A 143,323-nucleotide genomic window follows, 5' to 3' on the forward strand; every position below is an offset into this window, starting at 1 on the left:
CCCCTTCCCCAACCCCCCGGCTCTCAACCCTCTCTGCTACTCTCCCATCCTTCCCAGCAGCATCCTCAGATGAGATCTCTTCCCTCCACTCTGGCCACCTGTGCTTCTCACCCCATTCCCTCTCATCTTATGAAATCTCTCGCCCCGTCCCTCCTCCCCTAACTTCCATCTTCAACCGCTTACTCTCCCCTGGTTCCTTCTCCTCTGCCTTCAAACATGCTCACGTCTCCCCCATCCTTAAAAAACCCTCTCTTGACCCCATCTCACCTTCTAGTTATCGCCCTATCTCCCTCCTATCATTCCTTTCCAAACTCCTTGAACATGTCGTCTACACCCGCTGCCTCGAATTCCTCAACGCCAACTCTCTCCTCGACCCCCTCCAATCTGGCTTCTGTCCCCTACATTCCACTGAAACTGCCCTCTCAAAGGTCACCAATGACCTCCTGCTTGCCAAATCCAATGGCTCCTACTCTATCCTAATCCTCCTCGACCTCTCAGCTGCCTTTGACCCTGTGGACCACCCCCTTCTCCTCAACACGCTATCCAAGCTTGGCCTCATAGACTCCGTTCTCTCCTGGTTCTCCTCTTATCTGTCTGGCTGTTCATTCTCAGTCTCTTTTGTGGGCTCCTCCTCCCCCTCCCATCCCCTTGTAGGTGTTCCTCAAGGGTCAGTTCTTGGTCCCCTTCTGTTCTCCATCTACACTGACTCCCTTGGTGAACTCATTTGCTCCCATGGCTTCAACTATCATCTCTACGCTGATGACACCCAAATCTACATCTCTGCCCCTGCTCTCTCTCCCTCCCTTCAGGGTCATGTCTCCTCCTGCCTTCAAGACATCTCCATCTGGATGTCTGCCCACCATCTAAAACTCAGTATGTCCAAGACTGAACTCTTTATCTTCCCTCCCAAACCCTGCCCTCTCCCTGACTTTCCCATCACTGTTGACAGCACTACCATCCTTCCTGTCTCACAAGCCCACGATCTTGGTGTCATCCTCGACTCTGCTCTCTCATTCACCCCTCACATACAATCTGTCACCAAAAACTGCTGGTCTCACCTCCGCAACATCACCAAGATCCATCCTTTCCTCTCCATCCAAACTGCTACCCTGCTGGTTCAATCTCTCATCCTCCCCCGACTGGATTACTGCATCAGCCTCCTCTCTGATCTCCCATTCTCCTGTCTCTCCCACTTCAATCTATACTTCACGTTGCTGCCCAGATCATCTTTGTGCAGAAATGCTCTGGGCATGTTACTCCCCTCCTCAAAAATCTCCAGTGGCTACCAATCAACCTACGCATCAGGCAAAAACTCCTCACTCTCGGCTACAAGGCTCTCCATCACCTCGCCCCCTCCTACCTCACCTCCCTTCTTTCCTTCTACAGCCCAGCCCGCACCCTCCACTCGTCTGCCACTAACCTCCTCATTGTGCCTCGTTCTCGCCTGTCCCGCCGTCGACCCCTGGCCCACGTCCTCCCCCTGGCCTGGAATGCCCTCCCTCCGCACCTCCGCCAGGCTAGCTCTCTTCCTCCCTTCAAAGCCCTACTGAGAGCTCACCTCCTCCAGGAGGCCTTCCCAGACTGAGCCCCCTCCTTCCTCTTTCCCTCCCCATCCCCCCTGCCCTACCTCCTTCCCCTCCCCACAGCACCTGTATATATGTTTGTACAGATTTATTACTCTATTTTACTTGTACATATTTACTGTTCTATTTATTTTATTTTGTTAATATGTTTTGTTTTGTTGTCTATCTCCCCCTTTTAGACTGTGCGCCTGCTGTTGGGTAGGGACCGTCTCTATATGTTGCCAACTTGTACTTCCCAAGCGCTTAGTACAGTGCTCTGCACACAGTAAGCACTCAATAAACACGATTGAATGATTGACTCCCAAGTCCGTGCTCTTTCCCCTAAACTATGCTGCTTCTCAGTTTATCAGTTCTGAGATCAGTTTATCATCTATAAAATGGTGATCAACTCTCTGCTCTCCCTCCCTCTTACCCTGTGTGCCCTGTGTGGGACAGAGCCAATGCCAATATCCTAAATATCTTGAATCTACCCTAGCATTTAGCACAGTGTTTGCCACAGAGTAAGCGCTTAACTGGTACTATCATTATGTAAATTGCAATGGATGAGATAAAATGGATTTCAATTTATTAAAGACTGAGATTGGTTGCTTAATTTGAACCACCATTTCTGGAAAGAAGGAATGGGGAAACATTTCCAGCATAAGTTTCAGAAAAACAGAATTCTCTGGCTGGATCTGGGCTTAGGAGCCCACAGCTGCACTATATGTAAACTACCACTGGCCAAAGGAGGAGAAAAAGTCAGTCCAGGCTGATGCACTTTTACACTTATTTCAAAACAAAAAGTCCCTGTAAATCACCATTACTAACCAGAGGAGGAAGTTGGTTTTCAATTTAGGCCTTCTTTCCCGGGGAAATAATAAATTAGCAGCTGCTCAGAGAAAACACTGCCTAGATAACTCACATATGAAATTGCCAAACAATGTTCTGTGTGTGGCAACAAAACAGAACTGAACTGTCACTGAAACCTACAACATTGTGCCTGAGAATGACAAAACTCAGGAGCAAAGTCAAAGGAAGGCTTTGATTTCCTTTCCAAACTGGAAATAAAGAGTCCTGGCCTGGCTTCCTGGTTCTTCATGCACGCTCTGTGACACTGACTAAGGCACTGACCCTTCCATGCCTGGCATTTTGTCCACTGGTGACAGACCAGCTGCATGCTGAGCAGTTGACAAGTTCCATTTGTACAGAGTGCTCTGAAAGTTGGGATATAAGGAAAAGGTAATACCATTATTAGCCCTAGTGCCACAGATGAGATTACGTCCAGGGTCGTTTGCTAATAAAATAATGGCCGCCGTCATTTGTGTAATGCCTCTCCTCATAGAAGAGTCCATTTCGGAAGTCGCCATTTCAAAAACGTGATCCTTTACTTAAGAAAGTAATCTGGTTATGTGTAGCTGGTTACAGTAAAGGGCTACTTTGATAACTCCGGTTACAGATGGCCCGGGCTAACTTCTGATTTCCCAGTTCATTAAACAGACTTTCCTGTGACCACCAGACTTCCCATTGTAAGACAGCCCTGGACTCAGTGGATGTCAAAAGCTCCATTCTATTCGGGCCTGAACTGCTCTCATAAATGATGCACAAACACATTTTGCGCCGCTAATGACGGGACTAACTCTGCAGATGTCCCTGCCACTGTCATTTTTTTTTCTCTATCACAAGGTCTCGGGGAATCTTTCCAGAGACTCGCACAAAGCCTAATTCAGAACTTGCCGTGGCTGATGCACACTCAACCTGCAGATGGGGAAAGAGGAAGGAAAAAGGACATGCAGCCTCTCTCCTCTGCTTGGGAATTCTTGGCTTTTATTACCCATTTAGGCTCTGGGTGAAAAGCAAATCAGAAAGCTGACAATATTTTCATTTAGGCCATAAGACTGGATTAATGGAAACCTGGGAGGCAGACTAGCAATAAACAGAGACAGGAAATTCAAAGATATTATTCCCACAGCCACCTTTGAACTCCAAGCATGCATGTAGCATTTTGTGCTTCTGTCCAAGCCCAAATGTTCCCCTTTCTACAAGGGCAAAGGGGCAGATTTATGTTTGTCATAGAAACCATATCATGAGTGGGTTTAAGGCTCTCAAACCTTTCTTTAACTGAATTACAAAATTAATGGACCAGGAAATGTGGTGCTGATGCAATGGGACTTCAATGGAGAAATGAGGAAATCTCACTTGAGCCATTCATCTGACTTCTGTATAGAGACATGGATCAAGCCTACGCGTTCTCAGATTTCACTCGGAAAACTCCAGGCACTTGCTACAGTCCAGCTTCACCTCTGCTCCTGCAAAGAGACAGATGTTGGGTCCCTCAGCTGCAAGACAATTATGTGTCCTTTTTTTATGGTAATTGATAATTACTTTCTATGTGCCAGGCACTGTACTGGGGTAAACACAAGATATTGGATTGGACACAGTCCCTGTCCCACGTAAGGCTCATTGCCTTAATCCCCATTTAATAATTATAACAATAATAATGATGGCATTTGTTACGCGCTTACTATGTGCAAAGTACTGTTCTAAGCGCTGGGGGGGATACAAGGTGATCAGGTTGTCCCACGTGGGGCTCACAGTCTTAATCCCCATTTTACAGATGAGGAAACTGAGGTACAGAGAAGGGAAGTGACTTGCCTGAAGTCACACAGCTGCTAAGTGGCAGAGCCAGGATTTGAACCCAAGACCTCTGACTCCAAAGCCCATGTTCTTTCCACAGCCACGCAAATAAGGGAACTGAGGCACAGAGAAGTTAAATGACTTGCCCAAGATCACACAGCATGGGAAGCAGTATGGCATAGTGAATAGAGCATAGGCCTGGGATTCAGAAGGCCATGGGTTCTAGTCCCGGCTCCGCCACTTGTCTGCTGTGTGACCATGGGCAAGTCACTTCATTTTTCTGTGCCTCAGTTACCTCATCTGTAAAATGGGGATTGAGACTGTGAGCCCCACATGGGACAGGGATTGTGTCCAACCCAATTTAGCTGTATCCACCCCAGCACTTAGAACAGTGCCTCGCCATTGTAAGCTCTTAACAAATACCATAATTATATTATTATTATCATTATTATCATTATTCTGTGGAGAAGCTGGGATTAGAACCCAGGTCCTTCTGACTCCTAAACCTATGTTCTTTCTCCTAGGCCATGCTGTCCTTCCTGACACACCTTTCTGAGGAAGAAAGGAATAAACAAAACACAACAGTCGTGTGTGTGTGTGTGTGTGTATAACTATATATAAATACATATAAAATCATTCATTAATTCAATCGTATTTACTCAATGCTTACTGTGTGCAGAGCACTGTATTAAGCGCTTGGGAAAGTGCAATACAGCAATAAAGAGAGACAATCCCTGCCCACAACAAGCTCACAGTCTAGAGTCAATACAAATAAAAAGACACCAATATAAATAAATAAAATTACAGATATATTCATAAGTGCTCTGCGGTGAGGAGAGGAGGGAAGAACAAAGGGAGCAATATACTTGTGGGTACACACACACACACACACACACACACACATATATATATATATATATAATATCTAGCCACCCTACTCAACACAGGTCCAGATAGGGGCAGGCAAAGCACAGCTGTTTGCCACTGCTTTCTCTGCCACCCCTACCCTAATTGTGATCACTGCCAAGTATTCGCCTCCCTCACTTTGCAGGAAAACCATGTTTAACTCTATGCCTCTCAGGTAGCAAATCAATCAATCAATGTATTGAGTGCTTCCTGTGTGCAGAACACTGTACTAAGCACTTGAGAGAGTACAATACAATAGAGTTAGTAGACCCCCCCAAGAGACAAGGACCATATCTACTTCTCACCTTTGTATTCTCTCCCAGTGCTTAGTATAGTGAAGCAGCATGGCTCAGTGGAAAAGAGCACGGGATTTGGAGTCAGAGGTCACAGGTTCAAATCCTGGCTCTGCCAACTGTCAGCTATGTGACTTTGGGCAAGTCTCTGTGCCTCAGTTACCTCATCTGTAAAATGGGGATTAAGACTGTGAGCCCCCCGTGGGACAACCTGGTCACCTTGTAACCTCCCCAGTGCTTAGAATAGTGCTTTGTACATAGTAAGTTCTTAATAAATGCCATTATTATTATTATTATAGTGCTCTGCACACAGTAAGTGCTTCAATTGCTAAGGAAAGACCAACATAGGCACTTCAGATTAAAAAAAAAAACAAAAACAAAAAACCAACAGCTTCTTCTGAGCAAAAACTTTGTAAGGATAGAAAGACAAGGAGGCAAAAGAGAAAACAGTGCTGGGCACTACAAACATTAAGCAAAACTTTGTTCACACAATGTGGATGGGATTGTGTCATATATTCATAGGTGAATTTCACCACCAAAGGGGTCTTCTTTGAATACAAGGAGAAACTATATAGCTTCAATACTGAGAGGCTGACTTGTTTGTTTTTGATCCTGGCTTAAGAATAATGATATTGATTAAGTACTTACTACGTGCCAAGCACAGAGATAGATACAGATAATTGGTTCAGATGTTGTACCTGCCCCTACCAGGGGCTCTAAGTCTAAAAGTAAAGGAGAACAGGTATTTTATCCCCATTTTACAGCTGAAGAAACTGAGGTACAGAAAAGTTAAGTGACTTGCCTAAGGTCACACGGCAGGCAAGGAGCAGAAACAGGACTAAAACCCGGGTCTTAGGACTTCCAGTCCCATGCTCTTTCCACTAGGTCCTGCTGCCTCTCGATGTGTCATTTCATTCCAGTTTCTTCTTCATAACCCTCTCCAGGACCTAAAGTTCTCCCTTCTATCAAATCTTGTTACTTCCCCACAAAATAGTTGGTTTCAAAAGATGACGCTTCAGCACAAACCCATTACAAATGACCTCATTAGTAAACCCAGCAGAAGCAAATTTCATTTGCTCATTCATATGTATTGAGTGCTTACTGTGTGCAGAGCACTGTATTAAGTGCTTGGGAAGTACAAGTCGGCAACATATAGAGATGGTCCCTACCCAACAACGGGCAAATTTCAATCTCAGCCTTAACAACCAGGAGACACATACCTCATTTTAAGACAAGTCAGTCAGTCTGGATCTCTACACCATAAATTTGGTTGGAAATAAAATTCTTTCTGCATCTTTGACCTCATCAACACCATACTCACAAGACTGAGCTGACTGAATATTCGGAATGGGTTAACTGATGTAATATTCTAAAGGAATTTGATGGGTAGGATGATTCCCATATCTCTTACACTTACTGAAAAAAATCTTTGATATTCAATAGGCCCAGAGATGCCAACTTCATAGGGTCAAAAGGAGCATTGCTTTTCCACACTTGTCTTTGGGCTGAACAAGTCTTTTCCTATCCCAGTTCTCTGCTAAGACTTGAGAGTTTCATAAAGGGGTTAACAAGACCCAAACTTGGGTCTTTCTTCCCCAGTAGCTCTTCAACACCTGCCTGTCACTCCCACACCCCATCCTACATATTCTCTCAGAAAAACCTTCCCCTCTTGCCCCCCGAACCAAAAATTCAGAGGTAGAGAAGCAGCATGACTTAGTAGATGAAGCATGGGCTGGGAGTCAGAAGGATCTGAATTCTAATCCTGGCTCTGCCAGTTGTCTGCTGTGTGACCTTGGGCAAATCACCACACTTCTTTGTGTCTCAGTTACCTCATCTGTAAAATGGGGATTAAGACTGTGCACCCCATGAGGGACAGAGACTGTGTCCAACTTGATTAACTTGTATCTGCCTCAGGGCTTAGTACAGTGCTTGGAAAATAGTATGCACTTAACAAATACAATTTAAAATAAGAAAGAAAAAAGAAAAAGTAAGTTAGTGTCCTTACTTTACAGCCTCTACAAACTATATCAGGCTCTCTGGGTATCCTGGTCACCCTGACCTAACTCTACACTGGTCTAATGATTAATCATCAATCAGTGAGACTGTAAGCCCATTGTGGGCAGGGATTGTCTCCCTTTATTGCTGTACTGTACTTTCCAAGCACTTAGTACAGTGCTCTGCACACAGTAAGCACTCAATAAATACAATTGAATGAATTGAATGAATATTTATTAAGTGCTTACTGTGTGCAGAATACTGTATTAAGCCCTTGGGAAAGTATAATTCAATGGAGTTGGTAGACGTGATCCATGCCCACAGAAGCTTACAGTCTAGAGATGTTGTTTTTGCTTCTAAGCCTTTTGGAAAGGGTCTTTCTGGGGCACTTGATCTCATCTTAAAGTTCCAGAGGCTTCTATTTGTATCTGTATCAAAAAGGTCAGTTATAGTGATATCTTCGAACCACAGTCCCCCAATCTATTAAGCCCCATTGAAACATTGGTTCCTAGAACACGATATTCTCATAATATGAGGTTCTTCAAGAACAGAACCGCAGTGTTAGAGCAGAAATGACTGTACTCCAGATAGGGTCCCTCATCCCGCTGACCCTTTCCTCTTGCTTTCTGTCCCAGGGGGAGGTGACAGCATCCACCATGGCTCTCTAACTCCCACAAGAGGCTGGGGTCATCGTCACTGCTTCCTCTCAGCTGTGCAGATGTGCAGCACTGAATTGGCAGGCAAGCAACACTCAGCCCAAGTGCCAATGCAGCCTAGAAGACCTGTCTTAGGTCTCCTAAGTCGTTTCTTTACTTCTGGGACTGAAATATAGCAGGAGACTACATTCCCCATCAGGCCTAGTACCTCGGAAGACCAGTACCTATACTTCCACTCTATTTATTGTAATGCTGGGATGCCTGTCCAGCAGGTGGAACAACCAGGAAACAAAACAAGATTTCAGAGGCACCACCCCCATCACATTCCTCAAGAAGAAAAGGATCTTATTGTTCTCAACTGCTGGCACGACACACAGAAAATCCTCCCGAACCGGTATGAATATCATTCACCATGTGCTTCCAGAATCACCACATGGCTTCAGACTAGACTGGGACACAGCAGTTGTGAGTTTTGTTGCAGGTCAGTCATGGGAGAATGAATAATCAATCGATCATGTTTACTGAGCTCCTAGAGAAGCAGAATGGCCAAGTGGAAAGAGCACAGGCTTGGGAGCCAGAAGGACCTGGCTTCTAATTCCATCTCCACCACTTGCCTGCTGTGTGACTTAGGGCGAGTGACTTAACTTTTCTGTGCCTCAGTTACCTCATCTGTAAAATGGGGATTAATACTGTGAGCCTCATGTGGCACTTGGACTGCGTATCCACCTCAGAACTCAGTACAGTACCTGGCACATAAGTGCTTAATAAGTACCACCATTATCTTTATCATTATTGTTGTTATTGTTATCATTACTGAATGCAGAGCACTGTAGCTAGCTCTGGAGACAGTACACTAGAAAAAGACATGATTCCAGTTCACAAGGAGCATACAGTCTAGCAGAAGTGCACTATGCAAAGACACATCTATATCTTACACAGGCCGATATTTACTTGCCCCCGGTGTGGGAGGGACTGTCAATCATCTATCAGATTTATCGGTTCCATTATCAGACAGACCAAATCAACGATTAAAACACAAAGAAATTCAGTAAATTAGTTAGGTCAGGTAAGCAGGCCATCACTCAACAAAGATACACATTGCTGTATTAGACTCTTGGGCTATAGATTAGATTACACCCTGCCGTCAAGAAACGCAATTAGAGTCCTAAAATCTCAGAAGGTTCAACAACAGATGAGAAACAGAGCCCTTCTGCGTTCCATCTGCATATTACTGCTGCTAGGGAAATTTTAAAAAATGGACATTAGAACCAAGCCATAATGGGGAACAAGGTGGGAACACAATGTGAAATTAAACACGTACTGTGTATTTGGCACTGTTCGCCATTTAGGGAATATCCCGTTCCGATTTCTGGGAGATCCTGAGCTGTAGGTTTGGAATATCTGGTGACTGGCTGGCCAAACCTGTTCGTAAATAGCAGATTCCGGGCAATCAGTAGCTAAGAAAACATCACATGGGCGGATGTGTGATGACAGGGTGGAAGGGGAGAGGGAGTGTGATCTCATTCTGACTCCCACAGTTCCCACACAGGGAACTCACATTCGCCGCCATGTGATTAATGCTCCTGGAAACCTCGAAATTCTGTTTGAGAACTAATTATAGGGAATGACCTGCAGTCAGTTAGTCAGGAGGGAGTGAGAGGATCATTAGGTGAGCCAGTTGATAGTTGATTATTCCGGAGACGAACAGCTTTTGAAGAGAGAGAAGCAAAAAGCTTGGCAGAAACTCAACACCTCTTGGAAGGGCAGATTACTCAAGAGGAAGAAAAGGAGAGTAGGCATTGTGGAAACGTTAAAGAAGTAGACAAAGCTGCCTGTGTTTTATAGGGCTCAGCTGCCTCTAGAAAATGTCCATTTGTTTTCTTTACCCTTCTTGTTATATTTTAAGGGGAATGTGGTGAATGCGTCTTTTCAGTGCTCCTTGTTTCACCGTGTTTTCACCATACTTCGTATTGCTGTTTTAATGAAGCACCATTTTCTCAGACAGTGTGGGAAAGAAGCTTATTTCATGGCCCCTCTGAGCAAACATTCAGCTCCTTAAACATTCCACCAAATTAAAAAAACAGCCCCCCCTCCCCACTTACTTCCTTTTAACAATACCCGCTATTTACCAAACAAACAGGATTTTCTTTTACCTCAGAAGCTGGAGGGCTTTAATCCAACACCTGCAGGGCTATTTAGTAAGCCAGGAAAAATTGGGTCAAAATATTCACCTCTCTTATTGGTCTTTTCAGTCACTCTTGCTTCAGAAGGTGAATGTCAGCTGTATAGTGAGCTGACCTCTGTGCTTAAATGTCAATTATGATTTTTAGAAAAGGGGAGGGACCAAGGCAGGACTTGAAGGGGGTGTGGGTTTTAGGCAAAAAAAAGTCCCCAGCTGGTAGATCCTGGATGAAAAAAACCTTAGCTTGATCTTGAAGTCGAGAGGTGCGAAGAATTCCCCAATCGTTTCCCCAGAGCCCAGAAGGGCATGAAGAGTCACAAGTATTTATTGAGGTAGTCCCTGTAGAAAACTGTAATAAGCACTTGGGAGAGTACAATAGAGTCAGTAAATGAGGTCCATGTCCTCAAGGAGCTTACACTGAGTCCTCCTAGCCCCAAAACCTGGTGTAGGTGAGACAGAGCCCACCCCAATCCGGGATCACAGCAAGACCCTGAATCTGGAGCACGGTGGGGCAGGAGACACTCCCACTCTGGCCTAAAGATTGGGGTGAGGAGAGGACAGGACAAACCCCTCAAAAAAAAGTGATATTCACTTAGTACTTACTGTGCGCAGAGCACTCTACTTACTATACTACCTGCTTGGGTGAGTACAATATGATAGAGTTGGTAGATATTTTCCCCATCCTCAAGAAGCTTACAGTCTAATGGAGGAATCCATCAGCCACAAAGGCAAACCAGATATAGAGTCCCCATCCTGAGGCCCCAATTCTGGTTCACCTCCATTCAGCCCAAAAAGTTGAGAAATAAAGCTATTATTAGCTTTTCCCCTACAGCCCCAATTATGAGGGAATGTGAATCATTTACCTCTTTACCTCCCCCCACACCCCCTGCCTCTGTGTCTGCCATCTTAAATCAGCAATGTCCCACTTGGAAACAATGCCACCATGTTTAATTTATAGTTGAAGGAGACCAAGGGGTGGGTAGCTTGTAAACATCTCCACTAGATTCTAGGTTCCTTAAGAGCGAGGATCATGTCTATTCAATCTACTATAGCCTCTCAAGCACTTAGTAAAAATAATAATTGGGGTATTTGTTAAGCACTTGCAATGTGCCAAACACTGGGGTAAATACAAAATCAGTGCACATATAGTTCCTGTACAGTCCCTGTACAGTCTCAGGGGGGAGGGAGAACAGATATTTTATCCCCATTTTACAGATGAGTTAACTGAGGCACAGAAAAGTTAAGTAACTTGGCCATGGTCACACAGAAGGCAAGTAACTGACTGCTGGTTTCCAGGCCCATGCTCTTTTCACTAGGCCACGCTGCTGCTCCATACTGCATAGAGTAAGCACTCAATAAATACCATTGATGGATGGGTTGATTGATTGATTGAGGGGCCAGGAGAGAAGAGTTTAATAAAAAGTGGGGAATTTTTTAAAACCAAAAAGAAGGGTCTATTATAATAATAAGAAAAGATGTTTATGTAGTTGAAGGCTTTCAGCTCTTTAGCCAGGTATAACCACCTTCTCTCAAAAATGCAGGATAAAAGCCCAATTGAGAAGTAGCTGTCAGCCCCTGATAGGTACTGAAATACACATACGCCACTCAATATCATCTCTCCAGCTTCCAGTCAGTCGTACGAGTTCATTTCTTCTTTTCATCCGCGTGCCACAAAGTCAAATACAATTTTTAAATGTTTAAGTTTTTAAATGTTAGGCACCAGGATTTCTATTATCAGCGGCCTTCAACTACTCATGCAGTATCTTCCTATTGAGTAGACTCAGTCTTCATTAGTGGTAACAGAAGTAGCATTATTGAGTGCCCAGAAGCAGTGCCCATTGGGTACTATATGCTTGGGAACTACACAACTAGCAAGTGACATATTTCCTGCCCACAAGGGAAGAGAGACCTAAAAGTATCTATATACTGAGTAATGAAAATAAATAACTAAGGGTATAATTGAATAAGCATATATACATAAGTTCTGGGGATGCATATTAAGTAGGTACACAAGTGGTAGAGATTAGCCTTTTCCCCCCAAAAAATCTCTTCACCCAAGCTCCTTTTCTGTATTACTTTCCATTCTAAGGGACAGGGCCTCTGCTATCGTATGAAGTTCCAAATAGGTAACCCTTGCCAACTACTAATACTGCACAATCAATCATGTATGTACAATGTATCTTTGACTTGAGAAAGCTTTGAATTAAGGGACTGTCACCTTTAATGCCATTTCTTGAATAATGAAGTAATGAGAGAGATAGAGATGATATAGCAATGGCTTAGCGAACCCTTTTATTTCTTATTTTTCTGATGCATATAACTAAATGTCTGGAAAAATTACTCTTGTAGTCAAATCTACCCAATTCAATTTTTGCCCCAAGGCAAAATTTTGACAAATTTTAATTTTAGTGTTACCTGAGTTATTGAAACAATGGGTCATTGGAGGTTTTTTTACAGTTAAAATTATTCATATCCTTAATTTTTAAAAAGCTTATTTTAAAACAGAAGTCATGCCTGTAGCTTCTGAATAAAGATTAGGCATTTTACTATGTTTCAAAAAGCATCTCAGAAATTACAGAGCGATATGGTGAAAAATGAAAACAACTTATTTTTCTGTTTCCCAGATGTTTTCCAGGCAACTTGCAATTAACCACAAGCTTTTTCTTATGCAAATAATATTTCAATAAGGAACCATAAATATTGTTGCAGAGATTCTACAGAAATTCAGATCACGCCAGCTTCATACTATTAGGTCTTGTTCTCCCTGTGGCTCCAGAAACTGAACTGCTGAATCTGAGAAGTACCCTCTGAGATATGAGACCACATATCTCAGCTGGCTGTTGTAGCTACTGCCCTAAAAATAAACTAGCTGAGATCCATTACTGGGGCCCAAACTGCAGGACAGTAGTAGTAGTGGTAGAAGTAGTAGTAGTAGTAGTAGCAGTAGTAGTCGTAGCAGTAGTGGTTGCCCATCCATTTCCCCAATAAACAGAAACTCCTTACCAGTAGCTTTAAAATAATCGTCGTGCCCCCTTATCATCAATGTCATTTATTGAATGCTTACTTTGTGCGGAGCACTACGTTAAACGCCTCCCTCACTGATCATCTATTACAGCCCAGCCCACTCACTTCACTCCTCTAGTTTCAGCTTGCTTACAGCACCTGTATTTATGTATATATGTTTGTACGTATTTATTACTCTATTTATTTATTTTATTTGTACATATTTATTCTATTTATTGTATTTTGTTAATATGTTTTGTTTTGTTGTCTGTCTCCCCCTTCTAGACTGTGAGCCCACTGTTGGATAGGGACCGTCTCTATGTGTTGCCAACTTGTACTTCCCAAGCGCTTAGTACAGTGCTCTGCACACAGTAAGCGCTCAATAAATACGATTGAATGAATGAATGAATGTGTCCCGATCTTGTCTATCTTGTCTTTTCCCACGTCCTCCCTCTGGCCTGGAACTCCCTCCCACTAAACATATGCCAGACTACCACTCTCTCCACCTTAAAAGCCATATTAAGTTCTCCTCCAAGAGGCCTTCTCCAATTAAGCCCTCTTTTTCCTGAGCTCCCTCTCCCTTCTACATCATCGTCTGTTCACTTGGATCCATACCTTTTGGGCAGTTGATATTCACTCTGTCCTCAGCCCCACAGCACTTATGTGCATTTCCATAATTTATTTTAATATCTGCCTCCACCTCTAGACTTTAAGCTCCTTAGGGGCAGGGGTCATGTCTACCAACTCTGTTGTACTGCACTCTAACTACAGTGTTCTGCCCACAGTAAGCACTCAATAAATACCATTGATTGATAGTAACAGTCACAGTTGCAGATTAGAGCTCTACTAGATTGTACGCTCCTCACTAGACTGTAAACTCCTTGAGGGTAGGTATTGTGTCTACCCAAGCACTTGGTACAGTGTTTTGCACACAGCACTCAATTAATATGACCGAATGGATGAATAAATTGTCAACACACTAAACTGTAAGCTCCTCACCAGATTATAGTGCTATAGCATAGTGAACTCTCCCAAGCGTTTAGTACAGTAGCTCTGCAAACAGTAAGTGCTCAATAAATACCACTGATTCATTGATTGACCGTAGTAATAAAAGGTTCCAACTGCAGAGAACTGTACTAGGCTCTTTGGAAAGCACAGCAGAAGCAAAAGGCACGTTCCCTGACCACAAGGAGCTTGAAGTCAAATGGGAGAAACAGACATGAAATTATTTACAAATGGAATAATCAGTCAATAAATTGACTATACAATCAATCATACACATATGCATAAGTGCTGTTGTGATGGGGTATTGGGAGTTAATTGGAGACGACTCAATCAATCCACCAATGGCATTTATTGAGCAGTTTCTGTGGGTAGAGCACCTGATCACCTTGTAACCTTCCCAGCGCTTAGAACAGTGCTTTGCACATAGTAAGCGCTTAATAAATGCCATCATTATTACTAAGCACTTGGGAGAGAGTATAGTACAACCCAATTGGTAGACACGATCCCTGCCCACAAGGAGCCTACAATCGACAGAGGAGGAGGAAGAATATTACTATGGATTTAAAGGAGGGTGAGTTGTAAGCTGTTGGTTTGGTTGGGAGTGCGGGGGGAGTGCTAGGCTGAAGGAACAGCATTAGCGCAGGAATGGAGACAGGTGAGCCAAGGACGATGTACAGCTAGGTTAGCTTGTAGGAAGAAAGTCTCAGCGTAGGACTCACACCTACTACCTCTACGGTAATCTCTTAAGAGCTGACTCCAATGATCCACACACAGTAGGTGATCAATTGATACTACTCAGAGGGATGCTTGCTCTCATTTGCTGCCTAAACCCGGGGGGGCCCAGTTCCGGCTGCAATGAAGCCAGATCAAGTCTATTTTAACCCCCGAGGTGGCGCCAACAGAAAGCAGAGGGGAGGCATCGCAGTGAGTGCTAGTATCTCACACTGAGCCAGTGTGATTAAAGCCCAGCAGATACTTATGGCACTAAAGAATTCCTCCAGACAATCCTTTGCCCACCCTGAAACGTAAATGATGTAATGCAAGGGTATCAAAGAGACACAAACTAAACTGTTCTTCGCAGTTGTTGACCGTGATGAATTAACTTATTTGAAGCCCTGCCTAAGACCTCTGTATTCTGAAAATCTACCCAGCCTCCTCTGGGGAAGTAATCCAATCTTTTCCGTTCCCCTCCCTTCCCTTGTATCTCTCCGGACCAGCTTTCACCAACAGTTTCCATGACCTCATCCTCGAGCTTCCCCTAACCCTTGTCTCCTGGCAACCGGGACCCTAGACCCTGTGAGCCCACTGTTGGGTAGGGACTGTCTCTATATGTTGCCAATTTGTACTTCCCAAGCGCTTAGTACAGTGCTCTGCACATAGTAAGCGCTCAATTAATACGATTGATGATGATGATGATAACCTCACCAGCACTTTCCCTCACCAGAAGAGAGGAAAAGAGGCCAGAAGTGAGACATGCTGGGTTCAGCCACAACCCTCACCCTGATTTAGGATGTCACCCCCTCAATGATCCAGGTATCCATAGAAGGAGGGGTTATTTCACAGTATCTGTGGAGAAGTCAGAGAAATAAGTCCAGGAAATACCTCTGGGAAGAATTCAGTTTTCAGATGGCCTGTGGAGTAGTGTAGAGAACAGCAGAGTTAGTTCAGAGGATTCAAATTGGGAAGAACCAGGGTGGGATGGTTGGGGAGAGAGACAGGGATGATGACCCAAGGAGTAAGAGGCTGAAAGCTGAGCTTATGAAATCAATCTTGGGAAGGGTTCAATCAATTAATTGTGGTTTTGGAACACTTTCTGTAATAAGTGCTTGGGGGAGACACCATCACATTAGAAGATACGATCCCACCCCTCAGGCAGCCTACAGTTTAGATGGGGAGGCAGACCCAAAATGGAAAATGGATGTGAAGATGAGTAAGTTCTTAAACCTTAGGTCACGTAAGTCGATGGGCATAGTAGTGCTAGTAGGTATCAGGGCATAAGTGTGCTATTGGTATAGGAGTGCCGAGGTGGTAGTTGGGAGATATGACCTGGAGAGAAGAAAAAATAATCAGGAAAGGCCTCCTAGAGGAAGTGTGCTTTCTGAAGGGCTTTGAAGATGGGGAGGTTTCCAGTTTACAAAGCTATAATGAAACAAGAGGAATTAGAGAGGACAGGATGCAGGGAGAACCCCAGAAGGACTACAATTTCACAAGCTCTTCTGGGGCAATCCAAGGAATGACCAGACAGTTTTAAAAGACTGTCTACTATGGAAAGTTTCATTTTCACAGAAGGTTCTTCCAAAGAGTGTCACACAAAACAAGTTCAGAGGAATTCATTCAAATGAATAGGATGCTTTTTCTTCTCTTTTTTTTTTTCCCCTGTAGAGTTCAGAGGCCAATTAAACATTCAAAAATTTGAAGAATCCATTCACCCCCTCCAGACAAGGTCAGGCATCTGTTTACCGCACAACATGGCAGAAAACTTGTTTGATCTTTATCACAGACAGAGATAAACCTTTGAACAGAATCCATATGTTTCTCTTTTAAATGTCTCTGGCTTCAGTTATGCATTTGAGGAACTGGTGAGTTACAGAGGTTGAAGAGTTAGGCAGGCACCTTCTATATGTTCCCAGCAAGAGCACATAAAATCTGAAAAAAATTCTAAAAAGACCCATTTCAGTTCTGAGGGAAGTCCTCTAGGAAACTGTCTTTAAATTTGGAGTACTTTCAAATAGTTTGTAGCTCTGTTTTTAAATATTGCTCATAAGAGATATAACAGCCAATCTTAAAGACAGATATAGCCATTTGGAAGAAATTTCCAACATTTAATCAGCTAAATTTATACAGACTTAAAAAGAACTTCACCAAATGAAATGTAAAGTAGCTTTTACCATGTGGTGAAGATTTAATCACCTTTTGTTGGTCTAAACGACACAAACACCATAGACATTTTCTCACATATGTGATACGATGAACATATGGTACACTACACTATCTCTCCAGAGAGACCGCTTGCAAAGTGGCAAGGAATTGGGTGCTAAATGATGAAAACTTTTGAAAAGTCAATGCGAACCCTTCTGTGCCTGCTGTTAAGACATATTTTGTGTATTTACAATTTATTCGTGGAACCCACTCTTATGGCTTTATTTTCTATGACGAGGTCACCAAGTATACCGAAGATACCTTTCATGTCACTCACTTTAAAAATCTTGCTTTTTTGTGAGGAAAAATCTCTCTGTCCATCTGTGCTCGTGACTTTCCCCCAGAAATTGTTCTGGTAAGGTTTCTATAGCAACATCAGCTGCTTAGGATATTGCAGAAAGGGTGGTGACCCCAAAAAGAAGCCTGAATCATCAGTTCAGGTTTCTGGTACTTTCCTCTCAGAACAAACTGTTCTATTTGGAGCTCATTCTCCCCCACAAATACATGAAGAAAGTCCTCTGTGGCTTTTCCTGGATAAGGTAGGTGATTTCTCTGTCTCCTCCAGGGCCCAAAGAGCTGTCTTCTCACCAACCTGGAGGAGAGGTGTGGCCTAGTAGAAAGAGCATGGGACTAGGAATCAGGAAAACTGAGTTCTAAGCCCGGCTCTGCCACTTACCTGCTGTTTGACCTTGGGTAAGTCATTTAACTTCTCCGTGTCTCAGTTCCTCATCTGTACAATGGGGATTAAATGTCTGTTCTCCCACCTCCCCAAACAGTGAGCCCCAAGTGGGAGAGGGACAGTGTCTGATCTGACTGGACCAGATCAACCCCAGTGTTTGACACATAGTAAGCACTTATGTGCTACAAATACAAATACAAGTATTACTACTGTTGCTGTCATTATTAGCTAGAAGGGAGAATGACCAAGGGTGAATCAATCAGTAGGTCAATTGTATTTATTGAGAGCTTACTGTGTGCAGAGCACCATACTTAGTGCTTGGGAGAGTACAAAATAACAATAAACAGACCCATTCCCCACCCATAATGGGCTTGCGGTCTAGAGGAGGAGACAGAAATTAATATAAATAAATAAATTACAGATAATAATAATAATGGTATTTGTTAAGCACTTACTATGTGCCAAGCACTGTTCTAAGCACTGAATATGGACATTATATAATAATAATAATAATGGTATTTGTTAAGTGCTTAACTATGTGCCAGGGTCATGCTGTGGGGCTGGGAGATGGGATGAATGAAGGTGGGGAGGGGGAGGGTGGGGCAGGGGAAGGGGGAGGGAAGACCCACCCTGGGGTCTTCGCTTTGCTGCATCACCACTACCCACAGCTTCTTACACTGAATTTATAGCAACAGAAGAACACTTTTTTTGTGGAAAATCCGGAGCAGGGAGGGAAAGGGGAAAAGGAGAATTACTTACCCACCGTGCCGGGTTTGGAGTCCCTCCATGAAGCACCTCAGAGCAGGCTGGGTAAATGTTCCTTGGCTCCTGGGGCAGGGTCAATGATCTGAAACAGGTCAAGGAGCACTTACATCAGTGGCATTTATTGAGCACTTACAATGTAGAGAACACTGTGCTGAGGGCTTGGGAGCATACAGGAGAGTAAGGAGACACAGTCCCTGCCCTCAGAGAGCCTACGGTCTAGCAGGAGCAGAAGGAAAGAAGAAAAAAACTGGGGGAAAGAAGAGAGAATTAAGACCCAGAGACATTGTCAGTGAGAGACACACTGATATCTTCTTCTAGGGAACCCATGTCTTGCCTCTGACCTGGAACTCCGCCCCCTTCATATCTGATGGATGATCGTTCTCCCCACCATCAAAGTCTAATTCAGAGCAAATCTCTTCCAATAGGCCTTTCCTAAGCCCTCGCTTCTTCTTCTCCCACTCCCTTCTGTGTCGCCCTCGTGCTTGGATTTGTACCCTTTATTCACCCTACTCTCGGCTCCACAGAACTTATTGTAAATATCAGTAATTTATTTACATTGTCTGTCTCCCCCTCTAGACTGTCAGCTCCTTGTGGGCAGGTAGCCATCTACCAATTCCGTTATTCTGTATTATCCCAAGCACTTAGTACAGAGCTCTTATACAATATGCGCTCAATAAATATGACTGATTAATTGATGGCTGGTAATGGACTGCTTGGAGGGAGTCCTGATGGACACCAGAAAGCAACTAGTCACAGGAGGAACAAGTTTCCAGGAACGTAATCAAATTTCCACCCAAACTCAACCAGAGGCTGGCACCCACTCAGTAGCCAAGTCCTCTGCAAATTCGTTCGTGTGAGGAACCGAATAGGCATGAGCTTTTGACTCATCTCACCATCACAGTTATTTGTCATAGGACAAGGGCAGCATATTCAGGGCTCTACGTAACATAAGGAGATGTGATCAGGGTACTATAGGTTGGTCATCAAGTGTAAATTCAATGGGTTTATGAGCCTAATTAGATTTGAGAACTCTCTCAAGTGTTCTCATCTATTACAAGGCGATGGCCAAGCACTAATGGTTTCTGTTATTGGTTCTTTGAAAGCTAAATCCTATTTTAGATTGCCTTTGGGAAAATGAATAGGAAGGCTTAGATCTGTTCAGAAAGTATACACAACATTTTGAGCAATTTCATTAATGTCACTTAAATTAACTGGGGTAGCAAGAAGCAGAAGCAGTAGCAGAATCAGCATGGTATAGTGGATAGAGAAGAGGCCTGGGAAGCATCAGGAGGTCATGGGTTCTGATCCAGCTCTACCACTTGTCTGCTACATGACCTTGGACAAGTCACTTCACTTCTCTGTGCTTCAGTTACCTCATCTGAAAAATGGGAAAAATGTGCACAGCCCAATTTGCTTGTATCCATGCCAGCGCTTAGTACAATGCCTGGCACATAGTAAGTGCTTAACAAATACCATAATTTTTATTATTAAGACAGGAGTGGCACGGAGGAGATTCTGAAACAAGGCATTGCAGAGAAGCTTCCTGAAAGCCGGTTTCCCTGAAGGAGGTGTGTGGCAAAGAAATTACAATACAGTAGCAACTGCCAAAGCATCAAGAGGAATATGAGGCCCAGTTTGGAATGCTGGGAAACCACAGCGATTGACGGACCAACCTAAAATACAGCAAGGGTGCAAAGATCTCAGATAGCCTGTGATGTTGGGAGGCAGTCATGCATACAGCAATAGGCCCTCCGAACACAAGCTTTTGACAGCAAACTTGAAGACAGTCTTGATACATACCCAGTGTGGAAAAGGATCCTCATCACCCATCAACCTCTTCGGCTTCATTTCCACACATTGATAGTCAGTCAGCAGGTTATCTTCAAACCCAGAGGGTATCTATTTATAACAGCAAAACTTCTCAAAGTGGCCATCATGGGATTGGAACTTGGCCACACGAAAGAACTCACTGCTTTCCCAGACCGGAATAAGAACTTGCTTCCTATGGGCTGCTTTTACCAAACTAAGGGGCCACTGCCTCCCCAAGAGTCCTTCCTCTCCCAACGACTCCCACTCCTGCCCACCGACCCCTCTTTGCTTTCTCCTCCCAGGTCCCTAAAAACACAAGCTCCCCTTCAGAGCCACAGGATTCGGAGGCAGGAGCCGAGGTGGAGGGAGGCTGAGCACTTAAAATGAAAATCCTGGATGGACATAGAGGCATCTGATACCGTATCTAGACCGGACAGGTGATAGACTGGAAGAAAACTGGACAGCCTGGTATAATAATAATAATATTTGTGGTATTTGTTAAGCACTTACTATGTGCCAGGACTGTACTAAGCACTGGGGTGGATACAAGCAAATCGGGTTGGACACAGTCCCTGTCCCACATGGGGCTCACAATCTCAATCCTCATTCTTCAGATGAGGTAACTGAGGCACAGAGAATTGAAGTGACTTGCCTCAAGTCACACAGCAGACAAGCGGCAGAGCCGAGATTAGAACCCACGACCTTCCGACACCCAGGCCGGTGCTCTAGTCACTGCACCATACCCATACAAATGTCCACTTTAAGCCAGGTACTAGGCCCCACTCATCTCAGGTCTACGGAGTCCAGCGTTTCCGAGTAAGGGCCAAAAAGGAGCCAAAACTGAGTCGTTCCAGCCCAGCTCAGCAGCTTGGGGCTCTACAGGGCCCCTCTGCTTCCCTGTTGCCTGCGCTGAACCTGACCCTTCTGTGGTCTCCAGGTGACTGACTGCTTCACTGTTGCCACCGCCGCTCCTCAAATGGCTGTCTGCTTTGTATGACTCTAGAGAGGACTGAAAAGTCCAAAGGCCGCAGAAACAGATGCAACCAAATGACCGGGACCACATGGAGGTGGCAGAAATGTGGATTTCCACAGTTGTCCCCAGCAACCCCCGACACCTGCTGCGGTGGCCGTGGCCTCCCAGCACCGCTGATTGCCAGTGAAACTGTGCAGCTGTTCTAGAGAACTCCTTATCATCGGCTTTAAAGCCCTCAATCACCTGCCCCCCTCCTACCTCACCTCCCTGCTCTCTGACTACAACCCAGCCTGCATGCTTTGTTCCTCTAATGCCTACCTTCTCACTGTACCTTCATCTCATGTGTCTCACCACCGATCTCTCACCCAAGTCCTGCCTCTGGCCTGGAACGCTCTCCCTCTTTGCAACCGATAGACAATTACTCTCCTCACCTTCAAAGCCTTATTTGAAGGCACATCTCCTCCAAGAGGCCTTCCCTGACTAAGCCCTCTTTTCCTCTTCTCCCACTCCCTTCTGTGTTGCCCTGGCTTGCTCCCTTCATTCATCCCCCTTCGCAGCCCCAAAGCACTTATGTACTTTATTTATGAAATTTTATTTCTTGATATTAATATCTGTCTCTCCCTCTAGGCTGTAAGTTCGTAGTAGGCAGGGAATGTGTCAGTTATACTGTTATATTGTACTCTCCCAAGCACTTAGTATACTGCTCTGCACATGGTAAACGCTCAATAAATATGACTGACTGACCAAGGGACTGAGAATAGAGCCCATCTCCAAGGGAACCAAGCCTCGCCCATCCAGAGGTCCTGAACGATTGTCTGTCCACACTCTGAATGCTCTGGTTGTTATAATTATTATTACAGTATTTGTAAAGTTCTTACTATGTGCCAAGCACTGGACTAAGCATTGGGGTAGATACAAGCAAATCGGGTTGGACATTCCCTGTCCCACGTGGGGCTCGCGGTCTCAATCCCCATTTTACAGATGAGTTAACTGAGGCACGGAGAAGTGAGGTGACTTGCCCAAGGTCACACAGCAGACAAGTGGCAGAGCCAGGACTAGAACCCATGGCCTTCCGATTCCCAGGCCTGTGCTGTATACACTATGCCATGGTTCCTTTTAGGCCACTCTCCAGCACCTGGAGATTCAGGGCCATCAGGTTTTCTCTCCTTATATTCAATCAAAAATGTGATAGGGGCCTTTTGCAGATTGTTGTGCACATTGTGCCACCTGTTCATTTTGATCTGTGTTTGTGAAATCTCAGTTGCAGATTATCAGGAAGCTGATATATTAATAGGCATCCTATTCCTTTCCCCACTGCAAAACCCACTAGCCAGTACAAAGTGCTCAGCAATGTGGTCTTATAGAAAGAGTTCGGGCATGGGAGTCAGGAAACCCAGGTCCTAATCCCGGCTCTGCCACTTCCCTGCTGTGTGTCCTTGGACAAGTTGCTTCACGTCTCTGTGCCTCCTCTGTAAAATGGGGATTAAATATCTCTTCTCCCCCACCATTTAGTCTGTGAGCCCAAAGTAGAACAGCATGGCCAAGTGGAAAGAGCATGGTTCTGGGGGTCAGAGGATGTGGGTTCTAATCCTGGCTCTGCCACTTCCCTGCTGTGTGACCTTGGGTGAGTCACTTCATTTCTCTGTTCCTCAGTTACCTCATCTATAAAATGGGGATGAAGACTGGGAGCCCTATGTGGGACAGGGACGATTGTATCTGAACTGATTATGTTGTATCTACCTCAGCACTTAGTACTATGCCTGGCACCTAGTAAGTTCATTCATTCATTCAATCATATTTATTGAGCGCTTACTGTGTGCAGAGCACTGTACTAAGCGCTTGGGAAGTACAAATTGGCAACATATAGAGACGGTCCCTACCCAACAGCGGGCTCACAGTCTAGTAAGTGCTTAACAGGTAAGTGCTAGTAAGTGCTTATCAGGCAGCAACTCCTCAATCAGGCAAAAACTCCTCACTCTCGGCTTCAAGGCTCTCCATCACATCGCCTCCTCCTACCTCACCTCCCTTCTCTCCTTCTACAGCCCAGCCCGCACCCTCCACTCCTCTGCCGCTAATCTCCTCACCGTGCCTCATTCTCGCCTGTCCCGCCATCAACCCCTGGCCCACGTCATCCCCCTGACCTGGAATGCCCTCCCTCCCCACAACCACCAAGCTAGCTCTCTTCCTCCCTTCAAGGCCCTACTGAGAGCTCACCTTCTCCATGAGGCCTTCCCAGACTGAGCCCCCTCCTTCCTCTCCCCCTTCCCCCCTCCATCCTCCCCGCCTTACCTCCTTCCCTTCCCCACAGCACCTGTATATATGTAAATATATGTATATATATATTTAGACTGTGAGCCCTCTGTTGGGTAGGGACTGTCTCTATATGTTGTCAACTTGTACTTCCCAAGCGCTTAGTACAGTGCTCTGCACACAGTAAGCGCTCAATAAATAGAATTGATTGACTGATTGATTAACAAATATTCATTCATTCATTCAATCTTATTATTGAGCGCTTACTGTGTGCAGAGCACTGTACTAAGCACTTGGGAAGTACAAGTTGGCAACATATAGAGATGGTCCCTACCCAACAGTGGGCATAATTATTATTAGAACAAGGGCTGTGTCCGACCTGATCATCTTGTATCTACCCCCAGAGCAAACACTTAAAAAAGACCACAACTATTATTATTATTATCTTAACTTTGGGCTTCAATCAATTGATAATATTTATTGAATGCCTACTATTGGCAGTGCACACTATTAAGCATTGGGGAGAGTACATTTGAAAAAAGAGTGGATATAATCCCTGCGAATTTAGATCTTACAGTATAAGGGTGGGGGGGGGTAGTGCAGCGTTACTGACAGCTAGGAAGAAGAAGTACTTAAATAGTTGAGTACATAACTAGATGTGTGCAAAAGCACTTTGGAAGGTTTTGAGGTGGTATAAAAGTGCTGTGATGACAGGATAAATGGGATCTGGAGAGAAGAAAAATTAACTGAAGGATTCTCCTTTTACTCTAACATGCCTAGCTCCTGTTCATGCAATCTGACATTCACACATAACTGGAAATATTTCCCAATCCAATCGAATTTCAATCGAAGACTATGAAAATCTATTTTCAATCAAAAACTATGAAAATTCTCACTCTGGAGCCAAAGTACTTTCTTCCCCCTAGAAAATGAATGTTTCTGCTCTGGTAAACTTCTATGTAGTTTTGTCCATACAGTAAGCGATCAATAAATATCACTGATTGATCGATGGGAGAACTGTGGGGTGTATTCAGTCAGGAGGCATCTCAATTCTCACTAGGCTCTACTGGCCTTATCAATCAATCAATGGTATTTATTGAATGCTTACCGGGGCAGAGCGCTTGCGAAAGTACATTCTAGTAGTGGTGCTAGAAATGATCACTATACATAAGGACCTTCCCTACAGCGGGAGACAGACATTAAAAAGAATTACAAATAGGGGAAACACTAGAGTATAAGGATATTTACATATAGTAATAATAACAATGGCATTTGTTAAGTGCTTACTATGTGCAAAGCACTGTCTAAGCACTGGGGGGGATACAAGGTGATCACGTTATCCCAATGTGGGGCTCACAGTCTTAATCCCCATTTTACAGATGAGGTAACTGAGGCCCAGAGAAGTTAAGTAACTTGCCCAAGGTCACACAGCAGATATGTGGGGGATCTGGGATTAGAACCATGACCAGGAGGCAGAAACTCCTCACCCTGGGCTTCAAGGCTCTCCATCACCTCGCCCCCTCCTACCTCACCTCGCCCCCTCCTACCTCACCTCCCTTCTGTCCTTCTACAGCCCAGTCCGCACCCTCCGCTCCTCCACCGCTGATCTCCTCACTGTACCTCGCTCTCGCCTGTCCCGCCATCGACCCCCGGCCCACGTCATCCCCCGGGCCTGGAATGCCCTCCCTCTGCCCATCCACCAAGCTACCTCTCTTCCTCCCTTCAAGGCCCTGCTGAGAGCTCACCTCCTCCAGGAGGCCTTCCCAGACTGAGCCCCTTCCTTCCTCTCCCCCTCGTCCCCCTCTCCATCCCCCCATCTTACCTCCCTCCCTTCCCCACTGCACCTGTATATATGTATATATGCTTGTACATATTTTTTTACTCTATTTATTTATTTATTTAATTTATTTGTACATATCTATTCTATTTATTTTATTTTGTTAGTATCTTTGGTTTTGTTCTCTGTCTCCCCCTTTTAGACTGTGAGCCCACTGTTGGGTAGGGACTGTCTCTATATGTTGCCAATTTGTACTTCCCAAGCGCTTAGTACAGTGCTCTGCACATAGTAAGCGCTCAATAAATATGATTGATGATGATGATGATGATGATGACCTCTGACTCCCAAGCCAGTGCTCTTCCCACTGAGCCACGTTGCTTCTCATATATGCTGTGGGGTTGGGGTATTGAAGTGCTTAACTACTAAGCAAAGTGCCCAATAGTTCATTTGTGCAAACTAACTAGGTTAAAAAAAAAAAAAAAGCTCAAAATCTCAGGTGGGCTGCATGCTAAAGTCAAGTGGGATGCAGATTGGATGTCCCTGGAGAAAAGAGAACATTTTGCCTCACCCCAGTATTTTCACCTCTCCCCCAACACATTTGATACCCCTCCCAGCTAGAAATCAGAGGCGGGCAGTCAGGGCCCCTTTCAGAGGATTACGTGAGTGAACTAATTTGCTCAGGATACCCCATCAGAGGTAAGTAGGCTGGGGGCTCATACCTTTTCCTCCAACCCCTCCCATAGCACTCCATAACAAATCTATATATTCTATTGTCAATTGATCATATTGTTTCATTCATTCATTCATTCAATTGTATTTATTGAGCATTTACTGTGTGCAGAGCACTGTACTAAGCACCTGGGAAGTACAAGTTGGCAACATATAGAGATAGTCCCTACCCAACAGCAGGCTCACAGTCTAGAAGGGGGAGACAGGCAACAAAACAAAACAAAACAAAACATTTCTGCACTTAGAATGTGCCAGCCACTGTACTAAGCACTGGGGTAGATATGAGCGATTCAGGTTGGACATAGTCCATTTCTCAGATGGACTGCCCAGTCTTAATCCCCATTTTACAGATGGGGGAACTGAGGCACAGAGAAATGAAGTGATTTACCCAAGGTCACTTTACCCAAGGTCACTTAGCAGACAAGCGGTGGAGCTGGTATTAGAACCCAGGTCCTTCTGGCTCCCAGGGCCACGCTCTACCCGCTAGGTTACTGCTTCTCAGTTGCTTGTTATTGAGTGCTTACTGTGTGCAGAACACTGTACTAAACACTAACAGAGTGGTAGACATGCTCCCTGCACATAATGACTCTACAGTCTAGTCTGTTGCTTCCCTTAACTGTAATTTATTTTAGCGTCTACTTACACTACTGAACTCTCCCAAGCACTTTTCTTTCTTTCTTTCCTTTTCTTTCTTTTTCTCTTTCTCTCTCTCCCTCCCCTAAAAGAAAGCTTAGCTCAAAGGGCCTATCTTTTCTCTTCACTTCTCTTCTGATTCACAATGGCTTTAGTCATTCTGCAGGGTGTGGCCCTTCTGTACAGGGCTCTTCAGGTCATTGTCTTTCTGGGGGATTTTTGAGATTGAAAGTAATAAGAAACCAAGCTGTTTGACCTAAGGCAGAACCAGCTAACAGCTTGACCTTGGATGCTGTCACCCCCACCCAGTTACCAAGGCCTGTGAATTTCACAGTTTCAGTAATAAAGCGCTGCAGTGGCCAATGGTGTTGTGGTGAAGGGGGTCAAGTTATTATATTAACAACGGGCTGGGTCTGAATATCCATACGGAAGCAGAATTGGGCATGCATTTATTTCCCCCTTATCAGGCTCATCCATTCCTACCTAGCAGCTGGCAATCAGAAGAGATCATTAATCACAAGAAAAATGCAGTGGTGCAGCTGGTGAGAGTGAAAGCACATGAGAGATGGAGCTGCCAGAGTTGAGCTCAAGCAGCTCAAACCGCTGGAAGCAGAATGTTTCCAAAGCCAAAACTATGGTGGAAAGGAAGACAAACGGCTGATGAAACGGCACAGGGGACAGTGACATGACCTATGGGGTCTTGAAATTAAGTCACCAGATTTTCTGGAGCTACTGGAGGTGGGAGCTTCTGGAGGGAGTTGGCAAAAGGAGATGGGTTGGGGGGATGGAGAAAAACGTAGAGAATCAATCAATCAAACCAGTCCCGGCTCCGCCGCTTGTCTGTTGGGTGACCTTGGACAAGTCACTTCACTTCTCTGTGCCTCAGTTACCTCATCTACAAAATGGGGATTGAGACTGTAAACCCCACTTGGGACAGGGACTGTGTCCAACTTGAATTGCTTGTATCCACCCCAGAGCTTAGTACGGTGCCTGGCACATAGTAAGAGTTTAACAAATACCATCATTATTATCAGTGGTATTTGAGTGCTTACTGTGTGCAGAGCACTGTATTAAGTGCTTGGGAAAGTACAATTCAATGGAATTGGTAGACACAATCCTTGCTCACCAGGAGCTTGCAGTGCAGAGAAAGTGAAAATAAAGTATGAAAAGAAAATGAATATAAAGCAAGACACGGCAATGCACAGGCCCCCAGTCAACCAGAAATACACCATCAGGTCTTCCCTCCACAGCAGACTAGCAACATCTCTCTCCCCTGAGCTTCCTACCTGCCTAAACGAGGAAAAATCTTCCTCAGACTTTGTGGCCTGGGCACCTCAATCCCTTCCCTTGGTGAGTTTTGAAGGGATCTTGAAAAGACAGCTCTCATCCATGCTGTGGGTGTTAGTTAGTGGGATGTTAGTGGCTGCTGAACTGTGTTACAAAACAGAACTGTCCTGAGACCTGGGAATGTCTAGTCAACTCACCAAGCCCAAATCAATCAATCATCAATCGAATTTATTGACCGCTTACTGTGTCCAGAGCACTGAGCTAAGTGCAGGATAACAGAGTCTCCCATCAAAATGTCGGGAAGGAATTGCAAGGCAGCATGTCCTCATGGAAAGAGCATGGGAATGGGAGTCGGAAGATCCATGTTCTAATTCTAGGCCTGCCACTGGCCGGCTGCGATCTTGAGCATGTCACTTAACCCCTCTGGACCTCACTTTCCTCATCTATACAATGGGGATAAGATCAATTCTGGGAAGCAGCGTGGTCTAGTGGAAAGGGAGTCAGATGATGTGGGTTCTAGTCCCGGCTCTGCACATGACGGCTGTGGGCCCTTGGGCAAGTCACTTTGCTTCTGTGCCTCAGATACTTCTTGGGTAAAATGAGGATTAAGACTGTGAGCAATCACTTGGGACAAAGATCGTGTCCAACCTGATTATCTTGTATCTACCCTAGTGCTTGGAACAGTGTTTGGCATGTATCAAGCAATTAAAAACTACCACAAGCACTATTATTATTATTATCATCAATTGTGAGCCCTGTGTGCGGCAGAATCTGGCCCAAAATTAGGGCTAGTGATTTGCATTGTGCCACTCACAATCTTTACTGCCACTCATATTTACAGAGACAACCATATACCATGTAGTGTATACTATATACAGGGGTACAGTATATTGCAAAGTGCCCAAAGAGGAATTTTCCACGAAGGACCCATTTACAGACAAAAAGACCCAGCATAGGGATGATGATGCTGAGCTGTAGCACCACGACCCAACAATTAGTTGCCTTGGTAGTCGCAATATATTAGCCAGTTTAGCCAGTTATTTTCCAGGACTTGTATCGGGCCTGTCCACCTCACAGTCTATCCTAGATTGTTCATTCAGCAATGTTGACATAGTACCAGAAGGAATTCCCCCTACTTGAACAATGGGCGTCTCCTGATGCCCAGAGCTGGGTACTTTTCCCTGGACCAACAGTACGGATGCTCCAAGCCTTATCAATCCTAGGGCAAAGGAGGCAGATGTCATAGATTCACTGATGTCAACGAGACCCTCCCAAACCAGGTGCCAAAGGGTGAGGCTCTGACATGTCCCCCAACAAAAAATAACTTGGGGTCACCCTATTCAAATTTACAAGGCCTCAAAGCTGGTGGTACCACAGTGGAAACTGGGACATGAATTCTCTCCTATGACACCAACTTGCACTTCCCAAGCGTTTAGTACAGTGCTCGACACACAGTAAGCGCTCAATAAATACGATTGAATGAATGAATGAATGACACCAGGCCATCCGCGAGGAAGAGCCTAGAAAGAGATGGAAGGAGAGTTATGTATCTTTCTGTAGTCTGCCTTGCTGGCCTGCAGCTGCCTGATGTTACAATGGGGATTATGATAATGAAAGCCATATGTGGCCTAGTGGGTAGAGAACAGGCATGGGAGTGAAAAAGGACCTGAGTTCTAATCCCTGCTCTGCCACTTATCTGCTGTGTGACTCTGGGCAAGTCACATTAGTTCTCTGGGCCTCATTACCTCATCTGTAAAATGGGGATTAACACTATTAGCCCTATGTGGGACATCGACTGCATCCAACCCGATTACCTTGTATCTATCCAAGCACTTAGTACAGTGCCCAACACAGAGTAAGCACTTGACAAATACCATAAAAAAATCAAGTTGGGCCTGGGCTCTTTGACTCATACTTAAGTTTAGCAGTCCCCACCCACCTCAGTACAGCAAAATTCTGGAGGAGAGTTGAACAATCCCTGAGCTTGAGTGTGAACGTACTATGCACAAAGAGCCAGACCACAGCCGCTACCCTGTATATCCTCCACCCTACTCCCCTCTGTTCACCCTAGCTTTTGAAGACCATAAATAGGACTGACGAAGGATGAACTTGGGCCAAAATCTGAGTTCAGAATGATTTTACTTGGCCCATCCCAACTCAACCTGTGAACCAGTCTGAGTCTGAGCCTTGGAGGATAACAACACACAGTCTCAGCTCAAGGCTGTAATTTGCCACTATGAATATCCAAAACAGAACTCATCTTTCTACTCCAACCCTGTCCCTGTCTCCCACTCCAGACTGTAATCTCGTTTAGGGTAGGGAATGTGTTTGTTATATTATTATACTGTATTCTCCCAAGTCCTTAGTACAGTGCTCTGCACACAGTAAGAGCTCAATAAATATGATTGATTGATATATGCCAAGCACTGTGCTAATCACTGGGGTACATACAAGGCAATCAGAATGGACACAGCTCCTGTTCCTCCTCATTCATTCAATCATATTTATTGAGCGCTTACTGTGTGCAGAGCACTATATTAAGCACTTGGAAAGTAAAGTTCAGCAACAGAGACAATCCCTACCCACAACAGGCTCACAGTCTAGAAGGGAGGAGACAGACATCAAAACAAGTAAACAGGCATCGCTAGCATCAATACAGATAAATAGAATTATAGATATATACACATCAAAACAAGTAAACAGGCTTTAATTATAAATAAATAGAATTTTAGCTATATACATATATGCACAAGTGCTGTGGGGCGGGGAGGGGGAGCTGGAGAAAAAAGAGGAGCTTAGTCTGGGAAGGCCTACGGAAGGAGGTGAGCTTTCAGTAGGGCTTTGAAGCGGGGGGAAGTGTGACTGTTTGGTGGATCTGAGGATTCTCCACTAATCTCTCTTGCACTAGAAAGGAGAGAAAGAAGATTTTTGTGCCCCGTGAGTAACAGCAGAGGGTAGCAGCAGTGGTGGCTTGTCCCTTCAGTGGCAGCCCTGCTGTTTGCTCATGGCTTCACCCCTCCAGAGGTCACTGCAACCACAAGTGGTTCCCACGTTCAAGGTCATTAACCCTGGCTCACCCTGACAAAGCCTGGAAGTGCCGAAACCAAAGCTCTTGTTTGCTCACACTTTTACAAACACGGCTTCAACTGTGAGCTTCGGACTTCTTCCACACATCTCCGTGGCAGGTGAGCTGAGACCAAATGCATGGATATGAGGTAGGATGTTGTGCCGGTTTCGGTTAGAGCACTGCTTTGCACAAAGTACACTCAGTTTGGCCAGAATGAAAAATTTCAGTCTACACTTAGGCTAGAACCCAACAGCAGAACTAGGGGATGTTCTGCCAATGGGCATCTGTCTGTCTGGAAACAACACGATGTGGTATTGGAAGAAATGAGTTAATCTAATACAGGGGGAGAATTACATAATCATAATAATTTTGGTATCTAAGCACTGGGGTAGATATAAGTTAATCAGTTGGACAAAGTCCCTGCCCCAAGCCTAAGTAGGAGGAAGAACAGGTACTGCATCCCCATTTTACAGATAAGGAAACAGAGGCCCAGAGAAGTTGGGCAACTTGCCAAGGTCACATAGCACCCCTGAATGGGGCAGGGAATGTGTCCAATCTGATTAGCTTGTATCTACCCTAGTATTTAGTACAGTGAGGGGAGTGTAGCAAGCGTTTAACAAACACCACAATTATTATTAGGCATGTGGCAGCAGAGGCAGGATTAGAACCCAGGTCCTCTAACTCCCAGTTCCAGGCTCTTTCCACGAGGCCATGCTGCTTCTACTAGACCGTATTCCTTCTTTGAGTTTTTCTTCATGGGGGAGTTCTCCAACAACACACAGGAGCTTCTGTATTATAAGGAAAACCAGGCATATGTACTTAATAAATCCAGATGATAATGATACTAGCTACTTAGACATGCAACAGATCAAGTTCTCTGACAGGGGCCACACTAAACATCAGTGGAAAAAACATTAATGCTTTGCCACAGAAAGCGGCAATCAGATTGGGAGATCAATATTTTTAGGTCATCGCCATTTCTGATCATGTATTGATAAGAAGTCAAATTGATGCATAACTTCAGGGCCGAGAGGTCAGTCCTTGGAGAGCTATCGGGCGGTCCCACTGAAGCGGTTCACGAATTCAGGACCCTGGAATCAATGCAGTAAAATGACGCTTTAATCAGGCAATGGTCAGAGCCCAGTCATTTATTTATTTAAACATAACGGGGCTTACCGCTCTCCCTGGCTTTTAATCATGTTTCCAGGGACAGCAGCCAATATGCTCTGAATAGTCAATGTCATGTCGCCATGCTCTCTGAGCCTGGGTGCTTCAGCTGGGCCTTGTTGCCATAGCGATGAGGTTTGGATTGGCTGAAGAGAGCGCTCATGACTTAAACCTGTTAGTGCTTATGTGGCAAAGTGCCATTAAGAGAAACATTCAAACAAATGAACCATTCGCTACTCTCCCGGTAGCCAGTGACCCGAATATAAACAATGAAACTTTCAAATGCGGGTCACAAAATCGAGGAGGTGAAAATATCTGGGGGGTTTGAGCCCCACAAAGCAGTTTCACATGCACACCCTCCTAGTCAACCTTCCATCATCCTTCACTAATTTATTTTCACTTTAGGTACGTGACCTGGGTTAGCATGGACAAGCCTGGGGTGACCCTCAGATGTGGGAGTTGAACGAACAGATGATGAGGCTCATAAAGGCCAGGTCACTCTGTTACCGTAGAATGCTGATTTAGATCTCGAATGTTAGACTGATTTTCAGACCTTAATCTTCCCTGGACCTTCTGGCTCACAGAATCTGAGGGCAACTTTTAAAAAAAAAGTCAACTGGTCATAACCAAGGTAGTATACTCTAACTCACCAAGATGAAAGTATTCCTTTTGTTCTGTGGTTCCAGTTTCTATATCGAAATCAAGGAATAGTGATCTTTGCCTGAATCTATGGAGAGATACATACATTCTCTACATACATACATACATGCTCTAATACCGATAAATCTCTAGTTATCTCGCATTATGTCAATGAAAGGAAAAGTGGCATATATTTGGCATTTGGATGAATTACACGACAACTTCAAGTCTTTAACAAAGCAAACAAAGAGCTTAATTGCAAGGCTACTGTTCCACATGATCTCAGAGAAGTAGTCATTTTGGAATCTGGTCTCTTTGGGGGTCAAGGCAGGGAGAAGAAACTACAAAATGCTTCCTCAGCTATTTCCAGGCAAAGAGTCTTGACACTACTTATTTTCCAACCAGTAAAGCCAATATGAACAGCAGTTATCCTCTACTAAAAGCACAAAAAGCACCACTGAATTTAAATACAGTCCTGCAAATCAATCCACCAGGGCATTTAGGGAAGCAGCATGGCCTAGAGGAAAAAGTGAGGGCCTGGGAGCCAGCTCCATCATCTCATCATCATCATCAATCGTATTTATTGAGTGCTTACTGTGTGCAGAGCACTGTACTAAGTGCTTGGGAAGTACAAGTTGGCAACATACAGAGACAGTCCCTATCCAACAGTGGGCGCACAGTCTAAAAGGGGGAGACAGAGAACAAAACCAAACATACTAACAAAATAAAATAAATAGAATAGATATGTACAAGTAAAATAAATAAATAAATAGAGTAACAAATATGTACAAACATATATACATATAGCTCCACCACTTACCTGCTCAGTGATCTAGGGTAAGTCACTTAAATGATCTGGGTCTCAGTTTCCTCATCTGTAAAATGGGGATTCAATACCTATTCTCCCTCTGACAGACTGTGAGACCAGAAGACAGAGGCTGTGTCCAATCTGATTATCTTGCACCTCCTCCAGGGCCTAGTGTAGTGCTTGGCACAGAATAAGGGCTTAACAAATATCACAATTATTATTATAATTGAGTGCCTACTGATTGTGAAGCACAGAATCACACTCTCCCTTGGGAGAGTATGGCAGACGTAAGATAAATGTACCCAGACCTCAAGGAACTTAAAGTCTAATGTGGGGAGACAGATAAAATTTATTTACAAATAATGGGAGTGGGAGGAAGAACAAGGACACAACAGGAAATAAAGACAAATATATCAGGATGAAATAGCTGACTAGTTGAGTGGAAAAAAATAGCTGAGTAATTCAATAGAAATATAAAATATATACACGTGCACATTTAGTGTCTAATTGCAAATTGTGTATTCTTTTCCAGAGCTGAGTACAGTGCTCTGCACACAGTATACACTTAATAAACACTATTGCTATCACTACTACTTGCTGGGGATAAGAATAAAATACATAAGTTCTAAGGGTGGGTGCCAAGTCGATGCAACTGCTCAATGTGGGCAGGATTATGTCTGTTGTTATACTGTACTCTCCCAAGCGCTTAGTACAGTGCTTTGCACACAGTGCAAATACGATTGAATGACTGAATGAACTGGAATGTGGTGAATCAGTGGGTTCATTTTTCTAAGATGTTATCTGAAAATATAGAACACATAAAAGCTCCCTTTGGACAAGGACCATGTCTACCAATTCTTATATTAAACTCTCCCAAGCATTTAGCATGGTGCTCAGCTCACACTATGTGATCAATAAATATGAGCGATTGATTGATAAAAGGGCCCTAAAATGCCATTTTCAAGTTAAAATTTCCTCCACTCCCTAGACTGGGTACCAAATACTCTAGGACAAGATTGCTAAATGGAGCCAACTTTCTCAGCGTTGGACCCTAGCCATCCTGGAAAAGGGCAACCTCTCTCACCTTAAGGGGAAAAATGAAGACATGGCTTGGACTCTGAAGTAGAGTTCTTCTCTCCTTCTACAGTCCAGCCCGCACCCTCCTCTCCTCTTCCCCTAACCTCCTCACTGTGCCTCGTTCTCGCCTATCCCGCCGTCGACCCCCGGACCACGTCCTCCCCCTGGCCTGGAATTCCCTCCCTCTGCACATCCACCAAGCTAGCTCTCTTCCTCCCTTCAAAGCCCTACTGAGAGCTCACCTCCTCCAGGAGGCCTTCCCAGACTGAGCCCCCTTTTTCCTCTCCTCCTCCCCATCCCCCCAATCTTACCTCCTTTCCCTCCCCACAGCACCTGTATATATGTTTGTACAGATTTATTACTCTATTTATTTTACTTGTACATATTTACTATTCTATTTATTTTGTTAATGATGTGCATCTAGTTTTGCTTCTATTTATTCTGATGACTTGGCACCTGTCCGCATGTTTTGTTTTGTTGTCTGTCTCCCCCTTTTAGATTGTGAGCCGGTTGTCGGATAGGGACCGTCTCTATATGTTGCCAACTTGGACTTCCCAAGTGCTTAGTACAGTGCTCTGCACAAAGTGCTCAATAAATATGATTGAATGAATGAATGAACAGTTACCAAGGTCAATCAATCAGTTGTCTTACTGTGTGCAAAGCACTGCACTAAGTATTTGGGAGAGGATGAAATAGCAGAGCTCACAAAGAGCTCACAATCTAGAGGCTGATTGCTTTAAGGTCTGGATGATACAGGTTCTTAAGAGTCTTTTCATTTTGCCTGCCACAGTCTGGCATTTTAGAATTCCTCGAAGCGCAGTGGATAGGCTTTAAAAATCTCCTGAACTTCTTAATTTGGGAATTAGCGCTTGCACATTGGAAATACAGTTATCTCTCAAAGTCCAGTTCACTGTCCCAGAACTACAAGTCCCAGAATCACCTGGAGCTCTAAGCAATTTCCCCCCTGCTCTAGCTCCCCTGTTTAGGATGCTGGGGTAGGTAGCTCCCAAGTGTGAATCTTGTCCAAGGCCCATTGAGGATTGTCCGGCCTTTGTTTCAAATTTGGGTTTATTTACAGAAACAGCTGTTCCAGTTTCCAAACCAAAATATTTTCCTTGAAACCTGAAATTAGATATACCAAAATGCCGCACTCTTTTGGACAGCCAGGATTTTGAGATAAGGGGAAAATAGCTCCCCTTCAAATAATATATTAGAGCAGAAAAAAAAAATCCAAGTCTGTGCCGGACAGGGGACAGATCGGCTGAAAAACAGAGGACTGGAAAATGGGCCTGGGGTCAGGGGACCTGGATTCCAATCCCAGCTCCACCACTTGCCTCCTGTGTGTCCTTGGGCATGTCACTTAAATTCTCTGTGCCTCAGTTTACTCATCTGTAAAATGGGGATTAAATTCCTGTTCTCACTCTCCCCAGACTGTGACCCCCATGGGAGACAAGGACTGTGTCTGACCTATCAATTAATCAATCAATCAATTAACAGTATTTATTGGGCACTTCCTGTGTGGAGAACACTGTACTAAGCACTGAAAGTACAGTATAATAAAGTTGGTACACAAGATCCAACCTGATGATCTTGTATCTACCTTAGCGCTTCGTACAGTGCTTGGCACATAATAAGCACTTATATACTAACTATGATAATTACTATGATTGTTAATATCTTTTCATAGTCCATACCAGTTTCCAGTAGTATTTTTTCAATAGGAGCCAGTACAGTTTACAGCAATCTTCGAGCAAGTTAAATACCTGGCTTTACTTCTCTCCCCTTTTCAGTTTTGCTTCATTTTTCTGTCCTGTAAATAAAACAATTATTGATAATGAGCACAACTATTTTCAATTCTGGGTCAATTGAAAAGGCTCTTGATAGATAAATCTATAGACATGGTCAGTTGGTGAGATGAGAGAGCAACCAGGATCTATGACTTCTGGCTAAATCAGCCTCCAGAAACTTTCAAATTCACACCCTTCCTTGTAAGTGGGAAGCATGTGTTCTGTTTTTGTCATTTTTATGTTATTGTAGCTGTTGTAATGGTAATGAAGTGAAAAAAAGGGTAGTAAATATCTTCCCTGCCTCCAGATTAGAAATGAAATGTGATCCTTCAACGGTCAGCTGTCCTACTTGCAGCTCCATATGTCCCTGGTTAAAATCCCGGAGATTGGGGATCTGTCAGAGGCAGAAATAAAGGCAATTGGATGGTGGGGGGGAGATGGGGAGAGGAACTGTAGAAGAGAAGGCCTGAAATGTGATCCTGGAACCCTCATCGCCACTTATCTCCTAATATCTGCAAAGCAACAGCCTCTGGGGAACCCAAAAGACAGACGGTTACACTGCCCGTATTGTCCTTTGGGTGCTGCCCTTGGCAAAGGGCTGGGTTATCATTACCCAGCAGAGGGAGAGAGAAGAGCAAAGGCTTTATCAACAATTAATGAGGTTTTGGGAGGAGGACAACCCTGATATTTTACATCTGCCTGATTGACGGCACATTTCTGACTCTCCGCCCCCCATCTTCAACTCCCCCTCTGTCCCTCCATCCTGCCTCAGGTTTGCGTGGTCTCAGGGGAGTTTCCTGACTCCAAGCAGGCTCCTGTCAGGGGGGCAGTCGTAATACCTGTGGCATTCGTTAAGTGCTTACCATTTGCCAAGCACTGTCCTAAACACTGAGGTGGAGAGAACACAATCTGATGACACAGAGTTTGTCCCAGACTAAGGGGGAGGGAGAACGGCTACTTAATCCCCATTTTACAGGAGAGGAAGCAGACACAGAAAAGTTAAGTGATGTGGGAATGGTAGACTGCCAGCACCCTGGGCAGAAGATATCAATCAGGGGGGACAGGAACCAATCAGAAAGTACATTCAAGGAAGGATTATCGGAACAATCCTGTCTTGTCTCCACAAGCAACAATTTTTGTTTCCAAGCCTCCTTTTATTAGCTGGCTGAGTCTTGGGGATTCAAAACCTCTTCTCTCTCCTACTTAGATTGTGAGTCCCCTGTGGGATTGATTATCTTATAGCTACCCCAGCACTTAGTACAGTGCTTGGCACACAGTAAGCACTTAACAAATACCATTATTATTATTATTATTATTATTATTATTATTATCATTATTACATCATGAAATGGGAAGAATCTACCAACTCCTTTCAAACTGATGCAGATATGGTGGTGAGTCATCTGACTTTAAACCGGACAGTCCAAGATTCAACTGTCTCGTCTGTGTCTGATACTCACGTAGTACCAGATACATTTATGTCTGGTATTTTTATTTTACACATTTAGCTTTCCTCTGCCTCTAAGTTCTCAGGCCCAGAAATGGCAACTGGGTTCAGAAAGGCCTAAGAGGGGAGCACAAATGCACTGCAGCAATTGGGGAGGGGAATCAGAGTAGCCCAGAGAAGAGGCCTAGGTCTGAGAGAATTCCAAAGGAACTGGGCAGGTTTCCACAGTCATGGCAACTGCATGATGTCATCACATTCTTGTGTTTTGACAGAATGCATGGGACATCACAGGGGGTTTAGGGGAGGTTTTTTTGAGTGCCAACACTGACCTCCCTAAGTGCTGACACGCCCCATGCAGATGTGAGTGGAGTTGAGCTGTAAATATGGTCAGTCCTGCAAATGCACTAACATCAGTTGATGCAAGGAGGAAGGGAGCGAGACACAAGTGTCCCTGCCCTCCCTAGGTTGGCACTGCAATTCTATTTGCCCTTAGCGTGAGCAAGTTTTCAATTTGGAGATCCTCAAGATCTCCTTTATCCCAGTGGGACTGCTGGACTCTGAGCCATGAGGAGTCTGAAATTCTGCTTCTCTAGCTACAGTCCCCTACTGATTATTTCATAAATTTGTCTGTGCTTTAAGTCATTCCCGTGTTTCGTTTCATCTCTCTCTTTCTGTCTGTCACCATCTCTCTCCATTCCCCCTTATATTTTTAGATTTGGGCCTCCCCTCAAGAGCCAGGGATTGTGTCTAATTCCCACTTGTATATTTTTTTGCAATGCATAATATGGTGCTCTGGACCCAATAAGTGTTTAACACTACCATTACTGCTACACCGTTTCACACCACAGGGCTGCCACTATAATCCAGGTGACACTTTATTACAGTTGGTCAATCACGGCTAGTGAGGGAACTCTGGAAAAATTCACAGTTAGTTCCTCTATCCTCAAATCATCCACAAAAGTCATGGGCACCGAACTTCAGAAGAAAAGACTATAAAGGAAGAGAACCCCTAACCCTAATTTTTTTTACACTTCAGACATTACACAAACATTCTTGGGACTGAACACATGATCAGGGTCATACCTACTTAACACGCAGACATGGAAGAGACAGACCAGATCCCACAAAGGATAGCATAGATCCACCTTCTCTTGGATTTAATAAGTTCTGCCCTGCTGAATGACTATGTTATTCCCAGGCTCCTGTTGACCAGAACTACGTCCTCCCAAAAAGTTCCAATCTACCACATTTTTGAACAATAGTAATCCTTCAGAATTCTGGGAAATATTGTTCTCCAAAAGGGTTATAGGACTAGGCTGCTTCCTCTTCTTCACTCCCTTACATGAAAGGGCCTGAATATTTATAAGCAGCTTCCATCAACCCTGAGTTAAGGTAACACCTTGATCACTACACAGTGCATAATTATGGAGAACGATGCTCCATAAATAATAAATTGGCATAGGCCAATTTGAGGCTTGAAAGAAATTAGGTCAAACAATCAGGTTGTGGTGACTAAAAATTGCAAATGATTCAGCATTGGCACGAAGTATCTTCAGGCTACTTACTAATGCCCTTTGTGACCCAATATATCATTGTGAAAACATCTCCATTCAGTCAATATTACTTAGTGTCAGCTCTGTATAAGATGTGGTAGTATGCGGAATAGCATCTACATGGTCAAAGCAGAGCCATAAAACTTTTAGAACCCAGTAGGGTTGAGAAATTTTTTAACCTACATGTAATCCTTTATTAATGTAGGACATTGATGGAATAGAAATTCATTTGACTCAGGCACTGAACCTCTACTACTAAGTAGTTGAGTTCAACTATTCCAATGTTTTCAGGCAGGACACATTCTTGTGCCTTCTGTGGGTTGATGATTTTAACCATCACTGCTAAATGCTTTTTAAGGAATGCGCTGGGAAGGATGCTCGAACACTGATCCAGATAGACACACAGTCCCTAGGCCAAAATCGGGTGCCCAAAATGGGCTCGCCATCTAAAGACGTGGAGGGCAGTTGTGTGTGTGTACTGTGTGGAGAGACCTACTGAGATGAAATGAAACCGTCTAAAGTAAGCACATCAATTTCAACAAGAGTCAAAACGATATGAAAAATGACTGTCTTACTGCTGTAGCACATTCTCAAACATCCTAGTTCCGTGCCCTGCACGCAAGGACTCAGTACGTGCTGCTGATGGAGAAACGGACCAAAACTACACTCTCCCAAGTACTTAGCATAACACTCTGCACACAGTAGGTGCTCAAATACTACTGATAAAGAATTAGGCCTCTACAAGTGGGCAAAGAGACACTGAGGAAGGAGAAAGGCCCTTTGAAGTGTTTTGGGTTAGTCCCTGTGTGGGTACTGCTGGGGGGGGGGGGGGGGGAGAAGAGAGAGATGGAGAGAGAGAGAGACAGACAGAGAGAGAGAGAGAGAGAGAGAGAGAGAGAGGAGTGTTAGTCTGTCTGTGAGTGCAAGGACAGGGCAGGACATTGACTCTAGTGACCCCCAGACCTGGAAGGCCCATGGCGGGGGCCGGAGGAAGTAGCTCCAATAGGTAGTCTGCCCTCTCTCCTCCTCTTCTCCATCTTCCTTCTCCTTGTCCTCCCTCTCCTGTCCACCTTCGCCTCCTGCTCTTCTCCATTTCCTGATCCCCATCCTCTTTCTCCTCCCATCCTTTTTCCTCTCCTCCCTCGCCTTCTCCTCCTCCTGTCCTCCTCCTCCATCCGTCCTCCCCCTCGCCTGCCTGCTCCTCCCCATCTGTCCTCCCCCATCTGCCTTCTCCTCCTCCTCCTCCTCTCCTCCCCCTCATCTGCCTTCTCCTCCTCCTGTCCTCCCCCTCGCCTGCCTGCTCCTCCCCACCTGTCCTCCTCTCATCTGCCTTCTCCACCTCCTCCCCCATCCTCCTCTCATCTGCCTTCTCCACCTCCTCCCCCATCCTCCCCTCGTCTGCCTTCTCCTCCCCCTCGTCTTTCTGCCTTCTCCTCCTCCTGTCCTCCCCCTCGCCTGCCTGCTCCTCCCCCACCCGTCCTCCTCTCATCTGCCTTCTCCACCTCCTCCCCCATCCTCCCCTCGTCTGCCTTCTCCTCCCCCTCCTCTTTCTGCCCTCTTCCTCCTCTATCTGTCCTCTCCCTAGTCTGCCTCCTCCTCCTCCCCCGTCCTCCCCTCGTCTGCCTCCTCCTCCTCCCCCTGTCCTCCCCTCGTCTGCCTCCTCCTCCTCCTTTCTGCCCTCTTCCTCCCCTATCTGTCCTCTCCCTTGTCTGCCTTCTCGTCCTCCTCCTCCCCCGTCCTCCCCTCGTCTGCCTTCTCCTCCTCCTCTATCTGTCCTCTCCCTCATCTGCCTTCTCCGCCTCCTCCTCCTTGTCCTCCTCCTCCCCGTCCTCCCCTCGTCTGCCTTCTCCTCCTTCTCTTCCTGCCCTCTTCCTCCTCTATCTGTCCTTCTCCCTCATCTGCCTTCTCCTCCTCCTTCCGTCCTCCTCCTCCCCCTGCCCTCCCTTCGTCTGCCTTCTCCTCCTCCTCTATCTGTCCTCTCCCTCATCTGCCTTCTCCTCCTCCTTCTGTCCTCCTCCTCCATCCTCCTCCCCTCGTCTGCCTCCTCCTCCTCCTCCTCCTCCTCCTCCTCTCTGTCCTCACCCTCGTCTGCCTTCTCCTCCTCCTTCCTCCTCCTCCCCCATCCTCCCCTCGTCTGCCTTCTCCTCCTCCCCGTCCTCCCCTCGTCTGCCTCCTCCTCCTCCTCCTTTCTGCCCTCTTCCTCCCCTATCTGTCCTCTCCCTTTTCTGCCTTCTCGTCCTCCTCCTCCTCCCCCTGTCCTCCCCTCGTCTGCCTTCTCCTCCTCCTCTATCTGGCCTCTCCCTCATCTGCCTTCTCCGCCTCCTCCTCCTCCTTCTGTCCTCCTCCTCCATCCTCCTCCTCCTCCCCCTGTCCTCCCCTCGTCTGCCTTCTCCTCCTTCTCTTCCTGCCCTCTTCCTCCTCTATCTGTCCTCTCCCTCATCTGCCTTCTCCTCCTCCTCTCTCTGTCCTCTCCCTCGCCTGCCTTCTCCTCCTCCTCCTCCTCCATCCTCCTCCCCCTGCCCTCCCCTCGCCTGCCTCCTCCTCCTGCTCCTCCTCCAGCCGTCGTCCTCCCCCTCCTCCTTCGCGCTCCCGCTCCTCCCTCCTCCCCCTCGGGCGGCGGCGGCGGCAGCACTTCCGGGTCGGGGCCGGCCTGGAGGAGGAGGAGGAGCGGGAGCAGCAGGAGCAGGAGCAGGAGGAGGAGGAGGAGGAGGGAGGGGCGGCTGGGGCTGTTATTGTTCGGCGGGGGTTGGGGTTGGGGCCCGGGGCCCGGGGCCGTGCGGCAGCCCCGGTCGTGTCGGGGTCGGCGGAGCGGCGGGCCGCGGGCCGGCTTACAGGGAGAGGAGCAGCGGGCCGAGCCGCCGGCGGAGGAGCAGGCCGCCGGAGCAGGGAGGAGCCCCGGGAGGAGCCCCAGCCGGAGCTCCGCCATGGCCTACGCCTATCTGTTCAAGTACATCATCATCGGGGACACAGGTGAGGGCCCCCCCCCCCCCCCCCGGGGGCGGCGGGCCCCGGCGGGCCCCGGTGGGCCCCGTCCTCCCTCGGCCCAGGCCGCGGCCCCTCCCCCGGCCCACCATTTCCGCAGCGGCGGAGCCGCTGACGTGGGCACCGACATCCCGGCCCGCAGCGGAAAAGGGGGGCCCAGCCTCAGTAACAACGGTGGCATCTGGTAATCAATCAATCGATCGTATTTAGTGAGCGCTTACTGTGTGTACAGCACTGCACTAAGCGCTTGGGAAGAACAAGTTGGCAACGGATAGAGACGGTCAATCAATCAATCAATCGTATTTATTGAGCGCTTACTTGTGCAGAGCACTGGACTAAGCGCTTGGGAAGTCCAAGTGGGCAACATAGAGAGACGGTCAATCAATCAATCAATCGTATTTATTGAGCGCTTACTTGTGCAGAGCACTGGACTAAGCGCTTGGGAAGAACAAGTTGGCAACGTATAGAGACGGTCAATCAATCAATCAATCGTATTTATTGAGCGCTTACTTGTGCAGAGCACTGGACTAAGCGCTTGGGAAGAACAAGTTGGCAACATAGAGAGACAGTCAATCAATCAATCAGTCGTATTTATTGAGCGCTTACTGTGTGCACAGCACTGGACTAAGCGCTTGGGAAGAACAAGTTGGCAACGGATAGAGACGGTCAATCAATCAATCAATCGTATTTATTGAGCATTTACTTGTGCAGAGCACTGGACTAAGCGCTTGGGAAGTCCAAGTGGGCAACATAGAGAGACAATCAATCAATCAATCGTATTTATTGAGCGCTTACTTGTGCAGAGCACTGGACTAAGCGCTTGGGAAGAACAAGTTGGCAACGTGTAGAGACGGTCAATCAATCAATCAATCGTATTTATTGAGCGCTTACTTGTGCAGAGCACTGGACTAAGCGCTTGGGAAGAACAAGTTGGCAACATAGAGAGACAGTCAATCAATCAATCGTATTTATTGAGCGCGTACTGTGTGCAGAGCACTGGACTAAGCGCTTGGGAAGTCCAAGTTGGCAACATAGAGAGACAGTCAATCAATCGTATTTATTGAGCGCTTACTGTGTGGAGAGCACTGGACTAAGCGCTTGGGAAGTCCAAGTTGGCAACATATTGAGACGGTCCCTACCCAACGGTGGGCTCACAGTCTAGAAGGGGGAGGCAGACAACAAAACCAAACCATGGGCGAAGCACTGTGCTTTGCCAGGCCCGGGAAAATACAACAAAATACACCGGCGCCCCTCGACTCCTCTGATTCATCCATTCAATCGTATTTATTTATTCATTCAGTCGTATTGATTGAGCGCTTACTGTGTGCAGAGCACTGTGCTGAGCGCCTGGGAAGGCCAAGTTGGCAGCATAGAGAGACGGTCCCTACCCAACGGCGGGCTCACAGCCTAGAAGGGGGAGACAGAGAACAAAACAAAACATATTAACCAAGTAAATAGAATACGTATGTACAAATAAAATGGAGTAATCAATCAATCGTATTTATTGAGCGCTTACTGTGTGCAGAGCACTGTACTAAGCGCTTGGGAAGTACAAGTTGGCAACATATAGAGACGGTCCCTACCCAACAGTGGGCTCACAGTCTAGAAACAAATATGTACAAATATATATATATATATATATATATATATATATATATGTATACACACAGGTGCTGTGGGGAGGGGAAGGAGGTAGGGCGGGGGGGGAAAGGCGGCTGCCCCTCTTGCCAGGCCCAGGTAGGCCCCTGTCCACCCGGACAAAGTACACCGGCGCCCCTCGACTCCTCTAATTCATCCATTCAATCGTATTTATTCATTCATTCATTCATTCAGTCGTATTTATTGAGTGCCTACTGTGTGCAGAGCACTGTACTGAGTGCTTGGGAAGTCCAAGTTGGCAACGTATAGAGACGGTCCCTACCCAACAGCGGGCTCACAGTCTAGAAGGGGGAGACAGACAACAAAACATATTAACAAAATAAAATAAATAGAATAAATATGTACAAGTAAAATAAATAAATGGAGTAATAAATACCTACAAACATATATACATATATACAGAGGCTGTGGGGAGGGGAAGGAGGTAAGGCAGGGGGGATGAGTGCTTACTGTGTGCGAGCACTGTACTAAGCGCTTGGGAAGCCCAAGTCGGCAACATGTAGAGACCGTCCCTACCCAACAGCGGGCTCCCAGTCTAGAAGGGGGAGACAGGCAACAAACCACAGCAAGGCCCCCGCCCCTCCTTACATTTATTTTATTTTTTAAGTCATGCCATAACCACAGTCAGTTTACACGGGGAGCCGTGGTCTTGCGGATGCCCCCAGACTCGGAAATCCAGACACGTGTTCACTTTGGGGTCCCCCAGCTCTCCACTGGCAGCTGTTGGATCTCTTATTTTTAAAATTCGTTCTTCAAAGCCCCGTGCCAACGTCTTTTTGCAGACGCGCTTGCCCCTCCAATATTCAATCATGTCAGCCCGGCTTGTTGAGGTTTTTCCATGTAGGGGATCTGGCAGTGCTTTGTCTCGTGATTAAACCAAATCACTTCAGGTGTGAGGTACTTGGTGTCTCAGCTCCTCTGTTAATGCACCAGCATCTGGTTTCAGAAGTGATTTTTTGCACAGCTTTAGGCTGAAAGATGGAGTACGTTAGAGCAGCGGTGATGATGTGGCAGTCCTCAGCTATAAATTCTGGAGTTGTATTGATTGCTGCATTACAGGAAATTGCACCACAGAGAAAAGCTCCACAATCTGACTTGGGTTTTGGGGGGGTGGGGGCGGGGAAGAGGGGAGGAAGAGAAGGAAGGTTGTGGGAGAAGTGAATTGCTTCCAGGCCTCTGTTGTAGTGCATTAGGAAAAGTGAGTTCTGGTTTTAATTCTGACATTCGTTTGTCCACAGTCACAGGGAAAGTAACATCTCTATACCTCAGTTGCTCTCTAGGTCAAATGGGGGAAGTTTAAACCTGCCTCTCTTTTCTTAAAAATATGGGAGGGCTTAACATTCATGAGAGAGGATCTCACAAATCTAAATGTCAGTATAAAAATCATTATCCTCACCTGGTCTGTCAGGAGAAGTAGAATGTGTCAAGTCAGAGCAGCAGTGTGGTCTAGTGGATAGAGCATAGGCCTAGTAATCAGAAGCACCTAGGTTCTAATCCCAGCTCTGCTTCTTGTTTGCAGTGTGACCCTGGGCAAGTCACATAACTTTTCTGTGCCCCAGTTACCTCACCTGTAAAAGGGGGATTAAAATGGAGCCCCATGTGGGACACAGACTGTGTCCAAGCTAATAATAATAATAATAATGTTAGTATTTGTTAAACAGTTATAGTGTGCCAAGCACTGTTCTAAGCGCTGGTTTAGATACAAGGTAATCAGGTTGTCCCACATGGGGCTCACAGTCTTCATCCCCATTTTACAGATGAGGTAACTGAGGCACAGATAAGTTAAATGACTTGCCCAAGGTCACACAGCTGACAAGCGGTGGAGTTGGAGTTAGAACCCATGACCCCTTACTCCCAACCTGTGCTCTTTCCACTAAGCCGCACTGCTTCTCTGACAAGCTGATTAGCTTGTCTATCTCAGCAGATAGTACAGGCACATAGTAAGCACTTAACAAATACCGTAAAAAAAAGTCTTAGTACATCATATCACAGTTGACTACAATAGCAATGAAGTAAACCTTTTCTCTATAAAACAGCAGTAAGAATACTTTATGAAAGCACTTATGCATTGACATGAAGAAGAAAATTATTATTTCAGGTGAAGTTACACCCAAGTTTCACAACATGTTTTAACTGGAATACTGTCAGAGAGGGACCATCCATCCATCAGTGCAGGCCTGTTTGGATTCAGGATCCTGAAGTGATTGAAGAAGTGGCTTGTGCACATGTGCATGTGTGTGATGTTGGACACCATGAGAATATTGGACACCACGGGATTCTGTGGGAGTGCAGAAGAACTGGGTGTATGCTGTAAATTGACCTAATACCATGAGCGAAAGTATTAGTACATGGATAGAGGCATAGAGAGGCACCTGAAAGTCTTGCACTTTGGGGTGACCAAAAGTTGGAGATATAGATGGTGTGTTGGGAAAACAGCCTTCTCATTTTGGTTCTGTTGCTTGCTCTTATCTTGAGTAAATCTATTGTGTTTTAGTTTGTCATAATTTGCCCCAACTTTTGCAATTTCCTGGGATGTTGAATGCTTCGAGCTCCTTGGAGTGAAGTTACTATGTAAGAGCAAGTGCTGTAATAGCACTTCATATTATACATGAACAACCACTTTTAGAGCAGTTCGAGTAAAGAGGCTGGATTTGTTTTCGTAGAGTTCCATGCATCAGTAATTTATAAATGTGATAACTATTAAAATAGTGCAGGTATGGCAAATTCTGTTATGAGTCTAAGCTACTTGAGGGCAGGGATTGTGTCTACTAACTCCGTGGTACCTTCTCAAGCACTTAGTACAGTACCTAGTACAGTACATCTGTACATAGTTATTTATCCTTTCTGGACCCAAGTTTCCTCAGCTGTAAAATGGGACTAAAATGCTGGCTCTCCCCACCTATTATATTGTGAGCTCTTTGTGGGACAGGAACTGTATCTGATTATCTTACATCTGTCCCAGTGTTTACCACTTTTCTTGACACTGATTAACCACTTAATAGATACCATCATTGTTGCTATTATTATTATTGTTGTTGTTGTTGTTGTGTTAACTTCCAAGTTTGAAACCTACTGAATGGACCAAACTCAAAGTCAATGCAAATAAAAAGAAAGTTGTTTCCTTAAATTCTTGCTCATAAAATGATCCCCGTTGAATTTCCACAGTACACTTTCTGCTGAAAATAACATATAAAGGACCTAGTCCCTAGCATCAAAGAGAAATGGTTCTGATGTAAATTTTGTGAAGAGAGAAATTAGTTTCATGGGAAATTGACTGAGGTATCTGCACTTCTAAAATGAAAGACTCTCCAGAGTCAGGTTAAAATTAATCTGCACAGGTCATGTTGTTTGTTGGCTATTTTTTGCTCCCCTCAGAAACACTATTAAGAAGTGCCAGGATGACTATTCCTGCCATAGAGTTGGCCTCCCTATCTAATGATTTCATTTTCGTTCTGTCTTCAGAGCCTCGATAGCTAATCAGCATTTATTTTTAGGGAGGAATTGTGGAAAAAAAAGCTGTAGCTCTCAATATTTTGAGATCAGCCAATCTTCATTGCTCCAGGGAGAAGATATGTAAATTATAATGTACTCCATTTTAACATAATCAACAGAATTTATTAAGCACCTACAGTGTGCTGAGTACTGTAATAGGCACTTGGGGAATAGAAAAACTGCTTCACAGTGTGGATAGTAAGCAGATTAGATTTACCACAGGAAGTCATGCAGGCAGATAATATCGACAGGTTCAAGAGGGTTTGGATAAATTCACAGACGAGTGATCCATAATGGGCTACTAGAGGGAAAATTGGGGATGTAGTGAGTAAAGGCGCTCTCCCAAGTGCTTACTATAGTCTTCTGCACATAGTGCTCAATAAGCGTCATTGACTGATTGATTAAAGATAGAGATGTTGAATGATGCATCGCTAAACATTAGGATGGATGCAAAGGAGAGCAAATATCACCCAGTTCCTCAGATAGATTCTTGTGGCCAATGTCGGAGCTTGGCCGAATCCTTGGTCTGACTCAGTAATAGCATTACTGATGGTCTTAAAAGTTGTGGTCTCAGTGCTTGAGGCATTTACAGTGTAATAAAGAAGGCATGCACACAGAGCTTGATGGCTATACAGTAGTTAAAAGCGCTTAGTACAGTGCTCTGCACACAGTAAGCACTCAGTAAATACGATTGAATGAATGAATGAATAATAGAGGAATATATAGAAAGCAATCACATGTTAAGTAGCAAAAGAAACACACCCAGTTCTCCCGTAATGTATCTCTCTACTACGTGTTCGGGATAGGACGTTGTAAGAGAATCAGGGGACATTCTTCCGATAGCGGGCGTCCACTTGGATGGGACATGATGGCGATGTCTAATGAATTAGTTACGCTCGTGTGGGCAGTGCCTGCAGGTCAAGGCCACTTCCTATACTGTTCATATCAGGGTCACCAGGAGCGTCACGTATACGCTGTAGGAGAACTGAGTGTGAGTGCTGAGGTGGTTGCATTTGGGCTGGTGGGGGAATATAGGTACCTCCCAGGAGGTGGCCTTCTAGAAGAAATTTGAATCATTCGTATTTATTGAGTGCTTTCTATGTGCAGAGCACTGTACTAACCAATTGAGAGAGTGTGAAGCTGTGGCAGGATGTGGTTTGGCCAGGCTGAGTGGCAAGTGGTCAGAAGTTGGTGAGGCAGGAATGAAAAATGGGGGATGGATTCCGGAGGAAGTAGAAAGCAAGGACTCCAGTGGGGCAGAAGAGGCAGCTGTAAGCTTAAGGAAGCCAACTGATGGAGAATCTTTTACTCCCTGCAAAGTCCTGTTGTCTCTTGAGGAGAGAAGTAATGTACTGTGATGAGAGTTTTAGAAGCACTGTTTTGACAGTGGAAATGTAGAGAAGAGACACAGGAGGGAAGGAGACCATGCAGAGACTTAGTCACCCAGCTGGTGGATGATGGTGAGCTTCTCTTCCACCGTGGTAGTGACTGTAAAGGTGACAAGGAACGAATGAATCCCTGAAATGATGAGGAATAAGTGAGGATTTAGGGATAGATTGAGTGGAGAGGCTAAGTAGAGGAAACTCAAGGTGAAACAAGAATTGTGAGATTGTGGAGCAGGGAATAATAATAATAATAATGATGGTATTTGTTAAGCGCTTACTATGTGCAAAGCACTGTTCTAAGAACTGGGGGGATACAAGGTGATCAGGTTGTCCCACATGGGGCTCACAGTCTTAATCCTCATTTTACAGATGAGATAACTGAGGCACAGAGAAGTTAAGTGACTTGCCCAAAGTCACACAGCTGACAGTTGGCGGAGCTGGGATTTGAACCCATGACTTCTGACTCCAAAGCCTGGTATCTTTCCACCGAGCCATGCTGCTTCTCTGGCAGCAAACATGGCAGTCTGGGCCTCAGTGATGTTCCCACCCACATAAGATATTAAAGCCTGATGTCAAATATTTACATCAGGCTTCTCTACTGTTACTCCCCTGTGGTGTCCCTTAATTAATCTCAGTGGTTTTTGTAATAGCTGGTTAATGAGCTCCCGTATAGGCAATTATATGAGATACCTCCACATTTATATGGTCCTCATAATAAAAAAAATTTTCTAAACCTCACTGTTCTGGGAGTTTGTAGAATGCCTGTTCCTTGTTTGTTATGGTCACCTTCCTCAAGCTTTTGGTAAAAGCCTACCTTTCTCCATGCTAAGGTATCTCCCAGGATCTTTGGAGGATGTTTGATGCATTTCTGTTCTGAGATGTTTACCCATCTACAGTTCATTTGTAAAAATGTGCACTGCCCGAAAAAGAAATCTGAAGTTTTTCAAGGGGATGAAGAGTTCTCCCTTCCTAAACCCTGCCCTCTGAAATGCTGTGGTATCTTAATGTTAGGGTACTCTCAGGGCGGCCCTAGCATATGTTTTCAATGTGCATTTTGGCTAGAATGCCATTGGAAAATTAGAGAACATTATTCCACCCACTCAAGCCAGTTTGGGCTGTGTGGGCTGCTTTTTCAAAGCAGCTGCTTTGTGCGCATGTGTGCGTCGTGGCAGCGGGTGAGTACTACGGCACCAGGCTCCTTCATTTCACAAGAATGCACCGTGGCCTAGTGGAAAGAGCATGGGCCTGGATTCAGAGGACCTGGGTTCTAATCCCAGCTCTGCCACTTACCTACTTTGTGACCTTAGGCAAGTCACTTCACTTCTTTGGGTGTCAGTTTCCTCATCTGTAAAATGGGAATTCAGTACCTGTTCTCCCTCCTTCTTGACTGTGAGCTCTATGAGAAAGGGACCGTGCCTGATCTGGTTATCTTGTAATACCCCACACTTACTACAGTGCTTGACCTATAATAAGCGCTTAACAGAGACCAAAATAATACTTATTCATGCAACTCTTGTGTTATAAAATAACTAGCTATAACTTTCATTCATACATCTCTTGTGCTGTATCTCTACTTCTCTCAGAATTATAAAGTTTTAAAATATTCAATCACAAGATAAATGGTCGTATCAAAGCCCTCATATTCAAAACATTCAGACTGTATTGAGAGCACCAAGAGCCTAGGTTATTCAGGTTTGGGGGAAAAAACAATAGCAAGTAGGAAAGTATTCTCCACTTCTGAGGTGTCTTTATAAATCCGATATACTAATGATACTTTAAAAGTACACCATCTGATGTGTGGTGTTTTCGGTAGCAGTTAATAGGCACCCTCCACTGTCCTTGTCACCTTTGCCCTCCCTACAGCAGCCTCAAGCAGTCACTTGGTCCCCAGGAGAATTCAAACTCTCTTAGATATTTATTTTAGGATTTTGGGGTAAGAAGTGCCATATGCTTCCATCTTCCTATTTGCTTACCCTCTCCTGCTTCCCATCACAAAGTCTAGAAGGGCACGGGACCTTGTTTTCGTTGCACTTTTGATACGTTAGAGCTATTTCGGTATGTTCTTTTTATGTGCCAGTTTGGCAAGAGTCCTGTACCACGGAGAGCACATTGCATCCAGTTCTTCAAAATACAGCTTCGGAAGCATAACAAATGTAACATGTTTTAAATGGAAGCCCCAGTTGGAAGGCTGCGGTGCACGTACCCTGGAGCCAGGGGATCTATTAGAGTACCAGGTTTGGGATCTGACATCTATGCATGCGGTTTAAGTGAAAGACACCAGTTGTCTTGAGTGGATTCTGCTAACCAGATCTCGCTGCTCCACGAGGACTCCTCTGACTGAGTCTCGCTCCCACAGCTGCCCAGTCTCATCCCCTGCTAACCCTCAAGATTTGGAAAGTGTTTTCCCCTCCAGAGTCTCATGACCTTCCTCCGCCTCCCATCACAATTTAGCACCAGATAGAGTTGAGCCCTTCTGAAATCCCATCTCTACCAGGAAGCCTTCCCTGTTAACTTCTCATCTTTCCTCCCCATTTCTCTTACAACAACTACTACTACTACTTAAGTACTTCTGCTTTACTTAAGAATTTGGTTTCCCCCATTCTCCCGTTGCACTTTTTTATATATCTTTATACTCCATTACTTCCATGCCCTTCTCCCCCCAGTAGATTGTAAACTCCCTGGGGGCAGGGATCATGTCTGCTAACTCTGTTGTACCCTCTCAAGTGCTTAGTACAGTGCTCTGCAGAGAGTAAATAAATCAATATATTGATTGAGCTGAATTAGTGAGCCTCTCAAGCGCTAGAAAGGTGTTGCCTACAGTGGGAGAAGTGGCACATTGCGAAGCAAAATGAAATCCCCAGTGACAGTTCCCGAGAAGCAAAATAAAAGGCTTGAAGACTTAATTGATTTTCAAGTAATATAGTAATCTACCTGGGGACCAGGGTTTGGGGAAAATGTAGTTTAAAGTTACTTCATTATAGCGTCCGTAAAGGAATCAGATAAGCAGAGCACAAAATGTGTTTCATTATTTCCCTCTCGTCCTTGAATGGGGAGAGCTGAGTATAGTTCAGTTCAGAATTCACAGTTTCTAAATTTGCTAAAGTGGCTGCTAAAGCGTGAGGAGGATAGTGTCTTCTCTCTTTATCCACTCTGTCGAGCACGTTGCTGATTCTGCCACTGCTTCTCGGAATTGAACCTCCAAGTGGAACTCATATTAGAGTGAGCTGTCAGAATGGACCTTCCTTTGTCACGTCTTCCAATCTCTGCTCCTTTCTACTCTCCTTCCCGTGTTTTAAATCTGATAGCATCACTTAATAACATCTAAATATAATTCCACAAAAAACTCACAATTCCAGATTCCATATCAAGGTACCTAGGCCTTTTCTGGAGATATGTGGTTTATGTACTACTTTTTATTTTTTTTAATGGTATTTAAGTGCTTACTGTGTGCCAGGCATTTTACTAAGTGCTGGGATAAATACAAAATAATCAGATTGGACACAGTCCCATATGGGGCTCAGAGTCTTAATCTCCATTTTACAGATGAGGTAACTGAGGCTCAGAGAAATTAAGTGACTTGCCCAGTGTCACACAGCAGACATGTGGGGGAGCTGGGATTAGAACCCATGACCTCTGACCCCCAAGCCCATGCTCGCAAGCTAGATGTCTGTTGATAAGTGGCTGTACCATATGGGTGCAATATTAAAAAATATAAAGTTGCCAGCAGTATGAGAAAATGGCCGGGTGCATATCTCTGGTTCTGGAACAGCGCTCTTTCAGTGTTCTCAAATCAACCTTTAAAGTACCCTTGTTAGAATCACCACAAATTTCCCTTGAATGTAATAAGCATTTGTTTACTTGAACACTTAATGCGCATGCGCTTAAAGTATCTTCTTGTCTAACAGGTGGCTTTCCATATAATAATAATAATAATGATGGTATTTGTTAAGTGCTTAATTTGGTGCCAAGCACTGTTCTAAGTGCTGATGGAAATCCCAATTTTACTATGGCATGTTCCCTTCCCCACCTCTTAGGTCACCCCCACCCAGTTCACATAATGTGACTGAAGTGCTGGTCTGATTCTGGTAATTTGGGGTTGGAAATTTCAAGGTCCTTGGGCTGGCACAAAAATATTCCTTTCTCTAAGACCGTCAAGAGATATGCGATCAGAAGTGGTATGATATGTTCATTGTTACCAGGTATTGTGTACTTCATTAGCTTTTCAGAAGTAGACTTTTCGAGTGTCATCTACCAATTTTAGGGAGTGAACCGTCTAAAAGAGAGAGTCTGTCTTTTAATCTTCATTGTATTTTCATCCAAGGCCCACTAAGATGCATGCTAAATCGTAATATGCTTAGTAATTGTGTTGGTGATACTGGTATTGAGTGATGTTCCACAAAGTTTAGTTCTGAGACTAGATCACTCTGGTTTTCGTTTGTTTGTTTTTTTAATTAGTGACTTGGAAAATAAGAGAAAAGTCTTATAAAAGGATGAAGAAAATCAATAGACAAATGTAAGGCAGCTCATTAGAAAGCAACTCATATACAAACTTACCTGGACTCAGCACAGAAGAAAAGGACCTTCAGGGAATTGAAGGGGGTGGTGTTCATAGTTGACCAGGGGGTTGAGATGGCAACATTTTATTTTTTAATATTGCAGCCATATGGTACAGCCACTTATCAACAGACATCTACCTTGCGAGCACGGGTTTGGGGGTCAGAGGTCATGGGTTCTAATCCCAGCTCCCCCACATGTCTGCTGTGTGACATTGGGCAAGTCACTTAATTTAACTGAGCCTCAGTTACCTCATCTGTAAAATGGAGATTAAGACTGTGAGCCCCACGTGGGACAATCTGATCACCTTGTATCTCCCCCAGCACTTAGAACAGTGCTTTGCACATAGCACTTAACAAATGCCATCATCATCATCATTATTATTATTATTATTATTATTATTATCAGAAAGCCATCCCTCTGACAAGACTTTAGATTGGTCAGATCCTTAGTCGAGTACTGTGTCCAGTGCTGGTCATGAACCTGAAAAAGATTATAGAGCAACTGGGTGGTGCCTTGAAGTGTTGACAATGGAAAACCTGACATTGTGTGAGCCTGCCATTATGAATTGCCTTTTAGTGCTTGAAGGGTTTTTAAGGTGGAAGGATCCTTCATGCCCACTGAGGATTGAACAAGAGGTGTTGGGTTTAAATTATAGCTGGATTTTCATTGGCCATTAGAAGTACTTGAGCTGGCATGATGATAGAATAGCTTAAGAAGTTGCCAGGAGAGATGATGGAGTTCTCCCTCTCTAGAGATCTTGAAGAAAAGAACAGACAGTCATCTGCCTAGAGGCAGGGGGCTGGACCAGATGGTCTCGAGATCCTTTCTAGCGTCGTGATTCTGTGATTCTTTGATTTAATCCATTGGGATTCAAAGTCTCCAGACCACCTGGCATGTGACTTCAGCTTTGCAAATGGGCTACAAAAAGGCATCGAGCCCCCACAGTTTTCCAGCCTGCCAAATTTTCACCTCCTCTTCACACACTTACAAGTGTCATAACAATTCATCCTTTGACAGCGAGCAGGAGCTACAGAGCTAAAACCGGTGAGTCACTATAGAATCGTACTTGCCTGATTTCTCATAGATGAAAGTTAACTTCTTTCAAGGCCTTCCTATTTTGCCTGATTCATTTCATTGCGACAGGCTTGCGAGTGTAAGTGGTTAGCCCTGCGTATGTTCACGCCCTACCGGCCAGGTGGCAGGGATACCAAGCGAGGATGGGGTGATCAGGATTCCCTTTCTGTAACTCCCCTCACCTTTAGCCACAAGCATTATTTGAATATCTTCTGCAAGAAAGGTTCTAGGTGCTTTGGGGTTTCAGCGTGCTATTTAGAAATGGTTCTTGCCCCTGGGGGCTATACAATTTACCAGGCTCTTGATAAGGAATTCATCAGGCAGAGGATTGATGGCTTAGTATAGTGCTCTGCACAAAGTAAGCGCTCAGTAATGAAGAAGTAGCTGCCCACTCCAATATCCACCCTGCTCCCTGTTTGGTGCCGATGTTAATAATAATAATGGCATTTATTAAGCGCTTACTATGTGCAAAGCACTGCAATGAGTAGAGAAGGCAGGAGATAGCCAGGATGGGGGCTAGGATCCCTTCTATTTCTCCTCTCCGCTCCCACCTCCCCATACCGGAGAAGCAGCGTGACCTAGTGGATAGAGCATGGGCCCGGGAATCAGGAGGACCTGGGTTCTAATCCTGGTCCCGCCACCTTGGGCAAGTCACTTAACTTCTCTGTGCCTCAGTTACCTCACCTCTTAAACAGGGTTGAAATACCTGTTTGAGAAGCAGCATTGCCTAGTGGATGGCGCATGGGCTTGGGAGTCAGAAGGACCAGGGTTCGAATCCCACCTCCCCCAACTTGTCTGCTAGGTGACCTTGTGCAAATCACTTAACTTTGTGCCTCAGTTCTCTCATCTGTAAAATGGGGAATAAGACTGTAAGCCCTATCTGGGACGGGGATTGTATCCAACACAATTACCTTGTATCTATCCCAGTGCTTAGTACAGTGCCTGGCACATAGTAACCATGTAACAACTACCACAATTATTATTATATTATTATTATTACTGGGTCTTCATTGTCAATATGTCCTATTGGATGAGATTTGAAAGGAACAAATTGACAATTATTTTGTAAATTGTTTTAGCGTCTGCAAGTTCCACGAGACTGTCAGGTCCAAGGACCATGTGCCTTGCCCACATTCGACCCTCCATAAATACTATTGATCAGTTGACAAGGGGAAACACTTCCTAAAGGGCAGGAAGGGAAAAGTTGCTGGAAAGACTCCGTCTTTTAAGAATATTACTCATGGGCTGACGCTAAATATATGTTTTCACGTTTTGGTAAGAGGAAACATTGCCCTTTAGTGAGACTATTCATGAATCTTCATCTCATCCCATATTGCACATTTTATAAAAACTGCTGGATTGATCATTCATTCATTCAATCGTATTTATTGAGCGCTTACTGTGTGCAGAGCACTGTACTAAGCGCTTGGGAAGTTGGCAACATATAGAGACGGTCCCTACCCAACAGTGGGCTCACAGTGTAGAAGGGGGAGACAGAGAACAAAACAAAACATATTAACAAAATAAAATAAATAGAATATGTACAAGTAAAATAAATAGAGTAATAAATATGTACAAACATCTATACATATATACAGGTGCTGTGGGGAAGGGAAGGAGGTAAGGTGGGGGAGATGGAGAGGGGGAGGAGGGGGAGAGGAAGGAGGGGGCTCAGTCTGGGAAGGCCTCCTGGAGGAGGTGAGCTCTCAGTAGGGCCTTGAAGGGAGGAAGAGAGCTAGCTTGGCGGATGTGCGGAGGGAAGGCATTCCAGGCCCGGGGGATGACGTGGGCCGGGGGTCGACCACGGGACAGGCGAGAACGAGGCACGGTGAGGAGATTAGCGGCAGAGGAGCGGAGGGTGCGGGCTGGGCTATAGAAGGAGAGAAGGGAGGTGAGGTAGGAGGGGGCAAGGTGATGGACAGCCTTGAAGCCGAGGGTGAGGAGTTTCTGCCTGATGCATAGGTTGATTATTGGTAGCCACTGGAGATTTTTGAGGAGGGGAGTAACATGCCCAGAGAGTTTCTGGACAAAGACAATCCGGGCAGCTGTGTGAAGTATGGATTGAAGTGGGGAGAGACAGGAGGATGGGAGATTGGAGAGGAGGCTGATACAGTAGTCCAGATGGGATAGGAGCTTGAACGAGCAGGGTAGCGGTTTGGATGGAGAGGAAAGGGCAGATCTTGGCAATGTTGCAGAGTTGAGACTGGCAAGTTTTGGTGACGGCTTGGATGTGAGGGGTGAATGAGAGAGCGGAGTCGAGGATGACACCAAGGTTGCGGGCTTGTGAGACGGGAAGGATGGTAGTGCCGTCAACAGAGATGGGAAAGTCAGGGAGAGGGCAGGGTTTGGGAGGGAAGACAAGGAGTTCAGGCTTGGACATGTTGAGTTTTAGGTGGTGGGCAGACATCCAGATGGAGATGTCCTGAAGGAAGGAGGAGATGCGAGCCTGGAGAGAGGGGGAGAGAGCAGGGGCAGAGATGTAGATTTGGGTGCACAGAGATGATAGTTGAAGCTGTGGGAGCGAATGAGGTCACCAAGGGAGTGAGTGTAGATCGAGAACAGAAGGGGACCAAGAACTGAACCTTGAGGACCCCCTACAGTAAGGCAGTGGGAGGGGGAGGAGGAGCCTGCATAAGAGACTGAGAATGAAGGACCGGAGAGATAAGAGGACGGAGAGGATGGAGTCTGTGAAGCCAAGGTTGGATAGCATGTTGAGGAGAAGTGGGTGGTCCACAGTGTCGAAGGCGGCTGAGAGGTTGAGGAGTATTAGGATAGAGTATGAGCCGTTGGATTTGGCAAGCAGGAGGTCATTGGTGACCTTTGAGAGGGCAGTTTCCGTGGAATGTAGAGGACGGAAGCCAGATTGGAGGGGGTCGAGGAGAGAGTTGGTGTTGAGGAATTCGAGGCAGCGCATGTAGACGACTCGTTCAAAGGTTATAGCATCTGGCCAGAGTTATCTTGAATGGAGTATTATAAAGTCAGCGTTGTTAATTACAAAGGTTGAAGGACAAATGTGGGTGGATATGTCCATGTTTCTTAGACTTAGGTGCCATGCTGTACTTGATCTTGGTAAATTCCTTTTTAAGAAAGGTGTTCTCTAAAGGCAGGTCTTCCCCAGAAGTTGCTTATGATCTGAGATGGAAAGGATAGAAAAACAGAGAAAGAAAAATTCAATTCATTGTCGTATTTATTGAGTGTTTACTGTGTGCAGACCACTGTGCTAAGTGCTTAGCACTGTATTAAGCGCTTCCCCTCAGTTCATGGAGGAGTACAACATAATGTTGTTCATCAAAATCAAGTCCTCCCCCAGAGGATAATTATATGAGTAACAGTCGAATCCGCAAGCCAGGGAACATGTCTTCCAACTTGGTTAGTACAGTGCTCTGCACACAGTTTAAGTGCTTAATAAGTACCACTGATGATGATGCCCCAGGTGTGGGGAGCAGAGAAAAAGAACCAAAGCCACAGGGCAGGATGAGGTCACAGGCATGGGAGAGAGGGCTAAAACCCAGAGAAAATGTGGGAATGGGAGAAAGGCAAGAGTCTGGGGCTCAAGGGCTCTGCTGAGCCTGCAGGAAGGCTAATAATAGTAGTAGTACTAGTTGTAATAGTAGTAATGAGTACCTTCTGAATGTAAATGCACTGTCTTAAATGTTTCGGGGATCAGTCAGTCTATAAGTATAACAGAAGCAAAGCAAACATTCCCTGTGCATGAGGAGCTTTGATAGTAGCAGCAGGCAGAGACTGTTAAAAGATGGTGGCAATGGCAGGTACTCTGATCCTATTCTCATGAGTCCCCACTCTGATTCCATACTGCCAATGAGGCTTTTCCATTGAGGGAATGCTGGAGACCCATCTCTCATTCTTTCATTCATTCAGTCGTATTTATTGAGCACTTACTGTGTGCAGAGCACTTTACTAAGCACTTGGGAAAGTCCCATACAACAATAAGCAGTGACATTCCCTGCCCACAACGAACTCACAGTCTAGAGAGCAGTAGAGAAGCAGCGTGGCTCAGTGGAAAGAGCCCAGGCTTTGGAGTCAGAGGTCATGCGTTCAAATCCCAGCTCCGCCAATTGTCAGCTGTGTGACTTTGGACAAGTCACTTAACTTCTTTGTGCCTCAGTTACCTCATCTGTAAAATGGGGATTAAGACTGTGAGCCCCCCGTGGGACAACCTAATCACCTTGTAACCTCCCCAGTACTTAGAACAGTGCTTTGCACATAGTAAGCGCTTAATAAATGTCATTGTTATTATTGTTATTATAAAGACATCAATATAAATAAGGAAAATTACAGATATGGACATAAGTGCTTTGGGGCTGGGAGAGGGGAAGAGCAAAGGGAGCAGGTCAGGGCGATGCAGAAGGGAGTGGGAGATGAGGAAAAGTGGGATTTAGTCTGGAAAGGCCTCTTGGAGGAGGTGTGCCTTCAACAAGGCTTTGAAGTGGGGGAGAGTGGTTGTCTGTCGGATTAGAGGAGGGAGGGAGTTCCAGGCCAGAGGCGGGACGTGGATTGGGGGTCAGTGGCGAGACAGGCGAGATGGAGGCACAATGCTTCTTCCAGCTGAGGATTCAACCTGCCTTCCTGGATCCCCCCATACCAGGCAAGTGGGGAACGGGAGGAGGGTCACCCACTTGGTAGCTGAGCCCCGCAGAGGGTGAGCAACTCAGGGATTATGCCTGGGCCGGGGCCTCCTTACCACCATTCCCATTTATTCTTGAGGTTGAGTCAGAGCACTTCTTATCAAGGCGTACCCTGCTGTGTCATGGAAGAGTTAATTCCTGGAGGCCCACTATCAGAAGCACTGACTTTATCAGCTTGGCTGTACCTTTGGCATCTTTTATTGTGGATTACTTCTGAATTGGAATACCTAAATAAAACCTCTATTCTACACTATCTTTAAAGACTCTAAAGTCTTAAGTTTTGGGGAGCGCAATTAATTCGTTCCTTTTAGTAAGGATGCCTAGAAACTAGGTTTGTTGAGAGCTTTCTTTTGATTTACTTACGTGTCAAAATTAAAATTTAGGCAACTTCAAGAGCGAGTTTGCAAGTCTCTCTCTTCAACTCTTTAAATGTATCAAATAAAAACCAGAAATGCCATAAAATTGCAGTGACAATCCCAAGATTGAAATGATGATTTTGGGTAGGGATGGGTTCCATCACAGCACCACCATCCTTCCCATCTGTGAAGCCTGCAAACTTGGCATCATGTTCCACTAAGTTGTAAGCTCCTTGAGGTCGGGGATTGGGTCTAGTTACATTATTGTATTGTCCCAGTCACTTAGTACAGTCTTCGGCACACAGCAAGTGCTCAATAAATACCACTGATTGATTTGGACTTCTCTCTCTCAATCCCCATATTCTGTCCGTGCCAAATCTTGTCAGCCTTTCCTCCAGTTTTTCCAGGATCCACTTCTCCATCCAAATGGCCACCGTGCCGGTCCGACGCTTGTATCCTGGCTTGACCCATGCATTGCCTTTACCAACAACAGTATCCGCCATCTCCAGTACATACATCACTCAGCTGCCCAGGTTGCTTTTTTAAAACATCATTCTGCAAATTCCCCACTTCTCAGAAATATTAAAACAATTACCGTTTTTTTGATCAAGAAGAAATCCTTGATCATCAGCTTGAAGTCACTCAACTAACACTCTTTCTCCCCTCCTCCCCCCGCCACCATCCTTATTCGTTCTTCTCCTATTTTTGGTTATTTATTTATGGTATTTTTTAAGCAGTTACTATGTGCCAAGCACTACACTAAGCGCTGGAGTAAATCCAAGAAAATCAGGTTGGATGCAGTCCCTGTCCCTCACGGGAATCCCGATCCAATGGGGAGGGAGAACAGGGCTGAATCCCCATTTTACAGATGTGGTAACTGAGGTACAGAGAAATGAAGTGATTTACTCAAGGTCAATCAGAAGGCAAGTGGCAGAGCTGGGATTAGAATCCAGATCCTTTAACTCTTGTCTTCTGCTCTTTTCAAGCTGCTTGTTAGAAATTTGTGCCTCCTTTGAGGCAGAGGTGAATTATGAGCCACCACAAAGGACTTCATTTTGCCTTTCTTTCCCTCTTTGGGTCAGAAATCTGCACTATAAAAGAAACAGTGTGCTACTCAAATAGTGTGAAACTCAGTGCGCCACTGCCCGAGTCAAGTCCTCACCAAGCGCTTGCCTAACCAATCTTTCAGAAGGCAACACCTGAAACTACTTGCAGGGCCCATGTCAGTACTCATCAACTCTTGATCAGGGACAGCTGATCTTTCCAAACGCTTGGTACAGTGCTCTGCACACAGTAAGCGCAAGCAGCGTGGCTCAGTGGAAATAACCCGGGCTTTGGAGTCAGAAGTCATGAGTTCAAATTCCGGCTCTGCCAATTGTCAGCTGTGTGACTTTGGGCAAGTCACTTCACTTTTCTATGCCTGTTACCTCATCTGTAAAATGGGGATTAAGACTGTGAGCCCCCTGTGGGACAACCTGATCACCTTGTAACCTCCCCAGCACTTAGAACAGTGCTTTGCACATAGTAAGCATTTAATAAACGCCATCATTATTAATAACTACAATTGAATGAATTGTTAGAGATACTCCTCAACACACACATACTCTCTCTCTCCTGCTGTGAAAGGACTTGGGTCCAGGAGTCCAAGGATCCTGATTCCAATCCTGGTTCTACTGCCAGCCTGCCAAAAACCACCCAACTGCTCTTTGCCTCAGTCCCCTTTTCAGCAAAACAGGGATTAAACACCCACTCCCCCCCACTACCTGTTCTTTGAGCCTCAGGGTAGCAAGAGGACTCCCCGTACAGCCCAGCTTACCCTCTTCATTCCTCTCAAACTAGCGAGTGCATCATTCGTGCCTGTCCCTCCGCCGTCCTCATGTTCCCATCCACCCCCGCCTGGAACTCTTTCCAATTCCAGTCATCGTACCATAGCTTTCCCTATCTTCAAAGCCCTTCTGAATTCCCAACTTCTCCCCTAGGAGTCTTTCTGTTACTTCCAGCTTATGTCCCTCAAGTACCACTTCAACATCTATGTATGCAACTTGCATACCCTGTTATTTAAGCACTACCTCGCATACAAATCCCCTATTTTTTCTCCCACGCATAATTGATTTTCGGGTCTCTCCCCTGCTAGACTATGTGCTCCTCGAGGGCAGGGATTGTGTCTTCTCATTTTATTGTAGCATCCCAAGCATTTAGTTCAGTCCTCCACGCATTCAGTAAATACTGCTGAATGTTGTTGGAAGGAGAACAGTGTATAAGGGTCAAGGTATTTGTAGAAACCAGGTTTTGATCTTAGTTTATGGTATTTGCCAAGCACTGTACTAAGCACTGGGTACATACAAATACTCAAGTCTATGTCCCACATAGGGCTCGCAGTCTTAGTACCCATTTTGCAGATGAGGAAACTGAGGCACAGAGAAGTTACTTGCCCAAGGTCACACTGCAGACAAGTGTCAGGGTCAGGACCAGAACGCAGGTCTTCTGACCCCCAGGCGCATGCTCTATCCACTAGCCCACACTGTTTCTCATAAACTGATGAGATTGTATCCGTTAATGTGACTGAAAAGGTCTACCCATGCCTCCATCCCATATCAAAATTGCCCCTCATCCTGCTGATGAGTATGTCGCTTACAGCATCAGTTTCTCTTTCTGAACACGTCAGTCTCCCGATCTCTCTGAAGGCTCTGCTCAAGGAGAGCAGTCCCTCTCCTGATTGCTGCAGACCAGGTTGTTTTGTCTGCCACCGTGTCTCTCAGTAGTCTGCTTTCAGTCTATACGTTGTTTGAGGCAGACTGCAGCCTTACTGCATAGTTAACAGCAAAGTTCTTCCAAAAAGAAATAAACAAGCCAACTTCCTCATGCTTCCTCTGTACTTGCAAGTAGCCCTATGATTTTCTTCAGACTAGCACTTAATGTACTATTTTGAATCGGAGTAGAAGCCTACCATCTTATTGCCGTGCCCCTTTTGAGGTGGGTGGCATGAAGCCAATAAAAAGGATTGCTTGCTAAGTCAGTGCTAAGGCTAAAGCAATCAGTTGGCTTTAAAAGGTTTGTGATGGTACTGTGTATGGTTTAATCAGGGTGTGAGAAACAGGAAATGGTTAGAAAAGACTGCGCTTCATCGAGAATATGGAAAAAATCACAGATGCCTTTTTATGATTAAAGTATTATGACTCACACTATATTGCAGGGCCAGTTAGATTTTTTTTTTCTTCCCCAGTCCCCTTCTACCCCATCCCAGCCGGCACTTTTTGTTCCAGCAAGGTTTTTGCTTCCTTGCATCTGTCCAGCCTGTCCTTCCTCTCCCACCTTCTTTGTTTAGGGTAGCCCTTAGGTATGGAACAACAACCCCCTTGCTTCTCTGCTCCTCCCACCCTTTAATGCTCAAATCCACTTCCAGGAAACCTATGCCATCTCCTCGCTAGCACAGAATTAACGTCCTCAATTTTGTAATTATTGTGGAGTTCATGTACCTATTTTTGTTGTTTCAATCTTCGCCTGTTTGTCTCATCCAATAAAAGGCAAGCTTCTACTGCAATTCTGTGCAGCCCGTGGGCCTTCAGTAACTACTGCAGGAGGATGAAGTGTTTAAGACCCGTGTATGTATGAATTTTGGTCTGTGGGTAAGATATTTTCATCCAGAATTTTGATTTGCAGCTAAACCATTAACCGTCATAGCCAGCTGGGCCTGGCCAGGTCTTCGTGGTCAGACTGACCAACGTAACAGTCGGTGGTATTTCTTGGGCACTTACTGTGTGCATTGCACTGTAGTAAATGCATGGGAGAGTACAGTACAGCAGAATTGGTAGACACATTCCCTGCCCACCAGTAGCTACAGTCTAGAGAGGGGGAGACAGAATTTAAAATAAATTACTGATATGTATGTAAGTGCCGTGGGGCTGAGGGTGAGGTGAATATCAAGTGCTTAAAGGTTGCAGATCTAAGTGCATGGGTGATGAAGAAGGGAGAGGGAATGGGGAAATGAAGGCTTAGTTGGGGAAGGCCCCTTGGAAGAGATGTGATTTTATTAATAAGGCTTTGAAGGTGGGGATACTGGTCTGTTGGATTTGGAGGGGGAGGGAGTTCCAGGACAAGAGGGAGGATGTTGGCAAGTGGTTGATGGTCAGATGGTTGAGACTGAAGCACAGTGAGTAGGTTGACATTAGAGGAGGTAAGTGTGCACACTGACTGGTAGTGGGAAGTCAGAGAGGTAAAGTCGGAGAGGAGGCAAGCTGATTGAGTGCTTTAAAGTCAGTGGAAAGGACTTTCTGTTTTACCAGAAGTGGATGGGCAACCACTGGAAGTTCTTGAGTGGGAAGATATGCACTGAATTTTTTTTTTTTAGAAAAATGATCCAGGCAGCAGAGTGAAGTATGGACTAAAAAGGGAAAAGACAGGAGGCAGGAGAATCAGTGAGATGGCTGTTGGAATCTGTAGTCGAGGAGTGGTATGATAAAATGTTTGGGTCAGCACAGTAGCAGTTTGGATGGAGGAAAGGGTGGATTTTAATGATGCCATGAAGGTAGAACCGACAGGATTTGGTGACAGATTGAAGAAAATAAAACCCCAGAATTCCACTACTTGACCACAGAGTAATACTGATAACAATAATCATAATAATGGTATATATTGAGCCCTTACTCTGTGCCAAGCACTAACACTGGAGTAGATACAAGCGAATCAGATCACGCAAAGTCTCTGCCCCACAAGAAGCTCACAGACTAAAGGGGAGGGAGAACAGGCATTTCATCCCCATTTTACAGAGGAAGGAACTGAGGTACAGAAAAATTGTGACATGCCCATGGTCCCCCAACAGGCAGATAGAAGAGTTGGGATTAGAGCCCAGGTCCTCCAACGCCCAGGCTTTTTCCACTAGGCCATGCTGCCTCTCAACATCCGGGAATGGAATGGGGTTGGGTGGAAAACGTTCAAAGGAGATGAGTGTGTCCGGGAGCGGTAAGAGGGGCAATAGGGAGACAAAGCTAAGCTACAATTATGTCAAGAAATTGTCAGAAATAGCAGAGGGCACTGTGCTGGCCCAGGCTGGACTACTTGCCCTGTATATTTAGAAAAATAATAAATTGCCTGTATAGCATTACTTCTGCATTGCTGGCACCCTCCAGTTGGCCTTAGTAATGTCCACATTCGATTAGTGTTCATAAACTCCCAACCTCTCTATTGCAAAACCTTTAGGTTATGAATAAATGCATATGTGGTTTTATAAAATCCAGTTAATACCAATGTCCCCACACTGTGCATAGTTTTTAAATGTGCTTTTTAGTTCTATCTATGCCTAGCAAAAGCAGGAGATATAATTAATTTCCAATTTGGAAAAATGTGGGGTTTTTTTCCTTCTGGAAGTTCGACCCATAGAAATATTCAGAGGGCTCTTCCTACCCTAGAATTTGTCCTGTAGGAGTCAGTGCACTATCACTGTATTTATGATCTGGTTAGCCTTTAGTATGACAATGGTTCACTGTACCCCACAGAACTTGAGGTCATAGGATACAAATGAAAAGAATGTTAAATGGCAAAAAAAAACCAACCCTGCAGTTGAGTTTTCTGCATTTCTTGATCTTGTTTTACCATCGGAAACAATCAAATTATATTCATTTATAGCAAAGATTGATTATAACAAAGTATTTCAATAATGAAGTGCCTTGGCTTGTTAATTGAAAGGTAATCATCCTAACTAGAGAAGCAGCATATCCTAGTGGCTCAAGAATGGGCCTTGGAGTCAGAAGGACCTAAGTTCTAATCCCAGCTCTGCCACTTGTCTGCTGTGTGACCTTGGGCAAGTCACTTAAATTTTTTGTGCCTCAGTTACCTTATCTGTAAAATGGGGGTTAAGACTCTGAGTCCCATGTGGAACATGGATTGTGTCCAACCTGATTAGCTTGGATCTACCCCAGTGCCAAATACAGTGCTTGGCACATAGTGCTTAACAAATACCATTTAAAAAAAAAATATATATATATATATATATATTCCTATCAATCAGTGATTTTTAGAGCTTACTGTGTATGGAGTACTATACTAAGTACTTGGAGGAGTCCCCCCCCCCCCATCTTACCTCCTTCCCTTCCCCACAGCACCTGTATATATGTATATATGTTTGTACATATTTACAACTCTATTTATTTATTTATTTTACTTGTATATATCTATTCTATTTATTTTATTTTGTTAGTATGTTTGGTTTTGTTCTCTGTCTCCCCCTTTTAGACTGTGAGCCCACTGTTGGGTAGGGAATGTCTCTATATGTTGCCAATTTGTGCTTCCCAAGCGCTTAGTACAGTGCTCTGCACATAGTAAGCGCTCAATAAATACGATTGATTGATGATGATGGGAGCTGGTAGACACATTCCTCTCCCACAATGGGCTTTTTAGAAAAGAAAAAAAACCTCTATTAGATGAAACCATTGGTGAATAATCTTCGCAAAAAGTAATTCTACAATAAAACTCTCTTAGACTGTCATTTGCAACATTCGCCGTAAATTCAGTTCTTAGATCTGTGTACATGATTTCCTAATTCTTATTTATGTGTTTAGTCATTAATCCTTTAAAGTCTTAATAGAAGCCGGTGGAAACTCCTTTTGCTTTAAATACAAGGGTTTGTTTCTGGAGTTTAGTGTGGCCAACCAACCCTCAATTGTAAACTCGTGTTCTAAAGAGCATAAGAGACCACCCACTCTTAACATAATTCTTATCGTTCTTGGACACCAAAATGCTGCAATCCGTGCACGCCGGGAACGTAGAGTACACAATCTCCTGCTTCAGTTCCTGCCTCTGATCTTCAGCTGCGGGGTAGCCCAGTCCCCGTGCTGCTGTGAGCTCAGGAAAGGGTGAGAGCTCTGTTGGCCCGCGTGGGGCTTGACACAGTAGGGAAACTGGGGAGAAAGGAACTTGAAGGATCGGATCGTCTTCCCCGGCCCTTCACTGTCCCGCAGAGGACCTTTGACCTGCTGCCAAGGAATTGATGTCTGTGGTTGAGCCAGTGGAGGGGAACTACACGCTTTACTCCGGCCTGGGAAGCATCACCTGACCATGGTCCCAGACAACAGCAATTTCCACTTCCACTTTCTACCTGAACGGGAAGAGGCCAGGGGAGGGTCTCCGGGAATCCTGCTGGCTCTGTTTCCCCTCCCACCCCTTCCCAATCCCCCACAGTCATGGTTGCTAGGGCTTTAAGCTTGGTATGGGGAAATCGAGTGGGGTTTAGCCCTTGTTTTGATTTTTTTGATTAAGCTCGTCTTAAAAATAACATTGTAGAGATAGAACTTTAATCTTTCAAGTTTACTCTTTGTTAAAATGGGGATTGTTGATTCCCTCTTTTGTGTGTGTGTGTGTGTGTGTGTGTGTGTGTGTACATATATTTTTTTGGCTGCTTTGGTGATAAATGGGAAACGACTTCATTGCTAGACAATCCCACGCCATAAAGAAACTGGTCAGGACCTGCAGCGAGGGCAGTGAACAATGTTGACCAGTCATGGATGTGTGTGGATTTCTAAGTAGTTTCCTCACAGGGCCACATGCCAAGTATCGTGCATTCTTTCCAGTCTAGAAAGATAAATGCATTTGGTATCTGAGCAAGTGCCCCCTTATTTCCTAAACCTCACAGGTTCCCAGGAATTTCTTCTGCAGGGGAAAAAATGCAGTTTGCTCTCGCTTAAACAACAGGCTTGTCCTTCATTGGCTTGTGACAGAAGGGTGCAACTAGACTCTGCTGATTGTCTTGGCCGGGTCACATCACCACTACTGTTTGACCAGGGGTGGGGCAGAAGGGGCAGCACCTTATGGTTCTTGATCTCTTCCATCTTCCCAGTGACTACCAGTTCTTTAATTATTGGCCCTCACTGGGAGGTATGTGGCACGCCCAGGCATCTAAACTATACCGGATCAGAGCGATGGATCTACATCTCACTGAAAAGGGAGGACTGCCTTTTCTGTTTTGGGGCACTTCTCCTTTCTTCACCTGGTATGGTTCTCTATACACACCGGGCCCTCAATAAGTACTGTTCACAGCCCAAGTGAGGGCCTGGAAAAGCCATTATTAGTCAGCTGATGCAGTGCACTGTGTGGTTACAGTGGCAGATCATCTCCTGTTCCTTTGTGTTTTCAAGTCCCTGACTTTCTTAGAAGAATCCCCGCAGATTTGGGTCCATCAGGCCTGTCCTGCCACCCCGTCCCTTTATCTAAGTGGTTGTTGTGGAGAAAACAGACTGGGGAAAGTACAGGACTTGTGATTTTTAGGCCACAATTTAAGATCAGATACTTAGTGGAGTAGGTATCCCTAAAAGGCTTGTAGGGTTTACAGGATTATAATGCATACATTAGAAGTTATTATTATTATTATTATTATGGTATTTAAGTGCTTACTGTGTGTATGTTTACATTTGTATGGGGGGGAAGCCCTACAAGGAGCTGAAAACACAGCTGAGTCCAAATCCTGTTTCCTTCTCTGGAGTCCTAAAAATGGTTCAGTTCTACCTATATCTCATGATTCAGGTCTGAACAGGTCAGTCTGTGGTTACTGGGTTGTTTAGTGTTTTTAGAGTGGTCTAAGGATCCAGGCAGGCCTGAATCAAGTCCGTGCCCTTTTCCTAAGGGGCGAGTTGGTCTCCCTTCCGAATGAACCGGGATCCCGAAACCCACACACGATGTGTCCACAACATTTTTTTTTTTCTTATGGTATTTGTTAAGTACTTCCTATGTGCCAAGCATTGAACTAAGCACTGGGATTAGACAGAAGCTAATCAGGTTGGATGCAGTGCATGTCCCATGACAAGCAAATTCATGAAGTGGTCCATATTTTTAAATTGATGCTATTGATGCCTGTTTGTTTTGATGTCTGTCTCCCCCCTTCTAGACGGTGAGCCCGTGTGGTGCGCTCTCTCTCTTTCTCTCTTCTCCCCCACCCCCAAACCATCTGGGGTAGAGCCGAACCAGTTTGGCTTCAGACCTTCTGATGGTCTGCTTGAAGATGTTCACAAGAGATCTGTCAAATATAAACTCAGCTCTTCTTGAATTAGGCATTACAGATTTTGAAAATCCTCTCTTAAACTCATCCAGAAATAGGTTTAATATCTGCGTCTTGTTTCTTTTTTTATTTTTTTTTTTAAAGAAAGGTTCATCTCAAACCTGACACTCACATTGAGAGATCCATCCGATCTGGAAAAAGTCACCCAGACATGCCTGCAGCTGAGAATTATGTCTGAGTGAATCTTCTAAAGTTAGCTACTTGATCTGAGCATTGATCCTTTCAGGATTGTTGATTGGAGTCTTCCTTTTAGCTTAAGCACACAAGCATGTGCCGTTTATTTGGTCAGCTGCCCATGGTTGTCATGATGGTTTATTGGTTTTAGTGTGTGGCGGTCAGAGTGCTTAGAGCAGAACACTTGAGACCCATAGACTTCAGCAGTTGAATAATCTTCAGAGTGCTCTTGTGCTTCAAATTCAGCCAAATTGTACTATATCACATCTCCAATTAGACTCCTCATTCCTCCAGTAGGTAAAACATGTTTGATTTGTAGCATTTTACCCAAAATGGAGTAAACTGAGTCAAATTTATTATCTATCATAGAATAGGGCTCTTATTTTCTACAAGCGTTGGTAAAGCAACTTGTTTTCTGGCAATCAAGCATTAAACAAGGCTCTTTGAGAGCAGAAACTGTGCTTTCATTTTATTGCTCCCTATATTCATTCATTCAGTCTTACTGAGCGCATGCTGTGTGCAAAACACTGTACTAAGCACTTGGGAGAATACAGTATAACAAAATATACCTAGTACACTTCTGGAAATCTAGTAGATGATCAGTAAATACACTGAATTAAACAAACAGCATCTGTTCTTTTTTGTGAGGAGAGGAAATATTTATTAATGCCATTAGATTTATACAAAGGAGTTCAAAGGTGGCTTCCTCGTGGCCTTGGACTTAGCAGGTGAATGATGACTCAGCCACAATTCATTCTCTCCTGCCCTTGTACCAGTTGGGCCTCTGTATTCCTTTGGCTGTCTCTGATCGTTTATTCATAGAAGACAAGGGGCGAAGGAAGTATGGACTCTCGATCTGTGAAGACACCTGTGGTATCTCTGTATCTGAATCTTGACATTGCAGATTTCTGTTGCTCAACATTGTCCAGATGGGTTTACGAGACCCCCACCACCACCACTGTTATCTTACTACAACTTGAACCGGGCCATAAGGGCAGGGAAGGAAGCCAAAGAAAGTTTGAGGTGACCTCAGTTTGTTTTGGTTAGATCCCTGCAGTCGTGGTTGAATCAACACTTGTGTATATTTGTACATATTAGTTACTCTATTTTGTTAATGGTGTGTATATAGCTATAATTCTATTTATTCTGATGGCATTGACACCTGTCTACTTGTTTTGTTTTGTTGTATGTCTCCCGCTTCTAGACTGTGAGCCCGTTGTTGGGTAGGGACCATCTCTATAAGTTGCCAACTTGTACTTCCCAAGCGCTTAGTACAGTGCTGTGCACACAGTAAGCACTCGATAAATGTGATTGAATGAATGAATGAATGAATCCTGTGGTTACATTACGGTTTAGTGTTTGAGAAGTTGCCTTAAGTGGTCCTCGACTTCTTCCGTTTGGAGAATTTTTCACTCAACCTCCCTCTCCCTCCGGAATTCCCTCCTTCCCTCTCCCAACTTGCTCCTGATTGTGTCTCGAGTCCTCCATGAACTTCTATATTCATTGATTGCGAGCCCTTCAAGGGAGAGGGTGCGTGTCTAATTCCCACAGGTATATTCTTTCCCAGTGCTTAGTGCAGAGCTCTGCACCAAGTAAGCACTCAATAGATGTTATTACTATTATTGTACCATATGTGTTTTTTGTGTTGAATGAATGATGGCCTTCCGTAATGCTAAGCAGTATAGAACATTCTCAGAAGCACAGCAGGATTTGGAAATGATGTTTTGTAATGAAGACCAACTGGGTTAACAATATGCTCGGAGACTAACCTTGCTGGGCAAGTTTATTTGCAAATTTTCAGCTTGTTGGAAAACTCACCCTCAGAGAAAATGGCTAGGTTTTCTGCCGTTAACTGGACATGAGGAGAGAGAAGGCTAGTGAGCTAGGGAGCTGGGCAGGAAGGAAATGTGGGTGAGTATGATGGAGTTATTCATTTTCCCATTGCTGACTGTCTCTTCATTGAAATTCCTTTGTGGCTCTGTCACTCTTGAGAGCTAATTCAGAGTGGTAGAGACAGGTCTGGCCAAATGAGCAGAGTCCTTGAGAAATTGAAATAATGTTGTAAAAGTGCTTCCTGGTTTCCTGGCAGAGTAGTTACAATATCAGTGTTTCATTTAATCATGCAAGTCAGTATGGGCCAAGAAGCCTGGGTCCTGAAAAAAATAAGACCATCCTCAAAACAAATGGGGCTGTGGGTCTATAATCAATCAATCATTGGTATTGAGTGCTTACAGTGTGCAGAGCACTTTGCTAAGCACTTGGAAGAGTATAACAGAGTTGGGTTTTTTATTGTTGGATTTTTTTGTTGTTTTGGGGAAGCGGGGGTTAAGTGTTTGTTAAGCAGTTACTACTACTACTACTAATAATGGCATTTATTTAGTGCCTACTATGTGCAAGGCACTGTTCTAAGCCCTGGGGGTATACAAGGTGATCAGGTTGTCCCACAGGGGGCTCACAGTCTTCATCCCCATTTTACAGATGAGGTAACAGAGGCCCAGAGAAGTTAAGTGACTTGCCCAAAGTCACACAGCTGACAAGTGGCAGAGCCAGGATTCAAACTCATGACCTCTGACTCCAAAGTCCGTGCTCTTTCCAATGAGCCACGCTGCTTCTCTAAGCACCAGGCACTATACTAAGCACTTGGGTAGATATAGGATCATCAGGTTGGACACAGTCCATGTCCCACTTGGGGCTTACAGCTTTAATCCCCATTTTACAGATGAAGTAACTAAGGCACAGAAAAGTTGTGACTTGCCCAAGGTCACACAGCAGACAAGTGGCAAAACCGGGATTAGAACCCACGTCCTCTGATTCCCAGGCCAGTATTCTTTCCACGAGGCCACATTGCATCTCTGTGTTGGTAGACACGTTCCCTCACCACGATGGGCTTTCAGTCTAGGGGGAATCTATCCAAATTTTACTACAGTAAAATTTTCTTTATTATGTATCTGTTCATTAAAAGTAGTACCTAGTCAAATAGGCCAAATCCGCCATAAATGGGGTGACGGAACCTATGAAACAACAAACTGATGTTTGCAGTAAAAGGGATGTGATTGGTTTGTCCAAATTAACAGCTGTTAGACGGCAGCAAGTGAACCAGAAAGTGCTACCAGGGAGCCCAGTGTGGTAGCTTGGAGAGACCTGGGTCCTTCCAGACTTTCCTTGGCGGTCCAAGTCTCCATTAGACTGCAAACGTGTCCCAGGGGTCAAACCTGAAGGAGAGGGGAAACCAGAAGGCCCTCAAGAATGCAGTTTGCTGTCCATCACAGACTGACCCTCCTTGCCTGTGTGAAGGGAGAGAGCCAAAGAGAAAACAAAGTAGGCTTTTGATTGTTCTCCCACCTCCCTTCCCCTTAGAGACAGTTAACCAATTGACCATTCTGAAGTCCTTTATCTGAGGAATCAAGCTTAAGTGCCCTGCTCCCCTGCAGACAAAATGAGCCGCCCATTTGAGCCCCATTAATTCCACAGCTACTTCCTTTGGGTGGTCTAAATTTCAGATTAACTCAGTTTTCCTGAAATTGTAATACCATCCGCCAGCACCCCTCAGATAGTCTTTCAGCCCACTGCCGCTCTGTGCCATCGGGTGCCCTACTGAAAAGTAGGGAAAAGTGTAGTAGAAAGTATTCTGAACAGTAAAATGGGGTAGGCGCACTCTCTCTCTCTCTCCCCGCCCCCCCCCAGCTTCACCTCTTCATTCATTCATTCAATCGTATTTATTGAGCGCTTACTGTGTGCAGAGCACTGTACTAAGTGCTTGGGAAGTACAAGTCGGCAACATATAGAGACGGTCCCTACCCAACAACAGGCTCGCAGTCTAGAAGGGGGAGGCAGACAACAAAACAAAATATATGGACAGGTGTCAAGTCATCAGAATAGAGATAAAGCTAGATGCACATCATTAACGAAATAAATAGAATAGTAAATATGTACAATAACATAGAGTAATAAATCTGTACAAACATATACAGGTGCTGTGGGGAGGGGAAGGAGGTGGGGGTGGGGAGGAGGAGAGGAAAAAGGGGGCTCAGTCTGGGAAGGCCTCCAGGAGGAGGTGAGCTCTCAGTAGGGCTTTGAAGGGAGGAAGAGAGCTCTTGGCGGATGTGCAGACCAGGCCAGGGGTCGACGGCGGGACAGGCGAGAACGAGGTACAGTGAGGAGGTTAGCGGCAGAGGAACGGAGGGTGCGGGCTGGGCTGTAGAAGGAGCCTCTTCCCTCCCCACCCCCTGAGTTCAAACTGTGCTCTGTCTACATTGTGTTCATTTTTGAAGTAGTGATCTTTCCAAAAAGACCTAAAAGGAGAGTTTGCTCTGTAACTTTTTACGGCTGGCACATGGTGTCATGGGTGACTACAGATGGTAGTTGTCTGGGTGCTTGGGTGTGTGTCACCTGTGTTTATAGGGGAAGCAACACAGTACAACAACATATACAGTTGTATTTACTGAGTACTTACTGTATGTAGAGCACTATAGTAAGAGCTTGGGAGAGTATAGTGTAACTCTTGGAAATGAGCAAAATGCAAGAGCAAAAGAATGCTCTAAATGAATGGCATTATAAAATATTAGGAACAGCAAGCCCCTTGACCTTTTTGAAAGATATGGAAAGGTGTGATCCTTAAAAAAGGTTCCTCTCCTGTCTGTTCACACTTTCAGTTCTTCTTTTCCACAGCTTCATCGCATTTAAACATTTAGTTTTATATAACCGTTGTGTTTCTTGCTTTCTTTCAGGTGTTGGGAAATCATGCCTATTGCTACAGTTTACAGACAAGAGGTTTCAACCAGTACATGACCTTACTATCGGTAAGTTTTCCATGGCCTATTTATAAGGAAACTCAAAAGGAGAGGAAAATGGTTTTTTTTCGGTTTTGTTTTTTTTAAGTGAGGCTTGTGGGGGAGGATGGCATGATTCATGGTATCAGTTATAATTCCTCAATTGCTGAAATTGCGTAGGTGGTTGAAAGAAGAAATTGTTATTCTGTTTCACTGCTGTTTAATGTAACTGAGTACTGACAAGTAAGAATTGTAAAGGAAAAATGGGTAAAAAATATTTGTTTCTGGCAAATGTAAAGATCTTTAATAGATTTTTATAAGATTCTTTTCATTTGTCTTAAGCTGATTCTGAAAGCACAGGTTTCTTGTCTTAAAGGAAGACTACTTTCTAGAGTAAATTCCATTGGGAAAAAAAGTTGGGGGCGGGGACTAGCAAGATGCCTTGTTAAACCTGGGAAACTGCTAACCCAAGGTGTTTGCAGCATAACTTTATTCAGTCTATTTCAGCGCTGGTTTACCAGCTCTGGTACCGATTTGTGTAGGATGTGTGGGCTGAGGTGGCACTCAGATTCTTTCCTTGGAGACTCCCTCAATATGGTGTTTGAAGGGAACTTTGTAGTGATCATCACCGAGTGGGGAGGAAGGCTTGGCTTGACTCCAGCTCTCCCACTTCTGAGCCTTAATGGTGAAGTGTAACAGCCCACTCTTTCAAAAGCTGGACAGGGCAGGGTGGCAGTGGGAGGCCCACAGCTAATGAAGCACTGATCATTGACTACTGGCAAGGTCAGCCTCAAACCCCTAAAAGCCAGTTGGATTGCGTATCATTCCTCTGAGTGTGTCTTGTCAAACCAGGGAATGGTATTATCCGCAACTGATTTTTGCATTGAAAAGAAACCGTGTCGAATTCCCACGTCTGTTTTCTTTTCCCCTGCTTAGTTCAGTGCTCTGCATACAGTAAGCACTTAATAAATATATTCCTGTTACCAGTACTTCTAAAAAAACTGTTGGTTGAGCCACAGTTTCTGATCCAGGCGTGTACTTTAGTAGACTTGAGCTTTTCGAGGGCTGGGAAGTACTCTAGCAAGTGCTTGATTTGGCACTTTGCACTCAGGTGTTCTGTAATGCCAGTCGATTGAATTGCTACCTTCAAAGTCTTTGGGGCTGTGTAACTGCAAGTTCCATATGGAGGCATGAATAAAGAGAGGATTGCAGGCAGTTCAGCTCCCCATTCCTGGTCTCCTGCCCGTGGTCGAATTCAGTGACACAGCAGCCGCAGACATCAGCTGTGAATCCTGCAAACTCCAGCACCAGAGGGGAAGCCCGCATCCTACCTTGTCTCCACGAGCCCATCGGCTGTTTTCAAGGCCAACCATCCTGAGTTTTGAGGGAGCATTGGATGCCTAGTCAGATTGAAAAGGGGCTTGCAGTTACCACAACCGCCAAGCAGCAGCAATGACCAATTGGATTCTTTTGACATTTTTCCCAGGAGCAGATATGGCCTTGAGCATCTGGCTGTTGGGGTATTTATGTGTCTGTTCCTTCTCGTGCTCCTTAAACAAGATATGATGAGGTGCTGACAAGCTGCAGTGCTCATTTCTGTGGGAAATAAATCCGAAAGACCAGACTAAAACCTAGCAAGATTTCACGCACACGAAATAAATCTATACAGGAGTTGGAGATATTGGGAGGGGAAATGAGGCAGAAAGGTTTTATTAAATAGCAATGATTTTTAATGAACCTTGTAAAAGTGGACAGCAAAAGATGTGAATAATAATATAATAATGATGATGGCATTTGTTAAGCACTTACTATGTGCAAAGCACTGTTCTAAGCGCTGGGGAGGATACAAGGTGATCAGATTGTCCCATATGGGGCTCCCAGTCTTAATCCCCATTTTCCAGACAAGGTAACTGAGGCACAGACCTACATAGCAGCGAGAATACATGGGAGCGATAGTTTTTAAAACATATTCTTGAAGTACCTGATAGGTCAATGATCATTAAAATCAACCCCGCCTGAGTTCATAAAGCAGTTAACAGCACCGATAAGACATTGAATGTGCATCCAGTGCTTAGACTAGCTTGGCGCATAGTCAGCACTTAACAAATATCATCATCATTATTATTATTCATTCATTCAATCGTATTTATTGAGCACTTACTGGGTTCAGAGCACTGTGCTAAGTGCTTGGGAAGTACAGTTCCGCAACAAATAGAGACAATCACTGCCCGCAACAGGCTGGGGAGCCAACAAACAGCCAGAGCCCTGGTCCTGACCAAATTTAGCTTCCCCTCAAGCTCATCAGCCACCGGGAGCCAGGAAATGAACCTGGGCACAGATTGGGTCACCACTGGGCTCGACAGGGTGATTTCCTAGGGAGGTCCAAGGTAGGGGCACTTAGTTGAATGTCTTCAAATCACTACTGAAGGAAGCCACGCCGTATTTAGGGCTACTTTTATGGATTTAGGAACTCCCCCCAGGAGCCAATTGCTGGGTCTGGGTTGATCCCAGCGCCCACAACTGAACCAGATTCCCAAAGAAGATCAACTTTGGGATTGAATTTGTACCACAAAACGGAAAAGATCACAACAGAAAATGTTAAAGTTAAAGTTTAGACGGGATTGTTAAGGCCACTGAGGTTCAAGGCAGCCAGGGCCAAGCAGATGATCTGGCTCCCGGAAGCTGGACACCAAATGCTTCGGCTCTGCAGCTGGCTGCCTACGAGCTTTGCTTTGGGGAAAAGGCGGGGAAATAGGTTTTATTCTAAATCAACTCCCAGATTAAAACAACGGACAAATTGACTTGCCTCATACAGTTCTCTGCACAGAGTAAACACTCAGTAAATACCATAGATTGGTTGATCATGTGTTTACTACACCATTGCTACTTGGATGTTACTGCAGACCAAGTGCAAATCAATCAATCAGTGGTGTTTATTGACCACTTCCTGGATGCTGAGTATTGTAATGCATATCACAGCAGTGACCTTTCCATGATTTTTCCAGATCTCAAAAAACACACAGTTCTGTAGCATAGGGGTTGCATTCACACACAGTATCACGTTATGGAAAATGTGGTTCAGCGATCAGTGCATGTATACAACCCTTTCTCCCAACACCAACTGGATATGGCACAACACGGATGGGGCTTGTCAGAACGTTCCCCAATTCTTTCATCCTGTTATCACCTCATAATGTGGTACACATGTGTTCCGGTGGCACTGACTGCATCGGAGAGTAGAGAGACACCAAAAGAGCAGCAGACAGAGGGGCAGATGAAAGCTATTCGTTCTGCTAGCATGATTCCTGACACCCTGGTTGGGGTAAGAGTCTCTAGAAGGCTTTTTGAGATTAGAAAAGCTACAGATGGGTTAAGATAACAGCTCGGCAGTTTAGGCCAGCCAAGCCTTTTCTCCACCAGCTACATCCCAAATGCACAATTGGCTGCCAACTTTAGATTGTGTGGTAGAAGCTTGTTATCACTGGGGCTTCATTGGGCCATTTATTTCTCCATTCCTTACCAATTTCTCCCTGCCCGTGTGTAGGAGTCCCAGGATGCTAATTTGGCTGCATACCCAGGTTCCTCACCTGGTAATGCCCCAAAAGTGGATGCCATACCACATCAGGACTATAAATATCCTTTGATCTGAGTCCTGGATGGATTTTATGCAACTGCCCAGGTGTTCACGGGACAGCACATCTAGTGCATATCTATTCTGTTTATTTTATTTTGTTAGTATGTTTGGTTTTGTTTTGTTCTCTGTCTCCCCCTTTTAGACTGTGAGCCCACTGTTGGGTAGGGACTGTCTCTATATGTTGCCAACTTGTACTTCCCAAGCGCTTAGTACAGTGCTCTGCGCACAGTAAGCGCTCAATACGATTGATGATGATGATGATAGTGCTACCACCCCCAACTATATACTCCACTGGAGAGTGACGAAACCCTACATGAATTCATTTTAGAGTCTGTCTGCCCTGCTAGATTGTAAGCTCCTTAATGGTGGTATTTGTTATGCACTTACTGTGTGTCAAGCACTGTTCTAAGCACTGGGGTAGATACAAGATAATTAGGTTGATCACAGTCCTTGTCCCAAATGGGGCTCACTGTCTTAATCCCCATTTTACATATGAGGTAACTGAGGCACAGAGAAGTGAAGTGACAGCGGACAAGTGACAGAGCTGGGATTAGAACCCAAGTCCTTCTGACTCCTAGGCCTGTGCTCTCTCCACTGGGCCATGCTGCTTAAAGGCAGTAATCCTATCTACTATCTCTTTTCCACTCTCCCAGGGGCTTACTAAAGGGCTCTCCACGCAGAGAGCACTCCCCAAAATACTGTTGATATTTGTTTTGCATGAAGAAATATATAGCAATTTGTATTTCTGATGATGCCCTCCAGAGCATGTGTCTAGCCTAAACTTGTTAAGCCTAACAGAGAGGACTGATGATCTGAGTGAGGTTTACAAAATCATGAAGGATATGGACAGGGTAAACAGATTTATTGAAATACTGTTCATCAAATCCCCCAACACAAGGCATAGGAAACATCCATGCAAGTTGAAGGCAATAGATAAGAGGCAAAAACAACAAGAAGCACTACTTCACCCAGTGGGAGATAGGAAGGTAGAATTTCTTATCACAAAGAGTTATGGGGGCAGAAAATACCAACTGGTTCAAAAAGGGACAAGGAGTTTGTAGTAAATTCTTCTAGGTAAATGTTAGGGATGTTAGACAACACATCTATAAAAATCAAACTGTTCCTCTAATCATTGGCATTTATTGAGTGCTTACTGTGTGCTAAGCAATTTCCTAAGTGGTTGGGAGAATACGATACAACAGAATTGGTAGACTAAGTCTCTGCCCACAAAGGGCTTACTGTCTAGAGGCAAGTTAATCCTAGATCAGGAAGAAGCACAACATTCAAAAGCAATTTTATGAAAGAGAAACCAAGACCTTTATACCATAAATATTTATTTTTCCAAATTAATTGATTAATTCATTCATTCAATCGTATTTATTGAGCGCTTACCGTGTGCAGAGCACTGTACTAAGCGCTTGGGAAGTACAAGTTGGCAACATATAGAGACGGTCCCTACCCAACAGCGGGCTCACAGTCTAGAAGGGGGAGACAGACAACAGAACAAAACATGTGGACAGGTGTCAAGTCATCAGAATAAATAGAAGTAAAGCTAAGTGCACATCATTGACAAAATAAATAGGATAGTAACTATGTACAAATAAAATAAATAGAATAATAAATCTGTACAATGACTTCAGTTCTTGGAAATGACTTATAATGACTTTATTGAGAACAATAAGCGGACTTAACAATGTCAAACATCCTGTTGCTGCTGTCGGAGCCGAAATACTGCCCTGAATGAGCCATCAGCCTGACTCGGTTATGGCCTTGCTGATGCACTAAGGAAGATTCATTCATTCATTCATTCGTATTTATTGAGAGCTTACTGTGTGCAGAGTATCGAACTGAGTGCTTGGGAGAGTACAGTGTAACAATAAACAGACACATGCCCTGTCCGCGACAAACTTCCAGTCTAGAGATTTGAATCCTGGTAAATACATCAAGAAGATGTGAATGTTTTAGGATAAAACAAGGCCATTCCGGTGGAAAGGCAAGTGTTTGCTGTCTGTGGGCTGCAGCTGAGACTCATGAAAGATTTAGGGTGACCTTTCAAAGTCGAAACTCAGATGAAGCACCCCAAGTGCTTCAAAAACAGACTCACTGAAGACTTTTTCATTACTCTTTTCTCTGTCTGGCCATTTCCTCTCTAACCAGTAATCCCTAGGAATAGCTACTTGATCACAGGCAAAAACTCAGCATTTAAATGCCGGGAAATTCATTTTCGTGTTTTACATAGGAAGTGTTTGTGAGTGGCATTTTCAGTGATTAAAATATTGGTCAGGTGGAGGTCTTCCATATTGAGAAGCAGATAGCAAAGCACATTAGCTGGGCTCTGGTAATGCAGTAGCAATTAAGTATGCAGGCAGGGCAGCAGTAAATGCTGTATCTTGGGAAAAAAATGACCTTTGTTTTCTCCCCGCACAACACAGTTGGGGAAATGAGTGCTGGGAGCCATTTCCTGGTGTGAGAGGAGAGACAGAATCCTGGCACTGGGCTGCTTGCCCTTCCCTAGACAACTGCAGGCCGCTCGTCTGCCAAGATGACATCTGGCTCCTGAGGGCCATGTGTATCCTCTTCCCACCCTGGCTCTGATCCGACTATTCTGCAGCACACTGCACGCAGTAATGACTTGATAATATGTGCTATTCCTTTCAGGAGTCACCTTCACAGATGTTCACTGCTCCAAAATTAGCCTCCCTCACCACTGTCCATCCCCGTCTCCTGTAATGACTGAATAAATAAGGTCATGAGAGTCAGGATTTGTGCCGTGCCCTGAGGTGCAGGTGCCCACCGGTCCAAAGGTGGGACAGTTGCTGCCACCCATATCTTACTCCCTAAGCGAAGCATTCCCCAAAGTCCTGGCATGGACCCCTTCTTATAGACCGTAATGATCCCCTTCCTCAGCTGGGGTGAACATTTGCTTTCTGTCTTTGGCTTCGAAGGAAAATTTCTAAGTTCTTTCGGCCTGTGAGAGAAGACCTGGAGGAGTCCCATGTGTTGCGTACTCCCAGAAGATAAATGTCCTCTTCAGACCCACCCTTGTGGGTGAGCGGGTTGTACTTCAAAGATCGTTTTCCTCTGACCATCAGTCTGTCAATCAATCAGTCAAATTTATTATGTGCTTGCAGTCTGCAGAGCACTGAACTAAGAAATTGCCAAGTAGGACTAACCTGGTTTCTGGCTCCCTTGACTAATTTCATCGGACACTTTCAAAATTGGGGAGCAGGTGATGGGTGTCCATAAAAGAATACAAATTTCAGTGCTTTCATGTGAAAATTGCTCAGGCCTGCCTCAGTTGATTTTAGAACCTGTACTGTTCCGGCAGGCCCCCAGGTCTCAAGTGTTGGAAGGAAATTGGTAGCCGCTTTGCTGGTTGTCAATGTATACAGCATCGAAGAAAGGGGCCACAACCTCTTCATTTCCCCAGGCCATGTTAGAGAGACTTCCTTCCCATTAACACGTCAGTGGTGACTTAGGGAACAGTGTGATGAGGGTTGAGGATTGGAAACAAGAATTGGGATATCAGGTAGCCTGGCATTTGGTAACATTCCAGCCACTTACTGTTATTATTTTCCAAGTTGGAGGCTTTTTTTTGTATTTTTTCCTCAATGCCTGAATTTTATTGAGCACACATAATAAAACATTCTTTCTCTTTCTGATTTGGCTCTTTGCCACAATTGGTCAAGGTATAGTGTAGTTTTTGAGTCTATGTCTTGATCATTTTTGGAGATGCTTGGATCAGCAATTTGTGTTGAAGAACAAGTCTAATACCCACCAGTGTATTCTTTCCTACTGCTTAGTACCATGCTCTGCTCACAGTAAGCGCTTAGTAAATATTCTAGCTACCATTGCTGCTATGAGAAATATTTACTGAGGTGGCCTTTGCTGTTAGAAGCTGGGTTTGTTAGTTTTGTTTTGCTGAAGTGTAACAGATGTTTACCTTAAAATGTAATGAACTTGGTAAGCTTATCTCCTTTTCTGCCAAATGCATTCCCTTTCACTTGCTAATAAGTTTTGTTTATTCTATTCAGGTGTAGAATTTGGTGCTCGAATGATAACTATTGATGGAAAACAGATTAAACTTCAGATCTGGGACACAGTAAGTATACCTAGTAGCATTGATTAATAACTTTTAATGTAGTGCTTGCTACAGTAAGTCAGGGTTCTGCTTTTTTTTTTTTTCTTCAGGGTTACCCTCCCTTACCTACACCCCATTTTTAGGTCAAAACCTACAGCGACTGAATCAACTGGGCACTGTCCATATGTTAGGTGGAAAGTAAACTCCGTTTAGATTTCTCTAAAAGTAATGTAATAGTAGTAATAATAATTGTATTTAAGTGCTTGCTATGTGCTAAACACGGGGGCAGATATCACTTAATTAGGTCAGACACGATCCCTATCCCACATAAGGCTCACAGTATGTCCGAGTTCCCTATAGCTTTTTCTCTTGACCACATCTCTGATAGCTTTTATCTTTCAGAGCAGTTGGGTGAGGCCACTTTGAAATGTCTGGCTGGCTGTAAACCCTCATAACCACCTAAAAGGCTAGAATTTAAGACCGTTTTTGGTCTTCCAGAGGTTGGCCCTGATACGTTCTTCAGGGTGGTTTCTGGTTCGGGACACAAACATGCATGCCTGCTATATGAGGAACTCAGTGCCTCACACTTTCTAGTACTTCTAGGTAGTATAGGTGGTTTTGGGTTTTTTTTTCAGTGTTTTAAAAGCCTGGCAAAAGAATTGTTTTTATTGTTTAGAGCTGCAGAATCTTTATGCTTCCATTATGATCTTTGACTGTGAATATATATTCTATTTTCACTACTTATTAGATTCCAATATGCTCAATGGCCAAAGTAGTCCTGCCTAATTTTTCTCCTCCCTGACTTTCTGAGCCTATGCTAATTTACCCAGGTGCTTTAAGGTTATATACAGAATTTAATAAAATAACATTTCATATTTCTCTCCAGCACACAAATCCCCCAAGTCAAGTTTCCATTTCTTCTTTCCATCACTCATTTTTCAGACTGGGTTTTCTGAGAGCATCCTGTGAAATGCAGTAACATCCCACTGACCAAGGAAATACTAGAATGGGAGTGAGGGAAGAAAACTGGAGTTCTGTTCCTGTTAATGGCTCAAATTTAATGCACTGTCTAAGGCCCATGAAATCCTGCAAGAAGGCTTTAAATGGGGTCTGTTTGTAGTGGGCAAGGTATAGCTTCTAGCATTCTGAGTTGCTGGCTTTTAAGTACTTATTCACTCTGCCTGAAAGAAATATTTCTAATTCTGGTTTGCAACTATTAGTTTTCTCCCCTCATCCACCCTCCTTCACTACGGAATTAAGGAACTAGATGTAAACCAAGAGGCAGCAAAATTGATTAAATAGAAGCTGGGTGACATGTTTAAAAGTTTTGCATGGAGTCTGGAAACTGAAAGTCCTGGATTTTCAACGCACTCATTTCCTACTGTGTCAATTCTGTCCACCAATGATGTGTATTAAGCCCTTAGAGTGTGCCAAGCACTGTACCAAGTGCTAGGGTAGGTACAAGGTAACCAATCAGTGGCATTTATTAAGTGCTTACTGTGTGCAGAGCACTGTACTAAACACTTGGGAGAGTATACTACAAAGTCATCTGGTTGGACATAGTTCCTGTCCCATTTGAGGCTCATAATATATATATGTAGGAGTACGATTTAATCCCCATTTTACAGATGAGGAAACTGAGAAGTCAGGTAACTTGCCCAAGGTCACATAGCAGGCAAGTGGCAGAGCTGGGATCAGAACTCAGGTCTTCTGGCTCCCAGGCCTGTGCTCTTTCCATTGGGCCAACCTGCTTCTCAAGAGCCCGGGCTCTGGAGTCAGAGGTCATGGGTTCGAATCCTGACTCCGCCACATGTGTGCTGTGTGACCTTGGGCAAGTCACTTAACTTCTCTGAGCCTCAGTTACCTCGTCTGTAAAATGGGGATTAAGGCTATGAGCCCCATGTGGGACAACCTGATCACTTTGTATCCCCCCCAGTGCTTAGAACAGTGCTTTGCACGTAGTAAGCGCTTAACAAATGCCATCATTATTATTCTCAAAGACCCACAGCAGGTGGTTGTGTTCTTTGCTCTAAGAAAAGAACTGGCTTTTGGTTCAGATTTCTCACCACTAGGGAAACCTAGACTATAACACAGCCTTCAAAAATGCAAATTAAAATTAAAAGACCTTTTTATGGTATTTGTTAAGCGCTTACTGTAGTCCAGGAACTGTACTAACCACTGGGACATACACTTGGACAGAGTCCCTGTCCCACATGGGGCTCCAGCCTTAATCCCCATTTTACAGAGGAGGGGAATGAGGCACAGAGAAGCAAAGTGGCATGCCCAAGGACACAAGTTTATCTGCAGCAGAGCTGGGATTAGAACCCAGGTCCTACTGGCTCCCAGGCCCATGTTCTACCCAATAGGCCACTCTGCTTCACTGACTTTCTTAGTCTCGGTACTGATCCTGGCTCTGTCTAATTAGCATTTTTTGTTTTCCTCTCCCTGGCCACAGTCCCATTTGTCACAGGCTCACCCTAACAGTAATTGTTGGCAACGCTACCCAATTCAGTGTTTCAAGTGCACTGTGCCTGGGGACTAACAGCATTATCATTTTTCCTTTGACTTTTATTGTTCTTTCCATCACAGCTAAATCTTTTAGGATGAACATTTAGCTGAACACAATGCAAATTGAGGCGTGTGTGTGTGTGTGTGTGTGTGTGTGCCTGTGCTGCTGTAGGAGATGTTAACAACTGCCTTTTCCTAGGCTAGTTGGTATTATGTTGCCAATTTGTACTTCCCAAGCGCTTAGTACAGTGCTCTGCCCATAGTAAGCGCTCAATAAATACGATTGATGATGATGATTATGCTAGGTACTGTGGTAGTGAGTTTAGTCTCATTCCAGGATCATCTGACTCTTGGCTGGGCTAAGCAGCACTGAATGATGGTAGCAGGGAAACAGTGACTTGCCCCATGGGATGGGAATGAGAGGAGGTTATTAGAGGAGGATTATTTTTTTCCTCGCACTTCAGACCCCACTTCACCTTTCAGCAGTTTGGTGGTCACAGCGTGTAAACATTTGTCCGTGTTTCATTTGGCTAAGGCTGAGATCTGGGAGCGACTTCTCAGATTTTTCCTTTCCCTTGGGGTTTCTCTGTCATCCTTCGGCAAGCTATGCCTCTGACCAAGTATCTTAAAAGCCCATTTTAAATATTCGAAGGTGTTAAATATCCAGTTGGTTTTGGAATATTGCAGCTCGAGAACCTAAAAAGTGAACTTTCATTTTGGGCTCCAACTAGGGAACTTAAAGGGGGGTAGTTATTATTGGAGTAAAGTCACTCCCAATTCCCAATTGCTGATACTTCTACAAGGGCGTTTGAAACTAGCTCCAAGATCTAACTTGCCCAGGGAAGAGATAAAGTAGATTTGGGTGAGAGGGTGGGGAGAGAATGAGAGAAATAAATAACATACTTTGTCCTCACCAGTGTCTTTCATCCAAGGATCTCAAAGCACTTCATGGTCATTAGCACTCTAACCATCACATTTAAAATCTGTAGGTGGCAAGTAGTACATGATGTCTCTGATAAATGGGGAAAGCTGAAACATTGAGGTTGAAAGACAAGTCATGTTGGATAAGTGAATGTTAAAGGCAAGTTCACATTTAGGGAGAAAACTTAGAATTTTTTCATTGATTTGAAACTCTTGGTTTAAGGTGCAGGATGGGATGTTGAGATTTTGGCCACCTAAGCCACTGGAGTTTGTTGTCGAACAGTCCTCAGTATTTAAAAAAACTCTGTGGTGTCACAAAATATCTGTTCTTATGTTTGTATTTGCATTGAGGGCAAGGATTGTGTCCACCAACTTTGTTGTATTGTACTCTGAGCCCAAGCACTTAGTACAGTGCTCTGCACACAGTATGTGCTCAATAAATACCATCGATTGATTAAAAGGCCACTCATCAAAAAATATTTTGTATCTCAATGTATAACATTGAGTTCACAAAATATGGAAGCAAAATTATTGTTGAAGGATTTCAGTGGTTCTCATTTTGTACTTTTCTGTAGCAAAATCTGTAAATGTTATCAAATAACATTTTTCCAACTGTTGAAGTGTTCTTTAAGCATTGAGGCATTCAGGTTGTGTCTGTCCCCTATCTATCTGCGACGGTGCTGCCTGCATTTCTAAATAAAGCAACATTCCCAGTCTTCAACACTTCTAGCAAAGGAGAGGTTTCTGAACATAGAAAGATATGCCACATACTAACCTTGAATTATTGTAAAAACAGACTAGTCTTCAGACTTTACCTGCCCACCTTTATTTAGGTTAGGGTTATAAAACTATATGAGTTATTTATCTCACACAATATTTTGCCACATGGAATTGTGCAGACCACCATTCACTTTAAAGAACCAATTTCAGAGACCTCAGGGAAATCTACCATCCCAGGTTCCTTTAGTTCAGAACATAGAGAAATTCTCATCCTCATCCGGCTTTTCCTTGTTTTCCCTTCCTGTTTGCATTTTTCTTGTAATGGTCTGCCTCTGCTACTGTTGTCCTGCTCCAGTGCTCCTCTGTGCCCCATCCCCCCCACCCTACCTCCTTCCCCTCCCCACAGCACCTGTATATATGTTTGTACAGATTTATTACTCTATTTATTTTACTTGCACATATTTACTATTCTATTTATTTTGTTAATGTTGTGCACCTAGCTTAATTTCTATTTGTTCTGACGACTTGACACCTGTCCACATGTTTTGTTTTGTTGTCTGTCTTCCCCTGTGAGCCTGTTGTTGGGTAGGGACCGTCTTTATATGTTGCCAACTTGTACTTCCCAAGCGCTTAATACAGTGCTCTGCACACAGTAAGCACTCAATAAATACAATTGAATGAATGAATGAATCTCTCCCTCCCTGTCTTCCTCCCTCCCTCCCCTTCATTCCTTCTCCCTCTCTTTCTCTCACTCTTGATTTGTATGGGTATCTCTGTGGCTTGAAGTTTCTGTCTTTCTAAGACTGCTCTTAAGAGTACTTGCATGTGTGAAATGAATGTGCATAGGGAAGCTTGAGTATTTTTGTGTGCGAGAAGAACATTTTGCATGGATGTATATGAGAGCAAAGGTCTGTGCACCAACATGACCATGTGTGGTGGGGAGGTTCTGTGAGTGCATCCATATGTACATGAGTTATGTATGTCTAGCTGTGATTTATTCGAATGTGTCCTGCAAAACTTTGAGAAGTATTAAAGGATTTTTACACTGTTCCTTATTTACTTAGCTATACACATCCTGTTTTTTCTCTTCCTTCTCTCTGTTTGCTTGTCATTTGGGCAGTATATATCCTTCTTCTGATCTTCTTTTTGTTGATGACTTTCTGTGGCTTTCTTCTCACCTGTTCCTAGCCTTTTCTGGCTCTTTTCTCCATGTCTTAGCTTACCAGTCTGTACTTCCCTTCTCCATTTGATTTCTTGTCCACCTTACCTTTTCCTCTTTGGCCCATTTCTCTCGCTCCCCTTTCCCTTTCCTTCCTTTTCTCTCCTTGCTGCGGGGGAGTCTTGGCCCTCGATCCCACTTCCTCCTTCGCAAAGTGTGATTGCCCCATTTCTTTCCTCACTCCCAGGATTGCGCCCAACTCCCTGACTGCTCCCATACCCCCCACTCTCCTCCCCTTGACTGGGGTTAGCCTTGCCCGTGGCTGCTGGGGGCAAGGCAGCAGGAGCTCCGGCTTGGAAAGGTGAACCTGTCTAGGTGTCCTCTCCTTTAGGTAGCTCTCAAATTGGCTGTGAACATTTTATACAAACGGGTTACTAGCTTTGCGATAACAAGCAATTCAAATTTAAAAAGCCACCCCTGGTTATAGAACCCCTACTCCCAAAGTAAAAACACACTTCATCTAGATATTTCTCAATAGGGAACATCCAGTCCCGCTCCAACCTGTGGTGGTTCTGCTCAAGGCCTGGCACCAGTGTTTGGGATGGTAGCCACACAAAGAATTCTGACTATCCAGACTTAGGGACTTTCCTTCCCCTCCTGTCCATCTTCCCTCACTTATTCCTAGCAGTGCAAAGTCCCACTGTCCTTAGTTTCCCACTTACTGCAGTTCTACCATATTTGTTCCATGTTTGTAGGGACTCCCGCCATTACTGTCTCATGCTACTACTCAGTTGCATTTCATCATTAATCAGTTTTCCAGTTGGCTAAATTCATATTGAAATGGAAACTATGCTTTCCACCCAGCTTCCTGAGCATTCTTTGTATTTCATCCTCTGGTGATCTGATCTAACAGAGATGATCTCCATATTTGTGCAAAACTACTTGTGACTTCTCCCCAGCAGCCATATTCTTTGCCTTTGCTTCCCACTCTCTCGGCCGTGGCTGCCCGGCACGAGGTATTCATTCATTCATTCAATAGTATTTATTGAGCGCTTACTGTGTGCAGAGCACTGTACTAAGCGCTTGGGAAGTACAAGTTGACAACATATAGAGACAGTCCCTACCCAACAGCGGGCTCACAGTCTAGAAATGTAGGTATCTCGTCTGCTTCTTGGCCTGAGGTGAATCTTGTCCAACAGTGAGTGTCAGGCTACTTTGATTAGTTTGTCCAGGCTTTTTAACAACTTGTGGCAGTTCTCTATGTATTAAATTGATTTTTTTTTTCAAAAAGTTTTATTCCCCTTTCAGCTAAGATTGCAATTAGGCGTAGCCACCTTGTTTTTCATTAGGAGAATTGCAGTAAACCATCCTATTCTTTTTTAAAAATAATTTAAGAAAGACTTCAGTGATAATCCCTGTAACCTGGCTCCCAAAACCCTGCCCAGTGAACAGCGGCCAAACCACCTCTTCTCTGAAGAGTAGGCTAGCAAACTAAACCACCAGCCCAACCTATTGTTTCCCAGCTAATGGCTCTTGACAAAAGACCTATCGTGGACATATCAAATAACAGGTAGCATCCTGTTAAATTTAATACTGCTAAAGAGTCCTTCCCAGCATGCAGCTTCAAGGTTTAAAAACCTTCTCAAACCTATTGTGGTGAGAGGAATTAAAGAGCAGGTGTGGAATTGTGGGTGAAATACAATTCAAAAAAGCAGCCTCGACTGAGGGAACCAGATGTTGAGTACAAGCTGGGGAGCGGGAGGGGTGGCAGGGGTGTGGCCCAGTTGGAATTGTATATATGTATATGTTTGTGCTTATTTATTACTCTATTTTACTTGTACATATCTATTCTATTTATTTTATTTTGTTAGTATGTTTGGTTTTGTTCTCTGTCTCCCCCTTTTAGACTGTGAGCCCACTGTTGGGTAGGGACTGTCTCTATATGTTGCCAACTTGTACTTCCCAAGCGCTTAGTACAGTGCTCTGCACCCAATAAGCGCTCAATAAATACGATTGATTGATTGATTGATTGTGATAGGTCATGCCCGCTGGGGTCTGCTTCAGGAGCCTCACGAGCTGGGCCCCGATCTCAGTTTCTCTTCATCCGGGCAGGCCTCGTCACCCATCCGAGAAAGTTGCATCATCAAGCCAAATTCCAACTAGGAGCAACTGGAGTGGGGTGGGTTGTTTATGGAGAGAAAAGTTGTGAATCTTTAGGGAAAGTGTTATTTTTAAAACTGCAGCGGAGGCAATTCAGCCATTTTTTAATTGATGTTATTGTGGGGTTTTTTTTAACTCTTGGGCCCCACATATGGGATGGGCTTCCGAGAAAAACTAGATCTGGCATATTTTTAAAAATGTACTGTGGGCTCCAGAGTATAGTCTCTCTAGGTTGCTCAGTCTTTGTGTAAACTATAACTTCTCCTACATTTTCAATCCCCAAAAGTAGCTCTGACTTTGTGTACATTGTCTTAATTGAAAAGTGAGTCCTTAATGTTAATCAGCGGGCTTGGGAGTCAGAGATCATGGGTTCTAATCCTGGCTCCGCCACTTGTCAGCTGTGTGACTTTGGGCAAGTCGCTTCACTTCTCTGTGCCTCAGTTCCCTCATCTGGAAAATGGGGATTAAGACTGTGAGCCCCAAGTAGAACAACCTGATTACCTTGTATCTACCCCAGTGCTTAGAACAGTGCTTGGCACATAGTAAGCGCTTAACAAATACCATCATTATTATTATTATTACCTGGCATCCAGTGTCTTGTCCAAAAGATGGCTTTTAGTGTGACCAATTAATTCTTTAGTTTTCTCAGCTGGATCCAAGCAAGGAAAATGTTGCCCCTACTCTCCCTGTTTGAATGTGGAACAGAACTGTTTTTTGTTAACTCCTCTCTGGAAAGAGGCCACTTATCTTGGGCTCATGGAGAGTTCATTTGTTCTTAAATTATTTCTTTTTACTTGAGGAAATGTAAAACTTTTGAATATTTTAAAATCTTCTAAAACTTTTTTTCACCTGTGACAAAAGAACCCCAGTTTATCTACATAGGTGTGCTACCCAAGAAGGTTTTTGAACCAGTCCCCTAAAGGTCTAATCTTGCTGGATTAGGAAGGATATCACATAAACCTGTTTAAGGGGTTGACTCCGGTATCCAAGGCCTGAGCTGATATGATCAAAGTCTTCCCTCTAACTTGAAGCAGAAGCTAATAGGATCCAGGGTAGAAAGAGGAGGCACCCCCATCTCCCCACCGGAGGAATGGCAGGGAGGAGTGGAGCCCATATTTGAGATACCCTTGGGACTTGAATAGTAATATTTCAGTCTGGCAGACCTCAACTCCAGTGATCCACCTTGGAATTTATCTCTGCTGGACAAGCAAAGCTCACTTTCTCTCACCACAGGCCCCGGGCGAGCAGGCATTCAGCTTTCCAAGGAAGGCCGTCGGGGTGGGCAGAGGGTGAGCAATTCCATCATCCCCTTGGCAGCCCACCAGTCCCTGAGGCGGAGCAGACCAGCCTAGGATTGACCAGGCTGGCTAATGTTTGCTTCCACTGCAAGTTGATGAGTTGGGGAGGTGGAGCTTTGGGCCAACCAAGCCATATTCCATTTAGGGCCTGGTTACTTTACAGACCCCCTGTCCTCATCTGAATTAATGCCTGTTCACAGCTGATAGCATTAGCCTCTAGGTTTGGTTGTAAACCTGGCAAACCCCAAATGTAATTTGGCAGATAACTCATTTGATCAGCATCTTCTGTCATAAGAGCTACTTTGGGGCACTTACTTCAGGGAGAAGCATTTCATATGGAGATCTTCAAGCACCAGGGAAAATGGAGACAGATACTTGAGCGACTGAAGAATAGAGGGTAGGGATGAAAGCAGGTAGAGCCATAATAATAATAATAATGGCATTTATTAAGCGCTTACTATGTGCGAAGCACTGTTCTAAGTGCTAGGGAGGTTACAAGGTGATCAGGTGGTCCCTTGGGGGGCTCACAGTCTTCATCCCCATTTTACAGATGAGGGAACTGAGGCAGTAGATCTGAGAGCCAAATCCTCAGGTAACTGTTGAATTTTTATTTAACTTGGTCAGAGATTAAAGTGAACTAGCCATTTTAGTGTGGAGATGTGAATTTTTATTCTCTAAGATTAGGTAGGATTAACGACATCAGATTTTAATAAAATCTTGGAGCTGCCATTTAATCTCGAGGCAGTGGGCATACCCTGTAAAGCACCTTTTATAACAGAATGTTAACATTGCCAAAAAAAAAAAAAAAAGAAAAGGAAAATTGGCTAATTATTCAGGATCTCTGGTGTCTGTTTCGCTAGTGGGTTAAGAAGATGACTCTTACATCCTGTTGGCTTTTGACAAGAATTGTATTTCAAAAACAGAGGAAATTGATTAAGTGTAGAGCAGAATGATAAAATTAAATTCAAAACCATTTTCTGTTTTTCATAATAAAATGATTACTGAAAAAAATTCCATCTGAAGACTGTTGAAAGCTGGCTGCAGTTTATGATATAACGGATAAAATCTGCATCCTTGGCCTTCCAACAACCTTTACACCAGCAGATGGTGGGCGTAAAGATGTCATTCATCATTTATTTACAATGGGCTTTATTTATTCTAGTGTCAACAGCTGCCCCAGGGAGCGGGTTATTGAATTCAAATGTGAAGCTCTGGGTTATTTGCTTCCTTTCAAATTTGTCTTCAGAGTTTAGTTGCTAGGAGTCCATTCTGTGCCTTAATAATGATTCATGTATTGTGAAGCCATTCAGTAAATTGGGTTGTCAGGGATTGCCAAAAAAGGTTTAGAGGTCTTGTTCCTCGGGGGGGGGGGGGGGGGGGGGTGGGCTGAGGGGGGAAGTTGTGTGTGTGTGTGTGTGTGTGTGTGTGTACACACACGCATTCACATGGCTGTGCGGGCCTCATGCATGTGCTGAGCGGTAATGGTTCCCAATACCCTTGAGGTGGCCCCTCTTCTTCCTCCGCCTCTTCTCCACACACCTAAGTTCCGCTTGTGAATAATGAAGTGGGTCCTCCTAGGAGACTGTATTAAACCAGCAAATCCCCCCTTTTTTCTGTCTGCCAGGCTGGCCAGGAGTCCTTCCGTTCAATCACAAGGTCATACTACAGAGGAGCTGCAGGGGCTCTACTAGTGTATGATATTACAAGGTGAGAATTTCGCAGCCGGGTTCTGTCTTGATGCGAAATGGGTATGAAGGGAAAGGGGGAGGTGGGATGAGGTCTTGGGGTCGATAATGAAGAGGTTTGTGATTTTTGAAGTATTCCAAAGTGAAATATTGAGATGTAATAAATGAGCTCCACAGAGTGGGGATTGCATGGATATGGGCTGTGTGATGTTTTGGGGATTCTTGGGTTCTGGTGATGCTTCATGCATGTACATGAAGTGAAAAGTAAAATGCCAGATTCTTCCCCGGGCCCTCCCACTCATGTGGTTCTCTTCGAAGGAAATGAATTGTTTTGTCTAAAGGTAACAATCAAGCTTTCACCCTTGTTTCCATCCAGGAGGGACACCTTCAACCATTTGACAACCTGGTTAGAAGATGCTCGCCAGCATTCCAATTCCAACATGGTCATTATGCTTATTGGAAATAAAAGGTAAAAAAAAAAGACCCAAACTCTGATATTTTAGAATGTAGGATTTTGCCTCTAAACAATAAAAACTATTGGAGGTGCCCAGATAGCTGCTTAGTTTCCTAGAGTCCCTAACCTTTAACTGACTTAAAATCTGAAAATGGTACACGGGGTCCAAAACATTACTGAACACCCCCCGCACCCAACTTCTCTGGGAGTCCATCATGCTCTCTGCTCAAGGCTACCATGTTTCAGTGTCCTTTAGGGGAAAGGATGCAGTGTGTTGGCGATCTGTGCAAATTCTTAGTTTTGAGCTGAATCGATCCAGGCACGCTTTAGCTTCTTAGAAGGAAGAGTGTCAAATGTCTGAATCTTCAAATATCTCTGAATATTAGTCTTCAAATACTCTCTGACATTTCACGCTCTGGTAACTCTAAACCTGCTCTACATTTTCCCTTTTTTGTTTCTGATTACAGTGAGGATTATTAGCATCAACATGAAGGAATATGTTCATGTTTAAGGGACAGCAGATGGGGGAAGCATGAGGTGTAGCTTCTTTCCTCGCTGTTCCAGAAACTTCTGCAGTTCCTTTACGTCTTCTTTAATTGTGCCCAAAGAGTCGAATGTGGCTATGTGAGAACTAGCGCCTATCAAAAAGGGCCAAATAGCCCAGTTTCAACCCGCTTGCCCACAGACCCATTGCTCTAGTTGGTCTAATGTACTCATCCACCTTCATTAACTTTCCAATGTGTTCCCCTCCCACCCTCGAAGAGCCAGCCCCTTCTAGAGGTTACTCCTATTGACAGTTGGGATGATTGCAAGCCAGTCCACTGGGCTGAGATCACTAACCCTTTTCACGTTTCCAGAAAGCACCAAACAGCTTCCAGATGGTAATGAATTTCATTTGTTATCAATCTGTCCTGGTTTTGCACCATTGGCATAGAAGCGAAACAATAGGTATCTGATTACCAGCCAGTCCCTCGGGTCTCTGTTTTCTCGCCTGCCCCATTCCGGTATTCTCAAGGAAACCTCCACTAATGACGGGCGGTTTCAAAGCCCTCTGACTTGTGAAAGACAATGTTTGGTGCCTTGTGGAGGGATTCTCTCTTTGCTCTCCTCTCAGATTTTGGCAATGTAACCTAACTTACATTCTGTCTTTTATTTTGAAGTTTTTCAATAGCCTAATAATAACAATAATGTATTAAATAATCATTATTATTATTATATTTACTAAGTGCTTACTAGATGTCAAGCAGTGTTCTAAACACTAGGGGAGATACACAATATCAGATTGGACACAGCCTCGGTCCCATATGGGGCTCACAGTCTAGGTAGGAAGGAGTAGGATTTAATCCTCAGTCTACAGATGAGGAAACCGAGACATAGAAAAGTGACTTGTTAAAGGTCACACAGCAGACAAGTGGCAGAACCAGGATTAGGACCCAGATCCTCTGACTCCTGGCCCCATGCTCTGTCCATGTGGCCCTGCTGCTTCTCTTATGTACACGTCATCGGTACATAGTTCACCAAAGATGACTTCAGAAATTGAACTATAATTGTTTGTATGAGTTACTTCAGGGTGATAAGCTTTTTAAATCATTTGATTTGCCCTAACATTAAAGGAAGGTGCATAACTTGCTTCCGAATTTAGGTTTACATTTTTTTTTGTAATCTAAGTGCCACACCCATTTGGGTAGTTTTCGTTTTTTCCCTTCTCCAACGAAGCTCTACTGTAATTTAGAGAGGGAGAATAAAGACAGGTGAGATTTTTTTTTCTATGACAGTTCCTTTATAACTGCAGCAATGGAATGCTATATAACGTACTCAGCAGTGATCATTTAGCATACGCACAGGTTAGCCAAAAAATCATTAAATTCACATTTTCTATTTAATAATCGTTATTTAAAAAGTGAAAAGTATCCTGTGTCTTGCAAGACAGCAGTCTGATTCCTGAATGGGTGTTCTCAACTAAAGGAACTGGCTAAGGCCTCAGCAGTGCTGCCGTGGTTGGTAATAGTCAGCAAAGTCGAAGAGATCGTGGTAAATGAAATATCACAACTGGGTTTTGACAGGGAAAGACATTCTTCTTCAGAACTAAGCTTTGGCTGTTATGGCAGTGTAGCAAGGGGCTCGTTCAGCAGCTTAGCTCATGACTGACGGTAAGCCTTTGTGTCTTTTTTTTTTAAGGAATCATATTTTTCTATGCATGTAAATTATTTGAGGGCACAAACCTGGGTCAGTAAGTTGAACAAACATCAGAATCAAGCCAGAGGGTTGGTGTATAGTTGTAGAACCTATAAAAAAGAGAATGGTACACTCAGTGCGTAGGATGATGTTCCTTGAGGCTTGTGTGCTAAAATAGACCGAAAAAATAGTTTTATGTCCCCTGGGTCAGCCATGTTCAGTGTCCACTGAGAACAAATCAGGAGGAAATTTGAATTTGAGCTTGTTGGTGTCGAGGGTGGTGTAGATAGGAAGAAATGTGTGTGGTATCTGATCAGGTAGATTCTTACACACTGGAATTAGTGTCTAGTTGTGGAGTACAAGGCTCTCCTCTTGAGAGGGAAGCAGAGCTGCCCTCAGTGGCTTCTAAGGCCCCTCTTAGTTCTGTGATTGGTAGCCATTCAACCCACCTGTCAAGAGCATCCTGAAATCGCTTTCAGAGGCCCCCATTGAGCCTCTTGATCCCAGGAACCTGAAAGGAATGTCAGACCTGGGTGTGGCCAATGGCTGTCATGAATTACGCGTGTACTAATGTAGGCGTGGACTACAACGTCCAACAGCACCAGAGCCCCGAGGCTTTATTACCATCCTCCTCTTCCCTCTCTTCATTTTCCGAAATGACAAGAGTATGTGCAAGTGAGGAACTTGTAATGGTCTTTCAAAAAATAGGTTAGTAACAATTGTGAGGTTTTTTTAGGTACTTACCATCTGCCAAGTATTGGACTAACTAAGGGCTGGGGTAGAGTCAAGATATTCAGGTCGAACACAAACCCTGTCCCACCTGGGGCTCACAGTTGAAGGGGGAGTGAGAACAGGTAGTTAATCCATATTTTGCACATGAGGAAACTGAGGCACAGAGAAGGTAGGTAATTTGTCCTAGGACAGGCAAAAGGCAGGTGGCAGTTCTAGTGCCACCTGATTCCCAGACCCATTCTCTGTCCATTAGTTAGACTATTTCTTAGGTGCCTTTGCCATCGTCAAAGCTCTACTAAAATCATATCTCCTCCAAGAAGCCTTCCCTGACTAACCTTTCTTTTCTCCTATGTATTCACCCTCCCTTCTATGTTGACTATGCACTGTGGTCTGTGCCCTGTAAACATCCCGCCTCCACCATACCACAGTAATGGAGCTCCCAAGGCTGCAAACTTGATGTGGGCAGGAACGTGTCTGTTATATTGTATTCTCCCAAGCACTTAATACAGTGCTCTGCAAACAGTAAGCACACAATAAATATGACTGACTGACTATAATGTATCTTAATGTTTATCTTCCCCCAATGTATCTTAATGTTTATCTTCCCCCAACAAATCATAAGCTCCTCATGAGCAGAGATCTTGTCTACCAGCCCTTGGGTATTGTACTCTCCCAAGCCCTAAGTACAGTGCTCTGCACACAGGAAGCACTCAGTAAATACCACTGATTAATTGGTATTTAAACAAAGGTACTATATCATCAAACTCTTGAGACTGTGCCTGGGAATCCTCCATGTGCAAATCTTCGTTAGCCAATGAAGTTACTGTGAATATTTCTTGGAATCAGAAACCTCCTTTCCCCACTGCAGATACTTTTCAGTGCCCTTACTCCTGAAATGATCCACTTCTGTAGTTGAAACGTGAGACTCCCTGAAGGAATTTGAAGTAACAAAATCCTTTTCTTACTATATTTAACAACAACATCAATAGTCTTGGCAAGAGAGCCAAATGATTTAAAGTAAACATAAACAAAAAACATAGCCTTAATGTTGGAGAAATTTAAAAGATTATTTTTATACTTTCTAAGTTTAGTAAAATATTTCTGAATGTGATTTATTTTTCCTCCCCCTTGTTTTCTTTCTTTACTCTTGCTTTCAAAACCTTATGGAGCCCCTGATAGTGTATCTTAACCCAGTCTAGGATATGTCTATTGAATCTTTCCTACTCACTACCATGTGCTCCCTCTCCTCCAGCCTTCCCCAATCATCTTTATCCCAAAGCATATGGTGATTTCAACACATTCATGAACAAACTTCATTTCTGCCAAAGAGATGTGCTTCGTGACAGTCATATTTCAAGTTTTATCTGGAAAGGTGGCCTTGGTTGACACATAGTCAAGGTCATGTGAAGAAACCCCGTTAGTTCCAAAAGCATTTGTTAGCATTTTGAATGTAAGGCCAAGGTTGGATCCTGCTTGAATTTACTTTGGGCAAAATAAAGTCTGATGTCCAGCACAGATAGTGAAGGTATGGTAGCGGATCCTGATATGTGGAACACGAACCATTTTAGGTTCTCTTTCAAGGCAGATGACTTGAGTAATACATGAAACTACCTCCTGAAGAAACTCGTGTATTTCAATCAAAACTTGGAATTTTATTGTGAATGAGATCATCTTGAGTCCTTGTGTGCAGTAAAAAGTGCCACTTATACCACCAGTGAACTCAGCATGTTGGCATTTGTAGGCTCCTATGTCTAGACCAGCCCTGTCTCAAAGTAGCACAATCAAAGACATTTAACAGGACCCTGCAGGGTGCCTGACACCATTCTTCATAGAATTGTATGTAACTCTCAGTTCCTGCCTTCGAGAAATTACAACCGAAACTGAGGAGGAGAGGCAAACCTCCAAAATGTGCATGAATGCATAAATGGAACTATGAACTTATTTCCCTGTTTTTAATAATAAAATAACTGTGGTACCTGTTAAGTGCTTACTATGTGCTGAGACTATACTAAGCTCTGGGGTGATTACCAGATCGTCAGGTCAGACTCAATCCGTCCCACATGGGACTCACAGTCAGAGGGAGAATAGGTATTAAATACCTCCACATTCTTACTGAAAAGGGAACGGTTAATCAGTTGACATGAGGTGGGCATGGTGTGGAGTGAAACAAGAAGCAGAGCTGAAGAAAGGGAGTGTGGAGGCTTGGAGGAGGAGGGAAGGAGGGGATCTGTCTAAACGGTAGCAAAGTGGAAAAGGAGGAGGCAGGGGTGAACTAGAGGTGGGCCTGGAAACTGAATGTGAGTAATTTTTAGTTTGATTCAGAAAGCAGTAGGGAGCCAACAAAGGGTTTTGAGGAGGACAGTGACCTAGTCATAGTGACAGATGAGAGGTTATTTTTGTTGTAGCTTGTGGAACCAGTTGGAGAGGAGAGAGGTTGGAGGCAGGCGCCTGTAGTGTTGGGGATGGTAGAAGTTGTGGTGTATGACCATTAAGGCTTAGAGGAAGGATTTAGGAGGTGAATGTTTTTAGGAATGAAAGCAAAGGTGTAGGATTTGAGGCAGAGGAGGCAGCCACAGCAAATCATACTGCTTGATAGTGGAAGGAGTTGGAGAGGACTCTGGGTTCATCTTCAGGAGAAAGATGAGCTGGGGGGAAGATATCCAGGCCCAACCCTGCTACTTGTCTGCTGTGTCACCACGGGCAAGTCACTTTACTTCTCTGTGCCTCAGTTATCTCATCTGTAAAATGGTGTTTAAGACTGTGAGCCCTGTGGGACAGGGACTGTGCCCAACCTGATTAGCTTGTATCTACCCTAGCACTTAGTACAGTGCCTGACACATAGTAAGTTCTTAACAAATACCACTGTTAGTAGTAGTAATTAATAAGAGCGTAACGGATATCATGAAAAGGGCGGGGTGGGGGGTAGCTTTCTGTCTGAGGCTGATTTGGAAGGGCACTGCTGACTATCTCTCTGCCCCCAGGAAGCTCAGTTGGAGGACAGATCATGCCAGCTTCCATTCACGTCTCCTGTTCCCCCTGTTAAAGATGAGGATGAAAGGCAGTGGCCTTTTTCAAAAAGAGACAGACCCATCCTACAGAGTTGTGCCCCCTTGGGGAAGGGGCCGATGGCAAAGTGTGAAAGCCCCCGAGAGAGGTGGTTTTAGCAGGGCCTCCAGGCCCCTGGCGGGTCCTTGCAGACCTTGCTTTGAGCAGCTTTGCCCCAAGTAGGCATCAGGAGCAGCATAGAGAACTCTTGGTCCTCCTAAGGTTCAGAGGGGCAAAGATTACCCAGAGAAGATAGGTGAAGTATTTTTTCAAAACTGTTAAGAATGACTGCCAAAATCTCACTGGCCCATTTTCCAATCCAAGCTCCTCTATTTGGTTGGTGCTGCTGCCAGCCGTCTGCCATTTGGGGGTCTGTATGAAAACTCGTGGGGCACGAGAGAAGGATGATGACCCTCCCGCTGCCACCCGAAGAGTGGAAGAAACAGGGAGAAATTAATTGGCAATGGAAAGCACACTGAACTTCCACCAAGGATTTGGGGACACCATGAGGCCTATTCATTAGGGACCGTTGACTTACCGCTTTAGCAGATGGTGTGTGCTTGTTCAGGATTTCACATTCATTTTTGTACATGTAGTGTTGGAAACCTGAGAGCTTCAGTGACCCATCTCACCCATCGCTGTCTGCTTGCCCTCCCCATTAGGCATGAAAAAGATAAAAAGGAAAGGAAATAAGAAAGAAGGGAATAGTAGACCTGAAGGGAAAATTTACCAGTAAGGAAGCTTGCCTTGAGGGGGATCTGCTACTCCCTTTTCTTCTTTGTCCACACCACCAGCTCCAAGACCTGAAGGCCTGCTTGCATGGATGTGAAAAGGACCTGTTTGGTCCAGGATCTCCTGCTTTTGGCTTTCCTCCTACACTGTTTTCCCCCTAGTTCTGAATGCCAAGCCATTTTGCCTTGTGGGCAAATTGTGGGTAGTGCCATCAGGGATTCATGATCTGACACTTTTTAAGCACTTGAAATTCTTCTGAACATTGATAGTAAGGAGTCATGCTGTTGGTGTTCTGTGTCCTGCTTCCCTTAATCGCATCCCCAAATTATCTACCTGTTTCAAGATTTAAATCCTGGAAAAATGAGGTGCTGCCCGTAGAGAACTCGTCTCATTCCCAGTTAATAATGTAATTATTCTCCCTTCCTTGGGTTTAGTGATTTAGAATCTAGAAGAGAAGTGAAAAAAGAAGAAGGTGAAGCTTTTGCACGAGAACACGGACTTATCTTCATGGAAACTTCAGCTAAGACTGCCTCTAATGTAGAAGAGGTGAGTAATGTGCCTCTAGTTCTGTTTTTTATTTGGAAGAAAAATAACTTGGATCTGTACAAGTCTTCCATGTTTTTCTCCATTACTGGAGAAATAGTCAAGCAGAAATGCTTCAGGTGAACTCTGTTTCTTGTATTCGCCAATGGTTGTCTTCAAGAGTTTGAGGAAAAGTGGCTCAGGATATTCATATTCTGTTGTCATCAGAAGTTACCTTTTAAATGACATTGTAGACTTGGTTTCCAGTGATCATAACGTGATGACAGATTGATTCTTCTCTGTGTCTTTCTTCACCCCTTCCGGAATGGGAGCTCTGTTTGGGGGATTCAGTACTTGCTAATAACAATTGTGGTATTAGATAAGTGTTTACTATGTGCCAGGCACTGTACTAAGCATTGGGGTGGATACCAGCAAACCGAGTTGGACATAGTCCCTGTCCCACATGAGGCTCACAGTCTCAATCCCATCGTATAATTTTTCCTACTACTTAGACTTTAGCCCACTGTGGGACAGGGACTGTGTCTGACCTGATTTTTTTTTATGGTATTTGTTAAGCTCTTACGTGCCAGGCACTATCCTAAGCCCTGGGGTACGTACAAGATCATTAGGTTGGACTCAGTGGAGCTTCCAGTATTAATCCCCGTTTTACAGATGAGGTAACTGAGTCACAGAGAAGTGAAATGACTTGTCCAGTGTCACACAGCACACAAATGGCAGAGCCGGGACTAGAACCCAGGTCCTTCTGACTCCCAGGCCTATCCTGCATCCAGTAGGCCGTGCTGTTTCTAGTTCTGATTAATTTGTCTCTACTCCAGCTCTTTGAATAAGTGGTTGACAAATAGTAGTAGTAGTAGTAGTAATATGATCACTATTATTTTGGGCCAAGGGCCGAATATTCCTTCATAACTGTCTATTCTCTCCAATGAGTGGATCAGCTCTTCATTATCAGTGCTTAATTGATGTTACTGGGGTGTGAATTTCACCTGTTTTCCCCTAGGGAAATCCATGGCTCCATTTGGCTTGGAATGGTGTGCAGGCCCCCCGGGTCAGCCGTGGATTTCCTGGGGGCAGCAGAGACACAGACTGTCCTGTTCCCAAATCCCCTGGTTCCCTGAGGCTTGTAGCAGAGGTGCCAATTTTCTGTTTTCAGCCAGAGACAACAAGGGGGCAGGAATTTTATGAGAGAAGATGATTAGAGGGAACAGACTACAGAGAGCAACCAGGCCAGGAAGCTACCATTTTGAGTAGCTTTCGAGCCCCGATAGGAAACTTTCAGGGCTTGTCAAGGACCTGGGTTGAACAAGTCTAGGAGTCTAGGTCAGATAGCTGGGCGGTCCATCCCTCCCATGGAGTGGCAGAGTCCTGCTTCACCTGAAAGCCTGAGAATGTCCCCAGAAACACAAAGCTGTCCCCAGGATGGACCAAGGAGAGGAGAAAGTGGAGGGGGCACGTGTGCACCTGGGCAGTTGTCCTGTTTTTTTACTGCTCATAGGGAAATTGAGGGCAGTCCACCAGCCCATTTATATTTGGGTGGGAGAAGAGAGGAAAAACAGCAGAAAAGGGGATGGGGAAAACTGGCCGAGAGACCCACACCCACTTGCTCGACACAGAGCTGGCAGAGGTTAAGCGCGGTTTTGGCTGCCGCCAAAGAGCCAGTTGGCCACCCTTCTCTGTGACGAGGAGAATCGGGAATTCCAGCAGCTACTGGTCGTGGCAGTGGAGCAAACCAGCCTCTAGTTTCCTTACCCCCAGCTCTTGTTCCGCTGCCCCTGGCTTTCTTACCCTCAACATAGGTTCCACAATTGAAAGTTCCATGTTGTGTGGCCGAACAAGGGGACATTTACAGTCTTTAAGTCCTCTACTATCAAGCTTCCACGCTTTGCAGCCCTCTTAGTAATGATGTGCCAAGTACTGTACTAGGCCCTAGGGTTGTTACTAAACAATCAGGCCAGACCCTATCCCTGTCCCACATGAGGCTCTTGGTCTCAGTAGGAAGGAAAAGAGTTCTGTTCCCATCTGGAGGAGCCCAGCCCAGAATGTGTCCCCATCTCCCAAAGCCTGACCCATGCAGGACTTTGAGCTTGTAGCCCCCTCGAGCCAGCTGGGCACAAAAATCTATTAGAGGCCCCTACTGCCAGAGTGGAGGTACCAGAAAGTGTCCGATTGAGTCAGTTGGGAAGGCAGGGGAGAGTTAATTTTTGTTTTTAAGTCAGGATGCTGGTGATCATTTTTTTGCTTTATCACAGTGAGCTTGTGAGATGCATAAGTAATGCCTCCATTTCAGAAAAGAGGAATTATATGCAGAGATTAGAAGATTTAACGAGAGTCGCTCAAAAAGGCTGGCAGCGCATCATTCAGTCCTCTGATCCGAACTGGGTATCGTTGCGATCATTCCATAGGCAGGAAGTGACTGCTTTCGGTCAGAATCTGAACCCTGACTTACTGTAGAACATAGGAATTTATTTGAATAGTATGAATATAGCTAGGGTCATGATGACACTTCAGTTCTGTGGTTTATATTATTATTAAAAATTTTCTCTGTGCAGAAATTTGACCTTGCAGACTTAACTAGTACAGTGATTTTGACTTCAGCCATTTTAAAAACCGTTTGAGTGTCAAAGAAACTTGGCACTTCAAAAAAAACCCAAAATTGTTTATAAATGCATTCTTAAATTTTCTCAGGAGCCATCCAGTGTAATAGAATCAGGTAGGGCATTTGCCCAAAAGACGAATTGAAGCCTAAGTGCCGAAAACTAGCTAGGGGTTTCAGTGAAAACCTTTCTAGGAAAAATTGAATAGGATCTTTGGAGCAAATCTTGGACTTACTCCCCTTTTCAGTAGCTTCGAGAGGCAAGATATTTTACTCATTTTCCTTGACATCTGCTGGGTGCTAGCTGTGGCAAGCAAAGATAATTAGAGGCTCTTGAGTTACGTGAAGAACTTTATGATATAAAAGGTCACAAAACCATCCTGTCCCTATTATTCCGTAATAAGGGTGAGGAATTGATTATACCTGAGAGTGATAATCAAGGGCAATGCCTAGTAGTTAGCTTTGTGGGTCTAACAGACTAATGAAAGCATTCATGGGACACTGAGCACACTTTCAAGGAAAATGCTGCACAGAATTCAAGAACCCAGAGAACAAGTAGAAGCAGGAGAAAATATTGCTCTGTGACGCTAAAAGAAAGGCTTAAAATTCAGACTGCTGTTGTGATGAATTTGTGTAGCAAAGTGCAGTCCATTTGAAAAATGGAAAATTCAGCTTAACTGTGTATCAGAGTAATAAGTATAACAAATATGGGATTCGAGAATGCTAGGAATTTTCCCCAATAATTAACCATGGAATTGTACAATAAGCAGCATAGCTTTATTATGAAGGAAAAATTTGAGGCACCAAAATTAATTTTTTTTACATGTAGTCATTATTAATTTTGTAATTCAGCAAAGGTTATGGCTAAAATTTATGTTGCAGATTCCCTAATGAAAAGTCACATCAGCAGGGATTATTTGAATGGCCATCTATTTTAAGTAGGGAAATTTTTACTGAACTGGATTTAGCTGAATTCCTTTCTTAAAACCGGTTTACTCTGAATACCAAGGAAGAGGGTGGATGAGTTAGCTTTACTGTTTGATCAGAGAATAGGAAATTAATAACTGTCTATTTTAGGTGCCAGTGACTTTTTTAAAAAATTGTCATCTATCTTGTACAGCTTTCATTATCCTGTTAGAGCCATTAGATTGTGGGCACCCTTGTAAGCAAAGACTCTGTTTTGCTTTTAGTGTACTCTCCCAAGCATTTAATAAATACCACTGATCGATAGTCCTACCTCTCTTTTGGCCTGAACCTAAACATACAGACTGTTGTCAAAACGACAGCCTTCTGTAAGTAAGAACACCCATTCAAAATTATTTCAAAAGATAAACACTATCCCAGATTTTGCAGACAGATTTCCTCTCAGTTGTTATTTTCTGGCCTGAAAATGAACAGTTCTATTTGAATCTTGAGATTGGAAATAGCAAGAGAGATTAAGTTGTAAATTTTCACATAAATATGTTCCCATGCAGTTTATCAGTGTCAGCCAGTCATATTTATTGAGCACTTACTGTGTGCAGAGCACTAGACTCAGCTCTGGGGAGAGTACACTGTAACACTATAACAGACACATTCCCTGCCCACAGTGAGCTTACAGTCTTACAGTTTACAGCAATCAGTAGTATTGAGGACCTGCTATGGAGTGAACACTGTACGAAGTACTTGGAGAAAAGAACAATAGAGAGAATGTATGCAGTCCTGACCCTCAAGGAGTTTACAATCTAGTGGGGGAGGCAGGCAGGCAATAAAACTAGTTTACAGATAGGAAGGAGAAAAATGGATATATAGAAGAGTAAGGAATAGGTGGGTAGGATAGGCTTATGGGCAGTTGTGGGTTTATGGGTGTGTAATTGACAGACGTGCTGAAGTAGTAGTCAAGGGATATAAACTAGGCAGAAAAGAATCTAACTGGGGAAAGCCTCTTGGAGGAGGTGAGATTTGAAAATGGCTCTGTTCTGCTCTGTAATGGTCTTAAGATTTGTGGGATCTTTTTTTTCCTTTTTAATTTCTATCACGTTTGAGGTGTTTTGTTTCAAATCTAAAGTGACAGTAAAAGTGAGTGGAGAAAAGCCATGGTCTCTCTTGAGATTGAGTTTCTTGAGACACAAACCTTAGCAAATCCAGCTTGAACAGTTAGGGCATTGAAAGAGAAAATGCCAAGATGACTCTTTTCTCTCTACACTTCAAACCATCCTCCCTCTTGTGTATTTTTATTCCATTGTACCTGTGTGGCAGTCTTGATGCTTCTCCCCAGGTGGTTTCAGGACAGTCTCTGCTCTGCTCACTATGAGACCCTTATCCAGAAGAGAAACAAACAAATCATTTCCTTCTTGCCTGACTATCCCTTCTTCCCTGCCTGCATAAGGTAGATTCTCAGGGCTTTATTCCAATTTCCCTTGGTAACCACTTCTCTAGCTGTAACTGCCTTTAAAAAAAAATATTTTCAGGCCATGTATACCCAGGCCTCTTATAATTAGCTCCTGTGATACCCCATATTAAGGAAAACTCTCACTGTAGAGTTCACACAACCTTTTCTTTCAACACTGCATTCTGCTGTCCCTACTTGGCTCACATTAGCGGAAGAATGTACTACTGCCATTGCTGTAGCCAAAATGCATCGTGAAGACATGAGTTCTGGCAGAACTGAGTGCAACTTTGGAAATGCATTGTTATTACATTAATAATATTATTGTATTGCATTCCCATAAATACAAATACAGTTTTCAAGAGTTGGACTTTTTGAGAATTGGATTTCTTGCCACATGCCGTCCTTGTCCTCATTTTAGATTGGAATATGTTAAAGAGCAGGGACCCCTAATTTTTGGTGTTTTTCCCAGTTATCAGTCAGCAGTATTTATTAAGTACCTTCTGAGTCTGACACACTATATTATATCCTTGAGGCTGTGGATAAAAAGGAAAACACCCAGGTTCCCCGCTCTCAAGGATCATATCTAGTGATTCAGTACTTGACCCATTATGTTGTGCTTAATAAGTAATTATAGTGTTGGTGATGAAGCCCAAAATTCACCCCTCTCTCTCTCTTTCTCTTGAAGTGTCCTCCCATATAGGTGAGGTTCCCCCCTCCTCCTGTCCCCATATCTTATCTGAGGAAAATCTGGACTCTGTAGAAAAGTGGAATGGCCTGCATATTTTCCAGAGTAACTCCATCAGCCCAGATACAGTCAAAAACTGAAAGATTATTGAAGGTTTAGAAGAACTGTAAGGGAAGAAAAAGATGTAGTCTTGGTGCAGAAAACAATTTCAAAGGGTTAGGTAGGACATATACCCTCTCTAGATTGTAAACTCATTACAACGTACCTATCAACTGTAGTGTTGTACTCTCCCACATGCTTAGTACAATTCTTTGCGAACAGTACGTGCTCAATAAATATCATTGATTGATTCCATCAAGGGATCAAGTGGAAATATTCTGATTCTTAAACATCGGAACTCCTCTTTAGTTCACGGGGTGGCTTTCTGTTTTGAAATTCTGGAACGTGAGAGTCCTCCAAGTTCTTGTGGCCATAAGCAGTAGCTTCTCCAAATAGCACGATTTTTCTAATAATAATAATTAATAATTTTGGTAATTTGTTAAGCGCTTGCTTGCTAGGTGCAAAGCACTGTCCTAAGCGCTGGGGAGGATACAAGGTGATCAGGTGGGGCTCACAGTCTTAATCTCCATTGTACAGATGAGGTAACTGAGGCACAGAGAAGTTAAGTGACTTGCCCAAAGTCACACCACTGACAAGTGGCGGAGCAGGGATTTGAACTCATGACCTCTGACTCCCAAGCCCGTGCTCCTTCCATTCATTCATTCAATCGTATTTATTGAGCGCTTACTGTGTGCAGAGCACTGTACTAAGCGCTTGGGAAGTACAAGTTGGCAACACACAGAGACGGTCCCTACCCAACAACGGGCTCACAGTCTAGAAGGGGGAGACAGACAACAAAACAAAACATATGGACAGGTGTCAAGTCTTCAGAACAAACAGAATTAAAGCTAAATGCACATCATTAACAAAATAAATAGAACAGTAAATATGTACAAGTAAAATAAGTAGAGTAATAAATCTGTACAAACATATTTACAGGTGTTGTGGAGAGGGGAAGGAGGTAGGGCGGGGGGGGATGGGGAGGAGGAGAGTCCACTGAGCCACTGTTGCTTCTCTAAGCAAATTACAAGTTGATACTCTGATAAATCATAGGTGTTGAAAGCCTAGGATTGTATCTGGAAACTTCAGCTTAATTCACAATGCTGCAGCCTTCTTGCCATTTATCAGCAGAAGGAAGACAAAGATTACTAACTTGCTCCTCCTTCATAAATGCAGACCTGGTTCTTTAACTTCATGGGCTTTTGGAAAGGAATTTAATTTCTTTACCTAAAAACAGAAGAACCAGTGGTATCTTTTTATGTCAATTTTTGAAGCTTTCAGTACCGAACAATGTAGTAACCAGAAACTGTGTAGAGCAGTGGGATGAGTGAGCCCAATGAATTGAAAATGTCTCATGAAGGATTCCATGTTAGAGCAGAGCTAGGAGGTTCCCCGTAGAGAGAATGAAGTTACGAGCAGAACCTCATCATCCAGTGGCATGTATTGATCATCTGCTGAGAACGTAATTGATATTCACGCAACCCTCATGTATGCATCCATAATTTATCTTAATGTCTGTCTCCCCCCCTTAACCTTGCTCCTTGTGGTCAGCGAAAGTGTCCACCAACTCTGTTGTACTCTCCGTAGTACAATAGTACTAGTACAGTGCTCTGCACAAAGAATGTGCTCAATAAATTCCATGGGTTGATTACTGACTGCTAGGCACTGTACTAAGTACTTGGAAGAGTTCATCTGTTACAGTGATTATGGTTTTTAAGCACTTACTATATGCCAAGTACTGTATTAAGTGCTGGGTGGTGACAAGATAACCAGGTCCCATATGGGGCACACAGTCAAGATACATGTATAAATTGTATGTGCACGATACAAGTTCCCTGATTTTGAGCTTATAATTCATTCAATCGTATTGAGTGATTACTGTGTGCAGAGCACTCTGCTAAGTGCTTGGGAGAGTACAGTACACAATGAACAGATATGTTTCCTGCTTAGAACGAGCTTGGAATCTTAGGTGAGAAGGTATAAATTTCCATCCTAACTTTTTGGCCTAACAGGGCAGATCTGACTTCATACCTTAGTATGTCAAATTATAGAGGCAGAAGCTCATATATTAAGGAGGCCCTTTCCAGAGGAGAGACGCCCACTCTGGGATGTTCTCTGGCCCTGCTTCCGGCAGCACCCAAGTGGTTATCAGTGGCAAGAAGTTGGGATTATGATGAGTGCAGGGAGTTAAAGCAACTTTCTTTGCTTCTTCCTCCTATTCTCATCTTCCCTCACAACCCACTCCTTCCATCAATGCCAGGGAAAGTTGCAGAGACAGGAACCACACATCTCAAGGCCCAGGGATTCTGGTTCTGATACGGAGGCTTGCCCTCATGGAAGCATTGCCTAGTGTACTGCTTTTCCCCTCTCAGATTCTGCCCAGGATTTCTGGTGGTTTCTGGCCCCGAGTCTCTTACCTGCTTTCCTGGAGTCCCCCGCCTCGAAAGTGGTGGCAGTGGGATTTGGGGGGGAGGGAGGGTTCTCAGGAAAACTGAACCCCACCTGTGTGTCCTCAGCCAAACATTTTCTAGTTCTTCTGTGGCAGATGAGTTCAGAAGTATTAATTGGCAATGCCTTGTGACCGTTTTTTTGAGCCAGATTTTGTTGAGAAGATTAAGAAATATACGTATTCTGTGAAGTGTGTTTCAAACATGTCAGGCATGGCCTGTGAAGACTCCTCTTTAGAGTGATTCAGGTAATGGAAGCAGCCTTGGACGTGTTTTATTGGTGGCAGTCAAGTAAGACTGACCTATGGGGTCAAAAGAACATGAGAAGGGAAATTCAAACTTAGAAATGGATAGCAAGCCATGAATCGCTGAGGAAAAATATTCTTCATATAAAACTGAGAGTTGAAAGCCACTCTGAAAGAGGTCAAAATGACTGCAAGGTGAAATGCCTTACAGAAGAAAGTTCACTTTCAATTCTCATAGTGCGCCAAAAGAAGAAAGATCATGGATAGATTGTAAAAATGTCAAATGAGTGGTTGGCCTTGTTACCGTAGAAAATATAAAAACCTTTCTGTAGGCTTTTGTACATAGTAGCATTCCAATAGAATATGTTATTTAATATTAATTGAATGCTTATGCTATAATTGGGTGGTCTGCAGAACACAGGAGATAGGTCCAGTTTTCAAGATGCTTATGTGCCAATCACCTCTCCCAAATTTCATCTCCTTTCTCACTATTTCTGACCACAATCATTCAGGAGTACACCCAGTTTTCATATAATGCTGGCCATTATTTTCAGGGGGTCGGTGTTAATGGTATTTATTAAGCACTTTATCTGTGTTAGCAAAGTTCTAAGTGCTGGAGTAGGTACAAATTAATTAGGTCGGACATAGTCCCTGTCCCTCATTGGGCTTACAGTCTATATAGGAGGGAGAACGGGTATTTAATCCCAGTTTTATGGTTGAGGAAACTGAGGCAACGAAAAGTTAAGTGATATGGCCAAGGTGACACAGCAAGCAGTTGTCAGAGCCAGGATTAGAACCCAGATCCTCTGACCCCCCAGGCCCATACTCTTTCCTCTAGAGGCCATCCTGCTTCTCTCAAAACTCCATATTAAGGAAAAGTCAAAGATGCCCAAACCAGCAGCATCCTGCATCCAAACAAGCTGACGTTGTCAGACAGACCCCCCTGAATTAATTCTAACTGGAAACAGAATGAAAACATTTGTTCTCAATGAGGTAGATTTTCAAGCTTGTCGTCCCCTAAACTCTTGGAGCCTTTCAGGTTAGATGAGGTCTGGTTTATTTGGGGGTTTTTTATTGTTATTTTTATTATTACCCTTCCTGGCCGATTGTGCCTGGATTTTAACCATTCTGCTTTTGCAAAGTGCCCTAAAGTGGTACACGTGGTAGTGTGATCAGAATCAAACAGGCTAGTATGTTGGGAGGGCAACAAGGAAGTCTGCAGTCAGTTCAATGGGTGATTTTTTAATAAATTCTACCGAGGCAAGGAGCAAGAAGGACATCTGAGAGCCCATGATCCCTATCTGTGACATTGCTAGCGTATTGCTTCTTTCCATTCACCCCAACTTCTTCCCATTAGGGATAAAAATTGATGAATTGCAGTGTCGGGCCCTGCAGCACAGGCCACATAAGAGTGAGACAGGCATTTTGCAAAACAAATCCCATGGATAAGAAGATGCCACCATAGACGCGGCAGAACTAAAAAGTAAAAGGAGACCTTTTGGTAGAACTGCTATAAGTGAGCTTTGACTAAAGTCTTCTTTGATCTCCGGAACTGGAAGCAAAAATTAGCAGTAGGTTTCATTTGTAAGTACTCTTCCAGGGCTCCTTTTCAATCAATCAGTGGTATTTATTGAATACTTACTGTGAACAGAGCACAGTTCTAAGCACTTGGGAGAGTACAATACAGGACAATAAGAAGGCATGTTCCCAGCTCATAAAAGGCTTTTCCTTATATGATGGATGGAAGAGTGACTATTAATTGTTCTAAAAGAACTAATGTTTTAGTTCCAGGAAGGTAGCACAAGTTGAGATGAAGAAGCTCAGTGAGTAGTACTTATTGAGTGTTTATTCCGTATTGAGCACTGTACTAAGAACTTGAGAGAATGCATAGTGAGCACTCAATAAATACCACAGATTGATAGAGTTGTTAATAGGCCTGATCCCTGTCCCCTGGAGCTAGCTTTCCCTTCCCCTGTTCGAAGAAGTATTCATTCAAAAGTATTTGAGCAACTTACAACGTGCAGGACACTGAACTAAGCATCGGAAAAAAAGTTTCTTTGGCCCCCAGCCCTTCCACACCAAGGCTGTTTGCCTGCCGGTCTCAGCTGCACAACATTGCCAAGATCCGCCCTTTCCTCTCCATCCATACCGCTACCCTGCTCATTCAAGCTCTCATCCTATCCCGTCTGGACTACTGCATCAGCCTTCTCTCTGATCTCCCATCCTCGTGACTCTCTCCACTTCAATCCATACTTCATGCTGCTGCCCGGATTATCTTTGTCCAGAAACGCTCTGGGCATATTACTCCCCTCCTCAAAAATCTCCAGTGGCTACCAATCAATCTGCACATCAGGCAGAAGCTCCTCACCCTGGGCTTCAAGGCTGTCCATCACCTCGCCCCCTCCTACCTCACCTCCCTTCTCTCCTTCTCCAGCCCAGCCCGCAACCTCCGCTCCTCCGCCGCTAATCTCCTCACTGTACCTTGTTCTCGCCTGTCCCGCCATCGACCCCCGGCCCACGTCATCCCCCGGGCCTGGAATGCCCTCCCTCTGCCCATCCGCCAAGCTAGCTCTCTTCCTCCCTTCAAGGCCCTGCTGAGAACTCACCTCCTCCAGGAGGCCTTCCCAGACTGAGCCCCTTCCTTCCTCTCCCCCTCGTCCCCCTCTCCATCCCCCCCATCTTACCCCCTTCCCTTCCCCACAGCACCAGTATATATGTATATATGTTTGTACATATTTATTACTCTATTTATTTATTTATTTATTTTACTTGTACATATCTATCCTATTTATTTTATTTTGTTAGTATGTTTGGTTTTGTTCTCTGTCTCCCCCTTTTAGACTGTGAGCCCAGTGTTGGGTAGGGACTGTCTCTATATGTTGCCAATTTGTACTTCCCAAGCACTTAGTACAGTGCTCTGCACATAGTAAGCGCTCAATAAATTGATTGATTGATTTGTACTACTTTTAGGCCCTCGTAACAAAAATCCTTATTTTATGCACCCTCATGCAAAATTTTACCAGGCTCATCGGCTTAACATAACCACCTTTCCACTCCTTGCCTCTTGCTCCCTATATCCCTGACTGTATAAATAGTTCCACAGGTCATTGCATGTTCTCCCACCACACACAAGCTCTCTATCATGCCGGTTTATCCTTCTGGTGAAATCTGGGTCCAAAAGGGAATGTGAGGCAGGAGTTATTATTTATAGTTCTCCATCTGGGTTTGTTTTGGAGGGTTTTTTTGGTTTTGGTTTTTTTGGTGTGTGGGGGATGGGAGGAATTAGGCCCCACACAGCACTTGTATATATTTGTATAGATTTATTACCCTGTTTATTTTACTTGTACATATTTACTGTTCAATTTATTTTGTTAATGATGTGCATATAGCTATAATTCTGTTTATTCTGACGATTTTGACACATGTCTACATGTTTTGTTTTGTTGTCTGTCTCCCCCTTCTAGACTGTGAGCCCACTGTTGGGTAGGGACCGTCTCTGTATGTTGCCGAATTGTACTTCCCAAGCGCTTAGTACAGTGCTGTGCGCACAGTAAATGCTCAATAAATACGATTGAATGAATGAATTAGGCCTCTGGCACATGATAATGTTTTGGATTAGCATTGTCTATCAGGGGTTTCTGCTTAATGGTGGAGAAGAGGAATTAGAAGAAATACCATACTTTTTTAAAAAAAATAGCATTTGGTAGCACTTACTATGTGCCAGGCACTGTTCTAATCACTGGGGTAGATGTGAGGAAGTCAGGTTGGACACAGTCCTTTGTCCCATATGGGGCTCACAGTCTTAATCCCCATTTTACAGATGAGGTAACTGAGGCACAGAGAAGTTAAGTGACTTTTGCAAGGTCATACAGCAGACATGTAGCAGAGTCAGGATTAGAACCCAGGTCCTCTGAATCCCAGGCCCGTGCGCCACCTAGGTCACGCTGCTTCGTAACATGTACTATCCCACTCAAAATTGTGAAAACCACCTGAAGTACTTGGTGGGGTGCAGAAGTGTTGTGCTATTCATGGCTTTCTAGACTGTAAGCCTGGTGTGGGCAGATATTGTCTCTTTTTATTGCTGAATTGTACTTTCAAACGCGTAGTACAGTGTTCTGCACACAGTAAGTGCTCAATAAATATGATTGAATGAATGAATGGCTTGACAACATGATTGAACCCCAAATGGCCACATACCTCCCTGGGATAAAAGAAGCTGAATTCCTGCTGCAGCTGAGAAGCAGCACAACTTAGCGGATAGAGCGTCAGCCTGGGAGTCAGAGGTGTCCTGGATTCTAATCCTGGCTCTGCCGCTTGTCTGCTGTTTGACTTTGGGCAAGTCACTTCACTTCTCTGGGCCTCAGTTACCTCATCTGTAAAATGGGGATTGAGACTGTGAGCCCCATGTGGGACAGGGACTGTGTGCAACCTGATTTGCATGTATCCATTCCAGTGCTTAGTACAGTGCCTGGCACAAAGTCAGCGCTTAACAAATACCACAGTTACTAATATTGTTGTTATGGGCATTCAATTAACTATATTCATTCAATCAATCCATCGTATTTATTGAGCGCTTACTGTGTGCAGAGCACTGTACTAAGCGCTTGGGAAGTACAAGTCGGCAACACATAGAGACAGTCCCTACCCAACAGCGGGCTCACAGTCTAGAAGTATAGTTTTATACATAAAACTATTACATTTAGTTAGTATATTGCAGGTTAGTTTCTTGCTTCCTGTAGTAAAAGTACTTCATACTTTTATAATTCACACAAGTGGCTCAGTGGAAAGAGCCCAGACTTTGGAGCCAGAGGTCATGGGTTCAAATCCTGGCTCTGCCTCTTGTCAGCCGTGTGACTTTGGGCAAGTCACTTCACTTCTGTGGGCCTCAGCTCCCTCAGCTGGAAAATCAATCAATCAATCGTATTTATTGAGCGCTTACTGTGTGCAGAGCACTGTCCTAAGCGCTTGGGAAGTACAAGTTGGCAACACATAGAGACGGGCCCTACCCAACAGTGGGCTCACAGTCTAGAAAGACAGTGAGCCCCATGTGGGACAACCTGATCACCTTGTAACCTCCCCAGGGCTTAGAACAGTGCTTTTCACATAGTAAACGCTTAACAAATGCCATTATTATTATTATTATTACGGTCCAAAGCGACCTTGCAAATGGCAAACTAGTCTCCGTTCTCCATAGGGGGCTGTCGTATTAATTTAGCCACCAGATGGCAGTGTGTTATACAGAAAATAAAAATGTCCCTTTGCAGTGTGCCAAAGGTACTTCTTACCTGAAAATAATACAAATTCCCATTCCTGGCTCCCATTCCTGCCGTTTCTGAGAGGCCAACAAAAGCCAGTCGTCCAAATGTTCCAGTTTTATGATGTCATGTTTGTGGTTTGAGATGTTCAGTGACTGGGATGGGGCAAGGAGTGAAGATTGAAAGTTGAGAACTGCAATTTTAAGGGGAAAACAAGTGAGAGCTGGCATTAAGCGTGGGGAAAGTGGGGTGGGCCTGGAGGTATTCCAAAGGCTAAAAAGGGGGAAGCCGAAAGGGAGCTGAAAGATTTAGACCAAGTGAATCCGTGCTAAGAGAGGTTTTAGACTGTGAGCCCACTGTTGGGTCGGGACTTCCCTACCCGAGGCCTTCCCAGACTGAGCCCCTTCCTTCCTCTCCCCCTCGTCCCCCTCTCCATCCCCCCATCTTACCTCCTTCCCTTCCCCACAGCACCTGTATATATGTATATATGTTTGTACATATTTATTACTCTATTTATTTATTTTACCTGTACATATCTATTCTATTTATTTTATTTTGTTAGTATGTTTGGTTTTGTTCTCTGTCTCCCCCTTTTAGACTGTGAGCCCAATGTTGGGTAGGGACTGTCTCTATATGTTGCCAATTTGTACTTCCCAAGCGCTTAGTACAGTGCTCTGCACATAGTAAGCGCTCAGTAAATACGATTGATGATTATGATGATGACTGTCTCTATATGTTGCCAACTTGTACTTCCCAAGCGCTTAGTACAGTGCTCTGCACACAGTAAACACTCAATAAATATGATTGATTGATTGGGAAATCAGTGGTCACACTGAAGACAGAAGAGAATGCTGATGCTTCACGAGATCGTGGCTCAGTGGAAAAAGCGTGGGCTTTGGAGTCAGAGGTCATGGGTTCAAATTCCGGCTCCACCAACTGTCAGCTCTGTGACTTTGGGCAAGGCACTTAACTTCCCTGTGCCTCAGTTCCCTTATCTGTAAAATAGGGTTTAAAACTGTGAGCCCCCCGTGGGACAACCTGATCATCTTGCAACCTCCACAGCGCTTAGAACAATGCTTTGCACATAGTAAGCGTTTAACAAATACCATCATTATTATTATCATTATTATTATTATCTGTCTTAGGATCCTGGGATCTAAACAGGAGTAGGCCACAGAATGTTCTGCAGACATTGCGTCTGCTCTGACCCACAGATAGGAAAACTTGTTTGAATGGATTGGCAACTGAAATGTGGTGATCTTTTGGCTCTCCCCACATCCCAGCCCCCATAGTCCATTTCCCAGATTACTATCGTTTTAGACCCTCGTAGCAATTTCATTAAAGTTTCGTAATTGTAGTGAGCCTAGTTTTGTGGAAATTAGTTGACTGGTACTTCAAATTGCCAGAGATCCGGTGTGTGCCCATTGAAAGAGTAATTTTTTTAATCAGATCTGTAATTACTCGCCTCTAGCCAGTTTTACATTTTTTTTTACAGTAAACAACATTTTTCTCCAGGTGGTTTAGTCTTTACACAAAGAATTGTTTAATTTATGAAAACCAAGGTAGCATCCCTGTTATTTCTCAGGTTCAGTTTTATCTGTATATATTAAACGATACTGTTGGATAGTTCACTCTGGATTGACTATCCAGTTGCCTTTCCCACAGAAAGTCAGCTAGCCATTTTGGAGACACTGCCCAAAAGAAGCAAAAACTACATTCTTTACTGCTGTCTGGTCTGCATCTTTACTGTGGCCTTGCAAATGGCTATTGTTCTCTGAGAGGTGAATTAACTCTTTCAGGGCACCGGGGTATCACTTGGTAAATGATCTCTTCCGACGTCTAAACAAAGCCTTGATGACCTTTAAGGGTTAATTAACCTCAAATGGATGAACCGAATCCTCCCAGAGGGGAGATGATTCTTTCTAGGGCCAGACCCAGTGGCACATAGTGCCCAGTCCAGTGCCCGTGGCCACCGTGGGTTCCCCCCGTAATGAGGGGAACGGGTGATGCTTGAGTGGAAATAATTTATTTATGCTAATGTCTGCCTCCCCCTCTAGATTGTAAGCTGGATGTGGGCAGGGCAGAGAACGGGTCTACCAATTCTGCTGTATTGTACCATGCTTACTAAAGTGCCCTACACACAGTACGCTCTCAATAAATAATGACTGACTGACTGATTGATTGGAAAGGCTAGTTTTTCCGGGGCAGAGAGATTACAATTTAACCCAATTTTAGGATATGCAGGATCATATTATATTAGTCTAATGACCACAACATGCATGATCACAAATCACAACTGCCCCCATTTGGCTAGTTGATCTGTGAATTTTCTAAAGACTCCCCGATTGTTATGGGAGAAACTGAAAAATGAAAGAGCCTCTACCCTCGGAATCCATGTAGATGGCTTCCAAACCTAAAACACAGAGAATAAGTAGCCCTAAGTTTAGTGGTGACCGATCAAGGTTAAAGTGGTGTTATTTTCTTGATCCAGATGCCCCGATTTATCTTTACCTTTAAAACAGACTCAACTGATCGAAGAAGGGGTCAGCTGCCGTGCAGCATGAGGAATGCCTAACCCATTCCTCTGAAACGTAAAATGCTTGTTTATGTGATGCTATCGAAACTCGTTTTCAAGACTTTGTGCTTCTGTCTGTTTTAGTTAAATGTGAACAAGTGGCTGCTCCCATGAGGGATCCCAGCTGGGGAAATTTTTGCAGCTTTTGACCATAGTTTTCAATTAGCCTTGTTTGTTGAGGCCATCACAGTAATTGGTGTGTTATTGGAAATAAAGATAAGTTTTCCCTTTTTATATGGAAAACTTCCATTTCTGAGGAATGTGAATCAATTCATCGTTGGCTGAAAGCCAGTTTCTTCTCCTCAACCCTAAACGCACATCTGAAAACCGTACTCACTTCCTAAGTGCCTTGTGAATCTGCAATGATTAATTCTTCTCATTATTTTGCTGCAAATTCTCATGACCCTCTGTGATGATTCGATCACCCACTTAGAGTTTATGCATATTCATATCTCCCTACGCCTGCTGCAGTCGTTCAAGTCTCCTCCGCCGGCTGGGGTGTGTGCTTGGTGCAGTAATTGAGCTGCAGTAGATTGATTACTCTGGGGAGCTGTAAGGCCTTTAAAGGTGAAAACATATCAGTCCTGTTAATTAGGAAACAAAGCTCCGGTGGCAGGTTCAGCAGGAAAATGCTTCCAGTGTAGAAATGGCAAAAGGTATGATTTGTTCCTCTCCATGAACCCTGTTTACTTTCTTACGTTTGAATTAGATCCGTATCACTGGTACCGGGGCAGGGCAGAAGACGGTGGCATCCTTCTGAGTGAACTTTCAGAGGCCGTTGCGGCCAAAAGAGAATCTGACGTATTAATTTTGGGTGACCGTGGTGAGCCACTGTCAGTGGAAGTTCAGGACTTCACATCCGAACATCTACTTTTGTTGCCTCTCTTCATCTGCGCAACTAGTTAGCTTATGCTTTACCTAATGAGTAACTGTCCTGATAGTTGTAGCAATACCTGTTCTGGATTTAATTCTGGCAGCGGAGATAAACTTAATTACATAAATCAATCTACGCGGAAGCACATATTCTAAGGTATCATTGGGGGATTATAAAAATAGAAAAATCTGTGTGCCAACAAGGTGGCAACAGGCACTTGGTTCCCTTTCCGATCGTTTCTTCATCTTGAATACCCTGTGGTCTGATATTGTTCATTATCTTGTTAGCCGTAACTTTCCATCATACGAAATGTGAGAATCTTTGTAGATGAGCCATCCAAGAGTGAAATAACAGGAAATGTATAGCATTCAGGGGCAAAGGCAACCAATAATGTTAAAGGTGTGTTATTGTTTATAAGGGCTTAATGGGTTCATTTTTTTTTTTCCTGTTCTAGAGTGTGCAGGTGGGGAGGGAGGAGTGGAGGGATTGTGGAGGGGGTTGTATTTGTGTATTGTGCTTTCTGGGGTGTGTGGGGGGGTTTCCCCTCAAATTGGTCTAATTTCTTAATTTTCCATTTCAGGCATTTATTAATACAGCAAAAGAAATTTATGAAAAAATCCAAGAAGGAGTCTTTGATATTAATAATGAGGTAACCATTTATTGAGTTTTGTATCTGGAAAAAGTATGACTTTCACTATGAAAGACCTCTTGAAGGTAGTGCCACACCACAGGTTACGGTAGCCAACTGAAAACTTGGTTTATAGTAGTCCTGATATATTCATTCTTTCCAGTTTGGTATTGATGCCTGTAATGTGGTGATGAAAGTGGATTAAAATAAGTGACCTTCTCCATCCATGCAGCCACACAAAATCATATAAAATCCCCCTAAGAGGAAAAGAAAATCCACTTTCAACCACTTCTCCATATGGTGTCATCTGCTTTCAGGAATCATTTTCCAGAGTACAAATGGGAGAGCCACGTTACAGTGCCAGATGCACTCTCTGAGCTGCCCTTTGTAAGAGGAAAAATATCTAATTTAAAAACAGGACCAAATTCATCCCAAATCGGGTTTTCAGATGAATGAACAAACAGATTTTGTTTTGTTTTAATATGAGATGTTGCTCTCTGGTCCTTTAAAAACTCCCTTCTGGGCAGTGGAGCTTTTGCACAAGATCACTGAAGTTCTCATCCCTGACTCCAGGCCTCATTTTGTCAGAGGCTGTACTTTCAGACTTCACTTTACGTGAAAATGTACTGCGAAGCAGTGGAACTTGGGGATTTTACTGTTCAGCGTCCCGGCCCTTACAAGCATTCAAGATTGTTGGGGGGCCCACACTCCAGCAAGAGCAGAAGAGGTTAGCAGAGCCCCGGGAAGCAACGCAGCAGTTACCTCAACAGTACCCACCCCTGAAATGCAGACTGCTCCCAACTCTTTCCAAAGCCTCCCCCTCTTTCTGAGTTTCCTGGGCTTTTCCTCGCGGGATTCCAGAAACCACTCCTTCAGCCTGTTCTCTCCGGTTCCTGGGGCAGTAAGTCTGGAGGTGGTTGAAAGGAAGGAGCCATTCAGAGGCTGAGGCCGTATAAATCGACCAGTAATTGGAGGCTTTATTTAAAAAGGCCCGGTCATTGTTTCTGTCGAGTTTCATAGAGTACGTAGCCTGACGGCTGTACTGTGCCTTATGGAGCTTTGATTGCAATATGCTGTCAGGAGCCAACAGCCCGTGCTATTTATCTGGCTTAATGCCAAGTCTGGCTCCTCGATTCCACAAGAAGTTGCTACCAGCCCAGAGGGGGCAAAACCAATGAGCCATAGGGCATGCTTTTTATTAAAGAGGAGTCAAAGAGCGAAAAGAAACCACATCAGCTGCTGTCAATACTGAGCCAGTGCCAGAAACCCCAAGGCTACTACCGTGGCGGTACAACTGCCAAGCTCTATAAATCCGAGCTTTACTGTGACGCAAAGTTTCCTTAAGAGCTTAATTTCTGAAGCTACTGTATTACTTTTCTCAAAGTGCTGTATTTTTAGGTAAAATCCACTTGAGGGAGTGAGGGTTAAGATAGAAGTGTGAGTTTGATGAATGAAAGAACTGCGCTGTGTGTGGGTTCTTGGCAAGTTGCCATGTCTTTGGGGATCATAGAAATTATTGATGACACAGAACACTCGTATGCCCTTAGCCCGTCCAGCTGATTCAACACGGGAAAGAAACGCTGCTGTCTGGAGTGGAAAAGTTGGACCGTGTGTTAGATCAGCACAGGCTTCCAGCATTTTCTATTTCCTTGGGCCGTCTTTAGAAGGCTTTTACGTAAAGGAGTCTAGAAAACACCCAGCTCGCCCCAGCGCCTGCTTAGTGGACCAGGCTCTTAGAATTGTGATTTCAAATAAGGGAACGGGGTGGCCGTTGGGTAGGTGGGGTTTTTTTTATTGTTTCTTTGTTTTTTGTTGGTGTTATTGTTGTTTTCCTTAAAGGGTCCTTATCATTTGACTTTTGTGCCCTCCACCAGTCACTGGGGAGCATTGGCTGAACCTCTTTGCCCTGGGAGGAGTTGGGGAGGAACCCTTTTGGAATTGTGATTTTGAAGGTGCTAGATTTTCTATCAGTCCGGAATGGATTGACGAAGGATAGCCATCCAGTTTACTTCTTCTTCCTTTTTGATTTGCAGGCAAATGGCATTAAAATTGGCCCGCAGCATGCTGCTACTAGTACAACGCACCCAGGCAATCAGGGAGGACAGCAGGCTGGTGGAGGCTGCTGTTGAGCCTATTTTTACTTTCTAGCCACCTGGCTGGGGCCTACTAACTTGTTCTTTCACTCCTTCCCCCTCCCTCCCTTCCCCTCCCCTCTACTGCTCAGCTGAGACATGAAGCTATTGCGAAATGGCTTTCTGTCCCAGAAGAAGATTTCACCCTTTAAATTCTTGTATAACTTTGAATAAATGGTTAATGTTCACTTAAGGCAGATTTTGGAGATGGTATTCATATCTATTTGCATTTGATTTCTAGGTCAATTGATGTGATTATTTTTGTTAAATGTTGTCTTGTGCCCTTGACTACAAACTGAGTTGTATTGAACACTACAGAGTCACCTGAGTATTTTGAACCAGTTTGTGTAGCTAGGTTTCCAGTTCCTGCGGATTACCTAATGTTGCATATTGTAGAACTGTCCTCAAAAGTTTTGTCAGTTTTCACGGCTATAAAGAAAAACAGAAGGACTCTTTTAATTCTGTATTTATCATTTACTTTCTGTATATATAGTTTAATAATCTGCTTGGGTGTATTGCCAAGCTAAAATTCTTTAATGCGTTTGCATAAATTCTCTACTGTTTAGAGCTTGAAGATTTCAGAAGCTTTGTTAGGAATCACTTGGATGCTGAATTTTAAAACTTTTTGACAGTTAGCATGTTCATCTTTCTCTTGTCACTATCCTCAAGTTCAAGAAAAGTGCTTAATGTATATTACTAAAGGCTACATGTGTTTAAACCTGTTTAAATGCCAAATTTTTGCTGTTTTTTCCACCATTTCTCCCCAACTCTTCTTCAGAAATGGATTGTTGTTTGCCTTAATGAATTCTAGAGGTTAAAATACAGTATAATGAGTGAAAACCACAACAGGAATAAATACTTATATTCAGGCAGCACCAAGAGGAAGAAATAGCCTTATTCAAATGGCATATTATGATGACTTTACTCAACTCTTAAAGTAATGTTTTGTGTTCTCATTTATCCACCTGAATTCTAGGTCTATTTTTCTTGCAGGACAGTTTTTCAATCTAGATGTACAGTGACTGTGTAAAGTCTTTCTTTTAGTGGTAACCTGTAATCTTTAGTATATGATAAGCATCTTGTCTGTTTTGAAGGGGGTTGTGACAGTAAAACTACCAGATGGAAAATCCACCCCCCCAACACACAAAAAAAAGCCAAACGGGGAAAGATTTTGGTAGTTTATTCAACGTGGTGTTTTTATCCTCTGTCTTCACACCCCTCCTCCTCCTCCTTTCACCCTTCCCTTGGACCTATACTAAAATGATTACAACAGTGCAAAATAAAATCCTATATATAAAAGTATTCACATCTGTTATGTCCATGCTATTGCCTATATAAGCGTATACATGATAAAAATAAATATCTATTAAAAAATCTGTTGGTAGCAACGGGCTAGGATTGGAGGGATGCACATGCCGAAGGAGGGCCCAGGGGACCGGGAGACAGCAACATCTTGCTTTATTTGTTTTAGAAGATCCAGGGATCTCAGGACTACTAGATGTGCACACAGACTCCAGGTGGCCCCATCTTTAAGCGGGGGGAGGGAATCAATCAATCGTATTTCTTGAGCGCTTACTGTGTGCAGAGCACTGTGCTAAGCGCTTGGGAAGTACAAGTTGGCAACTTATAGAGACGGTCCCTACCCAACAGTGGGCTCACAAGGTGTCGGGGAGATGTTTTGGGTGCCTCTGTAATGGTGTTGAAAGTCTTTTTTAAATTCAGAATGTTCACATCGCCTAATTAGAGCTACGACTAATAGAGGGTAATGCGGGAGGTGGCAGGATCCTGCCCCAACCATCCAACAAAACATCCGATTCTGGTTCCTTGGCCACCGCTTCAGGTTCTAACGGTGCCATCTCTTCCCTCTGTGCTTCTCCAAGGCTTAATTGGTCTCTATAAAATGGCTAACTATAGCTGCTTTAACTACGGGGCTGTGATCTAGTATATACTTTAAGAAGTCCTGGCCGACGGCTATTTTCGGCATCAGATTTCCCTGGTCTTGAATGAGGTTTATGTGAGTCTTGACTTCTTTCACCTGACACCCCATGTTGGAGCAGGGGCTCATGGAGATAGGACAAAAGTATGTCTTATCTTACTTATTACTCTATTTATTTATGTATCTATTTATCTATTTATTTATTTATTTATCTTGTACATATCTAGTCTATTTTATTTTGTTAGTATGTTTGGTTTTTGTCTCCCCCTTCTAGACTGTGAGCCCACTGTTGGGTAGGGACCGTCTCTATATGTTGCCGACTTGTACTTAGACCGTCTCTATATGTTGCCGACTTGTACTTACCAAGCGCTTAGTACAGTGCTCTGCACACAGTAAGCGCTCAATAAATACGATTGATTGATTGATTGATTCTCCTGGCCTCATCCACCTCAGCCCACGTGGCAGAGGTGGCGCCCAGCACCACAGACGCTTACAGCAGCGTGATGGGGCCCAGGCGTGATAATGATAAACCCACTACATGCCCCATCCCTTTGCTGTAAAGCCACATGACAACGTAAAACTTCAGCATCAACATAAGGCTACCGTGCCTGGGTCTTTCTTGAGTTGGGCTCCTATAACTGGTTCTTGAAGTTAGGCGGGGTGAGTCCACTGCTTTGACAGTACTCTGGGGGGAAAATAATCAGAAGTGGATAATCCTGAATTAGTAGCAAGAGGCACTCAGTTGAAATTATTGGGTGCTTAATCAATCAATCGTATTGAGCGCTTACTGTGTGCAGAGCACTGTACTAAGCGCTTGGGAAGTACAAGTTGGCAACATATAGAGACAGTCCCTACCCAATAGTGGGCTCACAATCTAAAAGACTGCTAAAAGCTAAAAGCTTAATGTACATAGAGCCCTGTACTGAGCACGTCAACATGATCCCTGTCCATGAGGAGCTTCCAACCCAGTGAGGAGTTTACAATCTATTCATACATTGTTGTATTTAGTGAGTGTTTACTGTGTGCAGAGCACTGTACTAAGCACTTGGAAGAGTACAGTATGACAATAAACAGGCACATTCCCTGCCCACAACTACTAAGATTAATAAGATACTTTTTGAGTACTTACTGAACGCTCGTGCTACTCTAAGTGCCTGGTAAAATAACAGCAGAAGCAAAAGACACTGCCCACAGGGATCTTACAACCCAGTGGGAAGTGCCGATGGACACAATATTTACAGATAATGGGAACAGTAGGGAAACTCAGTTTTGGATAGGGAGTAAAATGTATATTCCAGCAAAAAAAAGCAGAGAATGTGATCATCGGTATCCAAATGCCACAGGATGAACGAGCTCTTCAATTTCAAACTGTGTGTCATTTTCTTCTCCACCCACTGAATTACATGATGTGACAAGTTTTGAGTTGTGGCTTGTGTCCATCAATAGACAGTACCAACACTTGTAAAAAAAATGCCCAATTAATTCACTGCTCAGGACTTAGTAAAAGTGCTTAGTACAGTGCTCTGCACACAGGAAGCATTCAGTAAACACCATTGATTGTATCTTTGGTGGATCCCACATATATGGCCATTTCTGGAGTTGTGAGGGTTCAGCGTGTTTCTGCATTGGTGCTTCTCAGTCGGGGGAGATGGTAGGGGTGAATTGGGAGAGGGAGCGTACACACCTGTCTGTTTCTAGAAGGGCTCAATGCCATTTCCTGCCATCTTCAACTTGACCAACCAGGAAGAACTTCTGAAAAAAAGTGCACCAATTTATCCTCAACTTATCTTTGTTGTCTTAATGGTTGGGCTTAACCCAATTCATCCACGAAACTTTGAACAAAAAACAAAACAAGTTGTTCCTACATTCCCTGCCTAGTCAGCAGATTTTGATGGTAAAAAGGCAGCGTTGTCTGCTGTTGGTGTTTTTTTTTTTCCACTACTTCACAGACTCATTTAAAATGTGTATTGTTAACCTGGTTTAAAGAATAGATTTTCTTTGTCAAAGTTCTAAAATTTTGAGTGCTTTCAGGTGGCAGTTGTGACATCAAGTTTCTAATGATGATGCCCAGAATTCTGCTAGGCACATGATGGGAATTTGAGAAATGACAAATTCTAGAAGTAGTTTTTTCTTTATTCCGCCCAAACTCCCCATTCACTAGTCTCCTCCCACTTTATAAACATGAACACGTTGTGATGCATCAAAGAGCCTGAACTACTGACCAAATGAATTATTTTAAAACTGAATCATTACTTTGTATTTCAAAAGATACCAAATGTAATATTGGTGAGCAATTGTCATTTTACATCTGTCTGCTGCATTTATTTAAGGGAAGATCGGTAATTTCCCTGGAAGATCTTGGGGGACTGATGTTGAACACTGATAAAAGAAAATCCCTAACACAATCCTGCCATGCTCATGGAACTACAGCAGTGACAGCTGTGGCTGTCCTGTCCCTTGATTTTGGGTCCCAAGGAGGGAAGATCTTATATCTTCTGGAGGTAAGATGAGGCATAAATGGAATTTCATTTTAGCACAGGATGCTATTTGGTTCAAGGGCCAGTTTGATGGAAGTCATGTTTAAGACCTCCCATTTAAAATCCTATTAAAGTGTCACATCACAAATCGTTTTTCATCATCATTGAACCTCAAAAGTCATTCTGACCCCAACATTTGTATTAGTCCTCTTCCTAGGTTCCCCTTCATTTCCTCATGCCTTTAGACTGAGAGCTCATGTTTTTGTTTCCAACCAAATAAAAAAACTCACAATACGTAAAAGGAGGTGGTGTGGTTTAATGAAGAAAGCATAGAACTGGGAATCAGGGGACTCAGTTCATAGTCCTGGCTCTGCCCCTTGCCTGCTGTATGATCTTGGATAAGTTATTTAAGCTTTCTGGGCCTCAATTTCCTCAACAGTAAAATAGGACTAAAAATATCTGTTCTATCCTTTAAGACTGTGAGTCCCCTGTGGCACATGGAGCTGTCTCAGATCTGAATAGTATGCATCTATCCTGACGCTTAGCACAGTGGTGGCACATAAGAAGCCCTTAATACTCTCATTATTCTTCCAAACCAGGATCCCGTGAAAAGGAACAAGAAAGAAGGAGAGTATATAACATTCCAAGTTTGGGGCCCACTACCCAATTTCCTTTAGGTTTACCATCAGCCGACAGGCCAGTGCTTATTTTTATGGTTGGCTCTCAGTGTAACAAAAGCATAATTATTTTATGAAATGAACTTATTAAGGAACTAGGATCTACATTCAGAAATGAATTCTAAGGGATGATATTGGTCTAAAAATAAGCTCTGCAAAATTAGCCTATATCCCGTATGGGATTATTAGAAATCAATGGTATTTATTGAGTGCTTATTGTGTGCAGGGTGCTGTACTAAGCGCTTGGGAGAATAAAATATAATGAGTTATCTGGGCCCATAAGAAAGCTAGCTTTGTGAACTATTGACAAGATAATTTATTTCAGGAAAAAAAATAATTTCATGTTACCAGAATTCATAGGATTTTTGTCTTTGAGAGAAGTGCGTTATTATCAGTCCTCTGAAAGGAGCAGGAATAACATGGCTATAATATTGCTAATAATGGTGCTTGTTATGTGCTCACTATGTGCCAAGTGCTGTACTAAACACTGAGGCATATACAAGATAATCAGATTAGATAAAGTTCCTGTCCTGTTTGGGACCCAGAGGCTTTACTGTGTTTTGATAAGAAGCAGTGTGGCCTAGCGGAAAGAGCATGGGCCCGGGAATCAGAGGATCAGGGTTCTCATCCTGACTCCTCCACCTGTCTGCTGTGTGACCTTGGACAAGTCATTGCACTTCTGTGCCTCAGTGACCTCATCTGGGAAATGAGATTTAAGGATACGAGCCTCACATGGGACAGGGACTGTTTCTAACCTGATGAGCTTGTATCTACCCAAGTGCTCTGTACAGTGCCTGGCACATAGTAAGCACTTAAGAAATACCACTTAAGAAAAAAAGGAAATAATAAATACGATTGATCTCAAACAGCTGTGGGAACAATTGTCCCTGCAGAGTGGGTACTGAGGGTGGCCATTGTTGCCTTTAGGGATGTACAGGGAGCCAGTCCTGGACCGCCCTTAGGCTTGGGGAGGAGAGGATGTGAAGGGGGCTTGTTGTACTCCCTGTTGAGAGAAGAGGTCATTGGTTGAGAAAGAGACACTCCTCGCATTTCCTCCTTCCACATTCAAAAAGCAACTCCCGTTCCCCAGGCCAAATGCTACCCTAGCTCCTTTGGACCTCGTTCTTCCCAGGAGTTTTCCTAACCATCACTAACCTGGTGTATTTCCCCCAACCCAGATGATACTCCTCCAACAAAGACGTAAATAATAATAATTAATAGTTATGGTACTTGTTAAGCCCTATTTGCCGAGCACTGGGATAAGTACGAGTTAATCAGGTTGGACACAGTCCCTGTCCCACGTGTTGCTCACATTCTAAGTAGGAGGGAGTAGGATTGAATCCCCATTTTACCAGTGAGGTGCAGAGAAGTGAATTGACTTGCCAAGGTCACACAGCAGCAGAGCAGGGATTAGAACCCACGTCCTCTGACTTCACAGTGCTCTGCACACAGTAAGCGCTCAATAAATATGATTGATTCTAGGCCTGTGTTCTTTCCACTAGGCCATGCTGCTTCTCAGTATTCATGATCCGTGAACCTTTTCCCACTGTCTTCCCTGTCCATTCTCACATTTCCTGAACTTTCGGGTCCCTTCTGGCTTTGAGGGGGGAATCCCTCTCATCACAGTTTCCCTCACACTTTTCTTCAAGGATTCTAACAGGGACGCTTGTGGACGGGTCTAAGCCGCTTCTTCCAGCCTATTCCTCATCCAAGACACTCCCCCTCTTGCCACTGGAAGGGGGCTCCCTGTCTTAAGCGCTTAGTACAGTGCTCTGCACACAGTAAGCGCTCAATAAATACGACTGATTGAGGGGCCTTGTTCCTCACCTGTGGCAGACCTATGGAGTTGGATGTACCCCTGGGCTTAGAACAGTGCGTGGCATATAGTAACTGCTTAACGAGTACCATAATTAAGAAACACGACTGATTGAATTATCATTTTTTGTCGAGGGCTGATTTACGGGGCCTCCTTTAAAAATATTCTCTGTTAGATGATTAGCTGGAGATGATTTTTAATTTGATTTAAGTTCTTCGATTATTTTCGAAATGTCTTTCCCTTGAGATAGGTGATTTACTTTAGAACGTTTATTGCTCTTGTATTCCCCTTGGTGCGATCAGACTGTCAACTAATTGAGGCATTGCCTCTTTAGGATAAAAAGACAGAAATTCTCTACTTATGCCTCCAGTTTCGGCTCCTCCTGCTTCTCGTTTTGACCGGTCACTTTGGAGAGCCACTGTACTAAGAGGGAAGCAATACAAGACTGAACCTGTGAACTGATGAAACAATGAGAAAAATTTCCAAAGAGAGGCTGTGAGACTGGAAATATGGTAAATCCATCTCTGATCCTTGTCTATAAACTCAGCAGGGACAAAAAGGACAAGTTCCGCCATCTAGTTTTGTTATTTTTTGGTTTGGTGGGAGGGAGGGGGGTTTGATATAGTGTTTGCTAAATGGTTTAATCAGTTCTTTTTGGTTGCTCCGTTTACAGATTAAGAAACAGGTCGTGTGCCTTGCATAAGATCACTAAAGCATGATCTACACCTCCAAAACAAAGTTACACAATTACCTGGGCACTGTGGACCAAAACCAAAAGTTCTGCCTGCTTAATAGGTATAATGGCACTCAAACAGCTCCTAATTATCCACTCTTCTCCCACAACACCCCAGCTCGTACTCTTTGTTCCTCTCAAGATAACTTCACTGTGCCTTCTTAATAATAATAATAATGATGGCATTTATTAAATGCTTACTATGTGCAAATCACTGCTCTAAGCGCTGGAGACGTTACAAGGTGAGCAGGTTGTCCCACAGAGGGCTCACAGTCTTAATCCCCATTTTACAGATGAGGGAACTGAGGCCCAGAGAAGTTAAGTGACTTGCCCAAAGTCACACAGCTGACAATTGGCGGAGCCGGGATTTGAACCCATGACCTCTGACTCCAAAGCCCGGGCTCTTTCCACTGAGCCACGCTGCTTCTCATCTCTTCTCTCTTCTTCTCATCTCTCTTGTTGCCAACCTCTTGTTCATACCTTCCCCATTGCCTAGAACCCCTTCCCCTTTCATAGCAAGGGCCTGGGAATCCGAGGACCTGGGTTCTAATCCCGGCTCTGCCACTTGTCTGCTGTGTGACCTTGGGCAAGTCACTTAACTTCTCTATGCCTCAGTTATCCGTAAAATGGGGGTTGAGACACTAAGCCCCACATGGGACAGGTACAGGGCCTGTGTCCAACTCAATTTGCTCATACCCATCCCAGTGCTTAGTACAGTGCCTGGCACCCAGTAAGCACTTAACAAATACCGTTGTTATTATTATTATCATTATTATTATTATTATTCTGTCACCTCAATTTCCTCATCTGCAAAATGGTCATTCAAAACTTGTTCTCCCTCCCACTTAGATCGTGTGCCCTGTGTGGGACAGGGACTGTGTCCAACCTAATTACCTTGTATCTACTCCAGCACATAAAACAGTGTTTGGTACACAGTAAGCACTTAGGAAGTATTTTATTATTATTATTGCTGTCATTCATTCAATCGTATTTATTGAGCACTCACTGTGTGCAGAGCGCTGTACTAAGCGCTTGGGAAGTACAAATCGGCAACATATAGAGATGGTCCCTACCCAAAAACGGGCTCACAGTCTAGAAGAGGGAGACAGACAACAAAACAAGCAGTCCATGACTCTTCCTATCTTCAGAGCTCTTCTAAAATAACATCTCTTCCAGGATATTGTTCCCAATTAAATTCTAATATGATTTTATTTGCCTCCAGCTGCCTTAGCACTTCTGCATTACCTAAGTACTCTCAACACCTCCATAGCACTCATGTACACATCTTATAGGCCCTATTACTTCAGCATTAACTCATGCAAATATCACTTTTTCCTTCTTCCTCATATCTGTAATTTATTTTAGCAGCTGCCCCCCTCCTAAATGTAAGTTCTTTGAGGGCAGGGATCATGTGTACTAATTCTATTGTACTCACCCAAGGAGGGCTTGGTTCAGGGTTCTGAACACAACAGGGGCTCAATAAGTAAAGAAGCAGCGTGGCTCAGTGGAAAGAGCACGGGCTTGGAAGTCAGAGTCATGGGTTCTAATCCCGGCTCCGCCACTTATCAACTGTGTGACTTTGGGCAAGTCACTTAACTTCTCTGGGCCTCAGTTACCTCATCTGTAAAATGGGGATTAAGACTGCGAGCCCCATTTGGGACAACCTGATTGCCTTGTATTTCCCCCAGTGCTTAGAACAGTGTCTGGCACATAGTAAGCACTTAACAAATACCAAAATTAGTAGTAGTAATGAAATGAAATGAAATATATTTCAGAGCAAGCAGTGTTTTTGCCCGAACTACATAATTCTTTGCAGGTAGACCTAGTCAAATAATGTCACTGACTAACAGCATAGCGACGCTCTGTCCCTGAAGGCCTTCAGTTGGTTACTTGGTCCTGTGAACTACAATCCTTCATTTGATCCTTATCTGAGGAAGAGTTAAATACCCAAGCCTTAGTCTACTTCAACTACCCTGGTAATAATAATAATGATAGTAATAATTGTAGTATTTGTTAGGTGCTTACTGTGCCCTAAGCGCTGTGCCACATACAAAATAATGAGGTTGGACACAGAGTCTGTCCCACACAGGGCTCACATTCATTCATTCATTCAGTTATTTATTGAGCCCTTACTGTGTGCAGAGCACTGTACTAAGCGTTTGGAAAGTACAAATCGGCAACATATAGAGATGGTCCCTCCCCAACAATGGACTCACAGTCTAAATTGGAGGGAGAGCAGATATTTAATCCCCATTTCACAGAGAAGTAAATTGAGGCACGGAGCCCAAGGTCACACAGCAGCCAAGCCAGGATTAGAACCCAAGTCCTCCTGATTCCCAGCCCTGTTCTCTGTCCACTAGGCCATTCTGCTTCCTGAGGTCCTTCTAGACTGTGAGCCCACTGTTGGGTAGGGACTGTCTCTATATGTTGCCAACTTGTACTTCCCAAGCGCTTAGTACAGTGCTCTGCACACAGTAAGCGCTCAATAAATACGATAGATTGAATCTTTCCAGTGCTGAACATTCAATGAAGCAATGTTCTTTGCTTTAGAGACACTTGAAGCTTTTTGGAGGGGCGGAGAAGAGAAGATGTGGGACTTGGTTCACTTGTTTTTATGTCTGACGGTGGAAGAAGATTTGAGGAAAATAGAGGAATGGATGTTCTCTTTACAATGGCTCAATTCAGATTTTGGGGAGCTAAGTGCAAATCAAAGTGTCCCCCTAACCCCCCACCATAAAGAATCCCAGCTCCTTCTCTGAGCGTATAAAATCTAAATTGCACATTACACTTATTTATCTTAAAAGAACTACTTTCCAACTGATGATATTATACGGCAATAACATGCCTAACATGGATTTGCAATAGCTTACTATTTAGATAACACATAAGTGCTGTACAAGCAACTGATGACATTTATTTACTGGGTCTTATTAATGTGAAGAAAAGCTTTTTATTTCTACAACATGATTTGGCACTTAGAATTATTGAAATAACTCAACAAAACCAAGGCCGTGACAAAAACCAGTGTGTTGTGTATTTATCATTTTTATTCTTGGTATGATTTTTATTATTTTTGGAGCTATTACAAGACTTCTGTTAAATATGTTGGATGTTAAGAGGAAACAGACTCTTGGCAAATGTGGAAAACCAATTACAGAAAATTTCCCTGCTGGAGCAAGAGTAGCACAAGGGAAGGACAAAACAGGGGTTTGCTTTCCCTGGTCTCTATCCGCTGAAAACACTGGCTGGGAAATTTGTGGAAAAATAATCTAAGAGTTCAAGATTTTCAGTCCTAACGAAGTAAACGATAGACTATGCCACAGTTAGCATCGCCTATTACCACCACTGGAATACTGATTGAGGGAAATGATTTTTTTGTCAATTGAATTGTATAATCCATCAAAAAGGTACCTAAAATCAAGTTTTAAGCCTAAATAATAATAATAATAATGATGGTTTTTGTTAAGCGCTTACTATAAATAATAATACTTAATAATAATAATACTTAAATAATGTAAGTTAAAAAAATACTTTGAGACACTAAAAATTTGTGGTTTGGAAGGAACTTCTAAAACCTGGCTTCACTTTTATGCACTGTAATTATGTGGATTTCTTTTATGTACTTTGAACCTTCATTAATTTGGATGAAAGAGGGTCATCCAGTCTGAATTAATGAAAAGTCTGAAGTTTCCTTTCTTACAGTTTATTTTATTTACAGTTTATTTCGGTATTGTATGTTTCCATGGGGGTTGTAGGTGATGTACATCCCTGTGTCTGCATTTCATAAACTGTACCTTTCTAGTTTCTCTACTTGTGCTCCTCTTCTCTCAACTCTTTGAGAAGCAGCTTGACACCGGCCTAGGTGTCAGAAGAACCTGGTTTTAACCTTGATTCCACCTGTGTGACCTTGGCTCCCTTAACTTCTCTGTGCCTCCATTACCTCATCTGTAAAATGGGGATTAAGATTGTGAGCCCCATGTGGGACAGGGACTGTGTCCAGCCTGGTTTCCTCCTATTCATTCATTCATTCATTCAATCGTATTTATTGAGCGCTTTCTGTGTGCAGAGCACTGTACTAAGCACTTGGGAAGTACAAGTTGGCAACATATCAATCAATCGTATTTATTGAGCGCTTACTATGTGCAGAGCACTGTACTAAGCGCTTGACATATAGAGACGGTCCCTACCCAACAGCGGGCTCACAGTCTAGAAGGGGGAGGCAGACAACAAAACAAAACATGTGGACAGGTGGCAAGTCATCAGAATAAATAGAAGTAAAGCTAGATGCACATCATTCACAAAATAAATAGAATAGGAAATATGTACAAGTAAAATAGAGTAATAAGTCTGTATAAACTTATAGACAGGTGCAGTGGGGAGGGGAAGGAGGTAGGGAGGAGGAGAGGAAAAAGGGGGCTCAGTCTGGGAAGGCCCCAACACTTAGAACAGTGCCTGGCACATAACGAATACCATTAAAAAAATGTATTTAAGGAATTTTGTATGTATTTATTACTCTTTTATTTGTACATATTTATTCTATTTATTTTATTTTCTTAATATGTTTTGTTCTCCGTCTCCCCCTTCTAGACTGTGAGCCCACTCTTGGGTAGGGGCCGTCTCTATATGTTGCCAACTTGTACTTCCCAAGCACTTAGTACAGTGCTCTGAACACAGTAAGCGCTCAATAAATACGAATGAATGAATGAATGAATGCAGCTGTGTTGACGCAAATTTTCAGTGTTTCTCCCAATTGCCACAAGTCAGTTGGGTCTTTGAAAACCAAAATACAGATCACAGACTTTCTACTTAATTTGAAAATCTATCTTCCTTTGAATGGGTTATGGGGAGGAGGCATGGGGTTAAGTACTGTGCTCAAGCTAACAAAAAGTCCCTGATTAAAGAGTTTTTACTGAATTAAAGGAAAAATGAGAGGGACTTGGTGTAGTGTATTAATTGAATGTGAAAAGACTTGTGTTGTAAAGAGCAGGGGTTCTGAGACAGTCAGGACATGGGGTTCTAATCCCAGCTCTGCCACTGCCTGCTGTGTGACTTCAGGAAAGTCACTTAACTTCTCTGAGCCCAAGTTTCCTCATTTATAAAATGGGCATAAAATAGATTGTGGGCCCCAAGTGGGACATTGTAGTCTTCCGAGCATTTAGTACAGTGCTCTGCAAAGGGTAAGCACTCAATATGTGCCATTGTTGCCTCTGCTGATGATGGTGATGGCATGGATTCTGTCCACTCCCCTAAACTTGGATTTGTCCCAACATTAAGCACATTAAGTAAGTAATAAATTCCATATTATCAATCAGTGAATCAAACAGTGGTATTTATTGAGTGCTTACTGTGTTCAGAGCACTGTACTAAGCACTTGGGAAAGTACAATATAATGGAAGTGGTAGGCACAATCCTTGCCCACAAGGAGATTATAAAGATAAGCATGAACTAGGCCTACACTGTAGGATAGGCAAAACTAGACGACCAAAAAGAGATAGCAGAGATAAATGCCATCATATTATTATTATGATCACAACTCTTGGCAGCCTTCTGTCTCGTGATTAGACTTCTGCTCCCTATTCATCGTGGTCTTAGTTTTAGCTGTGATAAAATAATAATAATGATAATAATGGCATTTATTAAGCACTTACTATGTGCAAAACACTGTTCTAAGCACTGGGGAGGTTACAAGGTGATCAGGTTGTCCCATGGGGGGCTCACAGTCTTAGTCCCCATTTTACAGATGAGGTAACTGAGGCACAGAGAAGTTAAGTGAAAGGCTGGAGCATCACTCTGGTCACCACTGGATGCTCCATTTCCAAAAGGTCTGAAGCCTTGGAGAAACTGAACACCTTTTTCAGTCATTTAGACAATCGATACTATTTGTTGAACACCTACTGTGTGCCAGACACTGCACTATTACTAATAATAATTGTAGTATTTATTAAGTGCTTACTATGTGCCCAGCACTGTACTGTGCAGTGAGGTAGAAAAGTGCTTGGGAGGGTAGACATGATACCTACCCCCAAGGAGTTAATAATAATGATGGCATTTATTAAGCGCTTACTATGTGCAAAGCACTGTTCTAAGTGCTGGGGAGGGTACAAGGTGATCAGGTTGTCCCCCGGGGGGCTCACAGTCTTAATCCCCATTTTACAGATGAGGTAACTGAGGCACAGATAATTTAAGTGACTTGCCCAAAGTCACACAGCTGACAACTGGTAGAGCTGAGATTTGAACCTCTGACCTCCGACTCCAAAGCCACGCTGCTTCTCCATATATGAGAATATATGACAATATAACCTGGCTTAATCAGCTTTCAAATGGTTTCAAATAGAAATGGTTTTTTTTGTTTCTATAAAAATGGCCCCAAAATGTAAAAAGGGGAAAAAAATTGGCAGTACTCTAGATTTGCTTTTTATTTAAGGCACCTCAATAACAATATAAGAAATTGTATTTTAAAGAACTGTTGTATGCTGGTTGGAAAGGAAAGGTATTTACTAAGTTTTTTAAAAAAAAAAACGAGTCTAAATTATAGACAAAGTGAAATGAACTTGGAAGGTGGTAGTAGGACATTTAAAACGCCAGTTAGCAAAGGAGACATGGGCCTTTCTCCAAGGATAGGATAATAATAATAATAATAATAATAATAATAATAATAATAATAATAATAATGGCATTTATCAAGCACTATGTGCACAGCACCGTTCTAAGCACTGGGGAGGTTGGGCAAGTCACTTACCTCCTTCCCTTCCCCACAGCACCTGTATATATGTGTATCTGTTTGTACGTATTTATTACTCTATTTTTTTTACTTGTACACTTCTATTTATTTTATTTTGTTAATATGTTTTGTTTTGTTCTCTGTCTCCCCCTTCTAGACTGTGAGCCCACTGTTGGGTAGGGACCGTCTCTATATGTTGCCAACTTGTACTTCCCAAGCGCTTAGTCCAGTGCTCTGCACACAGTAAGCGCTCAATAAATACAATTGATTGATTGATTGATTGATTACAAGGTGATCAGGTTGTCCCATGGGGGGCTCACACTCTTTTAGACTGTGAGCCCACTGTTGGGTAGGGACCGTCTCTATATGTTGCCAACTTGTACTTCCCAAGTGCTTAGTACAGTGCTCTGCACACAGGAAGCGCTCAATAAATACAATTGATTGATTGATTGATTACAAGGTGATCAGGTTGTCCCATGGGGGGCTCACATTCTTCTAGACTGTGAGCCCACTGTTGGGTAGGGACCGTCTCTATATGTTGCCAACTTGTACTTCCCAAGCGCTTGGTACAGTGCTCTGCACACAGTAAGCGCTCAATAAATACGATTGATTGATTAATCCCCATTTTACAGATGAGGGAACTGAGGCCCAGAGAAGTGAAGTGACATGCCCAAAGTCACACAGCTGACAAGTGGCAGAGCCGGGATTTGAACCCATGATCACTGACTCCAAAGCCCGGGCTCTTTCCACTGAGCCATGCCGCTTCTCCTCTTAAAAAGGTACTGGGGATACCATGTATGAGATTCCAAAAACTTGGTTTCAGCTCTTACCTTCTATTTCCTTCTCCTCCTAATTGATATAAGAGCTGTTAACAAGTAGCAACTTCTGACTGATTTGCGTTTCACAAGCTCTCTCTTCTTCTGCCCTCTGGAGTAGGTGCTAATGAGCAATGAAATGGCCAAAAGGCTGCAGCGAGGGAGAGAGGAGGAAGGAGAAAAAGCAGGGCCCAAGGCATCACCACCTGAATACCGCTTGGCTGGAATAAAGACAGCCCAGAATATTTAAACTTGCAATGGAGTTTCTGGGACTGTGTTAGCAGCATCAAGGAGCTCTGGGCTTCAGCAGGAAAAGAACTATACACAGAAGTCCTAATAATAATAATATATAATAAGAAGAAGAAGAAGAAAGAAAGAAAAAGAAGAAATAATAATAATAATAATAATAATAATAATAATCTGGAATACTCCAGACTGGAATACTCGAAGGGTCTGGAGAAGCAGCGTGGCTCAGTGGAAAGAGCACAGGCTTGGGAGTCAGAGGTCCTGGGTTCTAATACTGACTCCGCTGCTTGTCAGCTGTGTGACTTTGGGCAAGTCACTTCACTTCCCTGTGCCTCAGTTACCTCATCTGTAAAATGCGGATTAAAACTGTGAGCCCCATGTGGAACAACTGATCACCTTGTATCTCCCCCAGTGCTTAGAACGGTGCTTGGCACATAGTAAGTGCTTAACAAATACCGTCATTATTATTATTAATTCAGTACAGGAGTTGGTAGGTCCCTGCCCACAACTAAGTTACAGTTTAGAGGGGGAGAATTGGCTGGAAGCTCTTCTATCACTAAATAATAATAATAATGGCATTTATTAAGCGCTTACTATGTGCAAAGCACTGTTCTAAGCGCTGGGGAGGTTACAAGGTGATCAGGTTGTCCCAAGGGGGCTCACAGTCTTAATCCCCATTTTACAGATGAGGGAACTGAGGCTCAGAGAAGTGAAGTGATTTGTCCAAAGTCACCCAGCTGACAGTTGGCGCAGTCAGGATTCGAACCCGCGACCTCTGACTCCAAAGCCCGTGCTCTTTCCATTGAGCCACGCTGCTTCTCTACACTAAACGTTTCCACTAGATTGTAAGCTCCTTAAGGCCAAGGATCATGTCTAGTAGAAATAATCTTTTTTTAAAGCACTTAATGTGTATAGAGCACTGTACTAAACACTTGGGAAAATAAGTTACAACAGATTTCCTAGTCGCAATTCCAGCCCACAGGGAGCTGAAAGTCTATGAGGGGGGAGACCGACATTAAGATAATAATGGTAATGATAGTGATAATAATGGAATTGATTTGGTGCTTTCTAGTCGTCAAGCACTGTTCTAAGCGCTAGGATAGGTACGAGAAGCAGCGTGGCTCAGCGGAAAGAGCACGGGCTTTGGAGTCCGAGGTCATGGGTTCGAATTCTGACTCCACCAATTGTGAGCTGTGTGACTTTGGGCAAGTCACTTAACTTCTCTGGGCCTCAGTTCCCTCATGTGTACAGTGGGGATGAAGACTGTGAGCCCCCTGTGGGACAACCTGATCACCTTGTAACCTCAGTGCTTAGAACAGTGCTTTGCACATAGTAAGCGCTTGATAAATGCCATTATTATTATTATTATTATTATTAAGATAAACTAGGAATTGGAGAAATGGTAGAGTATAAGGATATGTATACCAGGGCTGTGGGGTTGAAGTGAGCTCAAAGTCTTTAAGAAGGTACACAGTCAAGAGGAGAGTTGACATGGATATGGGAAGCAGAGGGCTTAGAATGGGAAGGCCTCTTGAAGATGTGATTTTAGAAGGGTTTTGAAGGAGGGGGAGAGTGTTGGACTGTAAGATATGAAGGAGGTGGGAGATCCAGGCCTGAGAGAGAATGTGGGCAAGAGATCGGTGGTGGGACGGACGAGACGGAGGTACCGTGAGTAGGTTTCGTGTTAGCGGAGCCGTTGGGATTGTAGTAGGAAATCAGCGACGTAAGGTCGCAGGGAGAGAGCTGATTGAGTGCCTTGAAGTAGATGGTAATCAATCAATTAATCAATCAATCGTATTTATTGAGCGCTTACTGTGTGCAGAGCACTGTACTAAGCGCTTGGGAAGTCCAACTTGGCAACATATAGAGACAGTCCCTACCCAACAGTGGGCTCACAGTCTAAAAGGGGGAGACAGAGGACAAAACCAAACATACTAACAAAATAAAATAAATAGAATAGATATGTACAAGTAAAATAAATAAATAAATAGAGTAATAAATATGTACAAACATATATACAGGTGAATGAGTAATGAGTACTCATTAATAGTCATGAGTTTCTATTTGATGTCAAGTTGGTGGGGCAACCATTGGAGGTTTTTGAGGAGTCGGGAGAAAAGGACTGTGCGGTTTTTCCCGAAAGTAATCTGGGCAGCAGATGGAGGTATGGATTGGAGAGGGGAGAGAAAGGATGCAGGGAGATCGGCGTGGAGGCTGATGCAGTAGTAGGTGGCAAATATAAATACAAATATGCTTGTCTTGGTTAAGAAAATTTTCACGGAGAGCACTAATTTGGACTGGGAATCTGCAGCGTTTCCAACATTTGGCAAAGCTCCTTTAAATGCCACCCGCTAGCAAAATCCCCCAAATTAGAGTCTATAAAACACATTAAATTAGGTATGCCACACCACAGTTTGTGCTGTGTGCTTATTGGAAATGATTTCTTGTGCCATTTTATTTTGCTTTAATATTGAAATGACTCCCTTCCTCCTACATGGGGGTAAAATCTGGGAATTATTGGAAAATGAATCAAGAGCAATCCAATTCTCAATTTCTCTCATATAAATCAACTTGACCTAATCGGTTGAAGTTGGCTGGGAGGGAACAGGAAACTAGATGGTATCTCTATGCAGACTGTTTCTGTTTGTTCAGACCTACGTTGGATACCCATGGAAGAAATTATTTTTCACCGGTAAATTCCAACCACATTTTCAAGAATTCTTTCAATTTCTTCCCCCACCTCTTTTTCTCTCCTCCCACAGCCACCCTAAAAAATAATACTTTTTTTAGGGGGTGGGTAAAGACTGTAAAATAAAACCTTCATTAACTATCATATCTTGCTTCGTTAGAAATCCCTGTTATAATGAGGTCACATCCCTTGGCATGAATCATTTGTGTGAAAAATTTATCTTCTTTTCTGGACTTTCCTCCTTTTCATTTGCCTTGGTTAATCTACCACTATTTATTACCCCATTTAGATGATCAAACTTCCCAGACTGAGCCCCCTTTTTCCTCTCCTCCTCCCCATCCCCCCGCCCTACCTCTTTCCCCTCCCCACAGCACCTGTATATATGTTTGTGCAGATTTATTTCTCTGTTTATTTTGCTTCTACATATTTACTATTCTATTTATTTTGTTAATGATGTGCATCTAGATTTATTTCTACTTGTTATGATGACCTGCCACCTGTCCACATGTTTTGTTTTGTTGTCTGTCTCCCGCTTCTAGACTGTGAGCCCGTTGTTAGGTAGGGACCGTCTCTATATGTTGCCAACTTGTACTTCCCAACATCTAGAGCCGGTCCCTACCCAACAGTGGGCCCACAGTCTAGAAAGGGGAGACAGACAACAAAAAAAACCATATTAACTAAATAATGTTGATTTTTGTTAATTTTGTTAATTTTTGTCCCGCGTGGGACCCCCTGATCACCTTGTATTCATTCATTCAATCGTATTTATTGAGCGCTTACTGTGTGCAGAGCACTGTACTAAGCGCTTGGGAAGTCCAAGTTGGCAACATATAGAGCCGGTCCCTACCCAACAGCGGGCTCACAGTCTAGAAAGGGGAGACGGCGCTTACTACGTGCAAAGCACTGTTCTAAGCGCTGGGGAGGTTACAAGGTGATCAGGTTGTCCCACAGGGGGCTCACGGTCTTCATCCCCATTTTCCAGATGAGGTCACTGAGGCCCAGAGAAGTGAAGTGACTTGCCCAAAGTCACACAGCTGACAATTAGGGAAGCAGCTTGGCTCAGTGGAAAGAGTCCAAGCTTGGGAGTCGGAGGTCATGGGTTCTAATCCCAGCTATGCCACTTGTCGGCTGTGTGGCCTTGGGCAAGCCACTTCACTTCTCTGTACCTCAGTTCCCTCATCTGTAAAATGGGGATTAAGATTGTGAGCCCCACGTGGGACAACCTGATAATAATAATAATAATAATAATAATGCTGGCATTTATTAAGCGCTTACTATGTGCAAAGCACTGTTCTAAGCGCTGGGGGGTTATAAGGTGATCAGGTTGTCCCATGGGGGCTCACAGTTTTAATCCCCATTTTACAGATGAGGGAATTGAGGCACAGAGAAGTGAAGTGACTTGCCCAAAGTCACACATCTGACAATTGGCGGAGCCGGGATTTGAACCCACGACCTCTGACTCCAAAGCCCGTGCTCTGATCACCTTGTATCCCCCCAGCGCTTAGAACAGTGCTTTGTACATAGTAAGTGCTTAACAAATACCATTATTATTATTATTATGAATTGGGAGAGCCGGGATTTGAACCCATGACCTCTGACTCCAAAGCCCGGGCGAATGAATAAACACGATTGAGTGAATAATAATAATAATGACGGCATTTATTAAGCGCTTACTATGTGCCAAGCACTGTTCTAAGCACTGGGGAGGCTACAAGGTGATCAGGTTGTCCCACGGGGGGCTCACAGTCTTCATCCCCATTTTACAGATGAGGTAAATGAGTCCTCCCCCTCTCCATTCCCCCCGCCTTACCTCCTTCCCTTCCCCACAGCCCCTTTATATATGTATATAAGTTTGTACATATTTCTGTATTTATTTTACTTGTACATATCTATTCTATTTATTTTATTTTGTTAATATCTTTGGCTTTGTTTTCTGTCTCCCCCTTCTAGACTGTGAGCCCACCGTTGGGTAGGGGCCGTCTCTATATGTTGCCGACTTGTTTCGTTTTGTCGTCCGTCTCCCCCTTCTAGACTGTGAGCCCGCTGTTGGGTCTCTAGATGTTGCCAACTGGGACTTCCCAAGCGCTTAGTACAGTGCTTTGCACACAGTAAGCGCTCAATAAATACGACTGAATGAATGAATCCCCCGCCTTACCTCCTTCCCCTCCCCACAGCCCCTGTATATGTTTGTACAGATTTATTACTCTTATTTATTTAATTGTACATATTTACTATTCTATTTATTTTATTTTGTTCATGTTTTGTTTTGTCGTCTGTCTCCCCCTTCTAGACGGTGAGCCCACTGTATATATGTATATATGTTTGTACATATTTATTACTCTATTTATTTATTTATTTTACTTGTTCATATCTATTCTATTTATTTTGTTAGTATGTTTGGTTTTGTTCTCTGTCTCCCCCTTTTAGACTGTGAGCCCACTGTTGGGTAGGGACTGTCTCTATATGTTGCCAACTTGGACTTCCCAAGCGCTTAGTACAGTGCTCTGCACACAGTAAGCGCTCAATAAATACGATTGGTGATGATGATGATGATGATGATGATGAACCCATAACCTCTGACTCCTACGCCTGTGCTCTTTCCATTGAGCCACGCTGCTTCTCTTCCTAAGCGCTTAGTCCAGTGCTCTGCACACAGTAAGCGCTCAATAAAAACGATTGATTGATTGATTGAAGTGACTTGCCCAAAGTCACACAGCTGACAAATGACAGATTCTATTTATTTTATTTTGTTAGCATGTTTGGTTTATGTTCTCCGTCTCCCCCTTTTAGGCTGTGAGCCCACTGTTGGACAGGGACTGTCTCTATATGTTGCCAACTTGGACTTCCCAAGCGCTTAGTACAGTGCTCTGCACACAGGAAGCGCTCAATAAATACGACTGATGATGATGGTGGGGCCGGGATTTGAACCCCTGACCTCTGGCCCCAAAGCCCGGGCTCTTTCCACTGAGCCACGCTGCTTCTCAGTGAACAAACGCTATTATTATTATTATCACTACTATTATTAATAATTATTATTAATTGATAATAATTGGTATTAATTGATCAATAATAATTAATAATTAATAATTATTATTAGTAATGATAATGATTATTATCATTATTATCCGGGCTATCAAGTCTCCTCAAATCAGCCCCCGAGCGGCCCCTCAGGAGCAGCAGGGCCGCTGCCGCCTCGCGCTCGCGCCCGCGCCCGGGCCCTGATTGGCTGGGACGGCGGGACCGAGCGCCGCGCGCCCGCGCGCGCGCGCGCGCCCCCTCCCTCCCCCGCCCGCCTCGCGCGTGCCACGGAGGGTGGGCGGGGCCTCCTCGGCAGCGACCAATCGGCGCTCGCCGGCCGGAGCCCGCCGGCTAAAGTAGTCCCCCGCGGGCCCCGCGAGGGGCGGCCGCGGAGGCGGCGGCGTGGGGAGAGGGCGCCCTGCGGCCGGAGAGGGCGCACTTCGTGGGGGGCGGAAGGGCCGGGGACAGAGGGCCGCCCCACAGGGAGTGGGGGGGCGGGGGGGTGACAGGTCTGCCATTCATTTAATCGCATTCATTCATTCAATCGTATTTATTGAGCGCTTACTGTGTGCAGAGCACTGTAGTAAGCGCTTGGGAAGTACAAGTTGGCAACATGAAGAGACGGTCCCTACCCAACAGCGGGCTCACAGTCTAGAAGGGGGAGACAGACAACAAAACAAAACGGAGTAACAAAATAAATGGAATAGTAAATGTGTACAAGTAAAATAAATTCATTCATTCAATCGTATTTATCGAGCGCTTACTGTGTGCAGAGCACTGGACTAAGCGCTTGGGACGTACACGTTGGCAACATAAAGAGACGGGCCCTACCCAACAGCGGGCTCACAGGCTAGAAGGGGGAGACAGGTAACAAAACAAAACGTAACAAAATAAATAGAATAGTAAATATGTACAAGTAAAATAAATTCATTCATTCAATCGTATTTATCGAGTGCTTACTGTGTGCAGGGCAGTGGACTAAGCGCTTGGGAAGTACACGTTGGCAACATGAAGAGACGGGCCCTACCCAACAGCGGGCTCACAGTCTAGAAGGGGGAGACAGACAACAAAACAAAACGGAGTAATAAAATAAATGGAATAGTAAATATGTACAAGTAAAATAAATTCATTCATTCAATCGTATTTATCAAGCGCTTACCGTGTGCAGAGCACTGGACTAAGCGCTTGGGAAGTACACGTTGGCAACATGAAGAGACGGGCCCTACCCAACAGCGGGCTCACAGTCTAGAAGGGGGAGACGGACAACAAAACGGAGTAACAAAAGAAAATAAATGGAATAGTAAATATGTACAAGTAAAATAAATTCATTCATTCAATCGTATTTATCGAGCGCCTACTGTGTGCAGAGCAGTGGACTAAGCGCTTGGGAAGTACACGTTGGCAACATGAAGAGACGGGCCCTACCCAACAGTGGGCTCACAGTCTAGAAGGGGGAGACGGACAACAAAACAAAACAAAACGGAGTAACAAAATAAAATAATTGGAATAGTAAATATGTACAAGTAAAATAAATTCATTCATTCAATCGTATTTATCGAGCGCTTACCGTGTGCAGAGCACTGTACTAAGCGCTTGGAAAGTAGAAGTTGGCAGCACATAGAGACGGTCCCTACCCATCAGCGGGCTCACAGTCTAGAAGGGGGAGACAGACGACAAAACATATTGAGCGATTACTGTGTGCAGAGCACTGTACTAAGCGCCCACAGCCGCCAAACTAGCTCTCCTCCTCCCTTCAAAGCCCTACTGAGAGCTCACCTCCTCCAGGAGACCTTCCCACACTGAGCCCCCCCGCCTTTTTCCTCTCCTCCTCCTCCCCATCGCTCCCCCCCAGCACTTGTGTCTATTTGTACCTATTTGTTACTCTATTTTTCATTCATTTCATTCATTCAATTGTATTTATTGAGCGCTTACTGTGTGCAGAGCACTGTACTAACCGCTTGGGAAGTACAAGTTGGCAACATAAAGAGACGGTCCCTACCCAACAGCGGACTCACAGTCTAGAAGGGGGAGACAAGACAACAAAACATATTGAATGATTACTGTGTGCAGAGCACTGTACTAAGCACCCACAGCTGCCAAACTAGCTCTCTTCCTCCCTTCAAAGCCCTACTGAGAGCTCACCTCCTCCAGGCCTTCCCACACTGAGCCCCCCCCTTTTTCCTCTCCTCCCCCTCCCCATCGTCCCCCCCAGCACTTGTGTCTATTTGTACCTATTTGTTACTCTATTTTTCATTCATTTCATTCATTCAATCGTATTTATTGAGCGCTTACTGTGTGCAGAGCACTGTACTAAGCGCTTGGGAAGTACAAGTTGGCAACATATAGAGACGGTCCCTACCCAACAGCGGGCTCACAGTCTAGAAGGGGGAGACAGCCAACAAAACAGAACATATTAACAAAATAAAATAAATAGAATGGTAAATATGTACAAGTAAAATAAATAGAGTAATAAATCTGTACAAACATATATACAGGTGCTGTGGGGAGGGGAAGGAGGTAGGGCGGGGGATGGGGAGTGGGAGACGAAGGAGGCGGCTCAGTGAAGGAGGGGGCTCAGTCTGGGGCTCAGTTTTATTATTCATTCATTCAATAGTATTTATTGAGCACTTACTGTGTGCAAAGTATTGGACTAAGCGTTTGGGAAGTACAAGTCGGCAATATATAGAGGCGGTCCCTACCCAACGACA

At 44.0% G+C, this 143,323-nt stretch overlaps 1 protein-coding gene across 1 annotated transcript; it reads left to right on the forward strand.

Annotated features, from left to right (window-relative positions):
• The first annotated feature begins 42,374 nt into the window (after positions 1–42,374).
• On the forward strand, positions 42,375–120,789 carry RAB2A (RAB2A, member RAS oncogene family). The gene is made up of 8 exons (XM_038766748.1): positions 42,375–42,572; positions 73,698–73,769; positions 81,408–81,475; positions 91,845–91,927; positions 92,282–92,374; positions 99,478–99,589; positions 117,308–117,376; positions 119,389–120,789. The coding sequence occupies exons 1-8, from the start codon at positions 42,527–42,529 to the stop codon at positions 119,482–119,484; spliced, it is 639 nt and encodes a 212-aa protein (XP_038622676.1). The 5' UTR covers positions 42,375–42,526; the 3' UTR covers positions 119,485–120,789.
• The last annotated feature ends 22,534 nt before the right edge of the window (positions 120,790–143,323 follow it).

Source organism: Tachyglossus aculeatus, chromosome 25 (assembly GCF_015852505.1).
Source record: "Tachyglossus aculeatus isolate mTacAcu1 chromosome 25, mTacAcu1.pri, whole genome shotgun sequence".
NCBI classification, from domain to species: domain Eukaryota; kingdom Metazoa; phylum Chordata; class Mammalia; order Monotremata; family Tachyglossidae; genus Tachyglossus; species Tachyglossus aculeatus.

What these genes read in the sequence shown, in the direction of transcription:
- RAB2A (XM_038766748.1), top strand. Translation starts at nt 42,527, where the DNA reads ATGGCCTACGCCTATCTGTTCAAGTACATCATCATCGGGGACACAG. An exon ending in ATGCTTATTGGAAATAAAAG is followed by an intron (nt 92,375 to 99,477) that starts GTAAAAAAAAAA and finishes CCTTGGGTTTAG; the next exon opens with TGATTTAGAATCTAGAAGAG. An exon ending in CTGCCTCTAATGTAGAAGAG is followed by an intron (nt 99,590 to 117,307) that starts GTGAGTAATGTG and finishes TTTCCATTTCAG; the next exon opens with GCATTTATTAATACAGCAAA.